Source organism: Pseudorasbora parva, chromosome 13 (assembly GCF_024679245.1).
Source record: "Pseudorasbora parva isolate DD20220531a chromosome 13, ASM2467924v1, whole genome shotgun sequence".
NCBI lineage: Eukaryota > Metazoa > Chordata > Actinopteri > Cypriniformes > Gobionidae > Pseudorasbora > Pseudorasbora parva.
The window spans coordinates 7,305,957-7,450,135 of record NC_090184.1 but is presented as its reverse complement, the minus strand read 5'-3'; the positions used below and the strand labels follow the sequence as shown (position 1 = coordinate 7,450,135).

Here is a 144,179-nt window from a genome sequence, read left to right as displayed (position 1 = left end):
CAGTTTAACAAATATGCTGCGTTCCACTCCACTTTAAGACACGCACTTGCAAACTTCCATAAGCACTTCCCCTCCACCCCACCACCATTTTGAAGTGCAACCCACTTTGTGAGGTGGACAAGGGAAGTTTATATGGAGAGACCCTTGCTCCCTTGGTTTTTAACCGAGGGAGCGAGTCTACTTCATATGTACACTTCGGGCAGCTTCATATACCACAATGCAATGTGATTGTGACATCACCGCATATCACGTTTAATTTAACCCACCACAAACAACTCTGTAATTTTTTTAATATTTTTAAAAACATTTAAAACAACCCAAACACACCTATATACATATATAATGCTGCTTTAAACAATTTCGTGAAGGAATAAATAAATCAATCAATCAACTCCATAGTGGATTCCAAGTGATCAAGGGCTTTGGGCATTCCAGTTCAGTCCATTGCTAATATTCCGCCAGTAGTGGACACTCATGCAACGTAAGCAAAGATGTACATCCGAGTGATCAAGACGAAGGGAAGTTAGCGAGTGAAGGGCATAATACAAACTAACTGGAACGCAGCAATAGACAGTTTTAAAGTGTAAAGTAGAGACGAGCTGACTGTTGACATCTTGCCAGCTTGACACTCCCGGATAACAGAAAACGGGGGGACGTGGGCTGGGCTGAGCTGAGGTGACGTCTAACAGACAGCAGACAAACGAAAACCAAACCGTCCCTCAAAGTGGCCAAGGCCTTAATTATGCAGAACTTAAGGCTTTATATAATGTAAACAAATGAGTTATACAAAAATCCACCCCCATCACAGTTGTCATGAAGGGGAAAAATTGCTATGTAGACCAAAACCACAAATTTTACCAGGCTGTAAACATGTTTTTTTCTGCTGTAAAGTTGGATATTTTAACATGGAGCCCAATGAGATTCTGCTCCCTTCTGGAGCCTGTCCCTAGCAGCCAGTTGATGAATTGCAGTCCCGTACTGGCGTCAAGAGAAACTGGGGAGGTTGCCGCTCGGTTTAAAATTGTCACGTACCCTAAGGGTCATATGCATATACACACACTATAGGTGTGTTCAACTACAAGATGGCTGATTGCAACCGATCAGCAAGGAGCTAAAAACGGAAACATGAAGTCAGACACTTTCTGCTTCCTATAGTGATGCTTGCACAATGTTTGAATACTTTATCACAGATGGAGTGAAATAAATGCAACAGTTGTCAAATACACAGATGTTTCAGAGACATGACTTATGCAAATCTTTATGTACTGCTTACAGCCTCTGTTTGTACAATGAAATTCAACACAAGACTATATTAAGGAAGCTGGTTCTTTCTTTAATCAGTAGCCACCCACGTGTAAACGTAGCCCGAGTCGCTTATAGCACTTTGATGGCATAGGCGCAATCTCCATTCAGACAATTTCTAACCGGAGTGCACCGTGTGTTGCTGCATGAGGCAAACAAGCATTTTGAGGAGAATTAATTTAGGGAGCACAATGCAACCATGTCTGCAGTGCTTCATGGGACAAAACGTTACCTGTAGAGCTCTCTTGCAATGATTTGCTTGCCAGATTCTTGAGCATCATGGGTAGTGTTTTTCATAAGGAAGTCTGCTGTTAAACACTAAAAATATTGTAAAATGATTGTTTCAAATACCAGTTAACCATGGAGCAGTATTTAAATGGGTCAGAGTCTAAAATTCCCAACTTCTGGAAGCCTATGGTTTTATGCATTATGGGACTTGCAAAGGTACAGAAGGACTGTCAGGGTCACCAGTGGCAGAATGTGCAAAAGCAGTTAAACCAGACATGAAGGAAAATGACAAGTCAGATACAAGCAAGAATTGATGTCAGTTTTATTGAGGAACTTTCTTTTGCCCTTGAACCACCACAGGACCAATTGTGGCCTTGCCTTCCCACTGAACACCTAGAGAGAAGAAACAAGTTAGAGCAATAAAAACATCATAAGCAACCTTAGAAATAGCAAGATATACTAACCTCCATAGGGAGCAGCAGCAATTCCACCATCAGGACCACATGTTGAGTCACAGCAACCACAAACTTGGTCATTTCCATCAGCAGCAAACCACCTGCAACAGGACAAAGACACCACCTTCAACATGAGCAAAGTCACCTTTAAAATAAGATAAAGTGCAACGTACCCATTGGTGAAAGAACAGGATTTGTGCTGAGCGTCACTGGGTGCAGAAGCAATAGTTGCCTTCACAACACACGTTATGTAGATCTGCAAGGGATGACAGACAAGTCAGAAAACCAAAGCAGATGGGAAGAGAAGTTGAATTTACTCATGATATGCGTAGTACATACAGAAGGACTGGAGCTCTCCTGGAACATGAATGCCTCCAGCTGGATCTGGACCTTGTCAGCCTGGGACCGAGGCATGAAGCGGGAGCTGGAAGCTGTAGCCTTGGCATCCACAAAGCACCTGATGAGGTCAGCACAAAGAGAAACCCATGAATCAATTCAGAGTCACAGATAATTTCTAGTTGGTTGACATTAGTGACAGTTTAAAAAGAGCAACTAAAACGGTCCTATAGCGCCAAGGGCCATAACCTTACCCATGATTCTCAATGAAGGAATATCTCGGAAGGGAGTTCACATCAGGCACTTGAGTGGCCACACAGCTGTCCACAAACACACGCAGAGGCACATGATTGTACTGCTTCACAGATGCCTCAATGTTAATAACGCCACCCAGGAAATAAAGGTATGAAGGCCTCTGATTGGACCAATCATCTACAGATAAGAAAAGGGAACATTTTAGGCACAAATCACAAGGATAAAGAATTATTTTATTAAAAACCTGTACCAACCCATCATGAGCTTCAGGGAGAACACCAAGGCTTCTTCACCAATCTCCGTTGAGGCATAAGGGACCCATGTTGGCCTCAAGGCATTACTGCTTACATTTTGAAGCCTGTGGTTCATGAAGGGACCCAATAAATGGTCTCCCAGTTGCACGAGAGGCAGTGAAAGGCACAGAGGTCACTTACCTTTGATAGTGGCACTGAACACCAACAACTGCACCCTCAGTCCGGGTAATCGCAGTACTTGCAAGAGCCTCAGGGGTGTAGGTAAGAGAAAAGGTGTAGACAAGCTCATCCTCAGTCATCTGGAAGAGATTGAAGTAGTTAAAACAAAAGGGTTCCTCACAAAGATGATTGGGTGAACCATTAACCTTTAAGAAAGGTTTGTACCAGATGCCCTGGCATTACAAAGACAACAGCCATGTGAACCGACACTCTTTGAGGATTTTGGAGATCCTCAACTAGAACAAACTGATTACGATTTAGGAGTTCTTACCATCTGCACGCTGTTGCAGTCCTGTAACTCATACTCAAAGATGAGCACCTTAGACTGAGAGTCCTGACCAACAACAGGACATCCACCTAAAGACAGACCAGTTGGCTGGATCAAATGACCATTGCTAAACAAGTCCTGCTGGACCTCTACAAGGACCCGGTTCTCTCCACATTGAACCGCTACGCTGCTGGGAGTCACGGGTTGCCTCAACTGGAAGTTCACCGCCAACTCACTCTGCACCTCGGGAACGACAGGATACTTCCAATCCAAAGGCTTCACTGGACCCTGCAACAGCTGCTTCTCCTGAAGGCCAAAAGGGTCCTGTGCAAGGCCTCTGGAGGCAGAACCCAAAGGACTCTGAGCAACTTTCAAAGGGTTCCAGAGCCCTGGAGGAGAAAGGGCAGGACCTCTGGAAGCTGGATCTGATTTTGGCCCCATGCTTCTTGGACTTTGACTGTAGCTCAAACTTCCCCATGCATCAGGCAGATCAAATGCAACAATCACAGCCACCACTAAGACACCTTTTAGAACCTCCATCCCAGCAAACTTGAACACAAATGCCACAACACACACCGGTGCTTGGCTTTGCCATTTTGTACATCTTTGAATGAAGGTGTCACCTCCCCTTTTAGTTTAATTGATTACCTTTGATTCTGCTCTGGACCTGTAGAGTTTATGCATCTCTGGGATCCACAGCCCTGCACAAGTGAAACTCTGCACTTTTGTATGGCTGCGTTTACACTGGCACAAAAAAAAAAATTTCTGATCCCCCCCCCACACACACACTTCTAACCCAGATCAAATTTTGTTGCACGCATTTAAACACAAAAATCACATTTTTGCATCCATCCTGAGCCAATCCCGAATGTGGTTTTAAATCAGATACATATCTGATATCCGGACATCTGACCAACGTCTAAATACGAATATCCGATTTGAATATCCATTGGAATTCCAAGCCACCACAAGGCCAGAGTAACACATTTGGCGCCAAAGATATCTTTTTATGTCGTACTATGAAGCAGATGTGCTCGGCCCAGCAATGAGATACTCAAGTGATACTCGAAGTTTACTCAAAGATGCCTGATTAATTTAAATACATTTAAAGTATGCACCCCCAGGATAGATATAAAATTGTTATATTACAGCTTACTATCTATACCCTAAATGTCTATGTCCTGGGATAACAGGACATTTGATCACCCTACTGTTATTATCCAGTCTATAGTCCATATGGAGAGGCAGCAAATTCTGAGGGGCTCAAAATGCCCCTCAGAATGAGCTACCACCTGTATTGCATTACAGTGTACTCAAACTATAGCAACTCTCTCCCACATATTATGCTAGTGTGAAAACACCCTACTGGCCTCACTAAATAATCTTTCAAAAACAATTTAGTTGTTTCCAAAAAGGTCTCACTTTCATGTAACTGCAATACAGGCCTGTGAGTAAACAACAAATAGTTGACTACTAAAGCATCCTCCGATAACAATTGAGTGTTTGGCAAAACACTCTCCAGTTCACATTACATCAGGGCTAGAACCTGACATGTTTTGTGGGAAGCCAGGGTTTGGCCATGGGACGCTACAGTAGAACAGATGTGTTCTGGCTTGATAAAATGGTTCATATGGAGAGGCAGGGAGAGGCAGCAACTTCTGAGGGGTTTAAAATGCCCATCAGAATGAGCTACCACCCGTATTGCATTACAGTGTACTCAAACTATAGCAAATCTCTCCCACATATTCTGCTAGTGTGAAAACACCCTAATGGCCTCACTAAATAATCTTTCAATAACAACTGAGTTTTTTCCAAAAAGGTCTCACTTTCATGTAACTGCAATACAGCCCTGTGAGTAAACACCTAAGACTTGCCTACATAAAGCAACCTCTAATAACAATTGAGTGTTTGAAAAAAACACTATCCAATTCACATTACATCAGGGATAGAACCCGCAAAGTTTTGGTTGGGAGTCAGGCGTCAGGCACGGGACGCTACAGTAGAACAGATGTGTCCTTGCTTGATAAAATGGTCCATATGGAGAGGCAGCAAATTCTGAGGGGCTTATAATGCCCCTCAGAATGAGCTACCACCCGTATTGCATTACAGTGTACTCAAACTATAGCAACTCTCTCCCACATATTCTGCTAGTGTGAAAACACCTTACTGGCCTCACTAAATAATCTTTCAATAACAATTGAGTTTTTTCCAAAAAGGTCTCACTTTCATGTAACTGCAATACAGGCCTGTGAGTAAACAACTAAGACTGGCCTACCTAAAGCATCCTCTAATAACAATTGAGTTTTTGAAAAAACACTCTCCAGTTCACATAACATCAGGGCTAAAACCTGCTAAGTTTCGGTGGGAAGCCAGGGTTTGGCCATGGGATGCTAAAGTAGAACAGATGTTTTCTGGCTTGATAAAATGGTCCATATGTATAGGCAGCAACTTCTGAGGGGCTCAAAATGCCCCTCAGAATGAGCTACCACCCATATTGCATTACAGTGTACTCAAACTATAGCAACTCTGTCGCAAATATCCTGCTAGTGTGAAAACACCTTTCAATAATCTTTCAATAACAATTGAGTTTTTTCAAAAAAGGTCTCAATTTCATGTAACTGCAATACAGGCCTGTGAGTAAACACCTAACGGCCGTTTCACACCGCAAGCGTGAGCGGCACGTGAGCAGCGCGTATTTTTTTCGGTGCCCATGTTAATCAATGAGTGCATTCACACCGGGAGCAGAAGCAGCACGTGAGCGTCAAGCAGGAGCGCCGCGTGAGCAGCAGGGAAGCGGGGGTTTCAGCTGCGAGCTTATTTTTGCTGCGCTGCTGACGCTCCTGACGCTCAATTAAAGTGAAAGCACACTTTTAAAGGACAAAATAAATGTTATTTCACACAAAAAGTGCCTAAAATGCACACAGGAAGCACGTGTAGTGTATTTGAACAATAACTGGAGTATAAAAAATATCTGTGGATGATTTTAGCAATTTAAACTTGTTTTGATTATTCAGTTTGGGTGAAAGTATGGTTATGATTATAAAAAATAAAGTAAACTAGCCAGAAAATATAAAAAACTTTCGTTTAGTTTAGTATTAATATTCAGACAAAAGGCTCTCGGTCTGCAGCTGCAGTCACGGTGTAAAGCGAAAGCACACTTTTGATGGACAAAATAAATATAATATCACAAAAGCGCTCAAAATGCACACAAGAAGCACATGTGGTGTGTTTTAACAAAAACTGGAGTATGACATTAAAGAAAACGAAGAATAAAAATCATCTGTAGAAAATTACCCATTTAAACTTGTTTTAATTATTCAGTTTGGGTGAAAGTATTATAAAAAGTAAAGTAAACTACCTAGAAAATATAATAATTTATATTAGTTTAGTATTTAATACTCAGACAGGAATAGGCTCTATCATTGTGGGAGCCGCTGCTGTGACGCTGCACCAACGCTTCCAGTGTGAATACTCTTGCGCGTCTGCAGCTGCAGTCACGGTGTAGTTACGCTGAAGTGCTGCTCACGCGCTGCTCACGCTTGCGGTGTGAAACAGGCGTAAGACTTGCCTACATAATGCAACCTCTAATAACAATTGAGTGTTTGAAAAAAACACTATCCAGTTAACATTACATCAGGGCTAGAACCAGCTAAGTTTGTTTGGGAGTCAGACGTCAGGCACGGGACGCTCCAGTAGAACAGATGTGTCCTGGCTTGATAAAATGGTCCATATGGAGAGGCAGCAAATTCTGAGGGGCTCAAAATGCCCCTCAGAATGAGCTACCACCTGTATTGCATTACAGTGTACTCAAAATATAGCAACTCTCTCGCACATATTCTGCTATTGTGAAAACACCTTACTGGCCTCACTAAATAATCTTTCAATAACAATTTAGGTTTTTCGAGAGAACTCGTAGATGACACTTCGGGGAACGCCCTTGGTGTGACGCTACTAAAGCTTATTTGAAAAAGGCCAATCCTTACTGGGGTTGCGTCATGACGTAGTGAGTGACGGCATACCCGGAGGTATAAAGGGACGCCGGCACAAGCAGATATAGCTTTCTGCTCTTCAGCATCAGCGCTCTGTGTCTTGTCTGTCTATTTGGTGTTATTTGTCCCGTAGGGCTTTCAATATTATTAGTACTGTTTATAAAAACATGGCGAGTGAGCAATTCAGACAATGTGTGCCTCCCTGTCCGCGATTCGTCTCGGGCACGGACACACGCCAGCTCTGTGGGCAGTGCCTCAGCATGCAGCACGCCCGGGCCGCTCTCGAGGGGGCGGCCTGCGGTGAGTGTGAGAAGCTGCCGCTGAGAGTGCTGCGCTTGCGGCTGGCAGCGTTTGATGAGACCGGCCAGCCTCGCGAGCCTCGCGGTTCTGGGTTCGCGGTTGCTGAGACAGCGCGCCGCCGCAGATCATGGGGCTCGCAGTTGGATCTGTCAGCAGGATTAGGGACTGTTGAGGCATCTTCCTCTGACGATTCAGAGATCCTTCCACCACATGTGGAAGCCTGCGATGCGGCTTCTTCCCACAAGGGGAAGAAGCACAATCCAGTGACACTTCGGGGAACGCACAATCCAGTGCTCAGGCTGTCTGATTCTGAGGAATCGATGGCCATGAGCACCGAAGCAGGCGCTGTGGGGTAGTCACCAGCCCACTCGCCGGCAATGGAGGAGCTGGTGGAGGTCCTGACTCGCGCTGTGGCCAAACTTAATTTAGATTGGCCACGAGAAAAGGTGGACATCCAGCCGCCTAATAAGCTGGATGAGCGCTTTTTCAAGCACCGAGCTCAGCCTCCCCGCCGGGGTCTGCCTTTCTGGAATGACCTGAGGGAGGTTATTCCGGCGAAGAAGGCTTCCAAGCGGTCCTAGTTGCGGCTGGGTTGCTGAGAGCTGTCCCCCATTGGGCGGAACGACCGAGGTTGTTTTCCCCCGGAGCTCTCGGGGACTTGATGCTGGGCTCCCGCAGTCAAAAGGGCTCTGGGCCACATCAATGCCCCGCATTTGCGCGCTACTCTAGCCGCCTCTAAAAATACCTGTGGCAGAGCAGCGAATGCGTTTGCACACCGGTAATCTTCCTCGACTATTCCCTGCCGGGCATCCGCTTCAGGGGGTCAGAGGGGAGGTTCAGTTAATACCCCAGACCAGCCTCGAGAGGCTGGTTCCCTGAACAGAATATCTCAGCGCATGGTCATGCCTTCCATATATTTCTGTGTGGGCCCTGCGCACTGTAGAACAGGGCTACAGACTACAGTTCAGCATTCCTCCGCCGAAATTTGGGGGGGTGGGCTGGACGGTGGTCAGTCCCGAGCAGGTGGGTGTAATGCAGCAGGAAGTACACATTCTGCTGGTAAAAGGGGTGATAGAACGTGTCCCCCCGCCGGAGAGAGAGTTCAGGTTCTACAGCCGGTACTTCATAGTCCCCAAGAAGGATGGGGGGTTGTGTCCAATATTAGATCTCAGACATCTGAACCGGTCTCTGAGGAGATTCAGGTTCAAGATGCTCACTATTCCAGCCATCGTGATCCAGTTCGAGGACTGGTTTGTCACGATAGATCTAAAGGACGCATACTTCCATATCTCCATCCTTCCCAGTCACAGGAAGTTCCTGAGGTTCGCTTTCGGGGGCGAAGCTTACCAATATCGGGTTCTTCCCTTTGGCCTAGCTCTTTCGCCTCGCACCTTCACGAAGTGCATGGATGCAGCTGTGGCTCCGTTAAGACTCCAGGGAATCCATGTACTTAATTATATCGACGACTGGCTAATCATGGCCAGGTCACTCAGGGCAGTTTACATCCCTGGGGACCAAAATCAGGATTCCTCTGAGGAGGGATCTGCTGGCAGGGGGCATGATATTCCACCCCCAGCTGGAGTTTTGGGACCTATGGGTCTGGCCCCTGAGGGGGCACAGCTCATAGAGGAGGATCTGTCAGCTGGCGTCGTCGAGACCCTGCTCAGCTCCAGGGCTCCTTCCACCAGGAGACTGTACAACCTAAAGTGGAGTTCCACTTGGTGTACAGACCGTGAGGTGAACCCAGTTAATTGCGCAGTGGCTTCAGTGCTGGAGTTTCTCCAAGATCGGTTCTCTGCCAGGCTTACCCCGTCCACACTTAAAGGGGGGTGCTGTTTCATGCATACTGAGCTTTTTACACTGTTAAAGACTTGGATTCCCATCTGAAACATAGACAAAGTTTCAAAAACTAATGTTGGACGTTTGATAGAGTATTTCTTTGTCAAAAATACTCCTTCCGGTTTCTCACAAGTTTCGGAGAGTTTTTTTTGAGTATGGCTCGACTTGACGTTAATAAGAGCGGAAGGTCCTTGTATGGGCCGTACGGGCTCCTCTCCTGGTAGGGTGCGCGCGCATGTGACTAGAGCGAGAGAGGAAATGCACGCCCATAAACACTGCTCTCAGGTGCAGATCCAGTCGTCCGTGAACACTTATGTCGCGCGCCACGCTCCACTTTATTCCTATGAGTGGCATCAAGCGACTTCAACGCTTCAGCACAGCATTCCGGGAAGGCAGCGCTGCATTTGAACCGATTTGAACGCAGAAATGACGGGAAGCTTCACAACATCGCTTCAGTCGCGTCTCAAAGTGGATTTCCACGCCACTGCTGTCACAGCACTTCACCAAATCATACCAAAGAAGTGTGTTTTTGACGGAGCGGTCCCAGCGATTCGGTCCTGCGTTGGAAGTACCCGGTGAGTAAAACTGCTTCAAAAGTCTGTGCTGTTGGCTACAGTCGCATGAGTAAACATCAGTAAACGACACGATCACGTGCTTCGTCATTCAAATGCTCTAACGTTCATTCATTCATTCATTTATTTATTTATAGAGCACTTTCAACACCACAAGTGGAACCAAAGTCGTATACATGAGGTATACAAGAAAATTTAAAAAATAATAAGTGCAAAAACAATACAAACATATGACATACACAACTTACAAAGCATTATCAAAAGCTAAGGAAAACAAATACGTTTTTAGCGCACTCTGAAAAACACCCAATGATGGACAAGTCTTTACAGACAGCGGAAGGTTGTTCCAAAGCCTAGGAGCTGCAACAGAGAAAGCCCGGTCACCTTTACATTTTAAACGTGTTCGTGGAACCACAAGAAGCAACTGATCATTTGAGCGCAGAGACCTGCTGGAGTGACAGCGGCTGATTAAATCAGTAACATACACAGGGGCTAGACCATGCAGAGACTTAAAAACATACAACAGCGCTTTATATTGAATTCTATATCGTATGGGTAACCAATGCAGTTTAATTAAAACTGGAGTAATATGTTCTCTCTTTTTAGTGCCTGTTAAAAGTCTGGCAGCTGAGTTCTGAACAAGCTGCAAACGGGAGAGGGAAGCCTGACTCACACCCAGATACAACACATTACAATAATCCAAACGCGATGACACAAAAGCATGAACAACCTTCTCCATATCATTAAAAGTAAGAATAGATTTCAATTTTGATATTAATCTAAGATGGAAGAAGCTATTCTTAACGACAGCATTGATTTGCTGCTCAAATTTCAGCTCAGAGTCAAAAATAACACCAAGGTTCCTTACACTAGACAGTTTTTTCCCAGGAAGCAACCCTAAGCAGTCATCATCTACACACCCCTTATTTCCAAATAAAATAACCTCGGTCTTATCCTCATTTAATTGGAGAATTTTTTTTGCAAGCCAGCACTTAACTTCTGCCAAACATGCATGAAGAGACCCTTGTTTCAATGGTAAGTAAATTTGAGAATCATCGGCATAAAGATGATACTGAATCCCAAATTTCTCAAAGATAGAGCCCAGAGGGAGCATATAAAGGGAAAATAAAATCGGTCCCAGTATTGAGCCCTGTGGAACCCCACACACAAGGGGGGCAACGGAAGAAGAATAATCACCTAAGCAGACTGAAAAGGTCCTCTCTGTCAAATAAGAAGAGAACCATTTCAGGGCTAAGCCCTGAATACCAATCTGATCCCTAAGACGGGACACTACAGTAGAACAGATGTGTTCTGGCTTGATAAAATGGTCCATATGGAGAGGCAGCAAATTCTGAGGGGCTCAAAATGCCTCTCAGAATGAACTACCACCTGTATTACATTACAGTGTACTCAAACTATAGCAACTCTCTCCCACATATTTTCTAGTGTGAAAACACCCTACTGGCCTCACTAAATAATCTTTCAATAACAATTGAGTTTTTTTCCAAAAAGGTCTCACTTTCAATATACTGCAATACAGGCCTGTGAGTAAACAACTAAGAGTGGCCTACCTCAACCATTCTCTAATAACAATTCAGTGTTTCAAAAATCAGTCTCCAATTCACGTTACAACCCACTTAGTTTCAGTGAGAAGCCAGGGTTTGTCCATGGGACGCTACAATAGAACATATGTGTTCTAGCTTGATAAAATGGTCCATATGGAGAGAAAGTAAAAATGTTGAATGTTTCCTGTGATGGGTAGGTTTAGGGGCAGGGGCAGTGTAGGGGGATAGAAAATAGGGTTTGTATAGTATAAAAACCATTACGCCTATGGAATGTCCCCATATGTCACAAAAACAAACTGTGTGTGTGTGTGTGTGTGTGTTCAATTTTTTAATTGAATTACAGTTACTTCTGATGTAACTTAGTACACCATAGACTAGGATATAACAATTCTATATAAAACAATCCTAGTAGATATTCATAAATGTTTTTAATGATATTATTTTTTGAGAGCGAGAGTAATGGTAGTAATCTAACAATGTTGCAGAAGCTAGTAATTAATTAATTTTTTAAAGAAAAACTTACCGAATCATGTGCATAAAACCTACATTGTATTAGAAGATTAATGTTTTAAAGAATTAGAATTAGTAGGCTACGCCCCATATAGTAGTAAGCCTTTGGTAAAAAGAGTGTTCCAAAGGTACCCGGATGGTTTACTATTTCCGGCCACAATTTGAAGTGCGGATCGATGTACACTCTAACAGCAAATATTGCCCACAATCCATTGCACATTGGACTAGAATTTGATTAGAACGACAAACATGGATAAAAAGTTTTAAAAAAATACAAACATTTGCGAGTGTTTGAGCTCACTGTGACATCATAGTGGAGATTCCGTTCTGGCAGCTGTAAATTGCAGATCTGACTCTGGTTTGCAGTTAGTGCGTTTTGAATGAATAGAGCGAAAGACTTTCGAGACTTTGCAGATATCGACGACAAGTATTGAATTATCTCTCAGCATTCAGTGTCCATAATGGCGCTGGTTAGCAGTTTATTAAGACAACTGTTTGATTGTTTTGCTCCCTTCTTGCGAAGAACGGATGCACCACAGCAGTGTGTGGAGCAAGAATCAGCGGCAGTAGAGAAACTTCCAGAGGAGCGTGAGGCCTTCGACGGCACTGCCAATGACAGGAAGAGACGCCGCAAGGTACCTACACTGTAAAAAAATTATTTAGAAAAAAAGTTACCTGGTTGCCTTAAAATTTTGAGTTCATTGAAATTAAAATTTTGAGTTAATACAATGAACAATTTTTTGAGATTCGACAACCTTTATTAAAATATTATTAAAATATTTTGTAAGCATATTGGGTAATTGTGTGTGTTTTATTTCTGATGACGCAGTGAAACATGCCAAATAGTGCTATTTCCATGATTTATCACATTTTGTATGTGGTTCAGATACAATAATATTTTGAGTTTCTTTTTATTAATCAAATTTCCTTCATTGTATCAACTCAAATTTTTAATTTCAATAAACTCAAAATTTTAAGGCAACCAGGTTACTTACTTTTTTAAGCTAAACCAACAAAAACCAAAAAAAATTTTTTACAGTGTAAGAATTGCCCGCTTGGAGAGAGAGAGGAGGAAAGAGAGGTGAAGATCACTAAGGGAGGCAGTCACAAAGAGGAAGCTGAAATAACACAGAGAGGACGTGTACATCAGAAAAAAAGAGAGGTGCACAGTCTGGAAAAGTTGATGGAGAGAGGAAGTGAGCTTCAAGTGGATCCCCCCAAACTGTTGGCGGTTCCTTCATGTTCTGATGAAGTTGTTTCCCTCCAACGCTCTTCATGCCAGATGCTTCCTGTGGTGGTTCCTCCACGCCCCACTCCAGCACCGGATGAAATGTTTTCCATCCGACGTTCTTCATCGCAAGTGCGTCATCCCAAACGGCTTCCTCCGAGCCCCACTCCTGCACACGATGAAGTGGTTGCTCTTCAGCATCCTCCCAGCCGGAAGCCTCTGCCGTTCGCTTGCTCCCCGTTTGAGCCACTGAGCCCCACTCCTGCACCTGATGAAGTGGTTGCTCTTCAGCGTCCTCCAAGCCGGAAGCCTCTGCCGTTCGCTTGTTCCCCGTTTGAGCCAGCTCCAGAACTCATGCTGGTGGACATAGAGGATGACGAGAGCGAGTATGTGGCGTTTACAGGGAAGACCTTCTGCGCCAGTGACTTAGTCAAGTCTGAGCGCCCTCAAATGCCGGAGCTTGAAAAGAAACCGAGACTAATGGTTGCTTGGATGGAGAAGGACTGCGAGGTGCAGGAGGAAGTGTGGGCAGATGAAGTGGTGGAGGTCCAGGAATTTGTGGAAGAGGATGGTGACCCCAGTGAAATGGGAGATGCTCACGCCATACAAGGCCATTTGGATGATGCTTTTCCGATTGATGAACGTATAGACGACAATGCGACCGTCCAGAAAATGTGCAAAAGAAAAGGGCCACTTGTTCTGTTCACCTGGGCAGTGAGGAAGGCCAAGAAAATACAGGAGAAGAAATTACTCAAGGAGAAGGAGCGACAAGAAAAAGAGTTACTGCTTGAACGCTACATAAACGAACCGAAACTGAAACACTTGTGGATAAATAAGCATAACCGCAACTACTGCTCCTCCTAGTGCAGCTCATCCCTCTTCACCTTTACCCTCTGTAAATAAAAGAGTGCATACTAAAAGTTGAAAGATCCATGACTCTTCCTGACTTTTAAATCTAAAAAGTCATTTGATTTTAACGATAATAATGTATATTAAAATATAGTTATTTTTGCTTAAAATAAGGTGTTAGGCGTTATGCTTAACAGCTTATGACCCAGGACCAGTAGTGAAGAAATGAAGACAGAGTCAGGATTGCAATTAATTAAAAGAAAAATTTACTTAAGTATAGTTTGCAGTTTCAAAAGCAGAAGCCAGCTTCAAGTCTCACAAGGAGTTCGTATGCTGCGCTCCCTCTCTCACCGTCTCGTTGCCTCGCCCTATCGTACATACAGTTGTCCCAACAGTTATACCGTTTTCAAGGTCTTATCCACGTCATTACTGCAATGTGGATGATTCTGATTGGCTCAGAGACAATGCACAGTCATGGTAAATTTCCACTCAAGTCAGTTAATCTGATGCACGTTTCCACTGACGTGTCACTTGTTGACGCTTTCACCCAGAATTAGGCCCGTAGTGACCTTCCAGATCTGGAGCAGGCGCCAGCTTGCCCAGAACAACAAGTCCACCCATCTCTTAGGGTGCCCATTGACACCATTCTGATCTGTAACACAGAATATTGCGCACATACACAGATACACAGTCTCTTCAAGGTTGGAGCTGATTAAGCCCCAGTTCTAACTAGTTCTTACCAAAACATACTGATAACATGTGCTTTCTTTCAGTGAGAGGGACACACAACAGTACAGGCAATATTCATCTTGATTCTTTAGTGTTTCAGTAAAAGGAAATATAAAAGGAATAAAATATAATAAATTAAATGAAAGACAAATCCATATTTCATCTCTAGAAGCCGGGCTAAGTGAGCAAACGCTGTTACTGCACTACTGACATGTTAGGGGTGTGTGATACCTGCAAAATCCAAACACACGACCTTGTTGCCAGTGTTTAGTGACATATCACACATCTCTAGGCCAGACCTTCAGTCACTCCTCAGAGAACAAATATAAATTTTAGAAAACAAGAAACAAAGCAAATCATAACTGGAAAGAATCCTTATAATAATATAGGTAATATAGGAAGATAAATATTAATTAAGGTTTTGATTATGAAGTTAATTAGGATAAAAATATATACAGGTATATTGAAGCGGCAGTGGATTTCAGAATCCCCCCCTTCAAAGGTATCAACATTTTTGATACGACTGAAATTTCATAATTCTTATCAGCATTTTCAATATCATTTTCTAATCTAATATAGCCTAAAATAAACTCTCAAGCTTACTGAAGACAAGCACACACAATAGAACAAAAACACCATAATAAAACAGACCTTCCGTATTTAATTGTAATATTGTATATTGTCTAAAGAAAGTAGAAAATACAGATGTTTTCTTTCTTTGGGTTTCAGGTTTTTCCAGTTATGATACGACTTGAATAGTAATGACTATTATAACTCCATGTATGTACATGATGTTAATATTATGTATTGTAAAGCTACACTGTGTAACTTTTTTAGTTTATTCTTAAAGCCCCACTTGGCTACTTTTGCTCTCGGGGTCCCCCTACAGTTTGGAAAAAATAATGTCCTCAACTACTGTCGTAAGAGCTGTCATCCTACAACAGGGGATGCCATCGCGCATGCATTTGTTGACATGACAACCCTGATAGCCCTGAACTAGTGATGCGCGGGTCGTCTCATAACCCGCGGACCCCGTATGTCTATTTAATGGTCACGGGTGCGCGGCGGGTTGTAAAAATATATACAGTGGTGCGGTGCGGGCCAAATAACTTCATAAAAACAGTTCCCCTGAACACTGCAAGAGGAGTTCGAGTTCTTCTGGCGTCGCGTGTGAAATGTCTTCATCCCAGGTAACGTTACAGTCAGTGGCATATGTTTCAGCATGTCATATGAATATAATTTCATGGGTTTTATTTTTTTCAAACGTCAAATAATCACGATGCTCACGTTTACAAGCCAGCGTCATTATAGCAGTCTATGGGTTACCGTTTTACAGAATCTATATGATACTTCAGTTCAATGTTTGAGTGGTAGCTCACCGCAACAAGCAGGACAGCATCGGTCGGCCACGCCTCCTTCAGCTCACTACGACGAGCAAACGCTGGTCACATGTTGATCCTCGTCCTGCCTTTAATCCCATCACTTTTTCATTTCCACTTATTGCTTTCCTCCAACAAAACCTTTTCTTTCTTATTTGTCTGCGCTGCTTCGGACATGACTATATTATCCGACGAACAAAGTTGGGCTCGCACGTCCGAATGTAAGGAAGTGTGGGTGTTGGTGGAAGTGACGTATATGCCGTAAAGCAGTCGAATTTTGTAGTTCTTTTTTTTTCTCGGGTTACTACCCGAAACCCGAAGTTTAAAAGTACGATTAAAAACGATACAGACCCCATCAGGCTATGGCAGACGTGTCATTCAACCTATTGTAAGTCGATTTATCATTACAAGAGTCTTAAAAAATATATTATGAAGGTTGAAAAGTTACCTAGTGCTGCTTTAACAATTGAGAGGAACAGAAACTAATATTCACTGGATGGTCATATACCTTTTCACCGTAAGATGGGGGGAATTATCACACAGTGTAGCTTTAATAAATAAAGAGAAAATGAATAATTGAATGTGTTTTATTAGCCTAGAAATCTAGACGCACCCTAGCGGCAGCAAATTTAATCTGCTCGCGAGTGTCGTCTAGCAACTCTCAATACCCTTCTGAGATGTAATCGCCAAACTCTTGTCATGCCAATCACATCGTGTATAGAGTCGGTGGGCGGGGCTTAACACAATGACGACGGCCGAGTTGCTTTTGTGTGCTTCTAGTAAACAACGAAGCTGGCGAACGGCGGTCTTTCGGATCAGCTTAGACCGCCACTCTTTGACCGCGAGTTGAGCTTTTCTCTGAGAAAAGAACAAAGAACGGCACTGAAGTCATTCTTAAAAAGGGAAGATGTGTTCGGAGTTTTGCCGACCAGATACGGCGATTGTTTAATCTATCAACAAGCTCCGTTTCACCTTCGTTGCTCTGGCTGGTTTTCTCAGAGAAAAGCTTAACTCCAAGTCTTCCAGAGTCGCGGCCAAAGCTGAATCGAAAGACCGCCGTTCGCCAGCGTCTGTGTTTACTAAAAGCATGCAACTCGGCCGTCACTGTGTTAAGCCCTGCCCACTGACTCTATACACGATGTGATTGGCCTGACCAGAGTTTGGGGTTTACAGCTCAGAAGTTAATTGAGAGTTGCTAGACGACACTCGCGGCAGATTAGATTTGCTGCCACTAGAGTTTTGGCGAAACGTATGTTTCCATGGGGCGTATTTTTAAGTCACAATTTCAATTTGCGCAATTTGAAGGGTAATGGAAACGCAGCTAGTGTCTATGCTTTTCAGAGATGGGGAGAACTGAGGGATTTGAAATGTTGCGAAGCAAGATTATGGTGTTTTTATTACTCAACACTGGCATTACTTGCGGCAGAAGTTGAAAAATGTTCAACTTTTCAAAGGCATCTTGGGGTACCTATATCTTAGCGCAGACGCTAGCCAATTGTTCATACAACACTGGAAAAGGAAAAGTAATGTGATTGGGCTCCACCAAGTGTCGACCTCCCATGTGATTGCAGCATTATAGTTTGGCTACTGTATATATGTGTGGGAGACTGGTCTATTTTGCATACTTGATATTTTAGAGTGTCACCGCTTCATTGCTGTAATAAATTTGCAACATTGAGCCCCAGCCAAGAATGTGGAATTTGTAAAGATATGCCAAAAGATCTGCCATAGGACAGATGTAGGTTGTGTCTTATTCTGGCTCTGATTGGATTAAATGCAAACTTTTGTTAAGAACTCATTACAATATATAAGTAGTGGAACTTCTTAGGAACATCTGTTGAGTGAGTTGTTGAATTATTCAATAAATAGAGTCTTTCAAAACAATAATTCATTCAAGAATAAAGCAACGCTATTGTGTATTGCTCTGAGATGCTCAACTGGTTATCCTGATAAAATAATGTTTAAAATCTACATTACTGTGTTTTTCATTACTGGATGCTGTAGTATTGACTGTTGATAATGACCGTTTCCCCTCTATTCTCTTGTTAACAAAATGATTTATACCAAATCACCTCATTTTCACAACTTTATTTAAAGATATAAACAGCATGATACAAAAAAGAACTTGGGGGAAAAAGACAATGCTGTCAATAGTAGACGCAGCGTGTGTGATGTATTGGAATGTGTGCCATTTCTTTGTGGTGTTTTTTAGCATATGGCCACAGGTAAAAATCAATGAGAGCGGAGTTAATGTGACAGCTCTTCCCATCTCTCTCCTCCACAAGCTTCCACAGATGCTGCCGGATTCTCTCCACACACCAGATGGAGCAACCCCTGATCTCCACCTCTCGCCTCTCGCCTGAGCTCAACAACTCACCTGTCAAACGACAATACCATGTAAGGATTCAAGAAATATAGTTCAATGCAATGTGCTATAATTTGTTTATGTCGCCATCATTATAAGTTTGAACACAAATCTCCAGACTAAATAAAAAGGGCAACTAGAATAAAGGCACAACAAACCGTTTTTCAATGTCTCCATGAGGGCATCAGAGTATCGTAAAGCCCCAAGGTGCACGAGTCCTTGTGGAACCCTGTAGTCAGCGAACATGGTCAGGTAGTCGAGGTTAGGGATGTTGCCTTCCCCTCGTGCCTCCATGATGCCCCAAAAGTCTGCCACAAGGATTTGAGCCCTCTTGTAAAACGAAATCCTCTTACCCTACAATATCAACAAAATATTTAATATGTTGTATACGCGAAAAAGAAGTACACATTAGCATACTTTAAAAAAGATCCCTTACAGAAATAATATACATACTAGTCTAGTGACTCTATTATACTTTTTCAGACATGATGTTTGGTTTGTGTTGTCGACATGTCAAGAAGATGCTGCAAATCCACTTCAAAGGGTTGAGGACTCATGCTCGAATTGATATGGTAAAGCTAACGCCATTGTTACTGTTCATATCACTGTGTAATTAAAGTGTTGATCTTGGGTGCATGTAAACCTATTGTAAGAGACCTTCAAAATGAAATGAGGAACCTTTAAAGTGCCCCAATTATGCTATTTTAAAGGCTCCTAATTTTGTTTTGGAGATTCTGAGGAGTAGCTGGTCTAAATGAGCTGGGTACTGACTAGAGTGCGGATCGGGCCGCATTTTTCTGTCCGAGCCCGACCCGCGTCCGACAGAGCAGTAACCGAACCCGACCCGAGCCCGACAGAGCAGTAACCGAACCCGACCCAAGCCCGACAGAGCAGTAACCGAACCCGACCCAAGCCCGACAGAGCAGTAACCGAACCCGACCCAAGCCCGACAGAGCAGTAACCGAACCCGACCCGAGCCCGACAGAGCAGTAACCGAACCCGACCCGAGCCCGACAGGCATTAAAATATTTATGTCCGAGCCCGACCCGAGCCCGACAGTTAAAATCTATTTTTTCCCCTCATATACTAATGACACGCACGTTTGTTTGTGTGGAAAGCCCGCTTTTATTAAGCAGCTGTAAGGAAGGCATTCTGAAATGTTTAACGTTACAGACAAGCACATCAGCGCGCGCAAGGGGCATCAAACGTTACACAGAGCCCAATCAAATAGCCAACTGAAATTAAATGAACAAAGGTCTGCTAAAAATGGCCCAAGCTAACATAACAAAACATTAACGTAACACAATTGACATGCTTATTGAAATGAAAGTCATCTTACCAATTTTCTCAAACTGTATGGTTCCTAAACTGCAACATGGGATCTATTTACATAATCTATCCATCAAAGTTTAGCCTAATCGAGGTTTTATGGAGAAAAAGGATTGCATCAACTGTGGACGGCTTCAAGGCTGTCCTGCCGCCAGCAGCGCTGAAGTTGCGCTCACTGGAATGACGAGGATGCCGCGGGCAATATGCACGCACGTGTTGCGCGTTGTTGTCACGGCGACATAAACAAATTTCCGCATGCAGGAAGACGGATGTTAGGGTAATATTTTACATTTATTTTAGTCACAGAAACAAACCATTGCATCAAGTTAAACAGGCCCATTGGCTACTTGCATAATAAGCAGTTTTAAATTTAAAAGGTTCAATGCCTTATCGCGCTGACGTGACCGAGCCCGACCCGAACCCGAACGTCATTTCTAAATATCTGTCAGAACCCGGCCCGACCCGTCGGGTACCGTCGGAACCCGTCGGGCTCGGGTCGGGTATCCATCCTCTAGTACTGACCAAGTGGCAACCACCCGCAGTTTCTCTTGAAGCCAATATGGAAGTGAGTTAAACTGCAATTCATCGACTGACCACTAGGGACAGGCTCCAGAAGGGAGCAGAATCTCATTGAGCCCCATGCTAAAATGCCCAACTTTACAGCAGAAAAAAAAACATGTTTACAGCCTGGTACAAATTGTGGTTTTGGTCTATACAGCTAATTTTGCCCTTCATGACAACTATGAGGGGGTGAATTTTTGTATTACTCATTCATTTACATTATATAAAGCCTTGAACTTCTGCATAATTAAAGGGGTACTTCAGCGCTGGGAAGATGAATCTGTATTTAAACTGGGTCATCAATGCAGTAGAAATGTGAAATTATTTTTGAATTTGGTGCCTTCTAGACTGAGAAAAGTCAGAAAATGTATTTTTGTCCCATGGGGATGAAAGACTACAATTCCCAAAATGCTTCGCTGCCCTGTGAGGCCATTCCCAAAGTCACCACCAACATGATTACTGTGACGGAGTTGAAGACACTACAATTAAAAACTGAACGTGTCTGTTCAATATAAATGAGTGAGTCACCGCGCGAGTATCACAGCACTGAGCACTAACTGCACGAGTGATGAGAGCTGAGGTAATCGCGACTACACTCGCGGCATACATTCACAACGTGAGTTCAGTCTGGCGCGTTTCAGTTCAAGCCTTTGCAAGCTTAACTTTCATAGAAATTAATTTGAGAAGTTAAAAGACTTACATTGCCCACCATAGCTCCGTTTAAATGAGTGCCTGTAGCTGCGACCTGAGCTCTCCCTGCCCCTGAGTGTAATCTCCCATCCCCCATGCGCGGGTTCAAAACATGCGGAAATGGCTCCCTATGCTGGCTGTAGTCTTTAGCCTTTGGGCAAACATTCCTCCTATGATGCAAAAATCGTCAATTTGCATCATAGGAGGAATTTTTCCAGAAATAAAATGCATAAATCTCTTGTCTCAGGGGGATATGAGGGGGGAAAGCACATTTATTTGAATATACTCCAGGGTTTCTACTGATACAAAGCCATATGCTAATCGCTGAAGTAACCCTTTAAAGGGATAGTTCACCCTGAAATGAAATTAAAGCCATCTTTTACTCACCCTGCTGTTGATTCAATGCCCTATGTCCTTCTATTCCTTTCGGACCTCAAAAGTGGTAATTTTAAAAATACAGCGACAGCGACAGTGACCATGGTAAAGCATCACAAAAATGAAACAAAAGTATTACGCAATGATACAGTGAAGCGTGCCATATATGTAAAGTGTCCAGAAGGCATACTATAAGGATTTGGGAGAAATAAACTATTATTCAGTCAAAACACTGAGCTCAGCCGTTACTCTGTGTGCGTTCCTGTAATGACTAGTACGAACCGTCAGCATGCGTGGCGCTCACGCACTGATTTTTATTTCAACGCTTTTTATTTCAGGGTGAACTATCCCTTTAAGGCTGTGGCCACTTTGAGTGACAGTTGGATAGCCATTTATCCGCTGTCTGTTATCGTGTCACCTCAGCTCCGCAAACGTGCCCAAAACTTTGCCCATTTTCTTTTATCCAGGTGAGACGATCTAAGATGGGCTGCCAAGATGGCGACGGCTAGCTCGTCTTTACTTTACACTTCAGAACTGCTCTTCGGAATCCTATGGGTGACATCACGGACCCTACGGCCATATTTTTTAACAGTCTATGGTACTGACCCATCTGTCAAGAGCAAGCATTTTGTGAATCCTGCTTTGAATTCGAAGCAGATGTAAGTAAAATTAAATGTTTGAGGGCATATTATTGCATATTGTTTGCAATTAAATAAACATCTATTATAATTTACATTTATATTAAATTCAATTAGTTGAACTTCTATTTTTACTTAAAGGGTTAGAGTTTTTGTTGAAATCCAATGGCACATAGTTTTTGTGCACAAAAATAAATAAATAATTAACGACTTATTTAGTGGTGGGCCGATTTCAAAACAAAGTTTCGAACCGTTATGAATCAGTGTATCGATTTATGATTAATTTGAGAACTGGTATTTCTGAAAAGGTCCTGTTCACACATGATCTCTTACCGGTAATGTACAATAAAGACTGCATGTGTGAAAGCGACTAATATCAAATATGTGTAAAATTATGTTGTTGCTTTTTGACATATTCTATTACAGCTTTACAGAAGGGTCCTCTTTAAAGCACAACTAAAGATCATGAAAAGTACACTTAAGTACACCTAAGTCACCTGTTATTTCTGAAAGGAGTTTGTAGACAGCACTACGAGTGCACTTTCAAGTACACTTATTTTTCTCAAGGGATCAACATTATTCAAGGGAGCAAGTTGGAACAAAAGCCATACTTTAAATGGCTAAACTGAAATTGTACTATTGATTTCAGATGCTTGATGTGAATATTTTTACCTCATACGTGGCTTCATCTCTGTATGACGGTATATTCTGAACAATATACTTCACCATCCTCTCTGCATCATTCCCACAATCGCTCATGAACCTCCGGAAAGATCCACCATGCTCCATGAGCACTCGTCCGGCCTCAGTTAGGGCCTGGTGACGCTCTTTCAGCATGGGCATGGGAGTGGCGCTGTCTGAACGCAGGACTTTCGCCAGCTCGGCCTCACTGATCTGAGAGAAGTAGGCGGGGCTCGTAATGGGCACTCCTAAATAAAGACATCACATATACGTATCATAGAGTTGAACCTTTACAGTCTACAAAATGTTCTTATAAAATGAAAAGGATATAAATTCAGAGAAATACATATTCAGTCACCTTCATCCATAGCCCTGGTCACAGCAGCACAGAGAGACATGTACCCTCGGTAGGTGTTTCCCCTGCACGTCACCTCACACTGTTCTTCCTCCTTCTCAGGCCAGAAGGAGAAGTTCATGGTGTCTGTCACAAACACCCAGTTGACGGCATCATCCGAGTCTGGGGATGGTGCCAGCGGATTCATCTTTTTCCAGCCACTGGCTGTGAATTCATCACTTTCGCGGAGCTCATAAATCATCTGCGCCACACGTTTAACACCGTCTTCATCCACGAACACATCCCGACTCCGCTCGGCCACAAACTGACCAGACTCTCGAGGGGACAGTGGCTCCTCCATTGTTTTCTGTTTGAGAAGAAACATTACGAGTCTATGGCTATGTTCACAAATGAATACTTAACTTGCTAAGTTGGGGACACTTAAAGGGTTAGTTCACCCAAAAATGAAAATTATGTCAGTAATTAGTTACCATAATGTGGTTCGACAACACCCGTAAGAGTTCATCTTCAGAACACAAATGAAGATATTTTTGTTGAAATCCGATGGCTCAGAAAGGCTTTCATTGACACCAATGTCATTTCCTCTCTCAAGACCCATAAAGGCACTAAAGACGTCGTTACAAAGCCCATCTCACTACAGTGGCTCTATAATAATTTAATAAAGCGATGAGAATAGTTTTTGTGCGCAAAAAAACGAAATAACGACTTTTATACTGATGGGTCTATTTCAAAAAAAATTTTTCGAACTGTTATGAATCAGTCAATCGATTCAGGATTCGGATCGTGTGTCAAAACAAACTGCTGAAATCACGTGGCAGTGGCGATCCGAATCATGAATCGATACACTGATTCATAACTGTTCGAAACTTTGTTTGGAAATTGGCCCATTAAAATGATTGTAGAGCCACTGTAGTGAGATGGGCTTTGTAACGACGTCTTTAGTGCCTTTATGGGTCTTAAGAGAGGAAATGATATCGGTGTCAATGAAAGCCTTACTAAGCCATCGGATTTCAACTAAAATATCTTCATTTGTGTTCCGAAGATGAACGGATGTCTTACGGGTATTAGTATTAGAATAGTATTTATTCACAAAATTTTGGGGTGAACTAACCCTTTATAACTGAACTGAATTGTGCTGGATGATGTTTTCAGCAGAGCTGCTTTAAAACTGATTCGACATTGTTTCATAAATTATCAATTTTTCAACATCGACTGTTATTGAACTTGAAGGCAGAAATGGCGAAACTTACATTCTGTGCATTTTACTGAATCAACATTGAACCAACTCTAAGTAAATAACAAAACTATTGTCTTCTGTAGAGCTACTTATATAGCCTAGAAATGTAGACGCACCCTAGCGGCAGCAAATTTAATCTGCCCGTGAGTGTCGTCTAGCAACTCTCAATACCCTTCTGAGCTGTATTGGACCAATCACATCGTATATAGAGTCGGTGGGCGGGGCCATAATGACGACGGCCGAGTTGCATTTGCGTGCTTCTAGTAAACACAGAAACTGGTGAACGGTGGCGGTCTTTCGAATCAGCTTTGACCGCGACTCTGGAAGACTTGGAGTTAAGCTTTTCTCTGAGAAAAGAACAAAGAACGGCACTGAAGTCATTCTTAAAAAGGGAAGATGTGTTCAGAGTTTTGCCGACCGGATACGGCGAATGTTTAATCTATCAACGAGCTCTGTTTCACCTTCGTTGCTCTGGTTGGTTGTAGCGCTATCCTATCGCGTGCAGAGGGAGTTTGAAAGACAACCATTTATCCCGCCCCTCGGATTGAGTCCTGTCTATGGTGAGTTTCCAGACCAAACATCTTGATGTGGGTCTGGCTTGTCAGGCTACTACTTATAGCCAGTGCTGGGTAGATTACTTACAAATTATAGTCTGCTGATTCCAAATTACATGACAAAAATTTTAGTTAGTAATCTATTACACACTTTAGGTAATATAATCTGAGTTCTTTTAGATTACTTTTGTCTTTACTCGTTTATCACATTGAACAGAACAGGATAATATTGTACCATATTGATATAAAAATACAAGGAGAAAGAAATATATTCCATTCGTTGTATCAACAACATGAAGTGCATTAAACATTACAGTATGCCAGGGTTTCTCAGACTGGGGCTTATGATGAAAACGCAGGATGTTTGTGAGTTTAATGAGAATTACATTTAGTAATTACATTTTCAAAGTAACTGTAGCCTCATTACAAGTATTTTAAAGTGTAATATAGTCTAATTACAAATACTACATTTTTGGAATCTGAATACATAATCCAGATTACATGTAAACAACCACTACGCTTTCATAATTAAACACAGTTATTAAACTCATCTGAATCAATACCGAACTGATTTCAGATGAAATATGACCCTATTGTCTTTTTTCAGAGCTGTTCACAGCTGAATTGAACTGCTTTGAAACCATCTGTATTGTTAAGTGCTATAAAAATATAGGTGACTTGACTTGCATACTATTATAAATACTAATACTAAAATAACTAACTTCTGACTAAGTAACTAATTGGCGTATGCATCGATTTATGGCAAAGTTGCCCCTTGAAGCATGCGTACTGACGAACGCAGAGAGCAGAGGATAGAGCAAAACAAAACATCGCTTCGGGGGTTACTCTTTTAGTGCAAGTAGACTCGTGCACCACTGACTGCTGGAAGCTAGGTATTTTAGTCTATAACGTTTTAAATATGTTTTTTTTTTTTTTTTTTTTTTTACACAAACACATCACTTTGCTTCAGAAGGCCTTTATTAACCCCCTGGAGCCGTGTGGAGCAGTTATATGATGAATGGAGGCACTTTTATGGACTTCATAAGGCAACAATTCACTGCCATTATAATGCTTATTAGCCAGGACTTTTTTAATATAACTGAAAAAAGACTGTCATATACACCTAGAATGACTTGCGTGTAAATAAATCATGGGCTAATTTTTATTTTTAATAATTGAAATTTTCATCATTTTCACTAACCCTTTAAAGGGTTAGTTCACCCAAAAATGAAAATTCAGATTGTGTGTCAAACCACCAAACTGCTGCAATCATGTGATATTGGCAATCCGAATCCTGAATCCTATACATTAAATGGATAGTTCACCAACTCATGTTGTTCCAAACCTGTATAAGTTTCTTTCTTCTGTCAAACAGAGAAGAAGAAGGTATTTTGAAGAATGATAAATGATTACAGAATTTTCTTTTTTAAGTGAACTGTCCCTTTAATGCAGAGGTCCTCTGAATAGTCCGCGCGTGCTGAAGAGTTGCATTCTGTGCATTGCGCAGTAGGCTATGTTATTCCATCTGTTATTCAAAAATAAAATGTTATAAATGTAATCATTCTTTTAAAATGATGTAGATTTCTCAATACTAATAATGATTACAATCTTTAGATTTAACAATATGTTTGTAGAAACTAGCATTTTTTGCAGTGTACCTTTAAATTGTACTTACTGAAAAGCCTGTGTCCAAAATTCAGTCGCCACTCAAATGAAAATCCTTTTAGATTTAATCAAGCAATCTTACTTGATTTTTCAGAGCCGCTAAGTTACTAAGTTAGTCAAATATCATAACGTTATCTTCACCAGTGAGTAGCGTGCAGGAGGGTCTGTGTGTAAATGTCTTGGTACAAAGTACATTAGGTTGTTTATTGCTGCAGATTTACTGACTTTTCTCCTCGTATGTAAACCTATTACACGTGATAACAATTTGAATTTGCAAATACAGACGCTGTATCTTTTAAGTTCCGTATTGGGCGAGCTAACAGACAGTTACTGCTTACCGCTCGGTTGTCACATCAGGCAGAGTTGTCTGGCCGTTTTAGCTTCAAGCTGATTATAGACGCGCAAAAATGCGCAAACATATTATTTCAAGTTACTGCAAACCGAATCATTAACCTACCGTAATCAAATGTAGGTCTCAAAAGGATATATATATATATATTATATAAACCATAGTGGTTGTGATCCCAAAAGTGTTTGGACACTTAAAAATGTCTTTGCAATTTTATATTAGCCTCTAAACAGGGCCTATATGTTGTTCAAAATTAAGACAAAATGTGACACTGGCTGTCTTAATGGGATATTTTTATGTTAATATGACGTACACTACACCATAAAAAAATATTTATAGATAAATTAGTAAAAAATATTTGCACTAGCATCATTTTTTTTGCATGCAGAGACTACTTGCAATACATAGACAGTTTTGTTTGTTTTAATTAAATTTTCAAATACTGCACAGTAGCATATGCACGCTATATTGTCAACTGTGAAAAACAATATCTAAACTTCTTTATAACAAGCGAGTTGTGAAGCCTTCAATATTACTGTTGACCAAAGTGCAAAAGTGTCTCAGGGAAATATTTAACTTCACATTTGGCATTGCTTGCATAATGTGAAGAGAAAATGGAATGAGAACACAGGACACAATTTTAAATTGACTGCAGCAGGTTAAAATATTTTGGTTTTGTGATATATCTTACATAATACTTCTAATTATTGAGATTGGCTGTTCCAGTAGGCTAGTTCATGTGAAGACAATAATACACCATAGCCATAGAGAGTTTGCAATTACATATTTTTTAGAATCAATCCAAATAAGACCCTATAACATTATGACAGGTGAAGTGAAGTCTCATCACCTGTTAGTGGGTGGGATATATTAGACAGCAAGTGAACATTTTGTCCTCAGTGTTAGAAGCAGAAAAAATGAGCAAATGTAAAGATTTGAGCGAGTTTGAGCCAATTGTGATGGCTAGACGACTGGGTCAGATCATCTCCAAACTGCAGCTCTTGTGGGGTGTTCCTGGTCTGCAGTGGTCAGTATCTATCAAAAGTGCTCATAGGAAAGAACAGTGGAGAACCAGCCACAGGGTCATTGGCAGTGTTGGAAACTCAGAAATGAAGACCAGGAGACTTGGATGCATCTTCAGCAGGATTCTTTATTGAGAAAATGTTCTGTCGGCTCTGCAGTCCATCAAGTCTTCTAAGTAGGCTACCCAGGAAAAGGGACCCGCCCCAGATTTATCTAGACCAGTCCTAATCCAATCAGCAGCATAACTATTAAAAATGTACAAAAGGTAAGATTGTCAGTAATCTGGCTCATTTACCTTAAAATAAAGAGAGGAATGGACCGAAAACTCTTGCTGGAAACTTTCCTTAACAGAATAATTCATCTGATGTCACCATCTTTACCTTAAATGCTAAATACATTAGCATTTAAGTAAAACTTAGTTTTAAACAGATTCTTAACTTTGTAATTCCACAGCGGCCAAGGCTCATTGATGCACGTGTGGAGATAAAGGCTGGCCCGTGTAGTCCGATCAAGGAGGCGAGCTTCTGAAGCTTAAACTGCTCAATAGGTTAGTTCTGATAGAAATGTGTCAGTGAACTGAGCACATCAGTTTATTGCGTACGGGAGACCAGTCAGGGTGTCCATGCTGACCCGTCTACCGCCTAAAGGGCGAACAGTGTGCACATGAGCATCAGAACTGGATCCCGGAGCAATGGAAGAAGGTGGCCTGGTCTGATGAATCACATTTTCCTTTACATCACGTGGATGGCCGGGAGTGTGTGTCACTTACCTGAGGAACACATGGCACCAGGATACACTATGGGAAGAAGGCAAGCCGGCAGAGGCAATGTGATGCTTTGGACAATGTTCTGCTGGGAAACATTGGGTTCTGCCATCCATGTGGATGTTACTTTGACACGTACCACCTACCTAAGCATTGTTGCAGACCATGTTCACCCTTTCATGGTAACGGTATTCCCTTGTTGCTGTGGAATTACAGCAGGATAATGCGCCCTGCCACAAAGCAAAAATTGCTAAGTCACATTGAGAAACTATGGGATTTGCTGAACAAACAAGTCCATGGAGGCCTCACTTCGCAACTTATAGCAGTTAAAGGATCTGCTGCTAACATCTTGGTGCCAGATACCACAGCACACCTTCAGGGGTCCAGTGGAGGCCATGCCTTAATGGGTCACGGCTGTTTTGGCAACAAATATTAGGAAGCTGGTCATAATGTTATGCCTGATCAGTGCATGCATATGCAAAGTAGGCCTTTACTTCATGTTGGTTTTTGTTTTCATTTTATTATTTGTGAATGCGTCACCGATTTTTATTTTATAGAAGGGATGGGACATTAACTGCATTGACACGGTTTAATAATCATACCACACTGATAAAAATGGTAATTCCTTTATTATTTCAGACAAATGACAAACTCTACAAATGTGCCTGGTTGAAGAACTTCAGAGAAAATTTGAGTAAAAAAATAAAGATAAGAAAAAATAAAACAAAGAGGGAGTGAATATTACCATCCTGCTCTGACACAAAGTCTAAAACTTCAAATCCACTGGTGTTTTCCTTTCTTCTGAAAAAGAAAAACGCCTACAATGATTGGGCCTTCGTTTAGGATGGCAGACCTACAAAAAATTCCAGAGGTAGAGTAATTTTTTTTTAAAACTAGATTTTAAAAACCCAGCAACAGACAGAAGAAAAGACATACAAAAAAAGTACTGCAAGCCTTCAGTACCTGGTGAAAATATCTGTATTTCTGAGGAAAAACATCACACGAATGAAACAGTGTAAAGGATATATTCATATGTCCATATTATCATTGGATATTTACACTTTATTCTTTATCAAATGCAGTTTTAGAACATGGGGGTGAATGTGTACATTCAGGATCAAGCTTTTGGAATAGTGGAACATTTTCCCAACTCATAAAACCTTCACTCCAAAAGGGGAAACAACAACAACGACGACGACGTCGTCCTGTTGAAAAGCAGCTATCTGCTCATCCAAGATTTCTGTGAAGCGATAGTTGGCCCGTATAAAAATTATATTTATAAAAACCACAAAAGAAAGGGAAATAAAAAATAAAAAAACAGAACAATCCCACAAAATCCACAATCAAGGACAACCAGAAGGCTCGGGCTCGTATGATTCTATGAGGGATTCCTATAAAGGTGACAGACAAGGACGCGTCATGTGTCAGGCCATCACGCGGTGACGAGGACTTGAGCTGCAGATGGATGGATATCCTGAGAAAGAGGGGCTGGTTAGTTCTGGCGTCCCAAGAGGTGTAGAGCGCTGATGAACAGAGAGAGAAAGAGAGAGGATCAGTCAGAAACATAATGCTTTAGTCCACTGTGAGGCGTTCACTCAATCTGTCACAAACCTGTTCTGTAACAGGTACTGAGCGTTCTGGATCTGGTCTTGGGTCCCTGTGATGGTGATGATGCGGTCCTCAGAACCCTGTAGGGGCTCGTCGATTTTGATTGATGCTCCGGACTCGTGACGAATCTGCTTGATCCTCTGACCCCCTTTACCGATGATCGATCCGGCCAGCTGGAAACACAGCGGGACGAGTTAAACACCCGTTTCATGTGTAAATCTCATCACATCATGGGTGATTTACTCACATCTTTAGGAATAGTCACTTGTGTGGTGATCACAGGCCCTTCACTGTAACTACTCCTTCCACCTGAGCATAAAAACAGAGTCAAATGTATCACAATGGAAGATTAATGAATATGAGTCTATGTGAATATATGGCCTCTTTATCCCAGGTCACACCAAGCCGACAGCTGGCCAGTGTTGGGTCATTTTTAAATGTTGGTCTGCGTAGTTTTTTCTCTGTGTTCTGCTCCGTTTGCGGTTTTTCATCTGATTCTGCATGTTAAATTGCCGATTGGCTGTTCGGCTTAACGAATAAGTACACAAGAAAAAAATCTTGGGAACACACTACACACACACGTGTCATTTAATCTCATTTGAAAAGTGGATTATTTTATTAACATGGCTTTGTGGAATCAAGATGTCGAAGCGACACCGGTCCATCCGTAATGAGCGAGACTCGAGTACTGCTTGCGTCGTATATCCAGTTCTAGCTCTTAAAGGTTCCCTTTTTCAAATACAGACTACTTCCACACAGGGCTTGACATGTTTTTGCTCACCTGCCACGGTGGCTAGTGATAATTTCCTAATAATTTCATATTAGGCTACTGTCACTACTGAGGCACAGATCCATTATACTGTTACACATGCATTTTCTGTCTCAACAGTTTACATTTTACATAAATACTCACCAAGCATTTTGCATTTTTGTTTGTATTTGTTTAAGTGCAATAAGCAGTGAAAAATAACTCAATTTAGTCCTGAGAGTCCGTCTGTGAGAATGAGTAAAATTATGAGCAATATGTGCAATTCCAGGCCGAAATTCAAGCTCTGTAACATTAACAATATTCCTCCTGAGCAAATGAAACGAGTGAGTGAGGGGAGGGGGTTTGTATGTCAATCGCTGTCGTCTCTTTTGCAGCAGATCTTCGTTTCTGCATAGAACGGAGGAAATCCTGCTGCTATTTTGAATGTTTAGAACATTTTATAAACTCTTCATGAGTTCCCCGCTGGTAAAAATAACGCCATATGTAAACGCATATGGCATCGCGTTTAATCCAGCACACAGCATTGTTTTGAATGTTTGCTAAGCAAGCTCCAACGTAATATAAGCCGACCAATCAGGTTGTGATCGCCTCCCTGTGCCTTTGGCTCGGTAACTTTAGGGTTGCTGTTATTAACAGTTAAAAATGCCAGTGTGAACACTAAGTGGACCAGGACTATATGTTTTGTTTCTGTTTTTTGGTCCGGACCAAACGAACCAAACTACATGTGTGAACGCACTCTTAGTTTAATGCCTTTTCACAAGACTACAATTGAAAAGTGTATATTACATATAAAATTCTATTCTTTCTATAAAAAAAAGTCCTCTCACATCCGCAGAATGTACGTGCTAGTTGTCTGTGCAGCGTGTTTAGTCTTTTTTGCCTCGCCATGAAGCAACACCAATCTGCTTTCATCAGTGCTAGTTCTTTGCCGTCGGTTTGGTGTGTGTGTGTCCCCATCTAATAATAACAGGATGCCATACTCACCAGACTGATAGGAGGAATCCCAAGATGAATTACTGTCTGATTTGAGAAACAAAAAGAAAAAGTAAGTAATCTTTACTGCACAGCATTGGCCCACACAACCCAGCACATATCCTTCAGCAGCCCACTGCAAGAATTTTAATGGTCCAGCCTATGTGTTGCATCGGTTAAATGACGACTTCGAAATGGAGATTGTTAACAATCTTTGTTGAATAAACTGGCAATGAACAGACAAAGCAAATGGGTTGCCGAGCCCAGCTCTGGTTCCAGAATCAAATCGGGTGCTCTAGCCTTAATGCACATATATCAGACTTTTGTTCTGTCCATTGCTATGGTCACCATGTCAATCATTGCAAATTTGAGAATTCATTATGAATTTCCAGAACGTACGTGACCGTTAATCAATGAAGCTGTCTAAACTGCACAACAAATCTTTAAAATCTGTGTCTACACTGTTAAAATGAGAGGACTCGAGAGCTCGAAGAACTCGGCACTGAACAAACACACTGATGGTTTAGTGGTGAGTGGATTCTGACTAACTGACAAACACCTCTGATTGGCTATTGTGTTCCAAAAATTTGGCTACATCGCTCAACACTGCAAAAGCATGTTGTAAACAAACATTGGACACTTTAGCCCAAACACAAATACCCACTGGTGCGTTTCTCCTATTATTACAGGTTCAACTGAGGGTGCTCTTGCTTTGATTTTAGGGAACCTGGCCTGACCAAGCCTCAAAAGACTCTGGCAAATAACAATTGGACTTTATAAACTAAAGTCTTTGTGAATCAACTAATGCAAAGATTGGTGGTGTTTCGCATCTACTAAGCACTGTATGTTGAAAACGGAGATCAGGCTTGAGTGAAGCCTATTCTGGTAAAATAATGTGTAAAACTAAAATAAGCTAAAGGTTCTCTGCTCCCACACATGGGAAGACTAGCACTAGGTAGTCACTACTGGATTTTCTTCGTTTAGCTAGATTTTTAGTCTTTGATGTCAGGCGTTGCTGAAGATTTATCCTTACTTGTAGATGAAGAAACATCTGCATTTGTCCTTTTCAGCGACCCTGTTGATAACCATTTATCCATGTTTAAATATGTTGTAGCCTACAGTAACTATGCAGCAAAATTATGGGAGATCAATTGGTGGTTTATTCTTAAACAGCAAGCCCAAATAGGGAATACACAGTAACGGTTTAATATATTTCATTATATATTATTTAATTAGACATTTTTACTTATATTAACAAAATTATTTTTATAAATAGTAAATGGCAGTCCCACTACAATTTGGAAAACCACCGCTCTACAGTGAAGATATGTAAATTGGGCCACTCAAATTATTTACTTTAATTCCCTCAGTAAATATTTATTTATTTTTTTGGTGAGAGGAAAAGGAAAAGCACTGAAATATAATTTCCTCTTTCATTTCTTTTTTTTTTTTTCATTATATCCCCTTATTTAAAAAACAAAAATCTATTTTAAACAAACCCACTCCTAAACGCGCACAGAACAAATACAATTGTGGTAAGTTGCTTCACACAGTCCAATAATCATAGTAATCGGCAGTCCTCGGCCAGAATAAGCTGAATAAGACTTTGGTGAGACTAAAAGGTGACAAAGGTTGAAACAAATTTTCCACCAAAAAAAAGGGAAAAAAAGCTACATTATTACCCACAATCTTTTGAATACAGACAGGCAAAAGTATTTAAAGAAAAACTTACCATATCCATCATTCTGTAAAGCAAGAGAGAACAGAAGGGTAAGAATCAAAAACCAGGCAAGGCAACTCACAGAAAACAAGGTGTCCCTCTCTCTATTTCCAAGGCACCTAGCGACTCAAACATCATCAGTTACCAGCTAACATAGTTGAGCTGCTGTCTTTCAGATGCTATTGTTAAGGAAACTTTTCCATAAATTCAGCATATTGTGACATAAGAGTGGAATGGGGGGTGGCGCTGTGACTAAAGCTGTGTTTCCACCACAGGAACTTTCCCCAGGAACTAGGAACTTTGGGGTGGTACTCTGTGTGTTTCGACCGCAGGAATCGGGGTCTAAATGAAGTTCCGGGTAAATATTTACCCCTCCAAACGGCCCTGCTTGCGAGGTGGTACTTTTTCAAAATTCAGGAACTTTCAAGGACGGGACTTGGGCACTGAATATGCTGATTGGTTTAGCTCACGCAGCATTTTATTTCAACTGGCATTTTTAAGTCTTTTGCGAGGTTCGTTCTGCGTTCAGTAAACATTAGTCTTGCTCTATGTCTGATGGTGTGTGTTCATCTCAGCCATCTCACTCACGGTAAATGTCCGTAATAGCTGATAATAACATACATTGTTATTTTAAATCAGTTTTTCTGAGAGGCAAGCTTTTTATTTCGTAAGTATTTATGAATATAACGTTGGAATAATGACAGACATAGCCTGGCTACGCCCTCTCATCTTGACAGCTTATATTGTCCAAATATATATATATATATATATATATATATAGAACGGTATTATAGATGCTATATATATATATATATATATATATATATATATATAGCATCTATAATACCGTATTAGTCCTGGTGGCCGTTAAGAGTTGCTATGGCTACAGTTAACATTCCAGCTGATGGAGAGGACAGCATCGACATTTTTGATGCGGCAGACAAACTGCATGTCACAAAATGATTGCGATTAAAAGTCAGCAGCACATGTAAACACCAGATCGGTTTAGATAACGTCTCATGTAAACAGTCCACTACATGTTTCAATCTGAATGATTTTAAATGGAATGACAAAAAAGTGTATGTAAACGCGGCTAGTGTCGCGCAAAAATGATTACTGTCCGTCACTGACTAGGAGGAGCAGTCCTACATCACTGGACTAATTTGCCTAATCTTCATGGGAATTTAGACTGCAGTTAAAACGCAGAGAGCAGCAGTTCTGGGTGAAAGAAGTTCCTATGAAAAACGTTTCTGGTACAAATTGTTCCTGGGTAATTTCGGTGGAAACGGGGCTTAAGTCGCATGACCTGTGGTTTTTAAAAATGTAGTTTGAGTCATTTCTTGTAACTTAACTAAATAAAATTGCAAAGATTGAATACTGACCATGCTGCCTCCATAACGATCATTGCGCCCTCGTCTTTCCCCACTGGAGAAAAAGAAAAATAGACAAATAAGGTATATGATTAACTGCTAATGAGCTCCTACACAAAAAGGAAAAAAAGGAAGCATTACATCCGATAACGAGAAAACGTGAACAGCACTGATACAACTGAAGAACTTACTGCCGCCTTTCTTCCATGTGGCCACGCTGGGAACTGTAGGAGGAGTACTGATCATCGCTGTAAAGTCAGAAACAAAGCATCCATAAACTTATCCAACAACGATAAACCAAAATTATAATTCTTGGCAAAACCCCAAAATTCTAAAGTTTTTTTTAGACCCCATTTATTTTAAGGCTGGAATACACTACACAACTATAAATTAACAGTTATTGAAAACTGGGCACCATACACAAAACTGAGGATTACACACTAACAGACTAAAATTGAAAATTGTTCTGAACATAAACTTGTGTAGAAACATGCGCCTCAATGCATGTATTCTAAAAACAGCTCAAAATATCAAAGATGTGCGATATCCTCTGACAGTCTGTGCCCAACATACACTACGCGATTTTCTGTGACGTCTGTCAACGCCGACTGCCCAAAACCTGCAGACTGGCTCTGACTTTCAGCAACTATCGTTGACCTGTCCATACTGCAAATAAGGGGAAAATCAAGGCAAAAGGCATGTAGTGTATTCCAGTCTTAACATTTCATTGCAGATAAATATATAGACAAAGACTCACCCTCTCCTGTGATGTGGGGGTCCCATGGGCATGTTTCGTGGGGGACGACCCCCTCCTCTCCCCCCTCTTTGGGGTGGAGGGGGGCCCCTGCGTGGGCTCATGTCATCATAGTCTCTCCTATTCTGCATGTGGTGGCCACCACGACCTCCACTGGGGGGCATTCGATCAAAGCCGCCACCTCCGCTGCCACGTCCCCGCGAAGAGAAGCCTCCCATAGGCCGACGGCCCCGCTCTTCATAGGCCGTACTGAAGCCGCCATAGTCATAGGTCTCATCGTAAAAGTTAGGGTCGTACTGCTGAGCTCGACCTTTAATGGGAGCCTGGAGACAGAGAGCAAGAGAAATATGAGAATTTACTGAGAAACATGTCTAATAACGCTGTGACAAACAGCACTGTCATAATCTGACCTCCACAATGAGCTCTAGCATGGTCCTAATGCACTGCACCACCCGGTCTGCTTTTCCCCCGACTAGCACCACACGGTCAGTGGACTGAGGACAGCACTCCTGAAAGAGCTTGATGGTGGTCTGGGTGCTCTAGAACAGAAGTTTTTTTTTTTTTGATCAGCACTACAGAATTTATGTTTTACAGTTCAAACTCTCATCTCATCTGAGTGTCTTACTTCACGAAGTTCCTTAATCTTGGCACCCTTCACGCCAATGATGCTTCCAGCTAGACTTTGATGGATGAGCAGCCTCAGTTCACAGTCAAAGTCCACCCCCTTATGATGTTGATACTGCTCCAACCAATCAGAGAAGAGAATCAGATGTGCCATTCAAATATACAGTAACAGCTTCAGCAAATGTGCAACGTCTCATCCAAGTGTGGGTGATATAAATGACAATATTGGGTGTAAATCGAATGGTTCATGATATGATATGACATCGATTCTCATTTGCAGATACCTAAAAATTCTGCAATACGATTCAGCGATATATTGATCGAGATATATATGATGTGCCTATTTTACACAACCAGTTACATTTTTATTAACCAAAATGTGTAACATGAACATTTATCTGAAAATTGCACATCCTGTACCTCCAATTGAGACATCCAACAAAAAAAATAAAAAATCCAACCATAATAGGGATGGGTATCGAGAACCAGTGCCATTTTATAACAGGATCTAAACCAGCAATTCAATAAGAAATGCGTTCCACTTATCGGTTCCTGTGTGCACATTTTAGTGATTTTAAACAATTCAAGCGCAAGACTTGCATGCTGTATTCTGTGCTCTGCACACAGAAAAGGTGGTTTTAATGTGTGTGTTTTTTTTAATTTGAGCGCAAAGACGACTCACGTGTGGTTTTCTGTGCTGCAGACACACACATGCTCTCTCACACACACTTCTCGCGATAAACTTCCTTCCTTAAAAAATTAAGCTCTCTTCCTTGTATTTTTGCACAGCACACTTGATGTTCTAGACAGGACAACATTTTTAACTATGCTTGTAATGTATAGCCTATATTTTATTAATAAAGTGTAGTGATAGTTGAGATTTGATTATACAGTTTCTGTACCTGCATACCTGAAAACATTTAGTTCAATCGTATTTATTTGTGCAACTGATAATTTTTTTCTTAAATAATGGCTAGTTGTTTTAGCTCTAGTATTTATAAACCATAGGCAAAAGTTCCTTGTGTAATTGTTTTTAACCTGTTGATTGTTGTGCATGTTTTTTTTATTTTAGCTACAATGAAATGTTTTACAATTAAGACTTAGAATAAATGTCAATGAAATTGAAGTTTTTTTTTTTTTTTTATCTTATTGGAATCAAAAAGAATCTGAATCGTTAAACTTCAAATGATACCCAACCCTAGACCTTAATGTGTAAAATCTTGTGCAAATCCTCATCAGAAACCAACCAAAATAAGTTAACCAGTTGTAAAAAAATATACATTAACTTAGAAAAATAAATATCAAAAAAATCAACTACAAAAAGCTGTTAAATTTTGTTGTGATGGCTGCTAGTACATCACAGTCTGGGGAACATGCAGGGCTCAAAAATAAATGTTCATCACCCACCCAAACACACCCACACAAACCTCACCTCCTCTAGAGTAGGTATGATCTTCAGCAAGATCTCCGCAACCGTGGGAATATCGGCACTGATGCTTAGGATTCTGTCAAAGTAATGAATTGCATTCCACGAGAAGAGAGAAGAGAGCGGATATTAGACACACAAACAGCCTGAAGAAAACACTCAGTGCTTTTGTTAGCGCATTTTTAAGTGAGGAGAGGGAACAGACCCCAAAGAGTCATGGAGTCATGCACCACTTTGTCAAAGGAGAGTGGAGAACACAAGAAAGAAAAACAAACTGAAGCTCCTCCCCGTTGCTGAAATGTCAAGATACAGGGAAGGTCAGATATGAAATGGATAGAGGGGTGACAGTGCGGAGAGAGAGAATGGCAAAGATGAACATGAATGAAGCAGGTTCCAGATCCATTAGAGAAGAGAGAGAAATAGCAGACACGGGGGGATGGGGTGGGGGCAGTGGAGCAAGGTTCAACAGTAAAACAATATAGAGGACAAAAGGGAGAAAATATATTTGCGCTGCCCCTTCACCATAAATAACTAAATTCAGCCTTGTATTAGCAAGAAACCTTTAAAATGAAAACTGTGGAGGAAGAATTTCCCAAAGGTACAAAAAAAGCTAGTTCAGAGATTGTTTCTGACGTCGGAGAGGGAGACAGGGTGGGAAAGGGCTTCCTTACATGACAGAAAAGGCATTTGAACATAGCACAACAGCATTTTAAATTCATATTGATCGTCATGGCAGCATTATACTCATGTTTCATGGCAGAAAGGGAGCAGTTTGTACATTAAGGATGTTAAAACAGTTCTGATATTGGCAGTAACAGAGCTGATATGACTTGGAGGTTGGAGTATCTGAGTGGCACGTACCGCTCGGGCCCACTGCTGTCTGGGACTGACACAGTGGCATTGTACTGCAGGGGGCGGGGCCAAGTACCCAGAGCAATCAAGCACACGGATGTCAATCAAGTAAGCCGCCCAATAGGAAGGGCGCGATTATGGGTGTGGCCAACCAGGGAGTCAGGAGGTCAGGCGGCAACGCAGGTGGGCGGTACGAGTCGATCCGGAATATGGGAATTGGCCAAAAATGAACAGAAAAATAAAAACAAAAACAAAAAAACAAGGAAAAGGGGAGAGGGAGTGGAAGAGGAATACATTTTTTAATTGGAAACACTTTCAGTGTGACTTTCAATTCTCATAATGTTGGAGGAGAATGGAGAACAGGAGAGGAACAGATTATGAGAATATGTACAAGGCCAAACACTATTTTAGCCAGTATTAAAGATTCAAATGCTCTTCAATTTACTATAGAGTAGAATGTGGGGTATTTATTACACAGCACTGGATTTGCAACACAAACTGCCTTCTGCTGGTTCTGTTTGTTTTTATACATATTACCATTAGCATATTCTAACCCAGTTCTACAGACATCTGAGCTCCATATACCACAGTTTGTGTGCATGGAAAGAGTGCAAACTAAACAAAAAGAGTACTCACATCAGTGCGCAGAGCTTTAATATTCTTCCCACCCTTTCCTATCACTGCTCCGGCATTCTGCAGAGAAGAGCCAATTAGCATTGAGGCACAGCGGGAGAAACCAAACTCAGAAGTGATGGGAAACTTAAGGACTTACTTTGCTCTGTAGCAGAATTCTGAGCTCCACCATGTCATCAGAATTTCGTGATCGCTTATGGGGCTTCTCCTCATCAGTATCCTCTGCAGAACGCTTTCCTGAAATGGCATTTGCGGCAAGAACATTCATCACAAATGTTGGAACTAGCGACAGATCTTTTCTTCTGTATTTTGTGATATACATTCTTTTCCCAACCCTGTTCCTTAAGGAACACCAAAAGTGCACATTTTGGATGTCTATCTTATCTGACCCATATATTTATGGTCTTGGAGTCTATAATAATGAGCGGATGAGTTGAATTAGGCGTGTTTGCGTAGGAAGAGTTGAAATTGAAAGAGTTGCGTAGGAAGAGTTGAAAAATTATAGTGTTGGTGTGCCTCCAGGAACAGGGCTGGGAAACATTATCGAAAAAGATACGCACAGTATCGGATTGGTGCACAGTAGGGATGCACCAATCCGATACTCAGGATCAGCTCCGATCCACAATTATTTGCCAGATCGGGTATCGGTCAGACAGGGCCGATCAAAAATCCGATACGGTGCGTATAATATTCTGTATTATTGTTAAGCCCCAGTGGCCCACAAAAGGCACAAAAACATATAAAGCATCATCAACACTTCGTGCACTATAAGTGTTCTAAAGCCATTCCATAGTTTAATGCGAGTACAGATGAATATTTAAGTCATTTAATTCAGTTCACATCAATGCTTCTCTCCGCTGCAGCTCAGTCACTCTCTATTCAGCTTTCAAATTGTGTGTCGTGTTCGGTTACGGCAGTCAAAACGATGAAACCCTCACAGCCTGCTGTGACTGTTGCTTCAAGCGCATCATCCTGCGCATACGCACTTTCTGCCACTCTATATTATAATACTTTAGCGCTGAGAGATTATTAATAGCCTATGATTTATAATATGTTGCTGCCTCATTAAAAAGATGTGCTTTACATTCAAAATACATTTAATTTCTTAGTATATAGGCCCTATTTCTATTTCAAGCAACATGATTATCCATATATCACTTTTTTGAAAAATATTCAAATTAGGGATGTCACCATTAACGCATGCAATTCATTTAAAGCTGCAGTCCGTAACTTTTTGCACTCTAGTGGTTAATAAACAGAACTGCATGCGTCTTGCGGAAGAACACTGCAGCCGGAGCTACTTCTCTCTGTTTATGTCTATGGCGGATCACGCAGGGACTGAAATAGTCCCAATATAAATACTTATTATAAGTGTACCAAAATTATTCAGGGTAAGACAAAAACACGGTTTGGAAAATGGATTCATGTTGTACTCTCTCATTGTATAATTTTTGTAAACCTTGAACACAAAAAAAGTTACGGACAGCAGCTTTAAAGTCCTTAAAGGTGCCCTAGAATGAAGAATTGAATTAACCTTGCCATGGTGAAATAATAAGAGAGTTCAGTACATGGACATTACATACAGTGAGTCTCAAACATCATTGCCTCCTACTTCTGATGTAAATCTCGTGAATCCAAAAGTCCACGGAAAAAAAAGTGCTTCTCAACATAAACCCAACCGTGACGCAAGCGCTGAGGATCTACCCTTCCCACAGAAAAAAAAAATGTCAACAGTCATGGTTGATGTTTATAATCCGATACCACAACAATTTAATTCAAGATCGTTCGTTTGTTCGGCCCATTTCAAGCAAGCTTCGCTTAGCGTCTTAAACTGAAGAAAGTGGCGATTACAACTGTATTCCTGCAAGCAGTAAGTAGTGATTTATCCATTTATTGACTGTTTAAACAATTTCTGATTCAATTGAAGTTTCTTAGAGAGACCGCATTGTCTAGATGACACAAGATGCTAGTACAGTAACAATAGGAAACTCCAAGGACCAAACAAAACGAAATAGTGTGTCTAATGACAAAGGTTAATATTTTTTATTACAAAATACAACCGTAGATAAGTTGCTTACAGATCGTTCACACAATCCTTCTAGCAAACGTCACCTTTTCCACCATATAAGTTAAAACGATAGTCATTTGACAAGGCTATTCATTTTGTAAAAATATAAGTTATATATTTATATTTTTGAGAACTGAAGTATGGTATTTCCTAGGGCTGTAACGATATGCGATATGAAATCGAAATCGCAATATGCAGGTCCACGAACCTATATCGCGATGTGTGAAGGCAGAATCGCGACACACCCCTTCCAACTCCCAGAATTATCCTTGCTGTCCAGGACCAACTTTTAAGTCAGCAGTATGGCAACATTTCGCCGGTGGAGAACAAGGATGGTAATCGTGTAGTTGACAAGACCCACACAATTTGCCGTAAGTGTTTTGAGAAGCTTCCCCAACCGGCCGGCAACACAACCAACATGCAGACGCCGGAGACACACTGCAAGCGTGGAAAATGTCATTTATTAATATGCATTCGTGTCAAAATGACATATAAACATCTTTTCCTATTCTATTTTGCCTGGAAACGCTTTCAACACGCAAGCGTGTCGAGTTAAAAATAGGCATATCTTCTTTTTGAAGCATGCATGCATTTTCCGTGCGTGTCACGCAGGCATTATGCAAACTCTAACCGGTTAACATGAGAGCTCGAGCCCCGTTATGCATTACCGAGCCGGGCGCATTTCTCTCAAAATGTGCTACCAAAACTTCTGGAGAAAACAAAGGCTAAGGTGTTGGAAGGGTTGAGTACTGCTACTGCTGAATCCATCACAATCACCACCGATAGCAACCCCGCCCAAACACGCACTAGATAGCCAGAGAGAGTAAGCCTCAGTGCGAAAAAACATTAACCATTTTTCTTTGTAAATGTAAGATTGATTGAAGAAGAATTTTCAAAATGCTCGAATCATCTCCACTATGGACTTTAGTTCTGTTCGTTTTTTAACAGTATTTTATTACAAAGAAAACAGAAGTGTTATAGCTTTGGTTATATAGTTTAATTTACTTAGGTATTTTGTTAATAATTTGCATAGTTAATATTGTTATTTGGTGTTCAGTTTATACAGGTTTTTCAAATGTTATTTAATAAATTAATTTTTTTTCCCTAAAAAATTTTTTGTAATAATATTCCCTCTGGTAGAAGGAAATATCCATTCTAACTCTAACTCAATTCTGCCTCTGTTTGTGATCAGGCCATTTTAAGCCGTTAAACTCTGGGAAAGTTTCCAGTGATCCCATAATCAAATTCATTCACAGTCCAAAACAGCCCTACTGTAAAGAAGGCCAGGCTGATTACACCACACACAGAGAGAAGAGACTCGCATTGAGTTTTAAGGGTGCGTTCACACTTGTCATGTTTGGTTTTATTAAAACGAACCCTGGTGCGATTGCTCGGTTAGTGCGGTTCATTTGAACATATGTGAACGCTGCCATCCGAACCCTGGTGCGCACCAAACAAGCGGACCGAGACCGCTAAAAAGATGGGTCTCGGTCCGCTTCCAAACGAACTCTGGTGCGGTTCGATTGATATATGAACGCAACACGGACCAAAGACATGTAAACGGACCAAAAACCGGACGTAATGTCACAAGATGCGACGCATAATGCAGCTGATTTGAGGACGCGGAAAGATCGGTGAATCCAAAATGAGTAACTTTAACGTTAGAGGGCAAACGTGGAGCAACGAGGAAGTGCCTAATCAATATTTGGTCAGACGAGCATGTTTCGAAAATGCTAGAAAAAACACACAAAAAGCATACCTGGCTCTTCTCATCAGAAGACCTGTGTTGCCCATTATTAGCAGGTACAGACGACAGAACGGCCGTCTCTTTTGCATAAGAGTCGCCCGTCTCACAACGTTTCTGCACAACGGAGGAAATCCTGCTGCTGTTTTGAATGTTTTGAACATTTTATGAGCTCTTCATGAGTTCTCTGGTAAAAAAATAATGCCATATGTGTTACACGCATAAAATGATCGCGTTTAATCCAGCACACAGCGTTGTTTTGAATGTTGTGAACATTTCATGAGCTCTTCATGAGTTCTCGGGTAAAAAATAATGCCATATGTACACGCATAAAATGCCCGCGCGTGTAATCCGCACACAGCAGTGTTTTGAATGTTCGGTAAACAAGCTCCTATGTCATATAAGCCGACCAATCAGGTTGTGACCGTCTCCCTGTGCCTTTGGTTCGGTAACTTTAGGTTCGCTGTTAAAAATGCCCGTGTGAACGCTAAGCAGACCAGGACTATTATGTTTGTTTTTGTTTTTTGGTCCGGACCAAACGAACCGAACTACAAGTGTGAACGCACCCTAAGTGAATTATTCATTCCAGTGTGTGCTTTGCTTTAAAACATGAGATTCTGCAGTTGTTTCTGAAGAGCATACATTTTGTGATCTACAGGAGACGTACAGTAAGCACGCGAGAGTCTTATATTGATGCACAAACAACAGACTGTATGTGCACTCTAGATCACTGATCGCACGCTGCATTCATGTACAGACACATTTCAATACATTCCCATAAACACTCACACACTCAGGAAGGATAGTGTTTGATTTGTCATATGTATGTTGTTGTGATTAGTAATCTTAGGCTTATGCAGTCAAAGCGGTTGATTTAGGAGGTTTTTGGCAGCTCCGTGTGGTTCTGATTGGTATTGCAGCTTGACTCATCTAAAATGAAAACAAGCTCTTTGTTGCAGCTCTGAAGACATACTATTAGTGTTGTCACGATACCAAAATTATGACTTCGATACGATATCAGACTAAAATATCGATATATCGATACTAAATCGATACCACAGTAAAAAAATAAATAAATAAATAAGATAAGATGCTTAATATGACAACAGAACTTATTATTCATTGTTATTTTTTACTAAAAATTCATGTGGCCAGCATGTTCCTTAGGGTTGGGCATCGTTTTGATTTGAACAATTATTGATCAATTGATCAATTACTATTAAAATTCTCTCACAAATTTTTGCTATCTCAATGTATTTTTTACAATGGGGTAACTGTGTTGCAATAGCTTATACACACAGCACAAGAAAGCTTGATTTCGAATGGTAAATTGAATTTAAAAAGACGAGTAAACAGTAATAAAATAAGAACAAATAAACAGATTACAAACAATAGCACAAATAAATGCAATAGAATAGAAGATACAAATTAAATAGACTGCTTTATGTTTTCAGGTAAGTCTAACATTCAGATAAGAAACTGAATTAAAAAAATGCATAATAATTACATTTAAAACAACATTGGATAATGTTCTTTGTAAAAAAAATTCAATAGCGTACAGATGAAACTGTTAAAGTTACACAAGTTGATCAGTCAAGAGCATAGACCGTAAAAAAATAAGAGAGCAGATTGATCGTTTGTCTTTTTGTAGTTTGAATAGCAAATGACTGCGGTCCCTTTAAGACTAACGGACGCATGGATCCTAAACACTGTTCCTGTTACTCGTTCTTCCTAAACTGTTTGCGACTGTGTTTACGTTAATACTCTTCCAGATGTGCACTGATAATTCTTTGAGTGTATTTGACCAATAATAAGCTGGAAAAGGAAGCAAATGTTTGCACTTGTATCATGTCAGAGGCGGCTTTATTACGGTAGGCTATGTGTGTGTGCGCTTCAGATGTGGAGCACGAAATCTGCGGGGATTAGTAGAATTAATTTATGTGCAATCCCACGCGAAATTCAGACCGATCACTCACTAACACTAACACACTGTCATGAGGAAAAAGTCCAGCAGAACGCGCGTTCGCCGTGCTCAGAGGTTAACCGGGCTGAGTGAGAATATGCCGGTGTGTGTGTCAACTCGCTGACGGTCAGAGAGGAGAGCGCAGCTGATATCGATACTGTAAAAACTGAGAATCGTATCGTTTCAGATATTCCAGTATCGATATATATCGAAATATCGATATTTTTGACAACACAACATACTATACACTAAACTGATATAGGAATACTACCTTTTGGAGTCTCCAATGATCCTTGAAGCTTGCAGAAAATACAGTTTTGAGAATCACCCTTCAATCTTACCATTAATTAGATAAATGGTGTATGCTTAATTTCATGTTAAATTTGAGATTAATCGTGATTAAATCCCACAACAAAAGTGCAATTAATCGATTGGCAGCCCTAATTAAAATGTGAAAATTAAATGCATCAGGCTTTATAGGAAGCCTTGGATAAAACAACTCTATCCCGAATCATATAGAGTGAACTTCTATCACTTTGCAATAGAAAGCATCTTGACCAACTGTGTTACAGTATGGTATGAGAGCTGCTCTATTGCAGAGTGCAAGGCACTGCAGCGGGTGGTGAAAACTGCCCAACGCATCACAGGCACTCCACTACCTGCCATCGAGCACATCCAGAAGAAACACTGTCTGCAATGAGCTCACAGCATCCTTAGACTCCTCTCACCCAACCTACAGACTGTTTACTCTCCTGCCCTCCTGCACATGTTTCAGGTGCCTTCGGACCAGGACCAGCAAACTAAGGAACAGTTTTTTTCCAAAAGCTCTCTCTTTACATAACTCTAACCCTCGTTGACCCAACTCCCCTCATACATGGCTAACTCTCCTCTGCCCCTTTACATCTGCCTTTACTTCATTTGCACTACTGGAATGCTCATTTGCACTACAGACTTTTTAATACAGCAACATCGGTTTACTTATGCATCTTGCACTACTCCACCTTAACTTGAATATGCTCATTTGCACTATCATCCATTGCTACACTGCTCATCTTAATCTAACTTATTGTATACATTGATTCTATCATCATATAATACATATTCACCAGTAAATTCTGTTTATAGTAATAGTTATTTGTATATTATATTTATATAGTACATATTAACCTGTATATTCTTTTTATAGCAATAACCATCTCTATTTAAATCAGTACATAACCATTGATCTGCACTTATTCAACTACTGTAAATACTGCACTTTCTACTATTGCAATTCTGATTAGACCTTAACTGCATTTCGTTGCCTTGTACCTGTACTTGTGTAATGACAATAAAGTTGATTAATTTTTTAATCATTTTAAATAATAAAATGCTAAATTTTATCTTCATGATAAAAAACAAGTCAAGTCAAAAGACAGCAATAAAATCCAGATTAATGCTTACAATTAGATACAAAAAATATTCAGTCAAAAGATTTTTGTTAATTAATAGTCACAAAAAAAGGCATTTTGACAGCATTGTGCATTTGATCGTTTAAGCGCAGTAAGAAGCTCATTTTGGTACTTGCAAATTAAGCTGTTTGTGAATTTTAGAGCCCTATAAAATTGAAAAGCAAAAGTTTTTAATGATTTAATAAAATACATTTTTTTATTAATTGAATGAATAGAAAAAAAAATTATTGTAAATAAATCAATTTTTATCTTCAGAAATTCTGTGTTGTATATTTTAGTTTTTCTGGTAATCAAATGAAAGTATAAAACATTAATCTATTTTTAATTAAATGAAATGTAAATAAACCCTTTATTTTTTGGGCAAACAAAGGGCAGCACAACAGTTTTACTGATAAAAATAAAACAAGGAAGAAAAATTGTATGATTATTCATTTGAAAATAAAGATAATTATTATAATGTTATTAGTAGTATTACAATTATGATTATAATGTACAATACAATAGTAATATGTTTTAGTCACAAATTAAACCAAACGTTTATTTTAACGGGTTGCTGTGAAGATCTTGAGTTTCTTTCTGTGTTCTTGATATATGTGTGTGTGTGTGTGTGTGTGTGTGTGTGTGTGTGTGTGTGTGTGTGTGTGTAAAAAGAGGCGGGTGTGTGTCACTTGGCAGTTGGAGAGAGTGAGAAAGTACCCCTGACAACAAAACAATCGGCTCTGAACCGGTAAGACGCGAGACTGACCGGACATCATGTGGAATATCAGCCGATTCTGTGCATCTCTAACTCTAGTAAATTACATGTTATTTTGTTTAGTTGTCTATTCAAAATCATGATTTCTATTTTATTTTTTTTAAATATGAACAATGATCAGTGGTGGAAAAGGGAAACCAGGTAAAATAGTGCCTAGGTCAAAGTGAATGGTGAAAACAAGATGAAGACTAAAAATTTCTCAGTGGAAAAGGAATGCACAATAACAACATTCAATATATGAACAAGTTATCTTTTAAGTCACTGAATCTTACCATTACTCTCTTTGTTGCTGTAAGTGTCCTCTTCCTGGGGGTCGTTTTCTGGCTCCATTATCTATCTACAAAAAGCGGAGATAAACAGCTCTCTATTTCCTAACGGATGCCTAAGGGAAAATACAAATTGTGCATGAAATAAAATGCAACGACATAATAGGAAGCTAATCCCAAGATTGTTTGTAAATCACTAAACGGATCTCATCAGAATAAACAGATCTCTTTGTCTATAATGCATGATTAGTGCAAAACACATTATTTTAAGAGGAAAACAATTATATAATGTACTAATATAAATCGAAAACAGAACTGAAAGTAAATGTTCTGGCAGCTATTCTCCAGCAAAAAGATATATATAACGTTATATATATTAAAAACAATGCGCCTCAACATATCCAAAATGAGAAATAACCATAATTAATAGCATGTATATACTAATAATAATACTAATAAAAAAAAAAAAACTACGTTGACTTGGGTTGCGTCTCAAAATGTATTGGGCTGCCTAACTAGTCAGCATTGAGCGCACTAACGTTACAAGGGCACATGAACGCGCCTGCGATGCTCACAAACGAATCGCCAAATGATTCCTAAATATGTTGCCTAAACATGCAACTTCCAGTGCGTTGAGACACAGGATAACTGTTAAATGAATTGATAAGCCGCCATCTTCCTGTACGGAATCAGCTGCCCGACTGGCTAATTAACAAAAGATAGTTTCAGGGAGCTAACGAGCTAGCTAACTACAAAAAGTGCTTTTCCACTAGCAGTACGCGTGGTCACTACGTGTCGTAGTAAAAAAATAATAAAATAAATAATACAACGGCCACACTTCCTTTGACGAATGCCAAACGTTAGATTAAATAGTTGATTATGAAAGCGTTAGCTTCCTTAGCTAACAGAGAAGCAAGCTAACATCTAGCAAGACGAAAATCATGCAAATTGCGATAATAAGCCGTGTGCACGAAAACGTATACCGATAAGATAGAACTGTGAATCTGTTTAACACTTGAATATACTGGTTTATTGTGTAAAACCAATAAATAAGATGCTTTTTGTCTCAGGAAATGTACCTACCGACCTGTTCCTGTCTTACTCCCCCTTCGTAACAACAATGACGCACTAAAATCTATCTAACGCCGATGAAGTGCGGACCAATGAAAGCACCTCCCTCCACAAAAGAAACCCGCTCTGATTGGTCCGACCCCGCAGCATAATCGGCCATCCAGCAGCGTCACGGACAATCATTGGTCAAATGAAACGCCAATCTTTTTTTTGCCCGCTTTAATGAATAGCACGACTAGTTAGTCTTTCAGAAAGTACAGTTTTAATATGAGATAGATCTATCAGTGTAATGTTTGTTTGTACTCTACGAAATATCCAAACATAACAGTAAGGGAGTCGCGTAGTATAGACAAAGACTGGTATATGTTATGATCACAACACATTTGTTAGAGAATAGTGGCGCTCTGAAATGAGGGACCATGCAGCCTGCACAGGAATAAAGGTGGAATTACTCATTTTCTGGTGAGGTATCTGCTCTTAACTAATCATAAAATGGTGTGCACAGCATATTGTAGCGTTGTACAGTATAGAGTGAATTCAGGTTGATTGCGACACTATTTCTAGGTCATCTCAATGGCAAAGAGTGTAACTGTTACCAAACTCTCAATCACCCTGAAGAGTAGGCCTAGTATAGTAACGTTATAGTTGTAAATTATGTGCTTTGTATTTCGAAAAAGTATAAAAAATAAACTTATTTTCAGCACACACATTACCATTCAAAAGTTTGGAAGCATTATTATTATTTTTTTAATGTTTTTTTTTTTTTGGGGGGGGGGGGGGGGGGGGGGATAAGCTTTTTTTGCTCATCAAGCCTGCATTTATTTTATCAATAATACAGATAAAAACTGTAGTATTGTGAAATATTATTACAATTTAATATAATGGTTTTCTGTATTAATATACCTTAATTTATTTATTTGGTGCAAAGCTTAATTTTCATCAACCATTAAATCATTAGACTACTGTCACATGATTCTTCAGAAATCATTCTAATATCCTGATTCATTGTCAATGTTGGAAACAGTTGTGCTGCATAAAGGGATAGTTTCCACTAAAATGAAAATTGTCCCATAATTTACCTTCAACTAATGCCATCCTAGGTGTAAAAAAGCCGTAACTGGTGCAAAGTATGACGTTTTAAACTGCGAGAGGCACTGCACTTTCTGCATAAGTTGAATATGGAAGGCGGTCTGCCGGAAACTAAATATTGGACTTTATAATGTGTTATATATTATGGATATTTTTCTTACAAAAACGCATCGATTCATTCCAGAAGGCCTTTATTATCCACTGAAGCAGTGTGACATTATAAAGCTTGGATTAGCCAGAACATTTATAATTATGATTGTATTCATCATATACACCTTAGGATGCCTTGAGAGTGAGTAAATGATGGAGCAATTTTAAATTTTTGGGTGAACTAACCCTTTAATATATTGTTTTATAACATGTGATAGTTTTTTTCAGGATTCTTTGACTAATAGAAAGTTACAAAAGAACAGCATTTATTTAAAATGGAAATCTATTTTGTCACAATATACACTACCATTCAAACATTTGGTGTCAGTCTATTTTTCTTTCTTTCTTTTTTTTTTGGTAGATAATACTTTTATTCAGCAAGGATGTGTTAAATTGATATAAAGTGACGGTAGGGAGTTATATTGTTAGACAAGATTGCCGTTTTGAATAAATTCAGTTCTTTTTAACTTTTTATTCATTGATGAAAACTGAAAAAAAGTATCACAGGTTCCAAAAAAAAAAAAAAAAAAAACAATACTAAGCAGCACAACTGTTTCCAACATTGATAATAACTCCAGCAAATCAGCATAGAAGGATTTCTGAAGGATCATGTGGCACTAAAGACTGGAGTAATGCTGCAGATTTGATCACAGGAATAAATTATATTTTAAAGTATATTCAAGTACAAAACTATTATTTTAAATTGTAATAAAATTTCACAATATAACAGTTTTTTACTTGCCTAGAAATCTAGATGCACCCTAGCGGCAGCAAATCTAATTTGCAGCGAGTGTTGTCTAGCAACTCTCCATTGGATTGTGAGCTGTAAAAACCAAACTCTGGTAAGGTCAATTCCATGGTGTATAGAGTCGGTGGGCGGGGCTTAACATAATGATAGCAGAGTTGCGTGCTACTTGTAAACACAGAAGCTGGCGAACGGCGGCCTTTCGAATCGGCTTTGGCCGTGACTCTGAAAAACTTGGAGTTAAGCTTTTCTCTGAGAAAAGAACAAAGAACGGAGAATGACAAAACAAAGAATGAAGTCATTCTTAACAAGGGAAGATGTGTTCTGAGTTTTGCTGACTGGATATGGCGAGAGTTTAATCTGTCAACTAGCTCCGCTTTACGTTGCTCTGGTTGGTTGTAGCGTTATCCAATCGCGTGCAGAGTGAATTTGAAAGACAACCGTATATCCCGCCTCTCGGATAGAGCCCTGTCAGTGGTGAGTTTCCAGACTGGTCTGGCTTGTTTTCAGGCAATTTTTTTCTGTATTTTTTAAAATAAATGCAGGCTTGATTAGCATAAGATATATATTATTTAAAAAAAAAAACTTAAAAATAGCAATGTTTCCAAACTTTTGGTACTTTTGGTATCATTGTTTTTATCATACAATTACATTTTGGGCCCTATTTTAACGATCTGAAACGCAAGTGTCAAAGCGCGAAGCGCAAGTAACTTTGTGGGCGGGTCTCGGCACTGTTGCTGTTTTCCTGGCGGGATAAATGGCTCTTGCGCCCGGTACAAATCTAAAATGGGTTGGTCTGAAGTAGCTTCATTATTCATAGGTGTGGTTTGGGCGTAACGTGAATAAACCAATCAGAGCGTCATCCAACATTCCCTTTAAAAGCAGGTGCGCAAGTTCCATTATGGATTGCTATTATTATGGCGTATTTACCAGGCACACGCCAGGAGCGGTTCACAGTCAAGGAGACTGATGTTCTTGTAAGAGCAGTGAAAGACAGATGTCCTTATATACATATATGTCTTGCCCCTATTGGGCAAACAGGTCTGATCCTTAATTTCTACAATTAGCCTGAATAATTTGTAAGCTAGATTTATGCCTATTTTTTCACATCTTCGTGGCACACCACAATGATTTCCGTCATCTCATGTGTTAATATTTTTTTAGTGTAACAATTTATGATTTGCAAAAAAACTGTTGCATCTGTGTAGATTACATGAGCAAAGTGTATGCGCGTTGTGCACGCTATACATTATGGTCAAGCAAGCGCCCTTAAAATAGCATAATGAACAACACGCAACGCGCCACTGACTTTAGACTGGGTTTTTTCTGGTCAGTGGCGCAATTGTTTAATGGAACAGCAAAATAGCACCAGGGATTGTTTGCGCCGGAACACGGCTCCTTTTTTGCGCTGAACCGCCCAGGAAGCGCAAGTTCATTCACTAGTTTAGCGACGTGCTTCTGTGGAGGGAAAAGCACGCTTTGCGCGGGAGCAAAATAGGAATGACACATGCATCGGTGTACAAAGTCAATTGCGCTGAGTGCAAGATAGGGCCCTTTAAGTTTATTATTTAGTCATCATGGAAGCCTTACAATTAAAATGTTTTAATAAATGCATGCATTTCAATCTTTAATCTTTACTACACATTTGCTTCTTTCCGTGTGTAAAAGATAAAGCTCTAGGACGGTGAGAGGATGTCAGTGGGTGAAGTCCAGCAATGGCTGCGCTCTGAATGGCACGTCCAAGTTCCTCCTGCCTGGCTGGACGCTTGTGTGAACTGGATAAAGGAGGAGGCGGATAGAGAATCCGTGCCTCAGTCGCAGCTGAATCAGCGTGTCCTGGAGCAATGGTTGCTGACTGACCTACGAGATCTGGCCCACCCAGTTCTCCCTGAAAGGATTTCAGAGGCGCTGAAGACAGAACTGGACAATTGTTACTGCGTTCAGATGGACTCCCTACTTGACATCAGCCAGCCTGCCTACACTCAACTACAGAGTATTCGCGGCAAAGACTGCTCCAATGATCAAGTCTCTGCTGTTACGCAGGAAACGCAGAGGCCGTGGGAGGCCAAGCCCACGCGCGTGTTGATGTTGCAGCTCACGGACGGAGTGCAGAGTCTGGAGGGTATGGAGTACCGGCCCATCCCGGCTCTGAGTACCAACCTGCCTCCCGGCACTAAGCTACAGCTAATCGGGCCGATCGTCGTCCGTCTAGGGGTGTTGCTCTTGAAAGCTGAGAACGTGAAGGTGTTGGGTGGGGAGGTGGAACAGCTTTTGGAGATGTACTCTCAAGGCAGAGTGCTTTGTGGGACACTCGGTTTGCCCGAGGAGAACCCTCCACAAGGCGAGGAACCAGATGACCGGGAGCTTCTGGCCAGCGTGGAGGCAGTGGTAGATCATCAGGTAGCTGACAGTGGCTATGACAGCCTGACTTCAGAAGCTTCCTTCAGACCATCTCACCATCAATCGCAACCCCATCCTCAAGTGGCGCCCATTTCCGGGGAAGATGACTGGGATAATATGGATGAAATTCCAGATGATGACTTCAGAAGTATTCCAGACAATTTTGATGACGTTCCACAAAACGCTGCTGATGATATGATGGACTACGTTCCCGAGGACTTTGATGACATCCCGTTAGAGGAGCTGGACAGTGTGATGCGCCCGATAGATTCACACGCCTTGCCAAGTATTCGGGAACACTCTGGAATCAAGCAACCTGACTCAAAATTACCAACCCAGCCCAAAACGGAAGAACTTACCCCTCTAAATTTACGCTCCAGAACTCCTCTTAACAACACTCACCAAAGCAGAACCTTAAATGAAGCTCATGATACATTTGGTTCAAGTTCCTATACAAACACAGTCAAAACGTCTGGTTGCAAACGGGACGCACCTGCTCCCATGTACCTCTGCACACTACAGGCAGGCAGTTGGCCGCCCTCCAGTGTTCAGGTTTTACGACTACAAGCTTTCATTGTCACGCTGGTGGGAAAATTGCGCAGTAGTGGCGGAGCATGGAAACTGGGGGCCACCATATCAGATGGGTCTGGGTACTTGGACGTGGATCTGTCTGATGCCATGCTGACCACTCTCATTGGCTTCTCGGCAACAGAGGCCCGAGTCCTGCGGAAAGACCCGGCGAGATGCAGTGAGGTGGAAGGTGGGATACTGCATTGTCAAAGAGAGCTGGTGGATATGTGCTGTATGATGAGTGTGCAGATGGATCAGACAGGCAGAGGAGTCGTGTTGTGTGCCACTCCACTCTCTGACAGAGAATGCTCCGAACTACAGAGGAGAGTGAAAGTGAGGAGGAATTAACAGCTACTTATTCTCTTGACTCTCCTTTTAACCTAACCTTTAGGTGTTTGTGATTCAATGGTTTCAATGAGATTTGAGTGGAATAACTTGTTTTGGTTCGCTCAGTCTCAAGAAAACATCTGTTATTAAAAAAAAAAAAAACATCTGATCAATTTCAGAATGCAGTGTTTCTATTTTCGTTTTGTTCGAATTTTTTTTTTTTTTGTAATATTTTAATGTCTTCTATGATTTAGTCCATTTATAAAATAATAAAGAATTTAAACATCACTTGATTTATGTTTTTATACATTTTTAGAACTATTTTAATTTATTTTACATTTATGCATTTGGCAGACGCTTTTATCCAAAGCGACTTACATTGCAATCAAGGTACACATTTTAAATTTGTTTGTCAATTCTTGCTTTCCCTGGGAATCGAACCCATGACCTCGGCGTTGCTAGCGCCATGCTCTACTCATTGAGCTATAGCAAACTTTATATCTCACAATTATGACTTTATAACTCACAATTATGACTTTATAACTCACAATTATGACTTTATAACTCACAATTCTGACTTTATATCTCACAATTATGACTTTATAACTCACAATTCTGACTTTATAACTCACAATTATGACTTTATAACTCACAATTCTGACTTTATAACTCACAATTCTGACTTTATATCTCACAATTCTGACTATATCTCACAATTCTGACTATATCTCACAATTCTGACTTTATATCTCACAATTATGACTTTATATCTCACAATTATGACTTTATAACTCACAATTATGACTTTATAACTCACAATTATGACTTTATAACTCACAATTCTGACTTTATAACTCACAATTATGACTTTATAACTCACAATTCTGACTTTATAACTCACAATTATGACTTTATATCTCACAATTCTGACTTTATATCTCACAATTCTGACTTTATATCTCACAGTTCTGACTTTATAACTCACAATTATGACTTTATATCTCACAATTATGACTTTATAAATCACAATTATGACTTTATAACTCACAATTCTGACTTTATAACTCACAATTCTGACTTTATATCTCACAATTCTGATTTTATATCTCACAATTCTGACTTTATAACTCACAATTATGACTTTATATCTCACAATTATGACTTTATAAATCACAATTATGACTTTATAACTCACAATTATGACTATATCTCACAATTATGACTTTATAACTCACAATTATGACTTTATATCTCACAATTATGACTTTATATCTCACAATTATGACTATAACACAATTCTGACTTTATATCTCACAATTATGACTTTATATCTCACAATTATGACTTTATAACTCACAATTATGACTTTATAACTCACAATTCTGACTATATCTCACAATTATGACTATATCTCACAATTCTTACTTTATAACTCACAATTCTGACTTTATATCTCACAATTCTGACTTTATAACTCACAATTATGACTTAATATCTCACAATTCTGACTTTATAACTCACAATTCTGACTTTATAACTCACAATTATGACTTTATATCTCACAATTCTGATTTTATAACTCACAATTCTGACTTTATAACTCACAATTCTGACTTTATATCTCACAATTCTGATTTTATATCTCACAATTCTGACTTTATAACTCACAATTCTGACTTTATAACTCACAATTCTGACTTTATAACTCACAATTCTGACTTTATATCTCAAAATTCTGACTTTATATCTCACAGTTATGACTTTATATCTCACAATTATGACTTTATATCTCACAATTATGACTTTAAATCTCACAATTATGACTTTATATCTCACAATTATGACTTTATAACTCACAATTCTGACTTTATAACTCACAATTATGACTTTATAACTCACAATTATGACTTTATAACTCACAATTATGACTTTATAAATCACAATTATGACTTTATAACTCACAATTATGACTATATCTCACAATTATGACTTTATAACTCACAATTATGACTTTATATCTCACAATTATGACTTTATATCTCACAATTATGACTATAACACAATTCTGACTTTATATCTCACAATTATGACTTTATATCTCACAATTATGACTATAACTCACAATTATGACTTTATATCTCCAATTATGACTTTATATCTCACAATTATGACTTTATATCTCACAATTATGACTTTATAACTCACAATTATGACTTTATAACTCACAATTCTGACTTTATATCTCACAATTATGACTTTATATCTCACAATTATGACTATATCTCACAATTATGACTTTATAACTCACAATTCTGACTTTATATCTCACAATTATGACTTTATATCTCACAATTATGACTTTATATCTCACAATTATGACTATAACTCACAATTCTGACTTTATAACTCACAATTATGACTTTATATCTCACAATTATTACTGTAACTCACAATTCTGACTTTATATCTCACAATTATGACTTTATAACTCACAATTCTGAGTTTATGTCTCACAATTTTGACTTTATATCTCACAATTCTGACTTTATAACTCACAATTCTGACTTTATAACTGAATTCTAACTTTATATCTCAATTCTGACTCTATATCTCGTAATTCTGACTTTATAACTTGCATTTGCTACTTTATATTGACTTCATTTTCTCTGAGTTTGTCTTGTAGTTGTAAGATAAAAAAGTCAGAACTATGAGATACAAACTTGCAATTTGGAGGGGAAAAAAAGTAGGAATTGTGATTATACAAAGTCACAATTATCTTGTAAATTATTTTATTCCATGACGGAAAAAAGCTTCCATAAAAAACTCAGTTGCTGACATGGCATTACATTTTCTACCTAACTGGAAATCTTTCCTTCTCATGCAAGTTATAGAACTCTCATCATCTGCACATTCACATTAGCATCTTCTTTTTGCATGGAAAATTTGAAACATGTGGTCCACATTCATGCAAATGTGGGTAAGTATTGCATTTTATTTCTTGCATTATTCCTGTCTGCACTGCAAGGGGAAAACAGCTAAAACCAGTTTAGCTGATCTTCTAGCTGATCATAGCTGATTTAGCAGGTTGGTTTTAAAGTGTTTTATACCATCTACGATCAGCTCTAGCGTCCTGGTTGTTAAAAGTTGACTAATTATAAAATAAATTAAATGAGGAAAATATGTAGGTTTTTGAATTTATCTATTTTGTTAGTAGACAGATAAAAGCTTTTATAGAAAAAAATTATCATTTTAAAGGCCAATCGAAATGGCACAAAGTTATCATTAGTCTATAATTTAATAAGATTAAGTTTTTATAATTTAATAAGATTAAGATTTAAGTTTTTAAGTTTTCAACTCCTAAATATGAGAAACAATAATAGGGATGCTTGCCTTTAGCATACACAAATGTCCTTAAACAACCAATGGTCCCCTGTAGATGGCAGCATTGGAATGTAATTCTGCATTTGCCAGCCAAGCAAATGGAGCATTTAATGAATCAGCTTAGATATTAGTCCTGCTGGTTACATAAACATGAATATCTCGGAAGTGGAAAAAAGTATGCACAATTCAAGACCACCACAACAATACAGGGCTTTTTATAATGTAGTAGGCTACCTCTTGATTTAAGTAATTGCCTACTTTAATTCAAACATAGTAGTCCTGGCTTTAATCATGTACATTCTACAGCTTTATCTTTATGGTTATTGGACCTGGCCTAAAAATACTTGAGCGTCATTAACTGAGTGCACGTTAACTGCCACTTCACGTCACGAGCGCTCATCTAATTCACCTTTGATTTATATTCCCGCGTCGTGCGTCAAACCTGACGTCATTGGAATGATGCTTGACCCCGGTTTGAGCGCGCTGTTGTTCTGTATCGGTTCATTAAAACGATTCGTTCACTCGCCAGGTGGCAACAAGTGAGTGTCCTTTGTGTTATGAGCGAGTCATCAGTCAATTCGTTAGTCGTGCCCAACCGAAACAAAACTCCATGAGCGGATCTCCATCAAGTCCCCATGAAATCATAATTGAAGGGTTTTTTGGCTTTCAGTATGAATATATTAGCCTTACTGTTATAAGCTAGTGCACTCCAAAACAATGACAAAATTAGAAGATATAAGCTTTCAAAACTTATATTCTCCCACTTCTGTCAATATGGATCGATGATTTTGATGACATCACTCTGTACTTCATAGATCAGCTTCTCATCAGATTATCTGTCCAATCAAATGTTCTCTGGAATCTGAAGCCCTGCCCATTATAAATAGCCTAGATGCTGCGGCTAAAATTGATCACTTGTTTAAACCATAGACTGTAAAAAATTTGGACGTAGTGTCTGTGACGTCACCCATAGGATTCCGATAAGCCGTTCTGAAGCTTAAAGTAGGGGCGAGCTGGGCTTTGCCATCTTGTGAGCGAGTCATCGCGTGTCACTCCTGGATAACAGAACATGGGCAAAAAGGTGGGATGTGGGCGGAGCTTAGGGGACGCAATGACTATAGACGGCGGATAAATGGCTATCCACCTGTCACTCAAAGTAACCACGCACTTAATTATGCAGAACTTTAAGGCTTTATATAATGTAAACAAATGAGTTATAAAAAAAAAAATCACCCCCTCACAGAAAATCACCCCCTCACAGTTGTCATGAAGGTCAAAATTAGCTGTATAGTCCAAAACCACAATTTGTACCAGGCTGTAAACGTGTTTTTTTCTGCTGTAAATTTGGGAATTTTAACATGGGGCTCAATGAGATTCTGCTCCCTTCTGGAGCCTGTCGCTAGTGGCCAGTCGATGAATTGCAGCTTATATTACTTCCATATTGGCTTCAAGAGAGATCGTGGGAGGTTGCTGCTTGGTTCAAACCATAGACTGTAAAAAAAATATGGGCGTAGTGTCCGTGACGTTACCCATAGGATTCCGATAAGCCGTTCTGAAGCGTAAAGTAGAGACGAGCTGGCCGTTGCCATCTTGATAGCGCATCATCGCGTGTCATTCCCAGATAACAGAAAATTGTCAAAGAGGCGGGGATGTGGGCGGGGCTTATGTGACGCAATGACTATAGACGGTAGATAAATGGCTATACACCTGTCACTCAAAGTATCCAAGCCCTTAATTATGGAGAATTTTAAGGCTTTGTATAATGTAAACGAAGTAGCGTACCATAGGGTTTCTGTCAGGGCCTTCAATAACGATCAAAACACCCCACGCCTCCACAATAACAACAACAACACACACACACAAGGTTACGAACCTCGCTTTCAAAGTGTTGGGAAGAGGGCAAGCAACATAAAAGGACATGTGAGACAAAAAGGCAATTTACCTATTTATTGGTACCACTGCACTCACTTGTCACTATTTAGGCAAATGGTGAAAAGAATCAAAATCAACTCAGACACAAATACTCTTAAACAAAAACACGGACCAACAAGACCATCAAAATAAACTGCAAAACACAGCTTGTCAGCTTACGTTACCAGCTTGGCATCAGGATCCATCAGAATGCATAGAATGCTCATTCGAACACAGCCCATCATCCGCGGCAGCTATAGCCATTTCACATAGATCGCTAACAACCCGCGAAAAGTTCAAACAGCTGATGACATGGAATCTATGGAAGGCTAGCTATTCTACTAGTGCTGGTCCTCGAAGCTGTGATGCGTTTAAATGATGACATATGGAAAATACAGCTTAGCCTCACAAAAAATAACCACATTCTTTCTGGAAATATAATTGTAACGTACTGAAATATACAGTAATTGCTTTTAGACACGTTCAGACACACATTCATTTAATTTATTTAATTATAAAAAAAGAAGTATATTTTTGATTTTGTCAGGGCCAGCAGAGAAGGCCCTGATGACCCTGACAGCCCACCACTGTGTAAATGAATGAGTTATAAAAAAATTAAGTGCAAAATTAGCCAATATATTTGCACAAAATTGTGACCAAATATAGACCAAAACCACAATTTGTACCAGGCTGTAAAGATGTTTTTTTCTGCTGTAAAGTTGGGAATTTTAACATGGAGCTCAATGAGATTCTGCTCCCTTCTGGAGCCTGTCCCCAGTGGCCAGTCGATGAATTCCAGTTTAAGTCACTTCCATATTGGCTTCAAGAGAGATCGCCGGAAGTTGCCACTTGGTTCAAACATTTACTGTTTTCTACATGGTGAATGACACAGTGCTATATAGGGAATAATTCAGACAGTGTAAATAAGTTTTCAATTGGGGCGAATGAAGTTTGGTTTCATGTTAGTGTATTGCAAACCATTGCAGCTTCAGTCCAGAGTCACGACAGCACAGAGCGGATCATGTGATCGAGTCGGTCCAGAGTCACGACAGCACAGAGCGGATCATGAGATCGAGTCGGTCCAGAGTCACGACAGCACAGAGCAGATCATGTGATCGAGTCGGTCCAGAGTCACGACAGCTCAGAGCGGATCATGTGATCGAGTCGCTCCAGAGTCACGACAGCTCAGAGCGGATCATGTGATCGAGTCGGTCCAGAGTCACGACAGCACAGAGCGGATCATGTGATCGAGTCGGTCCAGAGTCAGGACAGCACAGAGCGGATCATGTGATCGAGACGGTCCAGAGTCACGACAGCACAGAGCGGATCATGAGATCGAGTCGGTCCAGAGTCACGACAGCTCAGAGCGGATCATGTGATCGAGTCGCTCCAGAGTCACGACAGCTCAGAGCGGATCATGTGATCGAGTCGGTCCAGAGACACGACAGCACAGAGCAGATCATGTGATCGAGTCGGTCCAGAGACACGACAGCACAGAGCGGATCATGTGATCGAGTCGGTCCAGAGACACGACAGCACAGAGCGGATCATGTGATCGAGTCGGTCCAGAGACACGACAGCACAGAGCGGATCATGTGATCGAGTCGGTCCAGAGACACGACAGCACAGAGCGGATCATGTGATCGAGTCGGTCCAGAGTCACGACAGCACAGAGCGGATCATGTGATCGAGTCGGTCCAGAGTCACGACAGCTCAGAGCGATCATGTGATCGAGTCGGACCAGAGACACGACAGCACAGAGCGGATCATGTGATCGAGTCGGTCCAGAGTCACGACAGCACAGAGCGGATCATGTGATCGAGACGGTCTAGAGTCACGACAGCACAGAGCATATCATGTGATCGAGTCGGTCCAGAGACACGACAGCACAGAGCATATCATGTGATCGAGTCGGTCCAGAGTCACGACAGCACAGAGCGGATCATGTGATCGAGTCCAGAGACACGACAGCACAGAGCGGATCATGTGATCGAGTCGGTCCAGAGTCACGACAGCACAGAGCGGATCATGTGATCGAGTCGGTCCAGAGTCACGACAGCTCAGAGCGGATCATGTGATCGATTCCAGAGACACGACAGCACAGAGCGGATCATGTGATCGAGTCGGTCCAGAGACACGACACCTCAGAGCGGATCATGAGATCGAGTCGGTCCAGAGTCACGACAGCTCAGAGCAGATCATGTGATCGAGTCGGTCCAGAGACACGACAGCAAAGAGCGGATCATGTGATCGAGTCGGTCCAGAGACACGACAGCAAAGAGCGGGTCATGAGATCGAGTCGGTCCAGAGTCACGACAGCACAGAGCGGATCATGTGATCGAGTCGGTCAAGAGTCACGACAGCACAGAGCGGATCATGTGATCGAGTCGGTCCAGAGTCACGACAGCACAGAGCGGATCATGAGATCGAGTCGGTCCAGGGTCACGACAGCACAGAGCGGATCATGTGATCGAGTAGCCGCAGAACAGAAAACGTATTGGACCCATTTAAATTCTGTACAGAATGCTGTATTTTAAAGCGATAGCAGAAGATTATGAGGAGAAACAGTTAGAGATTAGGAGGAAACTGCAGCTTTACTGAGCTCAATGGCTCTGGCCGAGCTATGATATAAACTAAACACTACTGGCTATTTTTAAAAAGGGGAGGGGCTAATCTAAATGTTCCACCCTGTCTTCCTGTTTCACTAGAAATGATGTCAACACATTGAATGATGCTGCATGTTGAAGGCCTATAAATTGCTTTTTTCAGTTTTTCTTCTCCACAAATCAATTAATGGCAATTAAATTAATCTCTACATGATTTTAGCCCTGATATTCCACTCGCCGGCAGTAAATGGCAATCGCAAAAAATCGGTGCTCGCTGCCTGAAACATTCAAAACACTGAAAGAAGTTAAATGAGGCAAAACGTTGATACACAAGGGATATTTAAAGCAAATTAAATATCGAAAAATAGATCTGTAATTACTTAGCATCATAATAAAACAGTTATTAGCCTAAATAAAGATTCCCAGTATCGATCTCATCATTGTGTACATTTGTTATTTTTTTTACACATTCATAATTCTTGTTAAAAGCAGATCTGACCCACTCTCTATTTTTTCCATCGGTTACAGGGGTTTTCAATCTTTTGGATGCCATATACCCCCAATATCATCTTGGTGCGAGGGCCCCCATCCTAGAATGTAAAAAACATATCGGCCGATATCCTATATATTTTCATGTAAAGTCCAAATTCATAAGCCTACTGTGAAAGTTAATATTATAAATATAAATAAAATATTGTTTAGAAAATATTTAGTTTCTATTATGTTATATTTATTAGGTTTTTATACTCTCTGTATTTTTTTTCTTCATTTTTTAGATGTAGCTATTATTTATTTTTAATAAATTCAAGTCATCTCAATGGCAAAAAGTGTCCTATTTATTAGTTTAATCAATTTTTTATAGGCTATTTATTTATTTTTACATATTTTACAGTGTTTTTCTTTAAACTTTCCCACGGACATCCTAGCTCTCCCTTGCAGGCCCCCGAGGGTCCCGGACCCCAGTAAGAAAACGTGCTTCAAAAGAGAGAGACTTCAGGGAATAAGTCAAAAACTACAAGTCAGTGCATGGAAGAACCAAGAACAACCTGTTAATTAAAAAAATAAAAATAATTACAAAATCTATTAATTTGTGAAGGAAACTCTGGTTCTGTGTTAATTAGGTGGCTGTCATAATCTGAGCAGCATTTCTGAAAGGAGGAAAAACTGTCCTGACTTGTATTCTATGTTCTAAATTTATTTCTATATGCGATTTATCCATACAGCAGATAATTCATACTCCTATAGTTTACCCAAAAATGAAAATAATCCCATCATTTTCAAGCCAGGTGTATATGACATTCTTCTTTCAGACGACCATGAACAGTTACATTAAAAATGTCCTGACTAATCCTAGCTCTACAATGGCTGTGAATGGCAGCCCAACATTTGAAGCCCAAAAAAGTGTATCCATCCATTAAAAAATTAATACACACGATTCCAGGAGTAATAATGGCCTTCTGAAGCGAAGCAATGGGTTTGTGTAAGAAAATATCCATATTTAAAATGTTATAAAGTAACATATTTATTAAAATATTCAAATTTGGGGCTCCCATTCACTGCCATTATACAGCTTGGATTAGCCAGGACATTGTTTAATATAATTCCGATTGTGTTCGTCAGAAAGAAGAAAGTCATACAGAGTAAATCATGGGATAATTTTCCTTTGAGGGTGAACTGTCCCTTAACTCACAGTCTTGAGTCGTATAAGGATGTTACACGTTGTCAATAATCAATAAAGTGCTTTAATGATCTCTTCTCCTCCTCTCGTCGTCTCCTCCCCTCAGATGCGCTGCGCATCATCCAGCGCTCCCTCACTTCACCACTCGCGTTTCTCAAGTGCGCGTCTTCTGTCCTGTCCTGTTCTGCACACCGGACGCGTCATTTCACTCCAGCATCATTCTAGGTAGAGCGAGACACACAGAGGCAAGAGGAATACGAGCGCTTCGCGTAGATAGACGCCCGAGACAAGGTCGACTCGATCCGTTTCGCTCCAGAGGCGGGCGCGTGCATGCGTTTGAGCGCTGTCGGATTCCAGGGGTCTTAAATCTGGAGGCGAGGACCCGGGGATGAGCCTGCTGTCGAGGGGCTTCGGCATGGCGGGCTGGGGGTTCAGTTGGGTTCTGATGCTGCTCGCGCTCTGGAGGCCCGGTGCCGCTTGTCCGGAGCTCTGCACGTGCACGGGCGTGCGGATCTCGTGCGTGGATCCAGAGAGCAGTATTATGGCTTTTCCGATGCTGCAGTCCGAGGCAGAGATGGAGAATATCACAGACATGTAAGTCATACAGAAGATGCCAGGGGTCACTGAAGATGATGATGCTGATGATGATGCATGTCGTGTCAACTCTACTCTTTAAAACAGCCAGCCAATGAAGCACAGCGTCATTAACTTGCATAATTGTGTCCATGATTTATTTAATTTGATTTATTGTACTTGAATCACTGTGCCAAAGTGATTTCGTAAGTGCAAACCACATTATTATTGTCATTATATTCGCTCCAGGGCTGTTTCTCGTCTTTTACACGAATGTTTGCAAAAATAATGTCTCATTAAAAACATTTGGATGGACTTTAGCTGTTATAAATCACACCAGAGCATCAAGTCTATATTCGATCAAGTACTGACCCTGGATGACTGTTTGAGCGAGAATGTTCTTGTTGCTGTTTACAGATACATTGCAAATCAAAGCAGTTTCACATCCATTAATGAAAGAGATCTCAACTTCTACCGCAACCTCAGAAACTTGTGAGTAGTAAAATGTGGAATAACTTATGTGTTCTTTATACACGGCGAGATGTAAATTTATGGCATCGGGTGTTTGTCTTGTCCTTCAGAACTGTAACGAGCACGAGGCTCACATATATTTCGAGGCAGGCCTTTCAGAGCAACATGAAACTACAATATCTGTGAGTATTTCGGTTTTGGACGGTTCAAATCATGTTTTGATTGTTTGCAAAGTTTCATTTTATCTTAAAAATGTCATCCAATTGAATATTACCCACTTAAACATTTATAAAAACATCCGGGTTACACTTTATTTGGTAACACTGTCCTTGTTGCAGGTGTTACGTGTCGTTACAGTAGTGATAACTAGCCTATAAATTATGCTTAATTACATTGCAACTAACCCTAAAAAACTCCTATTCCTAACTTATATAGTAACTAGAGACTTTATATCACTCAAATACATAATTACACTGTTACAGACACCTTAAAATAAAGTGCAACCCTTTATTTTAAGGTGTCTCTGTTACAGTGTAGTTATACATTTAAGTATTGTGAGTAATATTAATTAACTACATGTACTTACTATAGGGTTAGTTGCATGTAATTGTGCATCAATTTGATAGTTATTATTTTAGTAACTATATGTAACACGTGTGACACTGTATAATGAAGTATTACCAAAATCTGATATTGTGGGAATTTAGTATATGTTTCTTTGCTGATCATTGCCTCCTTTTACAGGAATCTCAAAGAGAACAATCTGTCGAATCTATCCTGGAGGACGTTTCATCATTTAAACATTTCATACCTGTGAGTCTCGCCATATTTATTGAAGATATATTACAGTTAATCTCCAGCGTGAGCTTATGTTTTCTGTTTGTTTGGTTTTTGGTGATTGAAATATTTCATATAGGCCTAATACTAGGACAGCAGATGATGCTTGCATTCAATATACATTTAAACATTTATTTTAAATAACATATATTCAAAAAGTAGCATTTATTCAGAAATATTTGAGAGCAAAAATAGTGCAGTATCCATTTGCAAGGTTGTACATTTGATCATTTTTGAAATCGGTCAAACAGGATTGGTGGCCTGCCAGTGCCGACACTCGAAAATATTGTCTATAAACTGGACTTGCCAAATTAGCTTTTCCGTATGGATGAATTGTATCATCGAGGTCAGCAGCAAAGACATTAGTTAATAAAGTGATATTAAAAATACATAAAGTCTATTTGTGTAATATAACACTTAATTATTGCATGTTTGCATAATATTCAGAGTTATGGTCTAGTCATGTCACTGTTTTTATTCATTTTGAGTAATACTGAATCGGATTTTGTGCAAGTGAGATGTGTCAATGAATGCTAGAACTACAATATCCATCATGTTTACACAAAACGCCTCTGCACTTAATCCCGATTTGCCTCAATATGAGGACAGGAGAGATGTTAATACATGGGAAAACAAAGTCACTTCCGTTACTTACCTGAAAAAGTAACTCAGATATGTGTCGTAAACTTAAAAGTAATGCATTACTTTACTAGTTACTTTAAAAAGTAATCTGATTACCTAACTCATGTTACTTGTATTGGTACCCCCCAAAACTGTCCATATTCATGTTATGATATATCCTGTTCATGATATAGTCTAACCAGGTTACATGTAGAGTTATTTTGTGAGTACTGCGTGTTCTCAGGGCACTGTTGCTATGTTGCAGGTTGCTGGCAGGCAATACTTTGCAGTGCTTGTGTGAGAACGTGTGGTTGAAGCAGTGGAGAGGAGAGGAGGCTGAGGAGCTGCTGTGTGTGGAGGAGGGAGGAAAGAGGAGGGCTCTGTCTACACTCACACTGCCTAACTGCGGTAAGAATTAGTTCATAAAGAAACAATATGGATAACACAGTCTAGATTTTTCTGTTTGCTTGTCATATCATGAGAAATCAGATCTGAGGAAGATATACAGTAAGAGATCTATGAAAATGTACTGTAACTTTTAGAACTCAAAACTTTAGGCCATTTATTGAAACAAGGTTGCAAAAAAACATTCCATACTTCTTCAGCTTTGAGGTCACAGTGAGATAATATATGACGCTGGTTAGATTATTGTTAGTATGTTATTCCTAAACTAATGATAAATTAGTAATATGAGCAAAAGTTGTGTCAAAAGTTGTGTTTTCTGGTGCTGTTGCTCAGCGTATAGTTCTGAAGGATTGAAACGAATGGCTGAATTTTATATTTAACATGGGACAGTTAAAAACTGGATCCAGCATTAAAGGGATAGTTCACCCAATAGGAAAATTTTATGTTTATCTGCTTACTTCCAGGGCATCCAAGATGTTGGTGACATAAAATTTAAATTTTTGGGTTAAACTATCCCTTTAACCCATATTGTTGCACTTTATTATACAGTATGTGCACTTACAATGTGCTTACCTAAGAAAGCACTAGGTAATATAAGTTAACTCCATGGCTTAAGGTTATGTTTAGGTGTTGGTTTAGGTTCTTATTACCCAGTTATTGCAAATAATAAAATAAGTACATCATATGTACATGTGGAACGGGACTGTAAAATAAAGTGCTACCACCCATAGCTTGTAAGCGCAGTGCTGTATCCTATTTCACATATGAGAGGGCGTTTACATTATAAAAAAGGACTGCAGCAAAATGCTGTTTCATTTGAAAGAAAGAAAGTAAAAACACGTCCAGGAAAATAAATAAATAATTGTGGCTGTTTTGGTGAAAAAATAACTGATCATATGCATGATAAGAGGCTTTCTAATGTGTATTTGTCAGTGTTAGTTCAGTATTACACTGTAAAAAAAATATATATAACTACGTTGTCATGTAAGGAAATTTCAACCTTTTTTATTAGATTCAACCTTTTTTATTTAAGTAAGGTTAATGTAAAATAAGTTGAAATTACATTAACATTTAAGGCAACAACCTTTTTAAAAAAAAATGTTTAAGTGTATTAACATGCTATTTTAGTATTTAGTCATTTATTATTATTAAGATTTAGTCATTTTTGTGTTTTGTAATTTGTATTACTTTTCTATTCTATTAAGCTTTAATTCATTTTCATTTATTATTTTCATTTTAAGGAAATGTATTATAACTTCAACTTAATTAATTTCAGTTAGTTGCCAAGACAACAGCTCTTAATATCACTTGTTTTTTATATTTTAAGTTTTTCATATCCATTCTCTTGTATTTTAGCATTATTTCAATTACTGAAAATGATTTGTAACAGGTTTAGCTTTACTACACCAACACTGGTCTTACAGGGATTACAGGGATAGTTCACCCAAAAAGAAAAAAAAATTCTCCCTTAGTTTTTCCAAACCTGTATGAGTTTTTGTATTCTGTTGAAAACAAAATCAGAGATTGTAATGAATGTTGGTAACCAGACAGTTGACGACACCCATTGACTTACATAATATATATATTTTTCCTACTATGGAAGTCCATGGGTGCCGTCAACTGTCTGGATACCATAACATTTTGTTTTCAACAGAATACAGCAACTCATACAGGGTTGAAACAACGTGAGGAAGAATAATTACCAAATTTCCATTTTTAGGTAAACTTTCCCTTAAAGAATTGAATCCCCTAAAACTGTTTTTTTAACCAGATGTGTGTCTGTGATAAAGTCAGTTAACTAGAAAGAATTAGCTAAGACAGTCCACCATGGCCTGGATAACTGAGAATCAGCATATTTTAATGGAAACATGCGGTTTCACTCATATTATATTCAAAGCTGAATTTAGGATTGTTTGTTTGGTAAGATGTGATTTGTCCAGGCTGTAGTTTTATGGCTGCGGCTTGAGGCACGGATCATTATTGATCCAAAGATCAGCCTCCAGCCAGGCCTATTTTAAGCAATACCACAGCAGAAGGCCCTCGAGGGAGGAAGAGAAGGACAAGAGAGAGAGGGAGGAAAAGGGAAAAATAGAGACAGACGAGGGGATCCCCAGAATGTGAAAACACTGAGACATTTAGACTCCGCTGCGAGCGTCTGCTGGCCTGTGGCCAAATGCTGCCTTTCTTTTACATTTTTTGTGCCATGAAAGAAAAGCTGCTCCGCTGAATCGCTTTAATTTGACATCATTTTCGGAATATCTCGAGTGCCAAATGCACATGAGAGATCTTTTGACCTATACAATAATGAGAAACTTGTTGCTGTTTAATCCCCCAAAATATTCACTCGCCACCATGTTGTCCCAAACACAAAATAAGATATTTTGAAAATGGTCTCCCTGGTTTGTTTGAAAGTTAGTGGGGTTCAGGGATATTTGAGACCCTGCTGACTTTCATTGTATTACATTTACATTTAATCATTTAGCAGACGCTTTTATCCAAAGCGATTTACATTGTATGGACAAAAACAGTTGAAAATTCTTCCGAATGTCGGATTTTGTGTACCGCAGAACGTCACAGAGGTTTGGAATGACGTGAGCATGAGTAAATGATGACAGAATTTTCATTTGGGTGAACTATTCCTTTAAGAGTAGGAGCTGCTATGGGAAAACTGAACAGGCTGAAGGTGTGTGCTGTGTGGTGTGTATATATATATATATATATATATATATATATATATATATATATATATATATATATATATATATATATATATATATATATATATATATAATATACATGAATTTTGAAATGGGGATAGATTGAAAATTAGATCACAGGGACACGGTGATAAGGATGTAACCTGCTGCAGGCTGGGAACAGATGGAGATGGATCTGATTTGGCCGTTCATTCATGAGAGATACGGTCAGAGCTTGCTGCACTCTTTGGCCTTGAATTTAGTGGTAGCGTTTAGTGGGTTAGAACGGTATCCCTGTGATGCAGACGGGAAAGTACAAGAGCTGATATCTGAGATGAATTTAAATTAAGTATGCACTTCAGTGTCACTTTAAATCTATTGGCTGTTAGAAAATAAGAAATACAATTTTTAATGCTGGGCAATCGATTAATAAATGTATATTATATATAAGATTTTTATATTATATATATTTATATATAAGATACATTTTATAAACATATATATACATGCAAATATTTCTTAAATATATACATGTAATGTTTATTTATATATACATACAGTGGGGCAAAAATAGTCAGCCACCAATAGTCAGCCACCAATTGTGCAAGTTCTCCCACTTAAAAAGATGAGAGAGGCCTGTAATTTTCATCATAGCTACACTTCAAGTATGAGAGACAAAATGAGAAAAAAATCCAGAAAATCACATTGTCTTATTTTTAAAGAATTTATTTGCAGTGATGTTTTGGGGCTGTTGCTGGGTAACACAGATTTTCAACTTCCTCCAAAATTTTTCTATGGGGTTGAGATTTGGAGACTGGCAAGGCCACTCCAGGACCTTGAAATGCTTCTTACGAAGCCACTTCTGGCAGTGTGCTTGGGATCATTGTCATGGTGAAAGACCTAGCCACTTTTCATCTTCAATGCCCTTGCTGATGGAAGGTGCTTTTTACTCAAAATCTCACGATACATGGCCCCATTTATTCTTTCCTTTACACGGTTCAGTCATCCTGGTCCCTTAGCAGAAAAACAGCCTTAAAGCATGTTTCCAACCCCATGCTTCACAGTAAGTAGGGTGCGCAACTCAGCATTCTTTCTCCTCCAAACACGACAAGTTGAGTTTTTTACCAAAAAGTTATATTTTGGTTTTATCTGACCATATGGCATTCTCCCAGTCCTCTTCTGTATCATCCAAATGCTCTCTAGCAAACTTCAGACAGGCCCGGACATATACTGGCTTAAGCAGGGGGACACGTCTGGCATTGTAGGATTTGAGTCCCTGTGTTGAGTCCCCCCGTAGTGTGTTAATGATGAGCCTTTGTTACTTTGGTCCCAGCTCTCTGCAGATCATTCACTAAGTCCCCCTGTGTGGTTCTGGGATTTTAGCTCACATTCTTGTGATAATTTTGACCCCACGGGGTGAGATCTTGCGTGATTGAGGAAGATTATCAGTGGTCTTGTGGAATGCTTCCATTTTCTGATAATTGCTCCCACATTTGATTTCTTCACACCAAGCTGCTTACCTATTGCAGATTCAGTCTTCCCAGCCTGGTGCAGGTCTACAATTTTGTTTCTGGTGTCCTTTGTCAGCTCTTTGGTCTTGGCCATAGTGGAGTTTGGGGTCTGACTGTTTGAGGTTGTGGACCTTTTATACCGATAACAAGTTCAAACAGGTGCCATTAATACAGGTAACGAGTGGAGGACAGAGGAGCATATATATATATATATATATATATATATATATATATATATATATATATATATATATATATAAAATATATACATTTCTTAGTGTCTTTTAACTATACCTAGAAAATGTATACATTTTTCAAATTAAATTAAATATTTCAAATAATTCAAATAAACTTTCAAAACAAACTGAAACAATAAAATGAAATACAGATACAGTAGAGTTCAAAATTGATGTTTTTATGTGCCTATACATTTTATTTTTTATTTGATTTATGTATACATTTTTTAAACTATTTTAAATATGATGGAAGAACAAAAATGGTTAAGGTATTTATTTAAAAACTATATTTTGCTAAGAAAAAAGGTAAAGTGCATGCCACAGTTTTTTTTACTATGTAAAAAATGCATAGAAATACAAAAAGCAGGAAAAAGCAAACATTGACTACAACATTATTAATATTTTGTTGGTTCTCTCTTGTGTGTTCATAATTTCTTTGTCTGAAACATGCAATTATGCAATATACTTACTAATTGTTTTTTGTTTTTGAGAATTTGAAAAATGTATATAATAAAAAAAAATCCATGTTAAATAAAATTATATTCATGTTAAAACAAATTTACTTTGATTACATTTATAGTGATTCAATTTAAAAAGCTAAAATATCAAATACATATCTCTGCGCACAATCATTTGATCACTCAATGTTATCTTATAGATGTCTGCACACCAAACTGATCTGATAACTGTTCACATGGTTACATCACAGACAGTGCGGTTAATATTTGGTGTATGTACATTATTTTCTGTAGTAATGATGCAGTCAACAGATTGAGGCCAAGAGATACAACAACTGATAAAAGCTGTCAATATTACAGTAAGAATGGATGAAAAACTGGAAAGTTCCCTCAGTATTAACTACATAGTGAATGTCACGTAGTAAACTAGGCCTTGTATGAGTACAATTCGAGTGAAAGTGATTCAAACACTGATGCAAATTATATTGTTCCTTAATGTGTGTCGTGCCGATTGACCAAACTACTGCCAACCTGACCATTCAGACTGAAAAAAAAAAAATCAGATTTCAAACCACAAATGTTCTAAGAATGTTTAAATATTTTTTGTCAAAAACCAAAATAACAATACTGATTAAGAGCTTTATTGTTATTTAGTGAATAAATGTTCTGGTTTTCTGTCTAGTTCTTCCCACCGTGACTCTCACACCCACAAAAGTGACCATGCGGAAAGGGTCAAATGTGACGCTGGTGTGCAACACCTCAGGAACGCCAACGCCTAGTCTGAACTGGGACACCTGCAAACTCAACTCAGCGTACCAGGTAATTCTGACAATACAATACAATTCTTCATCTCTAAGTTGTTTAATTTGAAATTATTAGAGGTTGTTGCAGTTTCTTTTCATGTGGAAGCCACAAAGGACGTTCAGACTAAAGGATTGTGGGTAACCACACTATTTAATTTATCTAGTTTGTTAGGTCTTGCCACAGAATTTTACATTTGTATTACGGACCAGTATGCGCCACAACCCACACAACTTGGAGTCATGACAGCACAGAGCGGATCATGTGATCGAGTCGGTCCAGAGTCACGACAGCACAGAGTGGATCATGTGATCGAGTCGGTCCAGAGTCACGACAGCACAGAGCGGATCATGTGATCGAGTCGGTCCAGAGTCACGACAGCACAGAGCGGATCATGTGATCGAGTCGGTCCAGAGTCACGACAGCACAGAGCGGATCATGTGATCGAGTCGGTCCAGAGTCACAACAGCACAGAGCGGATCATGTGATCGAGTCGGTCCAGAGTCACGACAGCACAGAGCGGATCATGAGATCGAGTCTGTCCAGAGACACGACAGCACAGAGCGGATCATGTGATCGAGTCGGTCCAGAGTCACAACAGCACAGAGCGGATCATGTGATCGAGTCGGTCCAGAGTCACGACAGCACAGAGCGGATCATGTGATTGAGACGGTCCAGAGTCACGACAGCACAGAGCGGATCATGTGATTGAGACGGTCCAGAGTCACGACAGCACAGAGCTGATCATGTGATCGAGTCGGTCCAGAGTCACGACAGCACAGAGCGGATCATGTGATCGAGACGGTCCAGAGTCACGACAGCACAGAGCAGATCATGTGATCGAGAGGGTCCAGAGTCACGACAGCACAGAGCGGATCATGTGATCGAGTCTGTCCAGAGACACGACAGCACAGAGCGGATCATGTGATCGAGTCGGTCCAGAGTCACAACAGCACAGAGCGGATCATGTGATCGAGTCGGTCCAGAGTCACGACAGCACAGAGCGGATCATGTGATTGAGACGGTCCAGAGTCACGACAGCACAGAGCGGATCATGTGATTGAGACGGTCCAGAGTCACGACAGCACAGAGCTGATCATGTGATCGAGTCGGTCCAGAGTCACGACAGCTCAGAGCGGATCATGTGATCGAGCCGGTCCAGAGTCACGACAGCACAGAGCGGATCATGAGATCGAGTCGGTCCAGAGTCACGACAGCACAGAGCGGATCATGTGATCGAGTCGGTCCAGAGTCACGACAGCACAGAGCGGATCATGTGATCGAGTCGGTCCAGAGTCACGACAGCACAGAGCGGATCATGTGATCGAGTCGGTCCAGAGTCACGACAGCACAGAGCGGATCATGTGATCGAGTCGGTCCAGAGTCACGACAGCACAGAGCGGATCATGTGATCGAGTCGGTCCAGAGTCACGACAGCACAGAGCGGATCATGTGATCGAGACGGTCCAGAGTCACGACAGCACAGAGCGGATCATGTGATCGAGTCGGTCCAGAGTCACGACAGTTTAGAGCGGATCATGTGATCGAGTCGGTCCAGAGACACGCCAGCACAGAGCAGATCATGAGATCGAGTCGGTCCAGAGTCACGACAGCACAGAGCGGATCATGAGATCGAGTCGGTCCAGAGTCACGACAGCACAGAGCGGATCATGTGATCGAGTCGGTCCAGAGTCACGACAGCACAGAGCGGATCATGTGATCGAGTCGGTCCAGAGTCACGACAGCACAGAGCGGATCATGTGATCGAGACGGTCCAGAGTCACGACAGCACAGAGCGGATCATGTGATCGAGTCGGTCCAGAGTCACGACAGCACAGAGCGGATCATGTGATCGAGTCGGTCCAGAGTCACGATAGCACAGAGCGGATCATGTGATCGACTAAACAGTTAGAGATTAGGAGAAAACTGGTGGCTTTACTGAGCTCAACGGCTCAATCCATAAACTAAACACTACTGGCTATTTTAAAAAAGGGGAGGAGCTGATTGATATGTCCCTCCCTATCTTCCTGTTTCATTGGAAAATATGTCAACATAATTAGACTTATCCGTTCCTTTCCCTGCTGATCTGACCCAGCCGGAATGGATGTGGTTTAATTTTCCGATATCAGATCTCTTTGGAATGATTTATAAATGTGTCAGTCATTGCCTTTGTATTGCAAGAATTTACAGAGGTATGAGATTCAAACGCCCGTTTCACACATACTCCGTCTGCAGTGCGTGTGCGGTGCGTGTTGCGTTGCGTGTGCGTTGCAGGAGCCCCACACCCTGTAGTGCTTTCACATATGCTGCGTTTGCAGTCCGCAACTGATCCGCTGTTGCATATCACAAACACAGCATTGATTCATTATTTTTTTTAAATCCAAAAGTTTTTACTGAACATGCCTCATCAGAATTCAAATTCTCGTTGTTTACTCTTTAATAGAAGTCAGGTTACGTAGCCTACTACATTTAAACAACATTTTATTAAAATCATGTATTCATATTTATATACTTTAGATTTAGCTCACACAAGTGGCAAAACATTTAAACACAGGTTATAGCCTTAAATCACAAACATTTTAAATTAGAAACTTACAATAGTATATCCAAACACAGCCGAAGTCTTTTCTTTCGTTTTTAACCCCTTTTAAAAGAAATCATGCAGGTCAAAAAGAACTTTGCTTTTCACCTCCAAGAAAGTATGAGTGCTATCCATTATGGCACATTTTTTTACCTAAATGCCAGGTAAGGTGTCGTTTTGTTGCTTTACTTGAGAAAAAAAGCCATGTGTTGACTTTGAAACAAGAGTATATTTTAAATTATATCCATCTGTGGTGAAATTACTAGATTTTCGCGTCAGTACATGTTCATTTTAATGCGAACGATCTTCTGTCGCTTTAATGCAGCAACGCAGCGCAGCAAAAAATAGACTCGGTACGAAAACGATCCGTGCACTGCTGCAGACGCAACGCTCCTGGAACGGACTGACGGACAGCATCCGCGTGCAGTGTGAAAGCTGTCATCCGTTAACATGGGTACGGAAAAAAATACGCACCGCACACGCACTGCAGACGGAGTATGTGTGAAACGGGCGAAAAAGTGACCGCGATGTTCAGATATTTCTATTATTAACTTGTTTACTTCGCTCAAATAGTGCACTTGACCAGCTACAGATAAACTGGCTGCCAGGCAACAGACACCTGGCCAATCCAGTTTTCTACCAGTATGGCCGAGAACGGTTTGAAATAATGGCGTGCCGAACCAAGTTTAAGTGGAAATATAACCGTAACCGTTCTTTACTATTCCTAGAACAGTTTTGGCCTGTTGAAAATGCGACTGATATATATTGCAATTTGCAAACCATTTTCTTAATGTGGCGTAACAGGATATTCACAAACCAATGCCTGATTAGCTCTGGTTTAACATGATCCAATTGGTCGTCCGCCAAAGTGACGCCAACGGAAAAGTCATTTCAGAGAAAGAGCAAGTGATTACATTTTGATTAAAGATAAATATTATTTTCTTTGGGTTAACATACGACAATGAATTTATCACAATAAGGCTAGAAATCTAAGATAGGTACGAGTTCAATTGCATAGACTTTAAATAGAAATGACATTGACATTGTTGTAACTCACACCCCCAGCAAGAACGCTCAGGTCAGATGTCAGCGCTCAAGCTCTTCAATGTCTCTTCCCTGGACAACGGATGCAAAATCACCTGCAGATCTGATAACATGGTGGGAGAGACCGAGGCGTCTGTGCATCTGGACATACTGTGTAAGTCATCAAAAGAAACACACAGCTGGAATATGAACAGAGACCCTCTGTTTTAGGAGAATTATTGCGCAAGTCTGGGATAATAATCACTACTCATTTATACTGGATATTACATTTATACTTATAAAACAAAAATGCACACACTACCCAAGTTTTAATGTTTTTAACAGAGTTTCCAGAAGGCTAAATTTTTTTGATACAAAAAATCTGTAATATTGTGAAATTGTTGAATATTTTTGAATTGTTGAATTGTTTTATAATTTTTTATTATATTGTAAAATGTAATTTATTCCTTTGAACAAAGCTGGATTTTCAGCATCATTACTCCAGTCTTTAGTGTCACATGATCCTTCAGAAATCATTCTAATATGTGGATTTGCTGCTCAAGAAACATTTAAAAAAAAATATTAATGTTGAAAACGATTGTGCTGCTTCATGTGCCACCATAATATATATTTTTTCCAGGATTATTTGATGAAAAGAAAGTTCAAAAGAACAGCATTTATTTGAACTTTTGTAACAATATAGACTTCATCAATTTAACGCATCCTTGCCGAGTAAAAGAAAAAACAACAACTTTTGAACAGTAGTGTAAGTCCACATTAATTCAATGATTTGTTCACCAAAAATATCAGAATTTAGTTCATAATGTTGTACCTTTAAGATTTCTGTATTAACTTGATCTTTGATATGATTGGCTAACCTTCAAATACTAGAGATGCTACTTTCTAGATCACATTGTTGTTCATCAAGTTGCTGAATATGTGATATGTAAATGTTAATGAACTGATTGTTACCGAATGACCTATTTTGCGAATATCTAATATAATTCCGAGTGCGATATTTCTTATAATCCATTCACCAGCAAGATGAAGTTACACAATTGGTAAAACTTTATTTTAAGGTGGCTTAGTTACACCTTATTACATGTGCTTACTATAATGTTAGTGATAATGATATGACATGCAACTAACCCTAACCCTAAACCAAACCCCAATCCTACGATAACCCTAAAATAAGAACATGTTCATTAATATTACTCAGTACTTAACTACATTAATAGACTGTAACATATTACAATGACACCACAACATGTAACCATAAATTGTAAACCCTCAATTTGATTCTTAGTTACAATTTATTTCAAGGTGTATTTTATGTACTGAGTAATATTAATCAACTACATTGATTCAATGGTACATTGGTTTTGATTTAGGGTTGCATGTAATTATGCATAATTAGTAACTAAATGTGACGAGTAACAAGGACACTATAAAATAAATTGTTACATGATTCTTTAATCAGCTTATAATACATTTTAATAAGAAGAAGCCTGTAATTTATGTCATTTATGTGTGTTTATGCCTGTCCAGTTAAACCTGCAATCAGCAAGCTGCTAGATGCGATCTCAGACCACCACTGGTGCATTCCCTTCAGTGTGTCGGGCAACCCAGAGCCTAAACTGAGCTGGTTATTGAACGACAGTCCTGTGGGAGAGGACAGATTTATAAGTACCAAGATCCATGATTATTCTGAGGGTGAATACCACGGCTGCTTACAGCTGGACAGTCCCACACACATCAACAACGGACAATACACGCTGCAGGCCAAGAATGTATACGGAGAGGACAGGAAGACAATATTCGCTCATTTCATGCACGAGCCGTGGAACGGTGAGTCGAAATTACCACGCAACAAATTCTCAAGTTTTTCTGTGAATGTGAGTGAGAAGTTGCCTTTATTCTTTTCCATGTTTATTCATCAGAATCAGTTACTGATCCGCTGTATTATGGTGAGTATCATTTAAGAAATATAATCAATGATTAAAGTCATAGTTCACCCCAAAAGGAGTTTGACTTACAGAGCCCCTAAAGGGACATGGTGGTTTAAAAACGAGTGTCTATTCACACCAGGTGTAAATAGCGTGCCTTGTTGACATGTGCTATTCTCACTAGCTCCGCCTAAGGAATGCCTGGTTGGGCCAAACCAGATTAGAAAAGACATGCGTATCTTGACATCTTCAGTGGCGTAGTCAATCAATCTTTAGGTTTAAGGATCGTTGTTTTGACACAATCGACCCAGGTTCAAATCTGCCTTTTGCAGAGCTTGCTCTTCTACCTTTTCCCATAACATATCATCGGAAAGGCATTTGCTAGAAAGGGAAATAAAGTGCCTAACGAAATATTTAATAATAATAAAAGTATTTATTGGGTAGGGTTAGGGGTAGGTGTAGAGAGGGCTTTTAGTGTCCTTTAAGGCTGCATCCATTTAATCATTTTAATAATTTACACTCTTTATTAGTGCATACTTCTAATGTACAACAATACTGAGGTGCAAATAGTATGTACAGTATTGTTCAAAATTATAGCAGTACAATGTGACTAACCAGAATAATCTTTATTTTTTTTAAATTTTAAAAAAATCTTAAATTTTTTTATTGCTACGTGGCAAACAAGTTACCAGTAGGTTCAGTAGATTCTCAGAAAACAAATGAGACCCAGCATTCATGATATGCACGCTCTTAAGGCTGTGCAATTGGGCAATTAGTTGAATTAGTTGAAAGGGGTGTGTTCAAAAAAATAGCAGTGTGGCATTCAATCACTGAGGTCATCAATTTTGTGAAGAAACAGGTGTGAATCAGGTGGCCCCTATTTAAGGATGAAGCCAACACTTGTTGAACATGCATTTGAAAGCTGAGGAAAATGGGTCGTTCAAGACATTGTTCAGAAGAACAGCGTACTTTGATTAAAAAGTTGATTAGAGAGGGGAAAACCTATAAAGAGGTGCAAAAAATGATAGGCTGTTCAGCTAAAATGATCTCCAATGCCTTAAAATGGAGAGCAAAACCAGAGAGACGTGGAAGAAAACGGAAGACAACCATCAAAATGGATAGAAGAATAACCAGAATGGCAAAGGCTCAGCCAATGATCACCTCCAGGATGATCAAAGACAGTCTGGAGTTACCTGTAAGTACTGTGACAGTTAGAAGACGTCTGTGTGAAGCTAATCTATTTTCAAGAATCCCCCGCAAAGTCCCTCTGTTAAAAAAAAGGCATGTGCAGAAGAGGTTACAATTTGCCAAAGAACACTTTTGTGGAATGATGAGAGTAAAATTGTTCTTTTTGGGTCCAAGGGCCACAGGCAGTTTGTGAGACGACCCCCAAACTCTGAATTCAAGCCACAGTACACAGTGAAGACAGTGAAGCATGGAGGTGCAAGCATCATGATATGGGCATGTTTCTCCTACTATGGTGTTGGGCCTATTTATCGCATACCAGGGATCATGGATCAGTTTGCATATGTTAAAATACTTGAAGAGGTCATGTTGCCCTATGCTGAAGAGGACATGCCCTTGAAATGGTTGTTTCAACAAGACAATGACCCAAAACACACTAGTAGACGGGCAAAGTCTTGGTTCCAAACCAACAAAGTTAATGTTATGGAGTGGCCAGCCCAATCTCCAGACCTTAATCCAATTGAGAACTTGTGGGGTGATATCAAAAATGCTGTTTCTGAAGCAAAACCAAGAAATGTGAATGAATTGTGGAATGTTGTTAAAGAATCATGGAGTGAAATAACAGCTGAGAGGTGCCACAAGTTGGTTGCATCCATGCCACACAGATGTCAAGCAGTTTTAAAAAACTGTGGTCATACAACTAAATATTAGTTTAGTGATTCACAAAAAAAATGTTTGTACAAAATAGTTTTGAGTTTGTACAGTCAAAGGTAGACACTGCTATTTTTTTGAACACACCCCTTAAGAGCGTGCATATCATGAATGCTGGGTCTTGTTTGTTTTCTGAGAATCTACTGAACCTACTGGTAACTTGTTTGCCACGTAGCAATAAAAAATATACTAAAAACCTTGATTATTCTGGTTAGTCACATTGTACTGCTATTATTTTGAACAAGACTGTATCTGTTAAAATAAAGATTAAATTGCATGTAATTACTATTTACCCATATTGCAAAAACCTGCTGATTTTACCTGTAAATAGAATATATAACTATTTTCACTTAGTATACTTTTTCACTTAGTAAACAGCATCTATTGCTATTTTCACTGAGTGTCAATAGCATCTATTAGTGCAAATAGCTGCTGCGTTAAAAAAAGAGATGTTTGGGAGGGAAAAATACTAATACAATGCTTTTGCGTTCTCTTGTAAATGTCTCTTGTAAATGCATGCAAAACAATTGCGTTCCCTTAAGAAAATTTGCATTAATTCGCAAAACATTTTGTTTTTTGTGAGGGAGGAATGCAAAGCATTTACGAGAGAACGCAAAAGCACTGACAAATAATTTTTCCTTCACCATGTCCCTTTAGGGGCTCCATATTTATTAACACTCATGTTATTTCAAGTATATTTTTCACGTTAATTTTCCTCATATGACCTATTCCTTGAGTTTCATGCAAAGAAACTCATATAGATTTGGATAAACACAGGTTTCCTTTTTGGGTGAACTATTGCTTTTTTGTCATTTATTAGTCATGTAAAATTATACTGTTATTAAGTCTTTATTACAAAAATCTATGTATTTAAAATATTGGATTTAAAAAACATTATAATTCATAACAATTTTCTTCTTCTGTTTGTCTTCTTGTGTGTGAGATCCCACTACAGGTATGAACAAAAGACACATATCACATTGAAGATGATAGATTTGTAATCTAAGATGCACATATATCTGAGTGTTTCTTCTCTTCCAAACAGATGACACTCCTATTGGACCGCCTGAGGACAAAGTTGCTGTGAGTAAAATTCAGTTATTCTTCATAATTTCTGTTGAGTTTTTATGGCATCAAAAAAAAGTCTGTGTTATAGTGATTTTATGCACAATACAAAGTTGAGTGCCTAAAACACCAACCTGACGTGGTCATACTCAATTCTAGTCAGAATATGGGTCTGAAACTGCTCCATTGGGCTGTGATTATGGGGCATGTTTCAACCCAACCAGGAAAGACATCAATTGGATAGACCTACAACCAATCAGAGCAACGAAGCGACATCAACTGAGCTCAACTGCACTGTGTTGCCAAGTCCGCGTTTTTTCCCGCAGGATGTTTTCTAAGTCCGAGGGTTGAAGCAACTATTATGTGATATATAGAGCCATGAATGCGAATTTTAGCAGGCAGCCTTGCCAAAATAACACACATTTTACCCCAAACACCATTTTTTTCCGGAGAACCCCCCAAGAAGCTATTATTTAGGGCTAGTAGTTGGCGGGTTTTGTTTTAAAAACTTGCTAACCCTGTCTGCACGCGCGCTGGAATAAACAATCTTTGCCGGTGTTGTAAAAAAATAACATAATTTAATTATACACAGAGTACTTACCCAACATGATCATCATTTTTTAGAGAAATTGTGAAGGTGAATGCATATACAAACAAGCTCTCCGTTTAGGATTCGAACAAATATAATCCAAGCCCCTTTGATGACGTGATGACTGTTGATCATCTGTCCGTCATCGTCTAAAGCCCGCCCTGATGATTTCATTGGTCCGAACAGTTTCTGTTCGAGGATAATTACTCCTCTGTGGTGCAAGGCCAGACCGAACTGTCCGACCTAAAAAATTTGTGGGCGGGGCTAAGTTCGGCTGGCATCCAGGCTATAAAACACCCTTAACAATGTTAAAATCATTGTAAAACCCTCAAGTGGCTTATAGACTTTTTTTAAACGGCAGCAAAAGTAATATGATAATTGACATATTTAATAAATGGTTACTTTTATTCATATTAATAATTGGAATCAACAAGTAATGTAGTCCATTAGGCTGTTCATGCTTAACTGAGCTGCTTGCCACATTAATATATAATAGGCGTGTAACAATACCCTTACATCACGATGCGATACATATCACGATACTGAACTCACGATACAATATTATTGCGAAAATGTACTGTTGATTAAAATACTAAATTTGGTATTACATTAGGGGGGTAAATTAATAGGCTTGGACTTGGTGCTGGACACCCAATGCACTGGACAATGGTGACACCAGAATAAAAATATTCATGATTCTGAAGCTGAAAATACAGAATTATTTTAGACAAATATGCTTGCACTCTGTCACTGACTAGATATATTTAAAATAATGTTGGTCACATTTTACTGGAAACAAAAGACATTTGGTATGGGTCCTGATCATAGTAAAAAGTGGACAACATTATTTTTATTTAAAAAAAAAATGTAACTTCAAGTTAAAAAGTGTCAGCACTAACACTCTATAAACTTGAAGTTTTTCTCACACAGTAATTTTCATTTTGGATGAACTGTACACAATATATATCAGTATCCACGATACATATTGTTGCATTTTTTTACTGCCATATATTGTGATATGATATATTGTTACACCCCTAATATATGGTGTATTTTTATCATGATTTTACAAAAGCTTAAAATGTATTTCATCCAATTAGAATTAGTCTAAACTTTACAATTAGTCTAAAAAATAAAATAAAAATAAAAAATTAGTCTAAAAAATAAATACACTTTTATAAATGCCGTTACATCACAGTGTTAGAACATCAGTACAACCTAGAAGGGGAGAGTTCACCAAAAAAATGTAATTCTGTAATTAATTCTTCACTCTCATGTCGTTCCAAACCCGTAAGACTTTTGTTCATCTTCGAAACACAAATGAAGATCTTTTTGATGCAATCTGAGAGATTTCTGTCCCTTCATTGACAGCTTTGCAACTACCACTTAGATGCTTCAAAAAGTTCTGTAAAACTAATCCATATGAATTGAGCAGTTTAGACCAGAGTTTCTGAAGGGGCATGGATGCTTTATATGATAAACAGATTGAATTTATTCATTTAATCACATACAAACATTGATCAGCAAACAAAACAGAAACTCAAAGACAGAACTTTCATTTTAATCCCATTTTAAAGCAATATGTGATGTATGTTTGTGACCTCTAGATGCCCAGTCAGGTTTTAGTATTGTAAACTCGTAAAACTCGTATAAGATGGTCAAAATCTCCTCTTCACGCTGCGTATGTTTTTTTACCCAATGAAGCTTTGGATGCACCGACTGCTCTTTGAAGACTCTTCATTCTGTTTGTAGGTGTACGTGGTCGTGGGAATCGCAGCGATCACATTCACAGGCTTCATCTTGATGCTTGTCATTCTGAAGTTTGGACGCAACTCCAAGTTTGGAATCAAAGGTAAGCACCTCTCAGCTCTGCGCGCGGCTCTGCCAAACCTTCATTAAGGACGGCAGCTTTGGAAAGACGTATTGTTCTGGGCAGAATATGTGGGTTTCCTTTGAGAAAATTGAAAAAGAGGAATGCTAAAGGAAGGCTGTGCTTCGACTCTTTAATGAGCTCTAATACTTACTAATACACACGTAATCTGTTATAACATTTGTTTCTCATGGGGAATATTAAAGAGGACCTATCATGCTTTTTTTATGATCAACTTTCTTTATTGTGTAATGTTGCTGGTTGAACATATGAAAGTTAGAAAGCACAAGAAAGTCACTCCAAAGTGAGTTAGTTTCTATATCAGTTGCGCTCTGTTTCTGAACTCCCTGAAATGCTTCCATTGTGGTTTTACTGTATATTCTCGTCACAATATCTCTCATTTAAATAATTTCCGCCCACGGCGTAAGCTAAATAAAGGGGTGGGGCTAGAGAACTGCGCGGGATGGATTTTTCAATCCTATTCCCGCGAAAATATACATTACCTTCACCCGGTCCCGCCTGTAACATTTATGTTTTGTCACGCCCCGCCCGCAAAAGCCCACAGTAAAGTAGAAATCGTTTTTTTTTTCTGTATGTGTATGAAATAGTTTCAAGTAATTTAACATAAAAGCAAGCGCATGCAAGATTTGGCATCGCCAATTGCCCTCCCTTAATATTTCCTCAAAAGCTCAGTTCATCTCGATCTCAAAAAGCTCCGTTATCAATGAACTGACTGCACAATGAATCTTTCATAATGTCTACACTTTCTGTGTTATAATCAGAGGATTTGCCAGATGTTTTGAGCACTGAGTGGATTAAATGCATCTGATTGGCCATTGCGTTCAAGAAATCAACACATATGTCTGTGATTGGCTACATTGCACAACGCTGTAAAAACATGTTATAAACAGAGCGTTACTGACAGACTGGGAAGAGAGGAGCTGCAACAATGTCAAATATGTGAAAAATAATGTGTTTTTTTGAACGTTCAAGCATGAAACTCAGTTCTAGTAGACAGAATCAAGAATATTTAAAAAAGGGCATGATCGGTCCTCTTTAAAGTGCACACTAATATAATAAAGTCTGCTTGAATAATCTTTGATGACTACTAGATACTAAAGTGTTTTCTTGCATTGTTGTTTGTCTCTGCCAATAGTTTGTGTCCTGTGTCTTGACTAAACATGACTCCTCTTTGGGAATAAACGTGTGCATTATGTTGGAAAGGTGATTTGTTTTTCATTTATTATGATAGTGAGAAAGTGCAGATGTTGTGCTGCAAGGCTAGTGTGGTTGCCAGGGCGTTGCTACGGTATATTTTGGTTAAGGTGTTTTGAGTAGTTTCTATTTCTTTGTTAAGTGGTTGTTAGGTTGTTTTGGGTGGTTGCTATTGGTTACTTACTGGCCCTGGTATGATATTTGTGATATTCTGATTGCTATGTTTGCCCTGTTTAGTAAATCTGGACCTAAGTGTTAAGATGAAGTCACATTAGTGACATTTTGGTGAAAAAAGTGTAGCGGTGTATGAAGCACAACTCACAAAGAGTCTTTCTTTTGGTCAGCGTGGTGAATCTGCATCTGCATGGGGAAATCTTTCGCCTTTTGCTTGAGAGAATTTGCATAACATCAGTATATGTGACCGCACCTTTAGCGGTTTGTTCAAATCACTAACAGAGAAGAAGTAATAGTGATGCTTGGTTTAGCCAATAATCTCACAACTTTAATTTACCAATGATCCTCTAAAGCAGATTTTCAGGTTCATGCTTAAATGTGTTTTTCCCCACGTGAACGTGTGTTTGCGTTTGTCTTACTCCTGACAGCTTGGTAGTCGTTTGGTCTCAGAGTGAAAGCGTGTGATTGTTTTTGTGGTTTCTCTGAGAGGAAGTGTCGAGTTAGATGTCCTAAGGGGCTTATTTTCACACAGTGGTCTTGAGTGTGTGTGTGTGTGTGTGTGTGTGTGTGTGTGTGTGTGTGTGTGTGTGTGTGTGTGTGTGTGTGTGTGTGTGTGTGTGTGTGTGTGTGTGTGTGTGTCTTGTTGGTTGTCCAGAAGGACAAAATGCATGATTACTTACGGATGCATGATTAAGGTTTCATGTCTATATTCTTTTGGTTCTACGTTAGTGTTTTCACTCTTTTTTTTAAGAGTAATGATTTGACTGAAAACTTTATTTCTAGATTTTTGATCCAAGATTTCCAGTGTTCTCAAACTTTCTGACCCATATGTAGATACGCACACAAATACACAAACATGTCACTCTGCAGCATAGAGAAAAGCAGACCCCTGCACCATTGAGAGAGGAGAGGAAGTGGGGTGGGAATGGAACGAGGTGAAATTGTAGCCCTCAGGTTCAGGAAGTGTGGGTGTCTGCAGAGATGCGGCGCTCCATCTGCCTGACAGACAGAGACAGAGAGAGAGAGAGAGAGAGAGAGAGAGAGAGAGAGAGAGAGAGAGAGAGAGAGAGAGAGAGAGAGAGAGAGAGAGAGAGAGAGAGAGAGAGAGAGAGAGAGAGAGAGAGAGAGAGAGTCAGCAACCTTGTGCTTATCAATGATTCAGAGGGCAGGTATCAGTTTTCTCTGGTTTGGACGAATCAAAAAAATCAATAAAGCCCGACAAGGTCAGAAGTATCATCAGTCCTGGATTCGTGGCCTTTGGTTAACACACTAAAGGTGCTCCTCACCCTTCTCTTAGCCACTATCCCACAATGCTCCTCTCTCCGCCATCAGATGTGAAGGTTTTTATAGGAATGTCCCTGTTTCAAAACAACATTTGAATACTTTGAAAAATGACTCAAACAAACCATATTAGAAGTCTGCGGGGAAAGGCACTGCTCTGGAAAGAGTGTTTTGAAAGTGAAAGGTTATATCCAATATTTCAAATTCTGTCATGACATTTGAAATCTGGTATACAGTAACTTTCACATGGATATTAGAATGAGTGTGTTTACATCGGTAACACTTTCCATATCACAGTTACAACAAACTAAACATGGAAAAATACCTCTAAAGCATTTTATAATCTCAATTAATATCAATAGTTGTTTATTTTAATATTATTTATTGGACATGAGCTAACATTAAACTAGCAACACATGTACTTTGTATTTTTATTAACTAATGTTAAATGTTAATTCACTAAAAATGAAAATGATCCAATAATTTACTCATCCTCAAGCTATCCAAGGTGTACATGACCTTCTTCTTTCAGACAAACACATTCAGAGTTATATAAAAAAATATATCCTGGATCTTCCAAGTTCAAGTACAGCAGTACGAAAGCTGAATAGACAAAAGAAAAGATTTTCATTATTGGGTGAACTAACCCTTTAACTTAAGTTAATACAAATACAACTATTTTACGAGGTGGCGATTTGTACGATGTGAACTGTATGGAAATATAACATTTTTAGGAAAAGGAAAAGTAAGCATGAAGGTCCACCTCTAAACATAACTGTCTGGGTTGTAATCAGATCATACAAAATGTGTGTATGTGATCATACAAATAAGTCACCAATTCACAAAAGCGTAAAATAGTACGCATTGCCATGAGATTGTATTAGCAAGTCCACAACTAAATGTATACATTTTCATCTAAACACGTTTTTATACAGAGTAATTCATTTAAGTGCTTTAACCTAAAAATCAAGTTGCATATTTTTGCTTTTAAAACTGTCTGGTACCCTTCCCCGTAGACTTCCATTGTTAGAGCATTACTGTCAGAATGTTTTCACACTAATTCGTTCTCTTGGTTCTTTAGGTCAGGACAAAAGAAATAAAATAAGTTCTGTTTCACTAGTGTTCAGACTGTCATTTTTAAGGCTAAACCTAAAGATAGCAAAACATTTTTTTTGCATTGGAACATCTAAACCAATGCTGTGTTAGGCTAAATGCGCTCGTTGTCTGTGCGTAGCTACATAAGATGGTATTTTGACCAGCTAAGAACTCATTTAGAGCTTTAAAAAAGTGTAAAGGATTTAAAACAGTGACAGAAATCCCTTTCACACACACACACACACACACACACAAGATGTGCTGCGAGGAGATGTCTGTACTGTAGTATAATGAGCAACATACCTCCTATGAGGGGGAAAAAATGTCCTTTTTAGGGTTACATCTTGTGACATCACATCCTGTTTTTGGTTTGTTTGGATGTCTTCGGTCCATGTTGCGTTCATATTTCAGTCAGACTGCACCAGAGTTTGTTTGGAAGTGGATTGAGGATCAAAATACCGTCATATGTAGCTCGCATAGACAACGAGCGCATTTTAGCCCGGCACACAGCGTTGTTTTGGATGTTCAGTATGTTCTGTAGCGAAATATTCGTAATAAAAGCCGACCAAGCAGGTTGTGAACATATCTCTGTGTCTTTAGGTCCGGTGTTAACATGACAATATAAACGCTAAGCAGACCAAGACTAAATGTTCCCAGCCTGAGACCCACCTCATCAGGGGTCAAGTCAAAATCAGTTTCTGTGATAGTCGACAGTATGCCAGAGATATAGGAGCTTGACTTCTTTTGAACACAGAACATTCCTTTAAGTAACACAAAATAGAAGATCAATCTTGGGCTAATGCACTAATTTGCGTTTTTGTAACTGCAAAACAAATATAATATTTAGGTTCTAAATGTATCAGCAATTGTTGCTCGTTTTTTTAATCTCATTATGTTAAAGAACAATTAAATCTCAACCAATGTCACGCGTATCTAGATGAGGTGCTGTGGATGTTGGATTTATTAAGTGCGGAGCCAGAGTAAAAAGTGCAGCCGATAGGTTGAGGTCACATTACAGTGTTTCTGAGCACATTGATGGTTCATTATTGTGAAGAGAGCATTCAATATTCAAGTGCATTCAAGCATTCAAGTGGCCGACCGATACTGGATGTCTAGAGAGCAGGGTGGCCGCCGTAATGTCAATATACACAAGCAAGAACACAGATTAATGACAACAAATGAGATATGCACTCATATATTGTTTAAATTAAAGGGTTAGTTCACACAAAAATGAAAATTATTTCATAAATTACTCACCCTCATGTCGTTGGACACTTGTAAGACCTTCGTTCATCTTCAGAACACAAATTAAGATATTTTTGTTGAAAGCTGATGTCCAACGGCATGAGGAATTTTTATTTTTGGGTGAACTAACCCTTTAACATTATGGCAAAAATGTTGTCGATTGAACGTAAATTATATCGAACCCAGAATGTTCTATTTTACGTGCTACAACTTGGTTGAAAAGAATCCATTTACAACATATAACTAAAGTACATTATGTGGATCTGCTTGTAATTAAACATTTTAATAATTCAATGTATATAATATGTGTAACATGGGCACTGCAATGTTAAGAGATGCCATTTAAAGTAACTTAATCTTCTGTTTCATTAGTCATTCCAAAATCAAATTGAATGTGTTAATGTTGCTAGGTATATTTCTCTGATAAGGGTTAAAGTGCTCATTTCATTGAATTCTTTAAGATGAACAGAATAAACCCAGAATGGGTGATCTGAAAACTGTCATTACCGAACGCCGACTTCCGCCTGTCATTCACAGTGCACTCGGCTCTTAAACCGTGCGTGCATGAGTGTGTGTGTGTGTTCAGAACTTGGGGGTGGACCTGCCTTCCCACCACATGCATAGTTGCCATAGTTGCAAGCGTCATAGTTACTGTGTTCCATCGATGAATCATTCTCACAGTGCATGAATCACCGTTAGCTGAGATCACACACTTGCGTAACATGCACATCAGGCACATAAACACACATGCCTTTACAAATTACGGTTATGTATTTGTACCAGTAGCAGTAAACAGTAAGTTTATTCTGTTACTGTTAACCCTCGTTTGCATACGAGTGTTTTTATTATTGAGAGTTCCTGTGTTGTCTTCTCTCCGGTTAGCGATCACTAGGGTTGTTCACACTGTCCAAATCCCATTATGTGTGTGTCCAAATGGAATCTGATATAAGTGATTGACTGTCCACACTGTGTTGTTATGCGACACTTTCGTTTCTACAGCGACGTTCAGCATTTGTTTCCTGTAACAACACCAGACATATTTATATTTTTATGGTGTTAGAAAGTCACATAAATCACAAGAAATCCGATTAGAGCGTTCAGACTGAAAATGGATTTTAAGGAATGCGATTCGAACCAAATATGCATTTAGCTAAAAATGGATTTGTAAAAATAAAATGTCATGTTTTTGGGTTTTTTTTGCCATTCACTTTTGTTAAATATGGTTGTATTACAATCGCATATGCACAAAATCAGATCAAATTTGGACTGACAGTGTAAATGAGGCTTGAAAACTAGTTTAGTACAACCAAAAGTACATTAATAAAGCGTAAAATAGAATAGCATACTTTTTTTTGACTGAAATATGGCTAGGAAAATGTGAACCTTTCAGTACTATCAGATCAGTGTGTTTTCTGGTTTTAACAGACACATAAATAGATCCTTTTGTTATTAATGTTGAGTGTTTACTCATTTTAACCATTATGACTCCCCCAGGGACAATTATACCTCCTCCAACTTAGAAGCGTAAAACCACTTAAATATCAAGGATGCCATGTGACATTATTAATGTGCTCTTCCCAAACTATACAGTTTTTAGATTTATGTTTACATGCTCCAACCAATTGAGAATGAGGACATACGTCATGGTAGCTTGCTGTCACGTGACAAATTGTGTGGGCCTGTCCATCATTTTGGGTGGGGGCAACACTGTAAGAACGATACAGCGATCGGAGCAGGAAAGACGGTAAGGAACTATCATCACCTCGTTTAAACAGAGACATTTTAAAATGGAAAATAAAATGAAATGGAGGTTCACTACAGGGAGAAATTGCTACCAGCGCCAGGCAGATGTATTTAGAGGAGCTGGATGATATCAAATACGTCAGTCCATATGAGCTGCCTGCAGCAGAATGGAACAGAGACCTAACGTTAGACGCTTTAACTTACTACCTTGCACGTTCCTGAAATGTTTCTATATATTTTTTGTGCATTTTGAATAATAAATAAATATATCTCCCCACTATCCTGCAACATTCCAGTGCTCGTCCTCTTATTAACAGTGTTTTACTCATACAGACCATATTTTATATCTGATGAATTTACATTTCTAAATGAATTTAACGAATAAAAAGGAACGCTTGTGTGCGCTGGTGCTTTTAGTCCAGTCTTAAGTAGACTAAATGCTCAGTACGTACATGTAACGTTAGTGGAAAATGACAGTCAACAAGCTATAGGCCTAAGTTACTTTGAATATTATTAATTAAGCATTTTAGCATTATATACAATACAATTATTGACAATGAAAAATGACAGAATAGTTCTCAAAATGTTTAATACAAATCAATAAAGGATCGTGTTCATCAGGTGACAACACACTCCAGCATCGCGGCACTAGTAAGACGACGACTGACACCCTGTGGTGAAATAATGGCGTATGTTTACCAGCAGCTACCTTCTCAGATCGGCTGGGGTGGATTAAAACTTCATGTTCCATTGAGTTTGGAAAATTATGTACATGGTAATCATCAGAATATATCTTCTCCAATCTCTGTCCGAATCCAACACCTGGCGGACCATCCTCCCAAAATGGCGGAAGGGGGAGAATGTCGTGATCTCTGGGGGCGGGGCGCGGTGCGGTGTCGTGACGACATCTCCTCATTCTCAATTCTCAAATATTTCAAAGCACCCCAGGAGTGTTGTTGTTGTTAACTAAAACTATTGAAAATTAAATAAAGCTGAAATAAAATAAAAATAAATATGAGATGTAAACTAAAAACATAAATTATTATTAGTAAAGTATTATGACCATATAAGTACTATAAGTATTAACATTTCTAAACCTAAAACTAAAATAAATAGAAATTAAAGTTAAATAGACATATTTAAAAGCAAAAAATATACAACAATTAATAAAACAAGGACACTAAAGCCGCCTCCAGCATCAGTTGCGGGCTCTTGAGTCCAAGGAAGTGAGGTTTCGCGCACATCGGGCCTCCGTTTCTCCCCTCCAAACCTCACTCCCATCCGGGTCACGGCTCCAATGCAACACCTCTGGTTCTTCACGTCCCACTCCGAGCAGGATTCAAACCTGTGTTTCCGGCATGGGAGGCGGGTACACTAACAAGAGCGCTAAAGACCGCATCCTCCAGCATCAGGTGCTGGCACTCGAGGCCAAGGGAGTGAGGTTTGCCCACACAACTCTTACTAGCTGGCCTCTGTAACGTATACACTGAGAAATGTAGGCTGGACTTTGGTGAAACACTAGCTAAAATTGAGGAAAAGCACAACTAATTTTGCACATAAAAAAGGCCGCAGCCTCCAGCATCAGCCGCTAGTTTGCCACTTGAGGCCAAGGGAGTGAGGTTTACTTCACAGCTCTTACTAGCTGGCCTCTGTGACACTCACCCCCCTAAACCTCACTCCCATCTGGGTCACGGCACCAATTTAACTCCTCCGGTTCTACTCGCCCCACTCCCAGCGGGATTTGAACCTGTGTTTCTGGCATGGGAGTGCGGGCGCCCAACAATGACACTTCCAGCAACCATTAGTGCGTCACTTGAGGCCAAGGGAGTGAGGTTCGCCCGCAGAACTCTTACTAGCTGAGAAATGTAGGCTGGACTTTTGTGAAACTGTAGGGAAAATTGAGGAAAAGCACAACTAATTTTGCATATATGTTATAGGACCACTTCCAGTGTTGCTTGAATGGAAGTTGAATGTTTTTTTCCGTCCATACTAAAGCACTAAAGAACTAACTATCCCTCTTTTGTATGTCTGCCACACTGCTTTTGACTTTAACCTCTAGATGCTAATAACATTTTAGCAGTTTGAGTACTATAATGATGCATTCCAAAAAATCTGAACGTCTGTTTTCCCGTTTTCTTTGTATTAGTTCATTATTATTATATATTTCAGTTTACAAATGTTTTATATATTTTCTTGTTTCTTTTTTATGTGTTGTATAGTGTTATGTTCATTATGTTAATGTTGCTTTGTGTTTTTTTATGTTTTGTTGTGTTTTGGTTTCTCTTCAGGTTTTGTTTTATTTCAAAATGTTCCTGTCGTGGTTGTGGCGAGATAAGAATGACTGTGGTCACACCAGACTGAACTGGACCAAGAATTTATGGACCATTTTTGGAGAGAGGTTTATGGCTGACCCCACCTGCAACTCGCCAAGCCATCTAGCCAATCATACGATAGCTCATTATAGACAGGGTGGATTTTTATTGGTTGTTGCAGAAGAATGGTTCTCTAACTAATCCAGTCTGCAGTGGGGGAATGGTGTGACCTGGTCTCATACTTTTGCTGAGTGGAATAGATGGGTGAATCCATCACTGGGTTTGCACTGTGAGCTGCTAGAATCTGTGTCAGTGGGCAAATGAAGCCTTTATGCTTTAAGAGAGAAGGACAGATCGCACCCAAATGGAGTCGCTCATAAATGAATCATGCCAGATGGGCCTTTTTTCACCCTGTTCACACATTACATGACCAGATAGCAAAGTGACAACTGAACCATAAAGATTTGCTCGTAATGAAAACAGACGCACATATGTGTGAAACGAGACAGTGTGCTCATTTTAACAACAAAAAATATGATACAGTATGTACGAGACACAGTGTCTTGTTCATCCTGTCATATTTATGTGTAGTAAAAATGCAGATAAAACATTTTTAATATATTTTACTTGTGCCGATTCGGGGCCACTATTACTAAAACAGTATCAGCTGACACTCAGGATGTTCTGAAAAGGAGGATATGTTTAAAGTCTGCATGAAATCACAGTCACTTTGATTTACTTTCTTAATACAATCTAACTGCGAACGATTGAGCAGATGAGAACAAATATTTCTCCACTGCTGAAAGTCCTTTTGGGGTCGTCATCACCAAAGCCTTTTATTTCATATGACAACTTTTCCACAGATAAATCTTGTGTTCGAGTGGAAGTAAAATGAGGACGAATAACATTTCATGTCGACTTTAAATAAATGAAAAATGCATTTGCGCAATTGTTTTATCACTGTATTTAGCAAAATGTGTATGTGTTGTTTATCAGTAGAAAAAAAGTTAAATTTTGGACATCATAGACTCAATAACATACAGTGTGTAAAATGTAGTTCATTTTTAACTGGACATGCACAGCTGCTTTGATGTAGACATCATTTTATTCCTAAAATGATTTTATCTTTGTTTGTTTTTGTCTGATTTTCTCTGTCGCATATATTGACTTGATTTTGTTAAAACAATATATTATAGATGTAACAACCCCAATATCATCAGGAGTTTATTTCTGCAAAAAAAGGGATTGCAAATCAAATTTAAAGTGTCTGATTTATCAACATATCAAGAAAGCCAACAAGAGATGGTGCTGCATTTAATAAAATGCATTACTTCAAATGCTAGCTGCCGCTTCCTTGTGTCTGGACGTCATCATCGCTTTAGTCGGCCACACAGAAACGCTCTTCAACACGCATAAAAAACAATCCGTCTCATGTCCCAAAGTGGAGGTGGAAGAATTTCCTCTTTTGCCCCCTCTCCTACTCTTTTTCTCTCTCTGTGTGTGTGTGTGTGTGTGTGTGTGTGTCTCTCTCACACACAAACACAGATGTCAAGAACGGGAGGCGTAATGCAGGATGATATTGCAGCTCAGAAGCAGTGATTGGGTTAGACACAGAAACTGTAAGGTAAAGTCTTTGAATGTTCAAGTTCCCCCGGTGCAGCTCGGAAAAACGGAAAGCTCCTTTGAAACCAGCTTTTGTCCCTTTTCACTTCATTGTAAGAGGTGATTTGATAAAGGCATGGCCATGGCCGTCCTTTATCAGGGGGGCTTTAGGGGGCCCTGCGGCGAATGTGAACGGACCGGGGGGGATCCTACCATTCTCTAACTCGCATGAGCCTGCCTCATGCTTGGGACGGTCCTGGGCATGACATTTTCTATGTACATCTTTATCTAGTACATCTACGTACATTGTAAGGGTAAACTCCAAAAATATGCGGTACTCAGTTACATAATTTTTTTAAAGCTAAGCAATTCAAAGCTTAAGTAAGCAGAATTGGCAGAATTTAATTTTGTTTTCATACATTTAAATTGTTCAACTTGAATTATTTAAGTAAGAATTCACCTTAAAATGATCATGTAATCTCAATTTAAGTATGTTTAGTTGTGGAAACTGGGCATTATCTAGCTGATTCAGTAAATGCTAACTTGCTAATTGGTAATACAATGCCATTGATGGCCATAGCATAGAAAAGCGATTGCTTACAGAGTACTAGCCCAGAAATCTAGACGCACCCTAGCGGCAGCAAATTTAATCTGCCCGCGAGTGTCGTCTAGCAACTCTCAATACACTTCTGAGCTGTATTCGCCTAACTCTTGCCGGGCCAATCACATCGTGTATAGAGTCGGTGGGCGGGGCCATAATGACGACGGCCGAGTTGCGTTTGCGTGCTTCTAGTAAACACAGAAACTGGCGACCGGCGGTCTTTCGAATCAGCTTAGACCGCAACTCTGGAAGACTTGGAGTTAAGCTTTTCTCTGAGAAAAGAACGGCACTGAAGTCATTCTTAAAAAGGAAAGATGTGTTCGGAGTTTTGCCGACCGGATACGGCGAATGTTTAATCTGTCAACAAGCTCTGTTTCACCTTCGTTGCTCTGGTTGGTTGTAGCGCTATCCTATCGCGTGCAGAGGGAGTTTGAAAGACAACCATTTATCCGCCCCTCGGACTGAGCTGTCAATGGTGAGTTTCCAGACCAAACATCTTGATGTGGGTCTGGCTTGTCAGGCTAACAGAGTACAGCAATATAGAATATTTAACATATATATGTTCTCAAACCAGGTTCATGCTCCACTTGTCACCATGACGGTAACCAAACCAACACAACAGAAACTTTTCTAAACTAGCATAGCAAACCATTAAACACTGCTAAAAACATTATGTAACACTTAGCAATTTTAGCATTTAATCTCCCTTTAGCTTTGCAAAGCATGCTGGGAAATAGAAATCCCAGCCCAATTTCAGTTAAATGTCAGTTTGTATAAATTAAAAGAAGTTCATAAAACTCAAAGCAATGAAACAATTCTGACAACTTAAAATGTGTCAGTTTTGTGAACTCAAAAGAAAACAAGAGTTCTATATACTCAAGTTAAATTGATTGAACTAATTTGTGTAATTTAGTTTTCGCTACTCAAACCAAATTAATTATTTTGAGCATTAGGGTTCACAGTGAAAGCAGAAAACCACTGTAACAAACTTGTCTAGAGACTAAACATGTAATGCTTGCATGCATGCCTCACGTTCAGAACGCATTAAAGGTTTTCTATTTTAGTTGAAAATGGTGTCATGTAAGTGGATGGAAATTAATCAATCAAAACTTACTTTAGCTGGACAATAACTTTTTTTCTAGCGCTGATGTACAGTCAAAAAAATTCTCATCCATTAATTTTCTATTATTATTATTGTAAATCTGCTTTGAAACTATCTACAATATATTGTAAAAAGCGCTATATAAATGAAGGTGACTTGACTTGACTGTAGACCTGCTGCTTCAACCAGACAAATACGGATGTCGAAAGAAGTAAAGCATGACAAAGCTGATTTTTGAGGTGTGTTTATGGACATCTTTTCCTTTAATCTAATCTCCTGTATTCCTTTTTCAGTCGTATAATGTGTTGTATTATGTATAAACCTGCTAGGCAGCCCATTAGCCACTCCCCAATGTCCTGCATGGCACTCTTATTTAGATCCTTGCCTTCCTCCCTTCTGTTCACAACATCTGTTCTCTCGATATGATTTCTCTTTCCATTCCACAGTCCCTCCTCTGACCCCCCCTGTGAACATGCTCTTTTTACGCAAATATTTTCTTTTCTTTACCCTGAAAATCTCTCAACAACTCAGTGACCAAAAAGAGGACAAGTCGAAGAATATATTCTCTAAAAAAATCACTGTAATCTAACTTTTCACCTTTGGACTATGGTTACCTTCAAACATGCTGACTGATCCACTCGAGTTTAAACAACCCCCAATGTGATGACACATGGTTAGAAAAGAAAATCATTAGTACCGTCACTTTAAAAAGCTTGGCTGAAGGATTCGGCTGCAACATTCCAGTTATTTTATGTTTGGAGTGAAGGATGTTGATGATTTTAGCAAAGTTTGCTTTCAGATATTACCCTGTTGAATCTCGAACCATCTGTGTTTTCATTGGACATGTTCGTTCAAAGAGAAATGCTCATGGGAGAATGAATGCTGGGCTACGTTTGAAAAAAAAGCACACTGCCATAGGTCTCTCGCTATTTACTATATAATATATGTATATTTATCTTATATTATGGACACTTTTTACATGTCAAAAGTTTGGGGTCATTAGGAATTGTTTTGAAAGAAATACTTCTATTCACCAAGGATCCATTCATTTGACTAAAAGTGTCAGACTTAAAGGATTAGTTCACTTCAAAATGAAAATGTCCTGATAATTTACTCACCCTCATCTCATCCAAGATGTTAAAGAGATAGTTCAACCCAAAAATTAAAATGTGATGTTTATCTGCTTACCCTCAGGGCATCCAAAATGTAGGTGTGTTTGTTCTTCAGTAGAACACAAATGAAGATTTTTAACTCCAACCGTTGCTCATATAATGCATGCCAATGGGGTGTTTTTCTATGAGACTCACTATGAGAGTAAAAAACACACAGACATACGAATCCATATTAAACCCAGCGACTCGTGGCCACACATTTATGTCTTAAGACACGAAATGATCGATTTGTGTGAGAAACTCAACTGTATTTATATAATGTTTTACCTCAAATACAACACTATGCCCAACACCTGCAAGCGTGCCATCACTTCCCCTGTCAAATTACGCAAAATGGCATACGATACGCGCAAGACATCACTTGCCGCGCGTTTGCGGCTGTTAGACATATCCTGCATCCCAATTCACATACTATCCATACTAAATGGTATTCGAAAATAGAACTAGTAAGTCCCAAATCATAATATGTTGAAAAGAGTATTCCAAAGATACCCGGATGGTTTACTATTTCCGATAATTATGTCTGATACAGTCTTGTTCAAAATAATAGCAGTACAATGTGACTAACCAGAATAATCAAGGTTTTTAGTATATTTTTTATTGCTACGTGGCAAACAAGTTACCAGTAGGTTCAGTAGATTCTCAGAAAACAAATGAGACCCAGCATTCATGATATGCACGCTCTTAAGGCTGTGCAATTGGGCAATTAGTTGAAAGGGGTGTGCTCAAAAAAATAGCAGCGTCTACCTTTGACTGTACAAACTCAAAACTATTTTGTACAAACATTTTTTTTTTCTCTGGGATTTAGCAATCCTGTGAATCACTAAACTAATATTTAGTTGTATGACCACAGTTTTTTAAAACTGCTTGACATCTGTGTGGCATGGAGTCAACCAACTTGTGGCACCTCTCAGCTGTTATTCCACTCCATGATTCTTAAACAACATTCCACAATTCATTCACATTTCTTGGTTTTGCTTCAGAAACAGCATTTTTGATATCACCCCACAAGTTCTCAATTGGATTAAGGTCTGGAGATTGGGCTGGCCACTCCATAACATTAATTTTGTTGGTTTGGAACCAAGACTTTGCCCGTTTACTAGTGTGTTTTGGGTCATTGTCTTGTTGTAACAACCATTTCAAGGGCATGTCCTCTTCAGCATAGGGCAACATGACCTCTTCCAAGTATTTTAACATATGCAAACTGATCCATGATCCCTGGTATGCGATAAATAGGCCCAACACCATAGTAGGAGAAACATGCCCATATCATGATGCTTGCACCTCCATGCTTCACTGTCTTCACTGTGTACTGTGGCTTGAATTCAGAGTTTGGGGGTCGTCTCACAAACTGCCTGTGGCCCTTGGACCCAAAAAGAACAATTTTACTCTCATCAGTCCACAAAATGTTCCTCCATTTCTCTTTAGGCCAGTTGATGTGTTCTTTGGCAAATTGTAACCTCTTCTGCACATGCCTTTTTTTTAACAGAGGGACTTTGCGGGGGATTCTTGAAAATAGATTAGCTTCACACAGACGTCTTCTAACTGTCACAGTACTTACAGGTAACTCCAGACTGTCTTTGATCATCCTGGAGGTGATCATTGGCTGAGCCTTTGCCATTCTGGTTATTCTTCTATCCATTTTGATGGTTGTCTTCCGTTTTCTTCCACGTCTCTCTGGTTTTGCTCTCCATTTTAAGGCATTGGAGATCATTTTAGCTGAACAGCCTATCATTTTTTGCTCCTCTTTATAGGTTTTCCCCTCTCTAATCAACTTTTTAATCAAAGTAAGCTGTTCTTCTGAACAATGTCTTGAACGACCCATTTTCCTCAGCTTTCAAATGCATGTTCAACAAGTGTTGGCTTCATCCTTAAATAGGGGCCACCTGATTCACACCTGTTTCTTCACAAAATTGATGACCTCAGTGATTGAATGCCACACTGCTATTTTTTTGAACACACCCCTTTCAACTAATTCAACTAATTGCCCAATTGCACAGCCTTAAGAGCGTGCATATCATGAATGCTGGGTCTCATTTGTTTTCTGAGAATCTACTGAACCTACTGGTAACTTGTTTGCCACGTAGCAATAAAAAATATACTAAAAACCTTGATTATTCTGGTTAGTCACATTGTACTGCTATTATTTTGAACAAGACTGTATGTCTGACTATGTCTGATAATTCGAAGTACGGATCGATGCGCACTCTAATGGCTGATATTGCCCACAGCCCATTGCGAGTTGGACGAGGATTCGATTAGAACTACAAACGCGGATAAAAAGCGTTAAAAAACTACAAACATGACGGATGTGCGAGTCCGACGGTTAAGTAGAGAAGTTTAGATAAAGGGGTTTGAGTGACCAACTATCAATATTTAAAGCAACACTGGGTAACTTTTGCTCTCTGGGTCCCCCTACAGTTGGGAAAAAATAATGTCCTCAACTACTGTCTTAAGCTGTCATCCTACAACAGGGGATGCCATCGCGCGCACATTTGTTGACATGACAACCCTGGTAGCCCTGAACTAGTGATGCACTGGTCGTCTCGTAACCCGCGGACCCCGTATGTCTATTTAATGGTCGCGGGTGCGGGGCGGGTTGTAAAAATATATACAGTGGTGCGGGGCAGGCCAAATAATTTCATAAAAGCGGGTTGGTGCAGCACTAACCCCTCATTTACACTTAACACGTGTGCGGCCGCGGCGCATTACGGCTGCAACAAGGTTTTATCCCGTCCTCCACACGGTGCTAACTCACACCGGGAGCATATCAGAAGCGGAGCGACTGGATGCGCGAGACTACGTGATTTGCCTGTCCGACGTCCATTTCTCATCTCATCTCGTCTCGTCTGTTTATTTTGAAATTGACAGGGATTTTTGACTTTTATTTTGTATTTCCGGTGCGACTTGGACGCGCATCCGTCAAAAATAGACTAGGCACCTATATTTAGCGAAGCGGCACGGAGAGCCGCTTCTGGGAAGCTTCTGAAACGCGCCGCGTCGCAGCCGGTGTAAACACAAGCATTGACTAGAATGGGCGCAATCAGCTCCGGTAGACGTGTTGCAGCCGTAATGCGCCGCACACGTGTTCAGTGTAAATGAGGGGTAACAGTTCCCCTGAACACTGCAGGAGGAGTTCACATGCAGGTGTTCCTCTGGCGTCGCGTGTGAAATGTCTTCATCCCAGGTACAGTCAGTGGCATATGTTTCAGCATGTCATATGAATATAATTTCATGGGTTTTATTTTTTTCAAACGCCAAATAATCGCAATGCTCACGTTTACAAGCCCGCGTCATTATAGTAGTCTATTGGTTACCGTTTTACAGAATCTATATGATACTTCAATTCAATGTTTGAGTGGTAGCTCACCGTAACAAGCAGGACAGCATCGGTCGGGCACGCCTCCTTCAGCTCACGCCAACGAGCAAACGCTGGTCCAATGCTGATCCTCGTCCTGCCTTTAATCCCATCACTTTTTCATTTCCTCTTATTGCTTTTCTCCAACAAAACCGTTTTCTTTCTTATTTGTCTGCGCTGTTTCGGACATGACTATATTATCCGACCTGCTTCCGACATGAGTATATTATCCGACGAACAAAGTTGGGCTCGCACGTCCGAATGTAAGGAAGTGTGTGTGTTGGTGGAAGTGACGTATATGCCGTAAAGCAGTCAAATTTTGTAGTTCTTTTCTCGGGTTACTACCCGAAACCCAAAGTTTAAAAGTACGATTAAAAATGATACAGACCCCATCAAGCTATGGCAGATGTGTCATTCAACCTATTGTGAGTCGATGTATCATCACAAGAGTCTTGAAAATATATTATGAAGGTTGAAAAGTTACCTAGTGCTGCTTTAACCTGACAAAATATATTTATTCGGTGTTGTCCACATTATATTTCACCTGCAGCAGCATTGTGAACGTTTATAATTACACGTTACTTTGGCCATTAACTTTTAACAAATTGAGGAAAACCTTCCAGGATTTTTCTCTATATAATATACTTTCAGAAAATGCCCGATGGTTTGTCTCGATATGACCCTATTCCTCGTCTGGGATCGTGCAGAGCCTCTGAAGCCCTTCCTTTGAAACTGCATTGATTTGGACCTTCAACTGTTGGTTGCCATTGAAGTCCATTATGTGGAGCAAATCCTTGGGATGGTTTCCTCAAAAACTTAATTTATTTTCCACTGAAGAAAGAAATACATTAACATTTGGATGAGATGGGGCTGAGTAAAGGAAATTTTCGTAAAAAAAATTAATTTACATAAAGTTACATAAAGACTTAAACAATCTATTTCAAATAAATGCTGTTCTTTTGAGCTTTACATTCTTTTTTAAAACTTTGGTGGTTTTCACAGAAATATAAGGCAAAGTGTCTCCAATCCATTACAATGATATCTGAAGGATCACGTGACACTGAAGACTGGAGGAATGACGCTGAACTGAATGCACACACATAAAGGACATTTTAAAAGAAATAAAAATAGCAAAAGTGCAATATTACTGTATTTTTCATCAAATACATGCAGACTTCTTTCAAACACATCTCAAAATCTTTTGAATGGTTGTGTACATTTGCCAAAATGTGCATCCCACAATGCAATGCACCTGACTTGATCTTCCATTTCCAATGTAACAAGTAAACCAGAAGTAATAATACCAGCCATGCTTTTTTGTACTTGCTGTGTTCATGAAAAAGTCACGAGACAGGGTTTATCATTACATAAAGGAATAAAGCATGCAATAAAGTATATACTGTATATACTTGTACTGTGTTGTGAGCACAGCCTGGTCACCATTCACAGTGTCAAATATGAGTAAGATCTGAGAGCACAGTTTATTTTTAACTTTCTTAATTTAGTTTAATGGGGGTTTAGGATAGATTTTCATCTCAGACCAACGAGAAAATGTGAATGAAACACGAGGAAGAAAGAGAGAGTGTTTTCCATTGTCACTTGAACTTCCTGTGACCTTGGGGTCTTCAGAAGGAAGAGGGGCTGGAGTTTTACTGTCACACGAGAGGGTGAGAGCGTTTTTTTGGCCTTTAAAAATAGCAGCAGGCATTAAAAGCGAGAAAAACGATCAATCTCTGTTATTTTTGGGAATATGATATTTTCCTCTGCATGTTCTGGCCCGAACGTGTCTCTGAGAGCGCTCGGCACAGGGGTCCCAGGCAGTATTGCTGTGTAACCGAAATCCAATCCCGAAAACAATCCATCCGCTGCTGTCCTCTCTCGGCGCTCTTTCCTTCCCACCCCTCATCTATCATTCCATCCATCCATCCGTCTATCCATCTCTTCTCATTAACTCCTCTGATCGATAGATCACTTCCTCTCTGCTAGCAGGGAAGAAAAAACAAGAGTTTAAGAGTGTGCAGACTGGATGGGTTTCCTTACTGGACACACACACGCACACACACAAGAGCTCTCGATTCAGCCTGAGAGTATCTGTGTGTATTTTAGCCCATTCACTGAATGTGTATCTGAATGTCCTCATACAAAACAGCTGAAAACAAGCTGTCTCTTCTCCGTCTTGCATTTTTGTGTATGAATATTTAATGTATTTTATACTTTTGTGCACTAAAAGTATAGGAATTTTTTTTGTGTAAATAATGAAAATATTTAATAGTTTACATTAACACATTATTTCACATTTTCATGTGTTTTACAAGTGGCAACCTTCCGGTCTCTCTCTTGAACCCAACACGGAAGTGACTTAAACTGCAATTCATCGACTGGCCGGGTGGCCGCTAGACACAGGCTCCAAAAGGGAGTCAAGCCCATAGGCGTGTTAAAATGTAAAACTTTACCTCAGAAAAATATGTTTACAGCCTGGTACAAATTGTGGTTTTGGTCTATACGGCTAATTTTAATTTTTAACTGTGAGGGGGTGAATTTTTAGATTATATTAAGCCTTAAAGTTCTGCATAATTAAGGGCGTGGCCACTTGAGTGACAGGTGGATTACCGCTGCTGTTACTACTAGCCGTTTGCCAAATCAGCTTTATTTATACAGCGCTTTTACAATGCAGATTGTTTCACAGCAGCTTCACAAGGGTAACAGGAAAATAATGCAACAGATTTTGATTCGGCTGTACAGCCGCTTTTGTGTTCAGACTGTTGCTTTTTGTGTCTAGTCCAGTTCAGTGTTTCATGGCTGACCCTATGGCCTTCAACATTTGATCCCATTCACTTACATTGTTCAAACCGTATTTTCTATCACCCTACATGTCGTGTAAGTCTTGTTTCCATGTTTTATGGGGACTTTCCATAGGCATAACCAATTTCATACTGTACAAACTGTACATCCTATCCCCCTACTCTGCCCCTTCCCCTAAACCTACCCATCACAGGAAACATTCTGCATTTTTACTTTCTCAAAAAAACTCCTTCTGTGTGATTTATAAGATGTTTTCCTTATGGGGACCTAAAAATGTCCCCACAAGGACAAAGATTTCGGATATTGCCATCTTTGTGGGGATCTTTGTGCCATCTAACGTAGGGATTACCAGGCCACACACACACACACACACACACACACACACACACACACACACACACACACACACACACACACACACACACACACACACACAGTATATATATTTGTAAAACTACATATTCTTGCACTAGCTATATCACACATCCACCTTTGTAACTAACATTTATTTTGAATTTTTTCATTTGATTCATGTTTATTTTATTGCGGAAAGCAATGATAACATCAGCATACAAAAAATAAATACAATAAAAAAATAAAACAATGATGCAAATTAAATAAACTGCTTTACATTTTCCAGGTAAGGTATAGATAGGCCTTTACAGAAAAGCAGAAAAGCTGCATTCGGAAAAATCACATGAAAAAATAGAACTGCATATTCTTCACTGTATTACTCCGCTGATTTTTTTATTAGGATGATAATGCAGATGTTTACATTCACTTAAGACAAAATCACCTGTTTATGTGAAACTTGTGTTTTTTTGACACTTTAAAATAAATGAAATAAATCTGTGTATTTCACGTGCTGTGACAGCTGCTTCTGTGCTTGCGCTTTAGGCGCTCGTAACAACATTTTAAACTGGCAAGGCGCGCAGCCGCGTCTAAGTTCGGAAGCGGTTGAAATTGCAATAAACAAGTGTATGTTGTGAACGAATCATTTGTAGAGATTTGTCAGAAAAATCAGCCGCAATGAACTGCCGATTTGTATGGAGGCATCTGATAACCAAAATACTTTGGAATTTGCGAAGAGACAAAATCAAGTAAGCCTAGAGCGGTTTGTGTTCAGACTGCATGAGCATGCGAACCGCGCTCAGACCCCTGAAAAGGACCAAGTGTGAAAACACCCTTAGTGTCCCCAACTAAGCAAGCCAAAGGCGACAGAGGCGGCCTTGGCATGGAAACAAAACTCCATTAGGTGACATGATGGAGAAAAAAAAACCTTGGGGGAAACCAGGGGTGCCAGGTCTCCTCTGGCCAACAAACAAACAGTGTAATGATTCAGGCAACATTACAAGTCAGAAGTCAGATTAGATCGGAACATTCAGAATAGTTGTCCAGTTCCATCGGGTTGAAGAGCGGAGTCATCAGGAGACGGGCTTGTTGAGGATCAGTGCCACTGGATGTCATGATGATGAGGCCCTCACAGGGAGAAGTCTGGTTGACAAGGTCTCTGCAGACACTTCAGGGATGCATTGGTTCGAGTCTAGGCGCATGTCTACAGTTTGTCTGCTGTCCACCCACATCCCGCTAGCCTGACAAGCCAGACCCACATCAAGATGTTTGGTCTGGAAACTCACTATTGACAGCTCAATCCGAGGGGTGGATAAACGGTTGTCTTTCAAACTCCCTCTGCACACGATTGGATAGCGCTACAACCAACCAGAGCAACGAAGGTGAAACAGAGCTAGTTGATAGATTAAACATTCACCGTATCCGGTCGGCAAAACACATCTTCCCTTTTTAAGAATGACTTCAGTGCCGTTCTTTGTTCTTTTCTCAGAGAAAAGCTTAACTCCAAGTCTTCCAGAGTCGCGGTCAAAGCTGATTCGAAAGACCGCCGTTTGCCAGTTTCTGTGTTTACTAGTATCACGCAAACGCAACTCGGCCATTGTCATTATTGCCCCGCCCACCGACTCTATACACGATGTGATTGGCCCGGCAAGAGTTTGGCGATTACAGCTCAGAAGGGTATTGAGAGTGGCTAGACGACACTCGCGGGCAGATTAGATTTGCTGCCGCTATGGTGCGTCTAGATTTCTAGGCCAACGTCCCGCCTCTTTGCCCATTTTCGTTTATCCGGGAGTGATGGGCTGCCTAAGTAGTGATGGCTCTGCCCACTCTAGACTTCAAAAATTCTCTTCAGAAACCTATGGGTGACGTCACAGACATTATATCCATTGTTTTGTACAGTCTATGGTATTTTAGCCAAATTTTACAGGTAAAAATGTACTGTCAACACTCTCAGAAAAACAGTACAGTGCTGTCACTGTGGTGGTACCCAAAAATGAAAAGGTACATCTTTGTACCTTAGTCAACCCTAAATGGTACATATTAGTACCTTAAAAGGTACATATCAGTTCTTTAAGAGTGTGTATTAGTACCTTAAAGGTACATATTAGTACCTTTTCAGTTTTGTACCTTAGGGGACCACCCGTGACAGAAATGTACCTTTTTTTCTGACAGTGAATAGTGTAGTAATGCATGAAGCACCACTCACATCAAAATCATTTTCATACCACTCGCTATTCTGTTGCATTCTGTTCATGAATTGCCAGTCCACCTTCCCCCTCTGGCTCCAATGTAGCATCCCTCACCGGTACAACTCAGCCTTCCACCCCTCTGGCTCCAAACCCCCAGCTTGGTCCCCCAACCCTCTGGTTCTGCCCTCATCCCACCTTTCTCTCGCCTCGTCCTGCAGTTTTGCACTGGTGAGGTCTTCGCTGTGGAGTTTCAGCCCTCCAGTGAGCTTAGGGGAGGTGGATCGCCAATCTCACCGTGGCCTCCTCCGCTGGCCCCTCATACCCCTTTTCCACCAAGGCAGTGCTAGCTGGTGCTAAATCAGAGCCAGAGCCTAGTTTCAAATCTGTTCTTTGTGTTTCCACACCCAAAGCCCCAGCTCCGAGCCAGGAAAAGTGGTTCTTTAGTAGCACCAAAACATTGCTGGGCTAGAAGTAAGAACCGATTACGTCAGGCGCTGGGGGCGGGGTCAGCTTGAGAGGTCTACATTTAAATGTCCATATTTTACATATGTCTCAAATGAAAACAATCTTGTTCTTGTTGCTCTCTACACATACTATACAATGATGAATTCTGTACAGGTTCTTTAGTAATGTTTTTTCTTCATGGGTGCTTAGGTGTGTACAAATGTATTATATAATAGAATTATATGGACTCCTTATATTAGGTTATTTGGTTTCCTTTTGGGATCTCCAATGATCCTTGAAGCTTGCAGAAAATACAGTTTTGTGTAATGTTTACTTTAGTTATAGCAAATTATGACATAAAAAAATGTGTTTAATAAGATAAATGAATTAAAAAAAAAAGATATATTGACAGCCCTAATATATATATATATATATATGTATATATATATATATATATATATATATATATATATATATATATATATATATCAAACCATTTCACACATGGATTTAAAGTAGAGTAGGTGATTTTTTGGATAGAATTATCTTAAAAGCAAAAAATCCCACCCTCCCTTCAGAGCATCTTCAAAGTCATGCCTCCTTCAAACCACATGATCACATACAGCAGAGAGCAAACAAGAACATCACGAGATACTCCGTTACACTACCCTTATGTCTCAAAGCAGATAACATTACAATAATTATGAACTTAAAGAGCACTGACCTGTTCCACCTGACTGCTGCAGGCGCATTTCAGAATTGATAGTGTTGCCATTGAAACGCATAAACTTGAGCCAGGAACCGGTCCAAGTGTAATGTAAAGAGGTTTCCATCTCTTCCAAATGACAGTAGTTGTTGTGTGAGCGCAGCATAAACTCGTTGTTTTGGTTCAGGAGGAACTGTAAACGGGGTCTGCTTTGTTGCGGTGCTCAGTGACTGACTTCTGTCTAACTGCATAGCATGAAATGAGTTGATGACATGATGTTTGTGCGAACAGGTAGCCTGAGGCATGAAAATAGATACGTTGACAGACAGGTAGGGCAGAATGCAATGATCGGACTGACATTTTATTGTCCTACACCTTCCACAGACGATACATATACTTATAAATACATTTACACACTTAACTTAGTGATTGCTATCAGGGTGTGAAGAGACTTTCAACCAGAAAACAATGTTTCTGGAACAATTCACCTGTCCTTTCTTTAACAAAAGAAGATCAAATATCAATGTTTAAATTAGATGATCAACTAGCAAACTGTGTTTGTCAAGCCATTTCACGTGGGGATTAGTAATGTGAGTGAAAATTTCATATGAGCCCATGGACAAAGCAAAGCAGTGTTACAAAGCTGATAGCTTCAACCCAATGTAATTGTATTAGATGTATTATCATGTTTGAATAGGACAATTGTGAGTTTCGATTCAAAGACAGCATCATGTAAATCACTGAGTGTCATGTATCTCAAGAGACCTTCAACATTCAATTACCCGTTGAACAGCAGAGAGAATCAATACGATGGCTTGAGTTGTGTCCGGCCCCAGGCTCGTGCGCTGTAATGTCAGGACCCCTGGTCACTTGGTCACTCCTGATTGTCTCCTCTTTCGTCTGCTGCCTCTCTCTCATTATTTTGCCCTCTTCACCCTCACCAGACTGCAGTCTGACCCCTGTCGCTTAACTCCTTTTGTAATGATTTTAGCAGTGAAACAAGTACTTAAACTTAAAAGGGCAATCAATCGAACGCATGCAAAGCCTCTGTGTGTGTTGATAAAAAATATATAAATATAAATATTAAAATATAATCTTCAGCAAGTGTGCGTTCAATTGATTAGTATTAAATTGAACAGTAAAGACTTTTACATTGTTACTATATATATATATATATATATATATATATATATATATATATATATATATATATATATATATATATATATATATATGTATGTGTATATATATATATATATATATATATATATATATATATGCTGTTCTTTTAAACTTATATTACAAATATTAAATATTACAAAAATAGTACTCAGCACAACATTGATAATAATAGGACATGCCAGTAGCACTTTATTTTACAGTCATGTTCCATATAACTATGTAATAACTAGGCCCTAACCCTGAAGCTACCCTAAAACATAACCATAACCCATATAATTGCCTTATATTACCCAGTACTAAGTACACGTACTGTCTGTAAATAAAGTGCAACTGAAATGTTTCTTGATGAGCCAATCAGAATATTAGATTTCTGAAGGATCATGTGACACTGAAGACTAAAAATGTAACTGCCATCACAGGAATAAATTACATTTAAAACTATTCAAATAGGTAGCAGCTTTTTTAAACTGCAACATGCCACAATTTTACTGTTTTACTGTAATTTCTCACATTTTATTGTATTTTTGATGAGCTAAAGACACTTTTTTCAATTATTATTTCATTAGAAAAATCGTCCAGACCCTAAACTTTTGATCGGTAGTACCCTGCAAACACAGAAAACGAAATGATAAAAACAGTAAAAAGTGGCAGTGCTGTTGGATTGTACATCAGCGCTGTTGGAATGCCACTCAGCCAATCAAATTCAAGGACCAGAACTTGCCACCGTGGCAATCATTCACCCCATTACTACAGCTATCAGTGTCTTCTCCAGCACTTGATGATGTCATAATGGCTGTAAAATCGTGTTGACGTCCTGTAAAAATTGTTCATTGTTTTCACAGACACTTTTTCTGGTAACAAGACGCTTGTGTGTTCTAGTAAACGCTTTAAGCTGTCATGTGCCATCAGAGAGGTCATCGCAACATGGCCGATCTCCAGTTTCCTGTTTTATTTTCTCAGATATCTGTGAGGCTAATGAACCTCTACCGCCGCTCATTCAACATGCCACTGGCTGTTTCAGACAAATATGAGAGTCTTGAGAGTCTCCATCTTTTCCTTGCTGATGACTGTGTGGTAGAAGTGCAGTTGGCAATCTAAGAGTAAGCAAGGAAGATGATGTCAATTTTTTTTGTCCATACAATGACAGTTTGTGAGGTCCTAAATTAAGCCCCAAAGATGACATCTCATTCATGTTCCACAGAAGAAAGGAGGTCAACAAAAATTAGGGTGAATAAATTGACAGAATTTGAAGGGACTGAATGTCTGTTCATCAGTCTCATTTTAATATCCTTCAAATTAAATATGGCATCTGACACCTGAGGAATTTAGGTTTAAGATTTATGATCGGAAATTTGTTCCAGCATGATTTCTGTCCTCTATGTGTCCTAATGCGCTCTGTCACTGTTGGCAACATTTACTGAAGTAGATGTTCCAAAATCAACATCCTGTTGTTCCTGGACCAACATTCCTATCAACCCTTTATGTGCACAGATTTTATGGATGGAATTAAAGTTGTTTTTGTACAAAGACAGCCAAACCACTGATCTTAAAACAAGACACTACTGGAAAAAAATATATTTTTAGTAATTGATATACTTTTTCTAGCTGTTGGATTTATAGAGTGATAAAAACAGTGTTTGGCATGTTAATGGGTTTGACAGTTTTGATATATTTGGTCTTGGCGGACTGCTTTTATTGCTGCTGCTGCAGAGCAAGTACGGGACTTGCTATGGCCAATACATACACAGACACGCTGCTGTGAGCATGTAAGACATGCTGCTGCTGTACAAATAGAGCGTACATGAATTTCCCGTAGCATATCTATACAGGTGGAGCTGGGTTTCTGAAAGCACGCTGCACTGCTAAAGCAAATGCTACCCGTGTATTTGAAGGCTGAGCATGCTATGTGGCTACTGATAGCAAAAAAAAACAATCATCTGTGCCCTAAGATGAAAGTGTAATTACCAGTAGGTAGTTAAAGGACATATTAGTGTGCACCATCTAGAGTTTCATGACAAAACTTTGTATATTTCCAATATTTTAAATCTGGCTTTGCACAATGTTCTGATTTATTTTCCAGAGATTTATAGAGAGAATACCTAATGTGTATATTTAAACACCATTTTAGCAAACTTGTCTTAATGTACTGTAATAAATCAACTATGGCGAGATTTATAAGTTAAAATACTATATGAAACAGAAGTTGAGATAGTCTTTTCTTTCCTATTGTGACATATCCAGGTGAAACGGCTTCTCGAACAAGAAAAACATGTGGGGAAGGACTTTTTTTTTTGGGAATTGATTTGATGGTTGTGCCCCACTCTCATGCCAGGAAACATGTCTTCAGAGAAGTAATAATCACTATTTAAATGTAATAATCCCTTTATTAAAGTTTACCAGGGCACTTGATAAAAAAAGAGCATAGATCAATTTAAAAAATAGTCACTGCAATATTATTTTTATATTTGTATGATCATAGTAAATCATTAAAAAAAAAATAATCACTGCAATATTCCATAAAAAAAGAATGGTACATTTGATTTGATGGTGACTTTAAGGCCATTGGAGTGTCCTGCTCAGTAGGGATGATGTTACACTGCTGCAAACATGAACATGAAGTACAGGAACTCTGAAGATATGTGGGACATGTTGCAGTAAATCAGAAATGAATTAAAAAAATGGTTTTATGCTTAACACTATTGTTCTGTATAGTAGTTTAATATAATACACACGTTTAAAAATGAGTTACAGTCTCAAAAAATGTCATCTAAAACGTAAAAATGTAATTATTTAAAGAGGTCCGTGTGCTTTTCCCCCAACATTGGTGTATAATATTGCTGTTTGAGCATGAAAAAGGTCTGCAAAGTTTTTAAAGCACAATGTTCCTCCAAAGGGAGCAGCTTTATGTTTACCTCAGGTAAATAAGAGGCCGTATTCACTTATTTCTGCTCATTTCCATGTGGAATAAAATGACATCCTTTATTTTGAGATAAAAATACAAGACAGAAAACCATTTTAACTGTAATGTGTGTCTATAAATCTTCCTATTTTTTAATTAATATCAGGATATTATTCTCCTATTATTAAATTATTTTTACACCAAGCGTATGACATGTTATTTACAGCATACCATAATGTTATTGACCACATGAGCAATGTGTGCCCAAGTGCGAGAAATATATTTTGAACATTCAAGCATGAAAACCTATTCTAGTAGAGCCCAAAAACAAAATCAAGACTTGTAACGGGGCACAACAGGTCAACTTTAAAACTGTATTACCAGCTATTTTGCAAAGTATCTTTTTCCTGAGAATGGTTAATGATGGATGTATTGCTAAACATTGCATGGAAATGAAACAACTACACCCTTGATATCATTGAATTCTGTTGAAACCTTTTGGTTTTCTTGGCGCTTGAAGATGTTTACATGTGCACTATTCATTTCTTTTAGTTGGTTCCTTGAGTATTATTCCAATTCCAACAGAAACTGATGTGAGACTCTGATTGAGTATCATGACTGGCTGAACACTGATTTTTGGGGTCTTGTGTCTGTAGTATTTATTAGTCTTAGAATCAGTTACTGTATGTTCACCGTTTGCTTTAATGAGAGCAGTGTTTGAGCTCGTGAACTCCACGAGTTTGGATAAAACCTAATGATCTTGTTCTCCAGCATGATTTGAGAATGATTCAAAGGGCATCTTGTGCTTCAGTTAAATCAAGAAAATCTGACCATCTCAAATGTTCTTTTACATTTAATTAGTGATCAACACAGTGCAGAATATAATTTTATATCATAGAGTCTAGTTTTAAATGATTGTTCAGATACCTTTCTGTTTATTTCCAGCTAGTAATGAAAAACCAAGTCCCACATTTTTATTGTAGTCTCAGAGTTTTGGACCCATACAAATATCCTGTCAGACAGGAAGCCCCCCACTGTTTTTTTTCCCCTCTCCATGTATTACATTTTTCCTTTCTTATTCTGCCAAAACGTTTGACTTTAAACTGGAACTGTGTCAATCTTTTCAAATGGGCTTGCTTTCCCTGAGGGACCTCGCTCTGATGTTTTTAGTTCAACATTTCTGATGTTTTTATTGATAATTTTTGTTGTTTCATTTTGTTGGAACATTGGATCGAGGGATTGTTTATTGTGGCTCTAAATATGAAACAATTTATCAATATAAATGTATGGTGGCAAAATCCTGATGCCAATAAAAACGACATTTTAACAGCCGTATACTCTTGCCAAGGTAATGTTTTATAAATATAGTGTTTCTGAGTGCAAATCTTTGTCTTTGACACAGGTCCTTCCTCGGTCATCAGTAATGACGATGACTCCGCCAGCCCTCTTCATCATGTGTCCAACGGCTCTAACACACCCTCATCTTCTGACATGAACGCGGACGCCGTCATCATCGGCATGACCAAGATTCCTGTCATAGAGAACCCGCAGTACTTCCGCAGCACCAGCAGTCTGCTCAAATCTGATACCTGTGAGTTAATCTGTCTGTCTTTGTTTCTTCATTTATGTCTTTCAAACCAATGACTACAAAAGATTAACAATATGAATACTCCATCAGGATTGTTTTGCACTGAGATAATTTCAAATAAGTACATTTCCCCCAATATTACTATATTGGTTCATACTTTATTATAATGACTACTTTAAACATTCTATAAGTAACCTGGTGTAAGCAGCTACATGTCAACTAACTCTCATTGGAGGATTATGAAAGACATTACTAGCTGTGAGTTTTAGTAACTGTGTACTTTAGTAACTTTAGTACCTGTGAGTTTTAGTAATTAGTTAATTACATATAAAAAATATATACTTAAAGGGTATTTTATTCTTTAATTATTTTTTTTACAAAAATTTCTGTCAGTAATTATCAGTAATAGTAATGTCTTTCCAAACCTGTAAGACTTCATTCATCTTCAGAACACAAATGAAGATCTTTTAGATGAAATCCGAGAGCTATGCAACTACCACATTGATGCTTTAAAAAGTCAATAAAAGAGATCGTAAAACAAATCCATATTAATTGAGTGGTTTAGTCCACATTTTTTTATATAATTTTATATAATTTAATTTAGCCTTTAATTCACATATAAACATTGATCCGCGAAAATAAACAAAAGCCTGCTTGACAAGTGAGAAAAAAACCTCATTGGTTCTTGAGGAAGCTCAAACGTGATGCGTAACACGAGAATGAACCTCATTGGTTCTTGCTGAAACTCAAACGTGCTGCGTAACATGAGAATGAACCTCATTGGTTCTTGCTGAAGCTCAAACGTGATGCGTAACACAAGAATGTATCTCATTGGTTCTTGAGGAAGCTCAAACGTGATGCGTAACACAAGAATGAACCTGATTGGTTCTCACTGAAGCTCAAACGTGCTGCATAACACGAGAATGAACCTCATTGGTTCTCGCTGAAGCTCAAACGTGCTGCGTAACTCGAGAATGAACCTCATTGGTTCTCGTTGAAGCTCAAACGTGCTGCATAACACAAGAATGAACCGCATTGGTTCTTGCTGAAGCTCAAACGTGATGCGTAACACAAGAATGTATCTCATTGGTTCTTGAGGAAGCTCAAACGTGATGCGTAACACAAGAATGAACCTCATTGGTTCTTGCTGAAGCTCAAACGTGCTGCGTAACACAAGAATGAACCTCATTGGTTCTTGCTGAAGCTCAAACGTGATGCGTAACACAAGAATGAACCTCATTGGTTCTTGCTGAATCTCAAACGTGATGCGTAACACAAGAATGTATCTCATTGGTTCTTGAGGAAGCTCAAACGTGATGCGTAACACAAGAATGAACCTCATTGGTTTCCATGATTCCGTTTACCACAACCGATGTGTGAGTTGATGAATGTTAAATGTGAATAAAAGCCTGAATTCAAACTTTTCATCATATAAAGTGATCGTGTGTTTATAACGACATGAGGGTGAGTAATACATGACAGAATAACATTTTTGGGATGAACTAACCCTTTCATTTTTTCACATTCTGGTAATGATAATTTGGGTGGAAATGTGCTTAATTGTCTGAATGAGCCTACAGTGTTCTTCAGACATAATTTTTTTTTTTTTTTTTAACTAGGGGGAACATACTCAAACATTTATTTGACAAGTTTATATGACTGCATATCTGCATACACAAACCCACAGCATCTTAAATATTTATTTTATAACCCTCATGAGTTGCTTCTCATTTTTTACGTTCTCTGTGTCCTTCCCTTCCCACTCTGGTTACTTTTAATATAGGGTTATGGTGTACAGTGAGTTACTGTAGATCGATGCAGCCTCATCATCTAGCTCTCGCTAATGTAATCGGCTGACTGGCTAGTTTTTCTTCAAAAGCATTTCTTAATCACATTAAGGATAAATCTCTAAGAGTGCAGTGTCTGTTCAGAATCTCTCTCTCTCTCTCTCTCTCTCTCTCTCTCTCTCTCTCTCTCTCTCTCTCTCTCTCTCTCTCTCTCTCTCTCTCTCTCTCTCTCTCTCTCTCTCTCTCTCTCTCTCTTATCTCTCTCTCTTTATCTCTCTCTCCTCCAGCACACTAAACGGCTGATTAATCTTGTCTTATCTCTGCACTGTCCTCACTCTCTTAAGGGACGCCTGGGATAAGAAACGGCTCTTTTCCGCCAAATCTGAAATAATCTCTAGTACACCTTTTATTAAATTAAGTCCAATGTCCGGAATTGCATGTCTCATTTTTATAATTGAAGGTCTTGGATACCCATTATATAATAATAATAATATATAATTATTAATATATAATTATTATTATTATTATAATAAAAAAAACTTAGCCAATGAAATATACAACACACACACACACACACACACACACACACACACACACACACACACACACACACACACACACACACACACACACACACACACACACACACACACACACACACACACACACACACACACACACACACACACACACACACACACACAAACACACACTGTATGTCTCTCATGCTTTAAATAAAAACCTCTAAACAATATAATTTTTCTCCATCTCAAATTGGTCAGGGTGTCTTATACTTAACAGATCACTTCCATCCAGTTTTTGGATTTATATCATATCCCTTTAAAAAAAAGTGTCTTTGTTTGTATGTTATGTTTGAAAAGGTATTATTAAGATCTTATTATTCTTAATAAGGTCTTATAAAGGATTTATTCTGTTTCTTGAGTTACTTGTTCTCAAACCTTCAATCCTCGTAGACTTTTGTGAATAAAGTGGCATCTGACCACCAAGCTATGGGTCCAACATCTCTGCCAGGTGGAATTATCCATTTTCCAGTCCTCTGAACTGTCTTAAAAGTATAGAGTTGTCAGTTTTGGAGAAGCTAGCAATAGCAAGCTAGCTTCGAAAGCATAAGATCCCACCATCCCTTCAGAACGTCTCCAAATCCACGCCTCCTCCAAAACACACAAATGCAAAGTCAGAGCAGAGTCTGCAAAGTGTCCCGAGACGAGGGATGGCATTAAACTACCTGAAGTCTTAAAGCATATCAATAATAATGAATATAAACAACTTACAGAGCTCTATTTGTACCACCTGACAATTGCAGATTCATTTCACAGGTGAAAGTGTTGACATAGAAATGTATAAATCGGAGTCTGAGGACCTGAACAGTGTTGGGTTAAACGTCCCTGGTTGCCTTTTCGAAATTATGTTTTCTTTGTCCTGAGACTTCCACAGAAGCTATGTGTAGCAAATTTAAAGGTTCAGGAAAGAAGGAGGCAGAAACCAGCAAATGTTTCACACACTTTATCATAAAATAAACAAACATCAAAACGAAAGAAAAGGGGCAGCCCCTCACAGACGACTGGCACACAAATATAAAGAAAAAACAACATAAATAGTCCAGGCCTGGTCCTCTCTCATCCATCACTGTCCCCGTTACTCCTCGTTTTATCCTCCAGGAACTCCTCCACCCAGAATCAAAGCAGTGTGGCGCACAGGTTCCCACAGCTCTCTGCCCCGCACTACTTGCCACATACCTCCATCGGGCACATACCCCTCACAGGCCAGGAGGTACCCTCAAGACTGAGCTCTTCCTCCTCCTCCACCCCCGGGGAGCCAGTCACGGGTAAGGACAGATAAGGCAAGAGAAAAGGAGGCGGAAAGATGAGGAGAAACAAAAAAATGTAATTATTGGTCCAGTTCCCAAAACATACTGCCATCTGGTCCTCCACCAGCTGGGTGAACTCCTCCGCGATGCCTGGTGGTGGGGCCGGATATCTTAATGTGGACGGCACTCCTCCGGTGCCTGGTGGATGGCGATGGTTCCTCTGTGTTCAGTCAGTCAGCAACGAGTCTCCTGTTCCCTGCTCCACTCCCTCTCGGGACTGCAGCTGCTCCTCCAGAACCCCAGTGGCTGGGCAGCAAGCTAGTCGTTCCCTCCTGGCAAATAAGTCCAGCCCTCGAGCACTGTTAAACTTCTCAGTGGATTTCCCACAACAATGGGGGCTCTTTGACAGCGTGTTCCCCATGCCTGGTCCTCTCTCAAACTTCCTCACTCCTCCTTTTACCCTTCCGGAGCTCGTCCATGAGAGACACAAGGTGGGGCACGCAGGTGAAGCTCATTGGCAATCACGCCACGACCTCGCTCCGTTCCCACAGCTCTCAGCCTTTCCCTGCTTACCACAATATATGTACATGTTCTAATATTTAGACCACTTATTTTATTGATTGCTATCAGAATATGAAGAGAGTTCCAAAACAGTATAACAAAAAGTGTTTATGAAACACATTGCATATACCCAACCTTTAAATCCATCTGGATTCAACTACAATATTTTTTATTATTGTGGATTTACCAGAAATGGGGAAACTCACATTGAGGGAATACATTCAACATCACTCTGGAGAGTTTGTTAATGCCTGTTCACCAGAAGCACACAGCACATCGCTGCCAGAGCCCAGCGCTTGAGGCCTGATTGTTTCCTTTGCTGAGTCATATAATGAAGGCTGCTATGCTCCTTGAGGTTCCAGCAATGGCCACTGCATCTAAAGTTCCTGCATCATCCATCCTAGAATTGCCAGTACCTGAAGACCTTGGTAATGTCCTGTTAGACTATGACATGGTTTCATGATTTCAAGATGGTTTCAAGTTTCCTGATTTCAACTTGAGCCACCAAGTCTTCAGGAGTCATCAGCTTCCAAGTCCTGTGAGCCACAATCTCTATCCCCAAGGTCACAACCCATGTCCACCATGTTTGGCTCTAATCCCATTATAATATTTTGGGATTGAAGGTTACAGAGTTAAAGGGTAGTGCAAAAAAAGCCAAATGTAACATAAATGTGTGATTTTTTTTGTTTGTTGTTGTTCTTTCGGCAGTTGTTCAGCACATTAAGAGGCACAATATTGTACTGAAGAGGGAACTTGGAGAAGGAGCATTTGGAAAAGTGTTCCTTGCTGAATGCTACAACCTGTCCGCAGAACAGGAGAAGATCTTAGTGGCTGTCAAGGTTGGCTGTTCAATTAAGTATTGATGTTAGCATACTAAACTTTGGGTTGAATATAGGAAGTCAGTATACTCAGTGTACTTGTACATGTTCTGTGTTTGAAGACATTGAAAGAGGCCAGCGAGAACGCCAGAAAAGACTTCCATCGTGAGGCTGAGTTGTTGACCAATCTGCAGCACGAGCACATCGTCACGTTCTATGGAGTGTGTGTGGAGAGCGATCCGCTTATTATGGTGTTCGAGTACATGAAGCATGGCGACCTCAACAAGTTCCTCAGGTACAACTTCCTGAACGTGTGTTCGTATTGGAATCCAATAATGCTTAGACACATATTTTCTTTGATTGCTTTGTCCTTGTAAGCCAATAATTCCACACAATTTTTCATGTAGCTATTGAAAATCTGTCACTAATACAAAGTAAATCATAGGACTTTCATTACTGCTTTGTGGTTGGTTAACAGACTCTCCTTGATCTACCAGGGTGCTGATGGCCAGTTATATAATGTTTCAAAGGGATAGTTCACCCAAAAAATGAAAATGATCCCATAATTTACGCACCCTCAAGCCATCCTACGTCTATACTACATTCTTATTTCAGACAAATACAATCGGAGTTATATAAAAATGTCCTGGCTAATCCAAGCTTTATAATTTTAGTAAATGGCAGCCAAAAATGTGAAGCCAAAATAGTTATATCCATCCATTATAAATGTAATCCACACAGCTCCAGGGGTTAATAAAGGCCGTCTGATGTGAATAGATGGGTTTGTGGAAGAAAGATATCCATATTTAAAAATGTATAAAGTAACACATCTAGCTCACCCCAGACCGCCTTCTATATTCAATTTACGAAGTGTAATGCTTCTCACAGTTCAAAAAGTTTACGCTACGTCCAACATAAGTTATGCTGTTTTGGTGAGTTGAATACGGAAGGCGCTCTACACTGAAAAAAAAAGGAAAACACACATTGTCCAATTTACGTAATCTTATTATTTGCAATCTACGCAACAAAATTGTGTTTCTCTTCTAAACATGGTTTCTTTGCTTTCAATTAATGTAATTCTCTTAAATGTGTAATCTACTAGATTACATTATTTGGGGTTAATGTGAACCAATCAAGTACTCCAACATGATTTTTGCTGAAACTGTAGTTCCCAGCATGCTTTGTGTGGGACTTGACGAAAAGAGTATAGATTTTAAACTTAAGTTTAATTTTATGTGTTTTTTGGGCAAAATTAGATAAGGGGGAGACTTTATATTGTTTAATAGTGTTTAATTATTAATTTTGTTGGAACAATTAGAATCATTCAAATTATACAGAAGAGCGGAGCGATTGCTTATACTGTGGACTTAGACAGCACATGTCATTAAAGAGAATTTCATACATATCTCTTGACATGTTCATTATGTGCTATTGCTGGATAACAGAATGAAAGTTAGCTTGTGCAGTTATAAATCAGTCAAGTGACAACAAAAATATACTAAAAACAAAATAAGCATGTGATTTGATTTAAGAGTCAGGGTCTCAAGCCTCCCAGTGCACACCATGTTGTTAGGAAGCCATATTAAAATCATTTTGAGACTACTCAATTGGGTTACTTAAAAATTACTTAATTCCATGATGTTAAAGTTATGTGAACAAATTATGTTTGTTTAACTTAATTGAATCATGTGGAACCGATGTACATGATTAAATCATGTAAATCCAACACACCTTTTTTTTCAGTATACCGGAAACTAGATATTTTACTTTATAAAGTTAAAATATGGATATCTTACTGCCATCAAACCCATCTGTTCACTTCAGAAGGCCTTTATTAACCCCTGGAGCCGTGTGGATTACTTTTATAATGGATTGATGCACTTTTTGGGGCTTAAAATTTTGAGTTACCGTTTTCTCCCATTACAAAGCTTGGAAGATCCAGGACATTTTTGAATATAACTCTGATTGTGTTCGTCTGGAAGAAGAATGTCATATACACTAGGATGGCTTGAGGGTGAATAAATCATGGGGTAATTTAGATTTTTGGGTGAACTGTCCCTTTAAGGGTATGATGAATTGGGCAACTTTTTTGAGTAATATTGGCAAGTGATGTTGCTTGGGCACTTTCCAATTGAGAATGGGCAACAAATGTCTATCAGAAAACTTTAGAACGGTCATGGGCCTTGTGTCTCACCTTGTTGCCCGTTGACGGCAGCACTGCTCAAAACGTTGCCCTTGGTATCATCACATTTAGTCTATCTCTGACTTTAAAATGAATGTTTGTGAATTGTGGTCTGGTTGAGGTTGTTACGTTCTCTGTCCACCCACAGGGCTCATGGTCCTGATGCAGTTCTGATGGCTGACGGACAGGTGCAGCAGCAGGCAGAGCTCACTCAGTCTCAGATGCTACATATCGCACAGCAGATCGCCGCAGGCATGGTTTATCTGGCTTCCCAGCACTTTGTTCACAGGGACCTGGCCACACGAAACTGCCTAGTTGGGGAGAATCTCCTGGTGAAGATCGGAGACTTTGGGATGTCCCGAGATGTCTACAGTACGGATTACTATCGGGTAAGATTTGCTTTATAGGTTGTCTGTGCTTTTGTCCCCAAAATACATTTGGATTCTTAAATGCAATGTTTTGTTCTTTAATGCAATGACATAGGTACCAAAATGTCTCACTGCCCAACCAAAAAAAGTCAGTGTTTGGATTTAAATAGGCAAATGCCTATGAATCATTGATTTGATCATTATTGCAGTGATTATTATGTTCCTATAATGTTATATGTTTGGCAACTTCTTCTAACCCTAATCGATGGAGCATGTAGCTTTTCATTTCTTAAACAACCATGTAGGAAGACACATCATGACCATATTCCAGGATGATAATGTCAAGATTCATCAGCTCAAAAAAAAAAACATCAGCTCTGTGAAAGAATGGCTGTGAGGGAGCATGAAGAATCATTTTCACCTCTGAGTCCAGACCTTAAATTCACTGAAAGTCTTTGGGATGTGCTGGAGGAGGCTTTACAGAGTGCTGGACTCTTGCATTGTCAATACAAGATCAAGACCAAAAATGTATGCTCCACTTGATAGAAATAACTATCAAGACGTGTACTGCAACATTTATTTCCATCAAGAGGTGCATCAATTTTTTTGTCAAGATATTTTATTGACAATGCAAGAGTCCAATACTCTGTAAAGTCTCCTCCAGCACACATTTTGCATGTTCATAAAATGTAATTAAATGAAAAGCAACAGCTCCAGCAAGGTGGTTGAGTAGCTTAAAGTTAAAGGGTTACTTCAGCGATTAGCATATGGCTTTGTATCAGTAGAAACCCTGGAGTATATTCAAATGATCGTGCTCCAGTCGATCAAGTGAAAGTGATCCAGTAATCCAGTAGCGGTGGCTTTGGGAATGGCCTCACAGGGCAGCAAAGCATTCTGGGAATTGTTGTCTTTCATCCCCACGAGACAAAAAACTTTTTCGGTCTTTTCTCAGTCTAGAAAGCACCAAATTAAAAAATAATTTCACATTTCTACTACATTAATGACCCAGTTTAAATACAGATTCATCTTTCCAGCGCTGAAGTACTCCTTTAAATATACAGCATGTATATTAGGCCAGATGATATCAGTATTCAGATTTATGAGTTCAACTGCGATCAAGATGCATTACCTTCCAATCCGTTTCAGATTGTATTTGTAAGAAATTAATGCTGACTTTACAAGGACACTAAAAGGCGGCATTCAGATCCTTTCCTGGGTATATGTATAAATCAATATGCTTCTCATGTTTTTTGCTACACAGATCACTGAATACTAGCTATTCGAACACCTTGACCCTACTGGCTCTCTTCCTGAATGATGTCAGCAGAATTTCAGTGTGTGTGTGTGTGTTGATTCACTCCCGTCAGTAAGTCTCTCCCAGATTAGGAGTCAGGAAGGAAGGTGGCGTGGGAACAGGAAAGAGGGGTTACTATGGCAACAGCAAAGAAAAAGAATAGAGCGCTTACGCCATCAGACAGAAGCTGAAAAAGTCATTAAAGACCTCTCATTAGTATTCACCCCCAAATTCAGCATGAGGGCCTACCGAGGAGAGGGGCCTAAGTTAGGGGGGGGGGGGGGGGGAACGAATGAAAAGGGACATATTTAGTACATAAAGCATTTGAAGAGAGACAGACAACTTCATTTATTCTTTGATAGCATGATGTTCTTCTATTGTGTTCCCTTCATGTACTCAGTGTGAATCATCTATCCTGTGAGTGAAAACGGGTTGAATGATGTTTATACATGCAGAGATGTGCTATTAGATAACTCTCTTCATCGACAAGTGTGCCAAGTTCATTCAAGTTCATTTATCTCTGAATACTGATGAATATCATGACATCTCCATTATATGAGCCTCCATTGAGATTTAAATGCAGGTCAGTAGATTTGTGTGTGTGCGCACTGTGTGTGTACACCATTGATTAGAACTATAGAACATCAGTTTCCATAGAAACAACTGGTCAGGCAGAGGCTGATGGGTGGAGTTAAGTTGTGAAAGCATGCTGTGGAACCATATAACTTCTTATGAAGACACATTTGTGCATTATAACCTATATTATTTTTTTTTGTTGAGAATCCTCATAAAGTTATTAAATAATAAAGCCTTTGTCTGCATTTAATTCTTTAATAGAGAGTCAATTATATAAAGAAAAAAAAATCCTCTATTTACTTTCTTAATAGACATCCTTGGTAATATCGTGCACCATTCATCACTAGACAATATACCAAAGAAAAAAAAAACATTTTTAATCTTTCATCCACATATTATAACTTTCTCTGCATGTCACTACTCCCTCTTCGAAACCCTCTTTATTTACCAAAGATGATGTTGCCCTTTTTCCTGAATATCTATATTTCCCCAATTATAAAAAGTAAAATGGTGTTTGAACAGCTTTTATGTCATTTTCATATATACAGTGGGTATGGAAAGTATTTGGACCCCCTTCAATTTTTCACTCTTTGTTACATTTATTTTTGTTATATTCAGCCATTTGCTCTTTGTTATATTGCAGCCATTTGCTAAAATAATTTAATTTCATTTTTTCTTATTAATGTACACACAGCACCGCATATTGACAGAAACATAATTGTTGACATTTTTGCAGATTTATGAAAAAAGAAAACTAAAATATCATATGGTCCTAAGTATTCAGATCCGTTGCTCAGTATTTAGTAAAAGCACCCTTTTGATCTAATACAGTCATGAGTCTTTCTGGGAAAGATGCAACAAGTTTTTGACAGTTTTTTGGGGGATCCTGTGCGATTCCTCCTTGCAGATCCTCTCCAGTTCTGTCAGGTTGGATGGTAAACGTTGATGGACGTCTCTCCAGAGATGCTCAATTGGGTTTAAGTCAAGGCTCTGGGTGGGCCATTCAAAATCAGTCACAGAGTTGTTGTGAAGCCACTCCTTCGTTATTTTAGCTGTGTGCTTAGGGTCATAGTCTTGTTGGAAGATGAACATTCGACCCAGTCTGAGGTCTTGAGCACTCTGGAGAAGGTTTTCGTCCAGGATATCCCCGTACTTGGCCGCATTCATCTTTCCCTCGATTGCAACCAGTCGTCCTGTCCCTGCAGGTGACAAACACCCCCACAGCATGATGCTGCCACCACCATGTTTCACTGTTGGGACTGTATTGGACAGGTGATATTTTTCTCCACACATACTGCTTAGAATTAAGGCCACAAAGTTCTATCTTGGTCTCATCAGACCAGAGAATCTCTTTGCTCACCAGCTTGGAGTCCTTTAGGTGTTTTCTTTAGCAAACTTTCATGTGTCTTGCACTGAGGAGAGGCTTCCATCAGGCAATTCTGCCATAAAGCCCCGACTGGTGGAAGGATGCAGTGATGGTTGATTTTCTACAACGTTCTCCCATTTCCTGACGGCATCTCTGGAGTTTAGCCACAGTGATCTTTGGGTTCTTCTTTACCTCTCTCACTAAGGCTCTTCTTCCACGATAGCTCAGTTTGCCTGGACGGCCAGCTCTAAGAAGAGCTCTTCTGGTCGTCCCAAACATCTTTCATTTAAGGATTATGGAGCCCACTGTTTTTGTAAGCTAGGCCAGATCTGTGCCTTGCCACAATTCTGCCTCTGAGCTCTTCAGGCAGTTCCTTTGACCTCATGATTCTCATTTGCTCTGACATGCACTGTGAGCTGTAAGGTCTTATATAGACAGGTGTGTGGCTTTCCTAATCAAGTCCAATCAGTATAATCAAACAGCTGGACTCAAATGAAGGTGTAGATCCATCTTAAGGATGATCAGAAGAAATGAACAGCACATGAGTTAAATATTTATTGAGTGTCACAGCAAAGGGTCTGAATACTTAGGACCATGTGATAGTTCACCTTTTATTTTGTAATAAATCTGCAAAAATGTCAACAATTAAGTGTACTGTGTGTACACTAATGAGAAAAAAAGATGAACTGAAATTATTTTAGCAAATGGCTGCAATATATATATATATATATATATATATATATATATATATATATATATATATATATATATATATATATATATATATATATATATATATCTCAAATAATACAATGTACAAGAGATAGTGGACAATATATTTTGTGCATACTTTAGACTATTTGACAGTGTGAGCAAAAACATGGTATGACCTGCAACAGTAACCAGCTTTGCCAGTAATTGCCCACCTAAAACCAATTGAAAGGACCTTGGATTTTAAACTGGTGCGAACTGGTCTTAGCTTTTTAACAGTATGTTGTAGTGTGGCTGACTGTGTGTGTATGTGTGTGTGTGTGTGTTTGACTGCAGAGGGAAAAGGTTTGTAATAGTGCTCGTGCAGTAGCCCTCTTTTTAAGTGACCCTTCCAGTCTGTAGCTCCACTATGGGACCAGTGAAAAGCCTAAAAGCTTTTGACCTTAATATTTGATGAGTCCAGTATGTTAAACCAATTAATCTGAGACTAATCCACATACTGGACCACAATCTCATAATTAATATTTCAGAGGCAGCGCATTATGGAGAAAGCTAATAAATGAAATGATTGGTTTTGGGGTTGAGCTCCAGGCCAGACCAACTCCCCAAGCTTACAGCATCCAAATCCTGAGAGGCGCAACTTACGGCACCATCTGAGGTCCTGAACTGGAAATACTGTCAGCATTTGCCTGAGAGCTTTTTGGATTGAACAATGCTCCAATTGCAACAAACTAGTATCCACTGTCTACTCTTGCTGTATGGATCTTATCCATTAGCGTCTGTCAGATGTAGGGAGTTTTGTTAGAGTAGCTTGACTTTATGTATCTTTTGTTTTTATCGATTTGAGCACACCTGGTCATCTTAATGTCAAACCGCAGTTCCACCATATATTCTGAAATTCAGTGTCATAGTATTTCTGTAATTAATTACATTTTTTGTCCAGTACCACTTTTATTTATTCTGCAGATTTGAATTCAAGTCACCTACGTCAGCACCGTGACTCAATATGTCGGATGAATCATTGTGCACTTACTGTTTCACATGTGTAGGTTGGAGGTCACACCATGCTGCCAATCCGCTGGATGCCACCAGAAAGTATCATGTACAGGAAGTTCACCACAGAGAGTGATGTCTGGAGTCTGGGAGTAGTGCTGTGGGAGATCTTTACCTATGGGAAACAGCCCTGGTACCAACTGTCAAATAATGAGGTACAGATGCATAACATACACACCCATGTGAACTCCATGCAGTGTAATAATTGAGCCAACAAATGTGATCCAACTAATCTACTCCATGATCAATGTGGTTTTACTGCTCTGAGTATTTTGGATGTTTTATACTGTTCTTTAGGTTGTTCTGACAAGTAACCAATGCCCCAGAAAACATCCAGAATACTATAGAAATCACCTAGAACTCATTAGTATCCACACAGAAGACCTCAAAACCCACCAAGCACACCCATAGCAGCCACCTAAAACACATAAGTCACCAAGACCCTAGAGCAAGGGGTACCCAACCCTTGAGAAAGGTTGCCTACTGGGAAAGGTACCCCTGCCCTAGAGATCACAAAGAACACCCTACCAGCCTCCTTAAAAACATTATCAAACACACAAGACACCATGACAAGCATCTAGAACACATTAACAAGCAACTAGAAGACCCGGAGGCAGTGTTTCTGTTCCTGTTCCTGAAGGCACAACAACAGTAAACCTCCAGTAAACAGTAACCCCTAATGGCTGGTTGTCTTAGTCAAAGTTTTTTTTTAAACCTGTCCTGGAGGATCCCCAGAATTGCACATATCCCTTATCTGGCACACTTGCAGTCTCTACTAATGAGCTAATGAGATCAGGCGTGTTAATGAGAGAGATAGAAAATGTGCAGTGCTTGGGGTCCTACGGGACAGGTGTGAAAACCCCTGGTGTCCACAGAATAACATAGGATTTATAGATAATTGGCAGAGTTTTTAGGGTAGACCTGACCTGCTTCTTTGTAGTGTTAATGCTTGACCATCTGGCCACCAGGTCAAAAAGACTTTCTTAACCAAGTGTCTGCTAGATGCCTTGAGTTCCCATGTAGCTCATATAAATTACAATGTAATCATATAAATGTGCCTTACAGGAACAGGGTTGGGAAGCTGTGCCTTAGAGACCACCCAAAACACCTTAGGACAGTGGTGTCCAATCATGCACCTGGGGGGGCACTATCCTGCAGAGTTTAGCTCCAACCTCAATTAAACACACCTTAACCAGCTACGGTCTTCAGAATTACTAGATGTTTTGCGACAAGTTGGAGCTAAACTCTTTGGGATGTTGGCCCTCCAGAAGAAGGATTGGACACCCCTGCCCTTGGAACCACCTAGAACACTGTAGCAACTACCTAGAACAATTGATTCGCTAACATGAAGACTCCCAAACAACCCTAGCAAGGCCTACATCCTAAAAAATCTTAGATTTGAAATATTCAAAAACACTAGCCTACAGTATATCAATTTCAAACTGCTGTGTATTCAAAATCTGTTGGTTCTTGCATGTTGGTTCATTTTGATTGGGTTGCCTTTCTGGACATTTATGTAGTTTAACCTTTCACTCCTTGCTTTTTTCTAGGTGATTGAGTGTATCACCCAAGGTCGTGTCCTGCAGCGACCCCGGACCTGTCCAAAGGAGGTGTATGACTTGATGCTGGGATGTTGGCAGAGAGAACCCCACACCCGACTCAACATTAAAGAGATCAATAACCTGCTCCTCAACCTGGCCAAGGCATCACCGGTGTATCTGGATATCCTGGGATAAGAGAGCATGTGCCGGGTGTTGGACTGCAAGTGGATCGCTTAAACTGCCCCTCCCCCCATCCCACCCACCCCAAATCTCTTTCTTCTACAGCTTTAACACCTCCTCCCTTGCCCTCCTCATCATCGACTGCTCCTCTTCTCAGTGTAAATGTCAAGATACATTGGCAACAGGATTGTGTCCAATGACTATGAATTATGTATTTATGAACAAAAATGGATTGAATGAAAAGAGCCGTATTCCAGTGACTAAAGATTTGCTCACGGAGAACAAAATCCCCAATGGTTGACCATCCTCAACTTCTGGACCAAGTTCACAACTGAAAATTCCAGTTCAGTGAATAAATCCATTCGGGACTTGAGGAAGAGGAAATAGCAGCTCCGAACAATGACCAAAGCTCCTTTTCTGGCCACTGGACAGATTTGGTCCTGTCAGCTCCCATCTGTTACGTCATACATCCGAATCAAAGCACAGAATGTGAAACTAGCATGGTGATCAACGGTGACAAACTGCAACTATATCTATAAGTATACATGTGTGTTTATAGAACTGGACGTTACAGACTTAGTTTTACAGTTGAGCGACTCGAATTAAATGCTTCTGGACAGGATATTGTTGCTGCCGAGCTAATCTGAAAAGCAAAATAATCCATTACGAGAACATAGGTGTTATTTATAGTGGGACATGTCCCCACTACTATTGCCATTGTCGATTTTGTCCCACCACTTTATGAAGTAGTTTGCTGCTGGGATATGTCCAGTGCAGTGAATGCATCTCCAGTTGTCGAGCAGGGTTTATATATATAGTTAGTATGAGTAGCGATATGTTTGTGGAATTAGGTATGATTTTTGGACATCTTTAAGCAATGTCATTTTTCACATTTCAGTTCTGACTTGGAGATGAGCTCTACTACTCTACTGTACTACTGACCTGATTTCCAGATGCTACATATTGATAAGATAATGTTAAATTATTTGTGCATAACCTTAAATATTCATAAGCTAAGCCTTCTCCATTTTGTGATGTCTCAACCAGCGTGTCTTTTTTCCGCCCCTGTGCCCTCCACCAAATCAACTGCCATGGTCTTCAGGTCTGTACACGGCGTGCGCCATGGAGGGCTAAATGGAGTCATTTGAGACGAAGCCATGCTTCAATACCATCAGCTTGCATTTCTTACTGGAGCTTAATTATGCAGAGTGGCCGATTATGATGGTGCGGGCTAAATTACGACCTTTCTTTCTCTCCTTCCCATTCGCCATGTTTTACTACTGAGTTGAAGCACTAATGTAGTACTCAAGCTTCGGGTCGTACAACTGCTATAGTGTAATATATATTTCATTACAGGACAAATGTCTCCTATTAGCAGCAACTCCCTCTAGACTCATATACGCTATCAGTGGGGAGAAGAAGAGACGGGAGGGGACAGGATGGAGAGAATGAGACGAGGGGAGGAAAATAATGTTAAAGAGAGATAAACATGAATCACCTCACTAAAACCCACGTTTCTAATTCCTTTTATCATACATAGATGATTAAATCTATTTATCACTATAGAGATCCTATCAAAGCATCCTTTTTGTTTGCCTTGATTATTGCACTGACAAGACTTTACACACTGTACTCAACGCGTCAAACAAATTTTGTGAGTGTAATATCCCCAGTTCATTATTTGTTTTGGAATAATCTTGAAGAGGTGTAACTTTTAATTTATTTTGTACTTAATGTGAAGCACTTTTGCGTTTGCCTGTAAAGGATTTTATTTATTTAAAAAGAACTGTTATATTTTTTGTTCATATTTGGTTGAGAGTGAATGTAGCTGGTTTCTGGGTTCAATAGTTGTGGAATGGGATGTATTGACGGAAAAAAAATATAGGAAGATTATTTATTTTGGGGTGAACTTTAAGAAAAGTCAAGTTATGATGACTACAAAAACAATGAAGCCTAATTTTGGATTGTGACTTTTTTTCATGTTCATTAAGAACAAATTCTCATTAATATTATTTTGTTCAGTTGAATTTCTGTTATGAAGCCTTTTTTTTTTTTTTACAGCACAGCTAACTACCACGAAGTATAAGTATTGAAATGTTTCATTCTTATTTTCATACAGGTTTCATGAGGTTGTTCAAAGATATTCGATACGTATAGGAAGTTTCAGTGGTTTAGATTAGTCTGCGACAGAACAATGAACTGTGACTGCAAATACTGTCTTCTACATGTACAGAACTTCTTCTGATGTTTCAGAATGTCTATAAGCTAAACTATTGTCCACAATTAAACCAATGACCAGTGTCATGTCAACATTCATCTTCCTTACTCTCTCGCACTTTCCTAGCCTGAAACGGCTTCCCTTTTCACCAGTCACCAGAAGGAAAATGATTAGCAAAGGCTGTTTCATGTTCCAATCCAACATTCTTAAGACACTCCACCTAGTATAGTTTTCTTAATACTTTGTAATGATACATGTCTACTGACATCTGGAAAGAAGATTTCTGCAAAGTATCAAGTGTGTTATACGGTTAAACACTCTGCTACAAAAGTACAATCAAACGTCTTTATCTGTATGATTTCTCTGAGGTATATGGACCAGTCGAGTTGTCCGCCATTGTATTTAATAAAAGTGTAATGTCTTACCTCATCACGTGTGTGTGTGGAGTGTGTTATTGTGACAGTGAGTTATGCGTAGGTCCATGTTTATAGGTTGGTCAATAGAGGTTCATACAGAGTGCTTTGACAACATGGGCGAACGTATTGACCTACAGCCACTAAAATGCTTTATTGACAGCCGTGTTTTTTTTTATGTCTTTGGCTGCCAGCCTGAAAATGTATCTCATACAGAAACATGATGGAGACCACAGCAAGTTAAAGACAATTTATGATGACACGGCACAATCCATAAAGTTTACGTAGCATTAGCGTTGCTATAGTAGATCTGAAGCTTCAAAAGTAGAATAAGACCAGATTTTGTTCTAATTCCCATTTCCCTGACGTGGGCAGAGGGGGAAAAGAAAGGGAAGACTGATCAATCAGCGAATCGATGGCTTGTTTTGACATTGTACATTAAGACCTAACTAATTGCCAGGGGGCTAAATGCTTTTAAAAACACATCCATGATGCTCAATGCAATCAGGATTTTTCACAGCATGCACCAGAATTCTCGAAGGGCCGAGTGTGCAAACAACTGCAGCTCTAAACAAACAATGATCTCTTCTGATGTTATTATTGCTGACCAAATCTTGCAGTTTTATATACATACGTTTTATCAGAGGTGGACAGTAGTGGAGTATTTTTACTTTCCAAGTCATTTTTTTTAAAGTATATATACTTTATAGGCGTTCTTCTTTGGAAAACTTTTACGTCACAACATTCCAAAACATTAAATTGTAATTTTTACTGCACTGCGTTTCATATTGAATATCATTTAAAGATGCCCTAGAATGAAAAATTGAATTACCTTGCCATAGTGAAATAATAAGAGTTCAGTACATGGACATCACATACAGTGAGTCTCAAACATCATTGCCTCCTACTTCTTATGTAAATCTTTGGAATGAAAAACACCACAGGAAAAAAAGTGCTTCTCACCATAAACCCAACCGTGACGCAAGCGTTGGGGATCATTTATATGCACACCCATAACATTTGCATCTGTCCAAACATGTTCATTGTCAGGCGGAAATGACGACGCCGAATCATCAAAACAAGCTGCTCGCTTGGACACACTTCATGTTCCAGGCTGTGAAGGAGACTTTTCTACCATTCCCACAGTTAAAATGTCAACAGTCGTGGTGGATGTTTATAATCCGATACCACAACAATTTAATTCAAGATCGTTCGTTTGTTCAGCCCATTTCAAGCAAGCTTCGCTCAGCGTCTTAAACTGAAGAAAGTGGCGATTACAACTGTATTCCTGCAAGCAGTAAGTAGCGATTTATCCACTTATTGACTGTTTAAACAATTTCTGATTCAATTGAAGTTTCTTAGAGAGACCGCATTGTCTAGATGACGCAAGATGCTAGTACAGTAACAATAGGAAACCCCAAGTACCATACAAAACGAAATAGTGTGTCTAATGACAAAGGTTAATATTTTTTATTACAAAATACAACTGTAGACATGTTGCTTACAGGTCCTTCCCTCAATCCTTCTAGCAAACGTCACCTTTTCCACCATATAAGTTAAAACGACAGTCATTTGACAAGGCTATTCATTTTGTAAAAATTTAAGTTATATATTTATATTTTTGAGAACTGAAGTATGGTGTTTCCTATGATGTTTTTGCCTATTTGTGTTTCGGATTAGGTACATCACAGTCACTGCGTAACATTAGCCTACATTGTGACTAACGTTATATAAATATGCAATATCTTTGACGAAAAAAGACAAGTCTAAAATGTAGACTGGATGACACTTTAAGCAGAACATCTCAAATGCAGCTTACTTGTTTATTGGTGTGTTCAGATCACCCGTGCACGAGAGAGAGAGCTCACGTGCATATGGTTGCCAGATTGGACATGTTTAGGTAAAACACCAGATAGTATACAGGTTTCTTTTCACAGAAAAGCTCTGTTTGGGGGATTTTAATTACTGAAATCTGGCAACCGCGCGAACCCGAGCTCTCTCTCTCTCGCCCGCGTACACGGATGTTCTGAAAACACCAATAAACAAGTAAGCCGCATTTTATCAATCTCCAGTTGAGATGTTTTGCTTAAAATGTCATTCAGTAGGTCTGTGTTCTGTCAGGATGGCAGTGGTGGAATGTAACAAAGTACAAATACTTATTTACTTTACTTAAGTATCAATAGTGCATACTTTTTATTTTTACTTCGTTACATTTTGCAGCAAATATTTTACTTTCTACTCCACTACATTTCTACAACGTTTCGTTACATTTTCTGATCAGGTTCAGGGCTCGAGATTAAGGTTTGTTCGGATAATTAATGGATAATAATAGGCTAATGTATGAGCTGACGGTTGCACTGTTGATAATCGCGCAGCCTCTCGAGGAGAAATGGAAACAAACCAACGCCGCTCGTACAGAGAAACTCAGTAACATACTGCAGTAAATATTCAAAATGACAGTTCCATAAACAATTAATTAAAATTAGTCACTTACATTTTAGATGCAATATAAACTGCTTTTGTTCTATTACAGCAGCGAAAATAATTCCAAGATCAGATCATATTTCCACATCAGAACCACAACGCATCTCACAGCAATAGTGTGTTAATGAATGATTCAGCGTTTGAATGAATCGGTTGAATCAAAGATTCAATGACCTGTTCGTAAACGACTGCTTCATTCATGAACAAATCAGCCGTTTGAACGAACCGACTCAATGACTCACTCAGTAAGACCTGCCGCCACCTACTGGTGGTTTTGTTTCATGTTTAAACTTTCTTTCCAACGTTTCTTATTGTAATAAAAATATACAGTTAAAACAATCGTATAATATTATTTAATGCAGTTGTAATTTGTCAGTGTAAATTATTTAATTTCACAACCCTATAGCGTTATTCTAATTTAATTTATTGATCAAATTTAACAATATAAAAGGAAAGCTGAAGCATGTCCTATGTTTAAGATTAATCCTCATAAACATGAAGATTTAAATACATCAAAGCTGATGAAAATGTTACTTCTGAATAGATATTTAACTCAGCAGATCACCCTGATATTGAGAGTCAGAATGTAAACTGGGCAGCAGATGATAAGCACAATTAGCCTACATTAACCCAAAACTAACTTAATTAAAACGCCACAGCCCATACTGTTTTCTTCTTTTTAATTATTAGAATATTGACATTAAGAGAATAAATTTTTATACAAGTACTTTTACTTTTAGTACTAAAAGTACACTTAAAATCAAGTACTTTTTTACTTTTACTTAAGTAGGATTGTCATAGTAGTACTTCTACTTTTACTTAAGTAAATATGGCTCTGGTTATTTGTACTTTTACTTAAGTACTGAGATTCAGTACTTCCTCCACCACTGCAGGACGGTCAGGACTCACTGAACTGCTGTTGTGCTGTGAGCGGCTGAAATAAGCCAATCAGAGCAGAGCTCAACATTAATATTCATGACCCTTCCAAATAAGGCAAAAACAGAGCATTACATCCGAGGGACAATTTATAGGGTTGTAAATGGACCTGTAAAACTGTATCTGGACAATTTTTGCCCTTAAATAAGCCAAATACCCTCTATGTAGAACAATTTAACATATTGTTTCAACTCATTATAGGACACCTTTAATACTTAATTACATTAAAAATGTAGTGCTGCTTTACTCAAGTAAGAGTAATTAAAATTTTACTTGAGTACAAGTAAGAAAGTACTTTATGTTTATAATGTAATTAAGAGTTTAAGGTAAAAAAAAACATGTTTATATTTTATGTCATGTTTATCAAATGTAGTGCAGTAAAAAGTATGACATTATATATCATGCTTTGGAATGTAGAGAAGTATAAGTTTTCCTAAGAAAAACACTGAAAGTATATCCTTAAAAAATGTACTTGAGTAGAAAGTAAAAATACTCCACTACAGTCCACCTCTGCGTTTTATATTTATCACAGTTTTAAACTATTAATTGTCAACCACGCTGCAATGTTTGTGCTACAAACATGAACAAGACCTCGAAAAGTGTGGCTTGTTGTTTTTATTGACGACCAGCTTACATTTTCTTTTAAAGTGACCCCTATACGATATCTACATTTACATTATACACTTGGCGAAACAACCCAAGGTGGATGTAGTGACCCGGAAAAGCTTATGCTGTAAAGGAAGTAAAAATGGCGTGATTTGCAATGGACGCAGATTAAATGATAATGACGTTTTTACTTTCCAGGTCAGCAAAACATTGGATTGAGCCTTTGTCTTCCATTGCGCCACTGGAAAGAGTCATGTGATCGCGGTTGGTGTCCACCTTAGTTGACGTCATTTGCCACCATCACCTTTCAATGGCGTTCAACTCACATTGACGGGAATATCCACTCTGTCCGCTTACACGGCAGACGCTAATGCATGAATTTGATTAATATCAGATTTATTTCCACATATGAATGAGGTCTGAAAGTACAGAGCCCCGCATGTGACATGCAGGAAAAAAAATAGCGTGCTAAATCATGCGTACAATCAACTAATTTGTTCAATCGATTTATAAGTGCACACAATTGACTAATTCTTTCCCTCGATTTGCTAAATTGTGCACACGATTTAAAAATCAGAGTGACAAACTGGTAAACTGTGCTTGCGATTTAGCAAATCGAGGGATCGGAAGAGTACATTTAGGGAATGAAATATTAAATTGTGCACACAATTAACTTTTTTTTGCATATGTGCGGGGCTCAATATGAAACTGATCTGAGAATTTTAGAATCCATGTTTTTTTCATGATTACGTGTTTTTAGGTCACATTCGATCTGTGCCACGTGGGAGAAAAAATTCGTAAGGGACCCTATCAGTAAACCCTGCCTTAGTTACTGTTGCTAACTGTCTTACAATCGACCCTTTTCACATTTCCGGGTTTCTCAGAGTGAAAGTCGTCCTAGTTGGGTTAACTTTTATAGCTGTGAATGAGAATAGATTTTTTTGTGTGTCCCCATTTGCTCAAATAGCAAAAGGAAAACTCAAACCACAAAAGAAATGGTGATTTCACAGCTTTCAAAAAATAAATAAAAATTCCAGTGAGATTGATAACGAAAGTGAAAAGAGAGAAAGATGTAAATCCAGTGAAATACCATCACTCCCATAGACGTTGCATTAGAAACACCTTCACAGCAGCGGTAACTTGTTTTTTTGTAATTTGATGTGAAAGTAATAAAATACAAAGTATTAGTGTTATTGTGCGTGCGTGCGTGTGTGCGTGTTTATTCAGTGGGCTTTAATGATGTTTCATAACCCATTGTATGCACCAAATCCATAGAAACATTCGTTAAAATATTTTCGTTTTGAATAAACTAGCCACTTGTACAGAACTTTTAACAGGAAATTACACATTTGGTAAGGCTAAGAAAAAAAGACACTTGCATCAAAATTTAAAGAGAGATGCTTTTTTATGACAGGCCCTCCTCTTCATTCTCAATTGATTTCCCCCCACCTTACTTCCTCAGAGGTATTAACTTTTAAATGCCACTGCAGTACATTATGTGGACGACTGTGAGGTTTTGTGGTCTGTTAAATAGTGAACACAGATTCATGTCAGGGCATTTTTCCTTGGCAAAGCAGGGAAGATCATTTGGGATATTAGCATATGCTGTCTATTCATCAGATTGACCACATTAGCAGCTGCTTAGTGTCAGTGTGTAGAGAGAAAACAGTGGCTGACAGCAGGCTTTGTGTGCTCTGGGTCAATGTGTTTTACCACAGTAAATCTGTGTTGTGGTATAACGCTGTTTTTAACTATCAAAGCCTACAGAGCATGTCAGTTTTACCTTGTATACTGTAGATTTTGGCTTCAAAATTGGCATGTAGATCCATAAAGGGATATTTAATGCAAAAATTAGAATTTTGTCACAGAAGAAATGCATTTTTTTAAATACCGAGGAAGAGTAAATGACTCACCATCATAATGCAGTTACACTCCAAGGTGCTTTAAAGAATACCATAGCATGTCCAAAAAAGATATTATCATGGTATAATTTCTTGTTCGAGCAGGCTATGCTCACATATGTGCAGCGTTAAACAACATTAACTGAAATGTGAATTTGAATGCTAACAGAAAAGATATAATAGACCACCCTGAGTTAAATGATTAGCCAGTCAGGGGTGATATAATCATTAGGCGCACATTAGTTTGAAATTAGATCTTTATTTTGTTCATAATTTGTACTTTATGGAGTAATTTCTTGCCATGAAGCTGGTGGAAGCAAGACGTTTCCGGGACGAGGAGAGGTGAGGATCTTATGCAAACCGTTTTTATTACACAATACAAAGATAATCCAAACCTGAAGACAAAATAATAATCCAAACCGGGAACACAAAATGTAACAGCTTTACATTTTGTGTGTAAAGACACATCTTTAAGTGTAAAGATAAAATTATTTACGTTGAAATATGCAGAGGGGTGAGTCCTCAGGACTAGAGTTTAGTTCACTGATGCAGGGCATGACAAAATCTGATCACGAGTGGTAACAGGAGATTCATTGGAGATGCATGGGAATACCAGGGGAAAAACAGCAATTAATGGACAACTCCGGCCAATTTTTAAGTTTATCTTGATCGTTATATCTTTGTGAGTACAGTCTATAGATAAAATGTCTGTCCAACATGAACAGGTCCCTCACACGACAGCGAGATGCGTTTAGCCACTTAGACATTGTTTAAATTCACCTGTTTTAGACGGCTAGCTGTGTCTCGCGCTGGAGTCCCGTGGGAACGCAAAAAAAATAAAAATAATTTAATGATTCACAGAGTACTTACTCAACATGATCATCATTTCAGAGAGAAATTGTGAAGGTGAATGCAGATACAAACAATCTCTGTTTAGGATTCAAACTAATATAATCCAAGCCCCTTTGATGACGTGATGATTATGCTACTGTTGATCATCTGTCCGTCATCGTCTAAAGCCCGCCCTGATGATTTCATTGGTCCAAACAGTTTCTGTTCGGAGATAATTACTCCTCTATGGATTGAGGCCAGACCGAACCGCCCGACCTAAAAAAATTGTGGGCGGGGCTAAGTTCGGCTGGCATCCAGGCTATGTATTTAGTTTAATTACATGTGAAGTAACTGTAATTAAATTACAGAAAAACTAAGAGTAATCCCTTACTTTACTTTTTCAAGGGAAAAGTAATTAAATTACAGTAACTAATTACTTAGTAACTAGTTACACCCAACACTGACTGTACTCACAAAGATTTAACAATCAAGATCAACTTAAAAATCCGCCAGAGTTGTCCTTTAATGGTTGAATGCTTGTGATCGGATCACCAATCTTAAAGGGATACTTCACCGCTTTTTCATATTAAACTGTTATTCCCTTAACTAAGACGAGTTGATACATCCCTCTCTCGTCTCAGTGCGTGCACTTAATCTCTCTGACGCGCGGTGACGATCTGATAGCATTTAGCTTAGCCCACTAAGCCCAATTCATTCACTATGGTACCAAACAGAGATCAAGTTAGAAGCGCCCAAACACCTCCACGTTTTCCTCATTTAAATACAGTTACACGAGTAGTTGAACGATCAAGTATGGTGACATAAAATAAAACGTGCCGCTTTTCTAAGCGAATTAAAAAGGAGAACTAATGTATGGCGGAATAGCACTTCTGAGAGTACTTCGACTCGAGTAAAAAGTCCAGGCCGAAAAATCCTCTCTCACATCTCCTCCACCTCCCTCTCTCATTTCTATCAATAGGGGGAAGGGGGAGATGTTTCAGGAGTGATTTTTTACTGCGCCGAGTCGAAGTACTCGAAGTGCTATTCCGCCATACATTACAGTTCTCCTTTTTACGCATCAGAGCAATTAAGAGCACGCACTGAGACGATAGAGGTATGTATCAACTCATTTTAGTTAAGGGAATAACAGTTAATATGAAAAAGCGGTGAAGTATCCCTTTAAGACTGGATGGAAGCAAGCCCATGGAAACAGGATTGAACTAGCCTAGAAATCTAGACGCACCCTAGCGTCAGCTAATCTAATTTGCAGCGAGTGTAGTCTAGCAACTCTCCATAGACTTGCGAGCTGTAAAAACCAAACTCTGGTCAGGCCAATCACATCGGTGATTTCGGTGGGCGGGCTTGACATAATGACGGCAGAGTTGCATGTTACTTGTAAGCAGAAGCTGGCAAACAGCGGCCTTTCGAATCAGCTTTGACTGCGACCCTGAAAGACTTGGAGTTAAGTTTTTTTTTTTAAAAAGAACAAAGAGCGGGACTGAAGTCATTCTTAAGAAGGGAAGATGTGTTTTGCTGACCGGATACGGCGAGAGTTTAATGTGTCAACCAGCTCCACTTCACATTGCTCTGGTTGGTTGTAGCGCTATCCTATCGCGTGCAGAGGGAGTTTGAAAGACAACCGTTTATCCCGCTCCTCGGATTGAGCCCTGTCTATGGGGAGACCCAAAATCTTGATGTGGGTCTGGCTTGTCAGGCTAGGATTGGACCCCTGAAGTAAACAGAAGCTCCTGTGTAAGGAACAGAAGTGCTTAGTGTTCACACAGAACACGTTTTTCCATTCCACTGCGGTACTTTTCCATTATTTTTCAATGTAAGCACGCACTCGACGGACGAGTATGACCATTGCACTCACACTCTTTTTGCAGCGTCTTACGATAGTGTTTTAAAAAAGCAGCAATCAAGTAAAATCTTTTAACTTTTAGAAGCCATGTCCTTTTGTTTTTCCCCCATTACACTACCCATGCCTTGCATTTTGTAAAGTAAAAATGCGTTCTGTGTGAACCATTCCATAGTTTGTCCTGACAATACTCTGTGCTGATGGTCAACATAGAGCAGACGTGTCCAAACCTGTTCCTGAAGGGCCAATGTCCTACAGAGTTAGCTCCAACATGCCTGAACACACCTGCCTGGAAGTTTTTAGACTGTGTTAAGCTCCACTTTAAGACATACACTCTCAAACTTCCATAAGCACTTCCCCTCAGGGGAAATCCCGCTGCTATTTTGAAGTTCATTCAACTTCGTCAAAGGGATGGGCATTTCAAACAAAAATAATCTTTTATGATCGCTGGGAATGATTTGATTTTTTTTTTAAAGGGATGGTTCACCCAAAAATTAAAATTCTGTACTTTACCCTCAAGTTCTTCCAAACATAAATTAATTTCTTTATCCTGCGGAACACAAACAATATTTTGAAGATTATTGGTAACCAAACAGTTGATTGACCCATCCCCATTGACTGCCATAGTATGGAAAAAAGATACTATGGAGTCACCCAACATTTTTGTGTGAACTTTAACTCACTAACTTTAACTCATTTTCACTTTAAATCGCACGCCTCCCCCGCGTTGCATCATGCTGAAACTACGAGTCTCATTTGGCATCGTCCCAATTTACTGTAAACGCTATATGACACGCAAGTCTACAGTGTGCATGTGAGACAATGTGTTCTTCTTCTGTTGTGGATTGACAGCTTTTAGGTGTTATTGGCAGCACCCCCCTCTGGTTACATGAACTGGTCACCAACGCATCCGCACCAAAAACATGGGGAATTTTTTTTATAGACAATAATCACACAACCTATTCAATATTCTATAATTAAATCAACTAATCGAGTATTCGGAAATAGTGACTCATCCTACTTCCTCAAGTGGACGTGGGAAGTTTATTAACTCTTTGACCCCTTGATTTTGACAGAGGGAGCGAATCTTCTCAACATTGGCTACACTTCAGACAGATCTATGCATTGTAGACTATACTATAGACCACAATGCAACACGATTGGGATGTCACAGCAGATCACGCTTAATTTAACTCCACTCCACACAACTGTAGTGTATATTGGAGTTTTTTATTTTTTTTATTTAATCAGATAATACTTGTAGCTACCTTAAGCTGATCCTTCTAGTTTATTGTATTGTAATCATTAACATTTGTGTAATTTTTTATATTTTCTCCAACAGCATTTCTGCCCAAGCATACATGCAAGGATGGTGCGGAATGATGTGTAAAACAAAATCATAAGGAAAAAAAAACTAACTAATTATATAATTGTATATATATTGCGGACTCCAAGTGATCAAGGCAGCGTAAGCAGTGACGTACATCTAAGTGAATGAGAGAATGATGGAAGGGCACAAAAAAGGTTTAATTAGGATTTGAGCTAAACTCTAGCCTGACGTGGTCATACTCAATTCTAGTCATAATATGAGTCTGAAACTGCTCCATTGGGCTGTGATTATGGGGTGTGTTTCAACCGAACCAGGAACGACATCAATTGGACAGACCTACAACCAATCAGAGCAACAAAGCGATGCTTTGTCAAATGTCAACAGAGCTCAACTGCACTGTGTTGCCAAGTCCTCGTTTTGTTTAGCGGGTTGTTTTCTATGTCCGCGGGTTGAAGCGACGATTATGTGATATATAGACCCATGAGTGCGAATTTTAGCAGGCAACCTTGCCAAAATAACACACATTTTACCCCCCAAACACCTTTTTTTTTTTTCGGAGAACCCCCCGAAAGGCTATTGTTTAGGGCTAATAGTTGGCAGGTTTTGTTGTAAAAAATTGGCAACCCTGTCTGCACACGTGCTGGAATAAACAATCTTTGCCGGTGTTGTAAAAAAATAAAAGAATTTAAGGATACACATCAGTCCCAACAAGATCATCATTTTTGAGAGACATTGTGACGGTGAATGCAGATACAAACAAGCTCTCTGTTCAGGATTCGAAAAAATATAATCCAAGCGTCTTTGATGACGTGATGATTACGTTACTGTTGATCATCTGTCCGTCATCGTCTAAAGCCCGCCCTGATGATTTCATTGGTCCGAACAGTTTCTGTTCGGAGATAATTACTCCTCTATGGATCGAGGCCAGACCGAACTGCCCGACCTAAAATTTTTGTGGGCGGGGCTAAACTCTGCAGGATAGGGGTCATCCAGGCGGATTGGACATGGCTGATGAGTCGTTTGACAAATCTATGGACCCGCATGACTGATTCTATGATTGGAGATGTATTTTGCATTTTGAAAAGTTAAGGGGGAAAAAAAACTGTTCACTAACAGAAATTCTTTTGTTTCTTAGTGAAAACAAAACATATACAATTTTAACAATTCAGTGCTTGCCAAACACAACTTTTTTTTAATCTTTATTCTTTATTTTTAACAAAAAAAGTAGTTTCTTTTTAGGGCTTTTATAAATAAAATACATGAAATATTACATAAAGAAAAGTAAAATAAAGTATTTTAATTACACAATGATACACTGACTAATTTGGACAACAAGAAATCATGATTTTTTCAGCTATATAAGACTTTTTACCGAAAATAGTATATTGTTGTGGCCTGTTAGATCCATGATCCATTAAAATGAGTAATCAATTGTTGAAATAAAAATATATATATATAACCATTTGAAAAGAAGGAGAAAAAAATGAATGACTTTGGACATCAAATGCACCTGCAATGATAGAATCACCCATATATAGTTCCTGTTTCAAAGTGAGTTCATAATCAGGGACAAGATGTTATCCTGGCATGGCTTCATGTGTGACGCTGTGCAGTTTCATCATTAGCGCTCCTTGAACTCCTCGAATTAGCTGTCATCACATCAGTGATGTTTACTAAGAGTATCGCTCAAATGAAACCTATGTCCCACATAAATGAATAATACCTCAAATCCTGCTGCTTATTGAGATGTGCTTTACTATTACAGACATGATTTTCATAAAACGAGTGTTATAGACATTGAATTAAGGACCGAAGGCCTATCTATGAGATAAAATGTTATCTAGTTTTATTTTGGCCTTGTGTTGTTTGGTATTGAAATCCTAGCTTTTACCTTACATCTGATTAACTAAAAGCCTGACTGTCTACATCTTTTTTTTCTGAAGAAAACCAACAGCACATAATAAACAATGGGATCTTATAGCCTGAGATCGTCCGGCACATCCCCTCCTGTAGGCTATCTGATGTCCATGTTCAATACTGGTCTAAATGTAAAGGATGCAATGTCACCATTTTTCTGGAGGTCTTGGTTGGTACCAGGTTTCACTTCCTGTGGTTGACCTCTACCCATCTTCCCGTCTTTACCTCCATATATTTCCCACCGCATGCCTTATTTTCAAAAGATACACACACACACACACACACATCATGTACTGTATAAACTACACCTCCACCCCACCCCCGACAAGCATCTTCACAAATTAATAATTCAGAACACAGATAATCAGTCAATAACGTTCTTTCATATACAACTAAATAATTCACTCATCCATAGAGGACATCTGCCTTTATGTGAGAATGTGTGTGTGCATTATTGGTGAGGCAGGTTTTGTGTGTTAGGACAGCTCTATCTTTGTATGTATGTATGTTTATGAAGCTTTGAATACACTGTATCCCATAATAAACATCTGTAGTGCCTCTAAATAGTTTGTCCAGAGAACATAATTTGCATATATTTTGATATCCAAAGAGATATGTGTGGCTTGAGTGTCAAATTACTTTTTGGGGCAACCATGAAGTCACTGTAAACTTTATCTATGCATTATATTGTTATATCACAATGCTATTATATTTTGTGCAGATAATTGGCTTATTTTGTTGTAAATAAAAAAAAGCATGACAATGTCACTGCTAAATATCATAATACAATAGAGAAATACATATTTCTCACTGACATGCCACCACCTGGTAAAGATCGGGGCTTAAAGAAAATCCACAGCTTACCTCTCGTATTTAGACTTTGTGGTGCCATTCATGTCCGTTCAGCTCGTAATTACAATCTTTTTGACATGGTTTGAACAAACCTTTATGCTGCCTTCACGTGCTATCTGAATTATCGTAAATACGAGTTTTCGAGGTAAAAATTCCACATGAACGTCCTCTGATGTCGTGTTTACCACTGGGAAGTTCAGAAATAATTATGATACCCAAGTTCCCGAGATGGGCGTGGCATAACCGTTAAAAATGGCGGTTGGGAGACGAATTTCTGCTGTGGCAGGTGTTTTATTAGTTGTTGCTTTTTTCTCAACAATTTCATTGTCTTATCGTTAAAGTAGTATATATTTACATAAATTAATAATCATTTGAAGCATATTGTGTATCTTAAACACACCGAAAATCACATCTAGTTGACCGTCATTCCAGAATAGTGAGCAAGCTGACTATCTAGATAGTGTGGTAAAAGTAGCTATAGGCCTACAATAGGATCAGAAATGTCTTAATTCCTACTTGTGGAAGTTGTGATTATGAGCTTGTTGCATTCAAGTGCTTTGTTGACGGGGGGGGGGGGATTATATGTTATATACTGACAACCATATAAAGATTTACGGTGCTATCCAAATAGTCCGCTTTCTGGCGATTCTTTAATTTCGGTCAAATGCAAGCTGTTTTCATGGTGTATAAAACATACAATAAGCTTCAAATGAAATATGGACTACATTAGTGACAAGACAAGATATAGCTGTTTTGGGGGGAAACGAATTAATCATATCTAATCATATATCAGTAGTTCTGAGTTTCTGAACTTCCCAGTGGTAAACATGACATCAGAGGACATTTCCCGTGCATTTTTTACCTAGTACAATTGTATTTACGATAATTTAGATGTTCAAATTGAAAGTGCTGCAATTATGCTATTTCAAAGGTTTCTAATTTTGTTTTGGAGGTCTCCTACAACAGCTCTTTACATGAATAAAAGCTAAAAAAAAAACAACTTTCGTTTTCTCATTATATGCATTGCACATCACATTTTTCAATGATTCTCAAGCGACTTGATGGATGAATCAGTCTCTCTAAACCCCTCCTTTCTGTGAGCGTCTCTGCTCTAATTGGCCAGATGGTCTAGTCTGTTTTGATTGGAGATCAAAGTAGATGCTTGCATGTCGGAAACGAAACAGCCATTACCATAACTTCACGTGCTATCGGAAGTTTCCTACTTCCCACTTCAGAAGTCGTGATTGCGAGCTTGTTGTGTTCAGGTGCTTTGCTGTCGGAAAGAATGGAGGACGCCAGGTTCATACTTTTGTGCGTCTTTGGAAAAAGTTATTTTAACACTACAACCAGTCATTTCCCGGTCCCAGAAAATCATAGAATCACTGGCAAACATAACAGTACCACACGAAAACATATTGTTTATAATCACAATCACAATAAAGGCATAATGTAGACAATAAAGGCTGCTTAAAGACTATAAATAGTTTTCAGCCAAGCATGTGAAGGCAGCCTAAAGACCTTTTGCAAATATACACCTAAAGTTTAGAAAATTATATATATATATATATATATATATATATATATATATATATATATATATATATATATATATACAGTCTTGTTCAAAATAATAGCAGTACAATGTGACTAACCAGAATAATCAAGGTTTTTAGTATATTTTTTATTGCTACGTGGCAAACAAGTTACCAGTAGGTTCAGTAGATTGTCAGAAAACAAATGAGACCCAGCATTCATGATATGCACGCTCTTAAGGCTGTGCAATTGGGCAATTAGTTGAATTAGTTGAAAGGGGTGTGTTCAAAAAAATAGCAGTGTGGCATTCAATCACTGAGGTCATCAATTTTGTGAAGAAACAGGTGTGAATCAGGTGGCCCCTATTTAAGGATGAAGCCAACACTTGTTGAACATGCATTTGAAAGCTGAGGAAAATGGGTCGTTCAAGACATTGTTCAGAAGAACAGCGTACTTTGATTAAAAAGTTGATTAGAGAGGGGAAAACCTATAAAGAGGTGCAAAAAATGATAGGCTGTTCAGCTAAAATGATCTCCAATGCCTTAAAATGGAGAGCAAAACCAGAGAGACGTGGAAGAAAACGGAAGACAACCATCAAAATGGATAGAAGAATAACCAGAATGGCAAAGGC

The 144,179-nt window shown here is 39.3% G+C and overlaps 5 protein-coding genes across 12 annotated transcripts; 2 read left to right on the top strand and 3 right to left on the bottom strand.

The window, feature by feature from the left end:
• Nucleotides 1-1,852: 1,852 nt before the first annotated feature.
• Nucleotides 1,853-3,902, bottom strand: LOC137038452 (zona pellucida sperm-binding protein 3-like). The gene is made up of 8 exons (XM_067413026.1): nt 3,321-3,902; nt 3,011-3,129; nt 2,831-2,934; nt 2,576-2,753; nt 2,325-2,442; nt 2,159-2,241; nt 1,995-2,086; nt 1,853-1,923 (listed from the first exon to the last, which is right to left on the bottom strand). The coding sequence occupies exons 1-8, from the start codon at nt 3,855-3,857 to the stop codon at nt 1,853-1,855; spliced, it is 1,302 nt and encodes a 433-aa protein (XP_067269127.1). The 5' UTR covers nt 3,858-3,902.
• Nucleotides 3,903-18,342: 14,440 nt separating this feature from the next.
• On the bottom strand, nt 18,343-27,172 carry qng1 (Q-nucleotide N-glycosylase 1). 2 transcript variants are annotated; one of them, XM_067412463.1, is made up of 5 exons: nt 27,066-27,172; nt 23,275-23,617; nt 22,908-23,164; nt 18,801-18,996; nt 18,343-18,654 (listed from the first exon to the last, which is right to left on the bottom strand). In XM_067412463.1, exons 2-5 carry the CDS (start codon nt 23,609-23,611, stop codon nt 18,425-18,427), a joined length of 1,020 nt encoding a protein of 339 aa, XP_067268564.1. In that variant the 5' UTR covers nt 23,612-23,617; nt 27,066-27,172; the 3' UTR covers nt 18,343-18,424. The 2 variants fall into 2 exon arrangements, with proteins under 2 accessions (XP_067268564.1, XP_067268565.1); XM_067412464.1 differs by lacking the exon at nt 27,066-27,172 and adding an exon at nt 26,738-27,058.
• A 2,300-nt stretch (nt 27,173-29,472) lies between these two features.
• Nucleotides 29,473-49,010, bottom strand: hnrnpk (heterogeneous nuclear ribonucleoprotein K). 5 transcript variants are annotated; one of them, XM_067413062.1, is made up of 18 exons: nt 48,920-49,010; nt 47,843-47,952; nt 39,730-39,827; nt 39,594-39,650; nt 38,967-39,010; nt 38,112-38,184; nt 36,681-36,794; nt 36,466-36,594; nt 36,059-36,378; nt 35,875-35,967; nt 35,493-35,549; nt 35,314-35,356; nt 33,944-33,956; nt 33,245-33,286; nt 32,224-32,259; nt 30,718-30,779; nt 30,474-30,643; nt 29,473-30,385 (listed from the first exon to the last, which is right to left on the bottom strand). In XM_067413062.1, exons 2-18 carry the CDS (start codon nt 47,898-47,900, stop codon nt 30,355-30,357), a joined length of 1,440 nt encoding a protein of 479 aa, XP_067269163.1. In that variant the 5' UTR covers nt 47,901-47,952; nt 48,920-49,010; the 3' UTR covers nt 29,473-30,354. The 5 variants fall into 5 exon arrangements, with proteins under 5 accessions (XP_067269163.1, XP_067269164.1, XP_067269166.1 ...); XM_067413063.1 differs by having other exon boundaries at nt 48,924-48,964; XM_067413065.1 differs by lacking the exon at nt 33,245-33,286.
• Nucleotides 49,011-49,124: 114 nt separating this feature from the next.
• On the top strand, nt 49,125-54,425 carry rmi1 (RMI1, RecQ mediated genome instability 1, homolog (S. cerevisiae)). Of its 2 annotated transcripts, none has more exons than XM_067413061.1 (2): nt 49,125-49,374; nt 52,560-54,425. In XM_067413061.1, exon 2 carries the CDS (start codon nt 52,584-52,586, stop codon nt 54,207-54,209), a length of 1,626 nt encoding a protein of 541 aa, XP_067269162.1. In that variant the 5' UTR covers nt 49,125-49,374; nt 52,560-52,583; the 3' UTR covers nt 54,210-54,425. The 2 variants fall into 2 exon arrangements, with proteins under 2 accessions (XP_067269162.1, XP_067269161.1); XM_067413060.1 differs by having other exon boundaries at nt 49,125-49,369; nt 52,560-54,393.
• A 9,388-nt stretch (nt 54,426-63,813) lies between these two features.
• On the top strand, nt 63,814-128,723 carry ntrk2a (neurotrophic tyrosine kinase, receptor, type 2a). 2 transcript variants are annotated; one of them, XM_067413058.1, is made up of 18 exons: nt 63,814-64,358; nt 64,755-64,829; nt 64,919-64,990; nt 65,553-65,621; nt 66,532-66,674; nt 72,255-72,391; nt 76,020-76,152; nt 77,526-77,825; nt 77,918-77,944; nt 80,763-80,774; nt 80,865-80,902; nt 83,226-83,325; nt 112,219-112,407; nt 117,289-117,419; nt 117,521-117,693; nt 119,729-119,969; nt 124,945-125,103; nt 126,499-128,723. In XM_067413058.1, the coding sequence occupies exons 1-18, from the start codon at nt 64,153-64,155 to the stop codon at nt 126,682-126,684; spliced, it is 2,391 nt and encodes a 796-aa protein (XP_067269159.1). In that variant the 5' UTR covers nt 63,814-64,152; the 3' UTR covers nt 126,685-128,723. The 2 variants fall into 2 exon arrangements, with proteins under 2 accessions (XP_067269159.1, XP_067269160.1); XM_067413059.1 differs by lacking the exon at nt 80,763-80,774 and having other exon boundaries at nt 63,818-64,358.
• Nucleotides 128,724-144,179: the final 15,456 nt, after the last annotated feature.

What these genes read in the sequence shown, in the direction of transcription:
- LOC137038452 (XM_067413026.1), bottom strand. Translation starts at nt 3,857, where the DNA reads ATGGAGGTTCTAAAAGGTGTCTTAGTGGTGGCTGTGATTGTTGCATTT. An exon ending in GTTCAGTGCCACTATCAAAG is followed by an intron (nt 2,935 to 3,010) that starts GTAAGTGACCTC and finishes CATGAACCACAG; the next exon opens with GCTTCAAAATGTAAGCAGTA. An exon ending in TCCTTCATTGAGAATCATGG is followed by an intron (nt 2,443 to 2,575) that starts GTAAGGTTATGG and finishes TGACCTCATCAG; the next exon opens with GTGCTTTGTGGATGCCAAGG.
- qng1 (XM_067412463.1), bottom strand. Translation starts at nt 23,611, where the DNA reads ATGGAGGAGCCACTGTCCCCTCGAGAGTCTGGTCAGTTTGTGGCCGAG. An exon ending in GACCAGGGCTATGGATGAAG is followed by an intron (nt 23,165 to 23,274) that starts GTGACTGAATAT and finishes GTCTTTATTTAG; the next exon opens with GAGTGCCCATTACGAGCCCC. An exon ending in GAGATGAAGCCACGTATGAG is followed by an intron (nt 18,997 to 22,907) that starts GTAAAAATATTC and finishes TTGATATTGTAG; the next exon opens with GGTAAGAGGATTTCGTTTTA.
- hnrnpk (XM_067413062.1), bottom strand. Translation starts at nt 47,900, where the DNA reads ATGGAGCCAGAAAACGACCCCCAGGAAGAGGACACTTACAGCAACAAA. An exon ending in TTAAAGCTCTGCGCACTGAT is followed by an intron (nt 39,011 to 39,593) that starts GTGAGTACTCTT and finishes CGCCCCCTGCAG; the next exon opens with TACAATGCCACTGTGTCAGT. An exon ending in TGCTAGAGCTCATTGTGGAG is followed by an intron (nt 36,379 to 36,465) that starts GTCAGATTATGA and finishes CTCTGTCTCCAG; the next exon opens with GCTCCCATTAAAGGTCGAGC.
- rmi1 (XM_067413061.1), top strand. Translation starts at nt 52,584, where the DNA reads ATGTCAGTGGGTGAAGTCCAGCAATGGCTGCGCTCTGAATGGCACGTC.
- ntrk2a (XM_067413058.1), top strand. Translation starts at nt 64,153, where the DNA reads ATGAGCCTGCTGTCGAGGGGCTTCGGCATGGCGGGCTGGGGGTTCAGT. An exon ending in AACATGAAACTACAATATCT is followed by an intron (nt 64,991 to 65,552) that starts GTGAGTATTTCG and finishes CTCCTTTTACAG; the next exon opens with GAATCTCAAAGAGAACAATC. An exon ending in ACTCACACTGCCTAACTGCG is followed by an intron (nt 66,675 to 72,254) that starts GTAAGAATTAGT and finishes TTTTCTGTCTAG; the next exon opens with TTCTTCCCACCGTGACTCTC.